The sequence below is a fragment of the Schistocerca cancellata genome, chromosome 3 (assembly GCF_023864275.1).
Source record: "Schistocerca cancellata isolate TAMUIC-IGC-003103 chromosome 3, iqSchCanc2.1, whole genome shotgun sequence".
Classification (NCBI taxonomy): Eukaryota; Metazoa; Arthropoda; class Insecta; order Orthoptera; family Acrididae; genus Schistocerca; species Schistocerca cancellata.
In genome coordinates, this window is record NC_064628.1 from 603,515,531 (window position 1) to 603,659,709 (window position 144,179).

The 144,179-nt window shown below is 40.9% G+C and overlaps 1 long non-coding RNA gene across 1 annotated transcript; it reads left to right on the forward strand.

Annotated features, from left to right (window-relative positions):
- Window positions 1-45,478: 45,478 nt before the first annotated feature.
- On the forward strand, window positions 45,479-95,747 carry LOC126175511 (uncharacterized). The gene is made up of 2 exons (XR_007535581.1): window positions 45,479-45,710; window positions 94,909-95,747. It is a non-coding gene; the product is annotated as an uncharacterized LOC126175511 (long non-coding RNA).
- Window positions 95,748-144,179: the final 48,432 nt, after the last annotated feature.

A 144,179-nucleotide genomic window follows, 5' to 3' on the forward strand; every position in this document is an offset into this window, starting at 1 on the left:
GACTAAAAATTAAAAAATCGCCTGTTTTAATGTTTTTCCGGTAAAGAAAATAAAGAGCAAAAAGTATCGAAGGCTTTCAGACTCCGTCCCCCGTTAACCGTATGTTTCTTCTGTCACTTATCACTTCTTAAAAATCTGGCGGTGTTTTTTAATGTGATTCGCAGTCGACGTAAATCTTAGTTCCCACTATAACTGCCTGGGTAAGTGACTCGAAAGGTGACTGGCAAAGTACTCTGATGTTCAAAACAATCTTCGAATTCACGGCAGTTTTAATTTTTCTTAGGAAACTTCGATTACTGAACGCTTCTTTTCGTAGAAAATGTGACTAGCCAGTTCCGTGACCATCAATTAAGATCCACTCTCTCTTGCAGAAAAATGCAAAAGGGAGAAAAAAGCCGCTTATGAGGAAAATTATTTTGTTCTAAGAGCGATTCGTTTCCATCCTGTTCCAGATGGGGGGTTCTTGAGTGCTTAACCACGTATTTACTGTTTTTACAGCTGCTAACAGCCATTGAAATCATCAATAACTCGCTCCTCCAAGAATGGATGTAAAGCTCGTCTAATAGTGTGCACTACAGACGATTTTTTGTTATTATTTGCAATAACACAACAGGTAACCTACAAGACTACTTCACTAGCCCCTATACTTACTCGTATCAACACAAGGCACATAACCTGCTGTTTATGTCCGGACTTCTACACAGATAAGCTAACGAGGGTTTTGATGGAAGCACAGGCAATCATCTAACAGGTAAGACTCACTCCTGATGCTACTTCAAAACAGGGCCACTTATTTCCTTCTTCAAGCAGCGCACACGACAGACCCAGTTGTTACACCACGAGCGTTCAACAAGAAAATGGTCAAGTTCTCAGTTTAACTTGCTTCGGGCTGGAGGAAATGTGAAAATAATCTACTGATTTTCTATATAGCACATGGTGCAACGGTTTTTAGTGTCATAAGCTATCCCAGACTATATTTGTGTACTAATCGAAGACCAGGTATCGAGAGAAAGCTGGTTTTCAAGCATAATTCCATAATCGAAAGACGAGCACCATGCTCCAGAAATATGTACATACCATAAATTTCGAATTCGTAGTCACATACTTCGTTACTATTAACTTAAATCCGCTAGATGTGACATAAATATTTGCTCTTGCTATGAATTCAATTGTAAAAGAAATGGCATTAGTGACACGACTCATATTTACCAGGAGAACTATAGACCTATGTAGGAAACTTACAGTAACATAAACACACAAGTTTATGAGGTTACGTTTGCTGTAGTAGTGAAGAATTCCGCCAGGTGGAATGATAACTCAACGTGCCACAACACAAAACATAGTTACTAACAGTAAATGAAACATTCATTGGAACCACTATTTGTGTACCCCTTTGGTCAGAAAAATACATTTATAAGATGCATGTTATACCTGAATTTGCTATAAGCGAGACTCAGTCATCAGTACCTGCCGAATTTGCAGCATAATGATGGACAAGAAGCGGAAACAAGCTGTGGTGGTTATTTGACGAAGTAGCAGTTACTAGAGGATTCCAAATACACTCCTGGAAATGGAAAAAAGAACACATTGACACCGGTGTGTCAGACCCACCATACTTGCTCCGGACACTGCGAGAGGGCTGTACAAGCAATGATCACACGCACGGCACAGCGGACACACCAGGAACCGCGGTGTTGGCCGTCGAATGGCGCTAGCTGCGCAGCATTTGTGCACCGCAGCCGTCAGTGTCAGCCAGTTTGCCGTGGCATACGGAGCTCCATCGCAGTCTTTAACACTGGTAGCATGCCGCGACAGCGTGGACGTGAACCGTATGTGCAGTTGACGGACTTTGAGCGAGGGCGTATAGTGGGCATGCGGGAGGCCGGGTGGACGTACCGCCGAATTGCTCAACTCGTGGGGCGTGAGGTCTCCACAGTACATCGATGTTGTCGCCAGTGGTCGGCGGAAGGTGCACGTGCCCGTCGACCTGGGACCGGACCGCAGCGACGCACGGATGCACGCCAAGACCGTAGGATCCTACGCAGTGCCGTAGGGGACCGCACCGCCACTTCCCAGCAAATTAGGGACACTGTTGCTCCAGGGGTATCGGCGAGGACCATTCGCAACCGTCTCCATGAAGCTGGGCTACGGTCCCGCACACCATTAGGCCGTCTTCCGCTCACGCCCCAACATCGTGCAGCCCGCCTCCAGTGGTGTCGCGACAGGCGTGAATGGAGGGACGAATGGAGACGTGTCGTCTTCAGCGATGAGAGTCGCTTCTGCCTTGGTGCCAATGATGGTCGTATGCGTGTTTGGCACCGTGCAGGTGAGCGCCACAATCAGGACTGCATACGACTGAGGCACACAGGGCCAACACCCGGCATCATGGTGTGGGGAGCGATCTCCTACACTGGCCGTACACCACATCCAGCATCTCTACGATCGTCTCCATGGGAGAATAGCAGCCTGCATTGCTGCGAAAGGTGGATATACACTGCACTAGTGCCGACATTGTGCATGCTCTGTTGCCTGTGTCTATGTGCCTGTGGTTCTGTCAGTGTGATCATGTGATGTATCTGACCCCAGGAATGTGTCAATAAAGTTTCCCCTTCCTGGGACAATGAATTCACGGTGTTCTTATTTCAATTTCCAGTAGTGTATATTGTGAAAAGCAATGGTCCCATAACACTCCCCTGTGGCACGCCAGAGGTTACTTTAACGTCTATAGACGACTCTCCATTGATAACAACATGCTGTGTTCTGTTGGCTAAAAACTCTTCAATCCAGCCACACAGCTGGTCTGATATTCCGTAGGTTCTTACTTTGTTTATCAGGCGACAGTGCGGAACTGTATCGAACGCCTTCCGGAAGTCAAGGAAAATAGCGTCTACCTGGGAGCCTGTATCTAATATTTTCTGGGTTTCATGAACAGATAAAGCGAGTTGGGTCTCACACGATCGCTGTTTCCGGAATCCATGTTAATTCCTACAGAGTAGATTCAGGGTTTCCAAAAACGACATGATACTGGAGCAAAAAACATGTTCTAGAATTCTACAACAGATCGACGTCAGAGATATAGGTCTATGGTTTTGCGCATCTGCTCGACGACCCTTCTTGAAGACTGGGACTAGCTGTGCTCTTTTCCAATCATTTGGAAACTTCCGTTCCTCTAGAGACTTGCGGTACACGGCTGTTAGAAGGGGGGCAAGTTCTTTCGCGTACTCTGTGTAGCATTGAATTGGTATACCGTCAGGTCCAGTGGACTTTCCTCTGTTGAGTGATTCCAGTTGCTTTTCTATTCCTTGGACGCTTATTTCGATGTCAGCCATTATTTCGTTTGTGCGAGGATTTAGAGGAGGAACTGCAGTGCGGTCTTCCTCTGTGAAACAACTTTGGAAAAAGGTGTTTAGTATTTCAGCTTTACGCGTGTCATCCTCTGTTTCAATGCCATCATCATCCCGGAGTGTCTGGATATGCTGTTTCGAGCCACTTACTGATTTAACGTAAGACCAGAACTTCCTAGGATTTTCTGTCAAGTTGGTACATAGAATTTTACTTTCGAATTCACTGAACGCTTCACGCATAGCCCTCCTTACGCTAACTTTGACATCGTTTAGCTTCTGTTTGTCTGTGAGATTGTAACCTCCACGCAAAAATAAAAGAAAATATTTAAATGTGAATAGGACATCGTGCTCAGTGTAACCTTCGCACGAAAATATGAAAATGAAAAGAATTGAATAGAATTGCGAATAGTGCCAAATGTTATCTTCCCACAGTAATAAAACTTAATGATAATAAAATGTGCAAAAATGTTAAGTCCCCACAAAATTAACGTTAAGATCAACCTGATAAATTTTATAAGTGCAGCATCGCTGACCTTAGGCCCTGAGCAATAATTAATCTGATAAATTGAAGGGCAGCATCGCTGATCTTAGGCCCTGTGCAATAATTAATCTGATAAATTTATTCTGGGAGGAAAAGCATAGGAAATATTGTTTCAATTCGAGTAATTCTTTTCTTAAAAACGATTGCTTTGAAAACGAAATTATTATTGGGGCAATTCTTGAACAAATTAATTACAATTAGCATACATTACATTATCAGACGTGCGCAATGCTGCTTCATTACCTTTTTAACAATATACCTCGTCCCGAATCGTGACCAGAGATGGGTGCAGAGCACGTCGCCGACCCATGTCGACGTCCGCTCAGTACAACCGTCCACTCGCAACAACTACTACCGACAGAGTGCAACTAGCAACTCGCAACAGAACTACATGCTCTCGCGACTCGCTACGTACAACTACTGCACTCACGCGCGGTTAAGCGCAGACTAGCAACGATAAATAACTCTCTGGTCAGAGATTCTGTCATGCCTCGCCATCGCTGCTACTGAACACATGTGTGTTTCATAACCCTCCACTAAGGGGGGGGGGGGGGGGGGGGGGCAAAAATTTGGAAGCGATGGTGAGTCATTTGGACTTGCCATGAGCAACAAATTTTTTCTTAACTAATTAACTTTACAATCACAGAATATTCAGATGTAGATCATGAAGTAAATGTGGTGCACATGCATCGAGTACAAAATATCTATACAATGAGTACAAAACAAATGACATAAGTGCTCACGCACTGAAAAAACATAATGGCATAAAATCATGTTGACAAGTGACATAAGTGCACATGCACTGTAGTTCAGAATATATGAGCAAATCAAACTGTACATACAATGAGTAGTAATCATGTTAGAAAATGACAAAAGTGCACTCGCACTGTAGTTCGAAAAAATGTATAGGCCATGAATACAAATGATGTTAGCAAAAAATGATTTTCACTATGTTACAAGAATTAGGATAGGAAAGGGAAGGATTGCATCATGGTTGTAGCACTTTAGGTTGCACGCAGCTGCACTGAAAGACCATATCTTTCCACAAAAGTACAACACCAAGTGAGACAATCTGAAGTTCTTTTCCCAGAAGTGTTTATCAGCGTAGCCAAGACACTGAAATGTCGTAGTAATATTCCATGTTATCATTTTGGCAGTACATCAGGTACACCAAACAGTGCGACCATAATAACGTCTCCATCGCTCACGGTGGTGGACAGCATGTCGTGTCAACACCACGCTCTTACAAGGCACACCAACGTAGAATTAGTGCAAAAACCAAATATAGTGCTCCATGATCAAGAGGATATACTGGACAAATGGATATTGCAGTAATTCAGGGTAGTTAGGTCAGAAAGTGAAGGACATTAAGTCACATACTAGTCTTCATTGGGAATTACATTAGTAGTTTGCGGCATTCATAGCCCAGTTATTGAACATTTCTGTACCATGTATGTAGTATTACAGAAAAATGTTCATTAATTGATTTACAGACAACATTGTCATTGGTCATTTCAATACCGTAATCAGTAGCGTTCATTTCCCAGTTACAAAGCATAATCAGTAGCATTCATTTCCCTGTTACAAAGCATAATTATTAGTTTCTAGTTACAAAGCATTATTAATCATTGGTCATTTAAATACCGTAATCAGTAGCATTCATTATTCAAGTGACATATTATTCATAGCTGATCAGCATTACTCAGAACTCTCTTAAACTGGTATCATTATTTGGGACTGGTAATACATTTTTTGTTAGCAATGCATTGCTTTGGGTAATTATTGGGGAAAGCAAGGGAAAAAAATTGGCTTCTGGGTTGCTGCTGTAAATGAAAATGTGTAACGTCATTCGTCATGAGTCCGCTGTTGCAAGATTATGAAACAAGTAGAGTATATGTAATCACATTCATAAATGACATAGATTTAATGAACAACTGCTTATAGCACATTAATTTCATAAATAATTTCTCCTGCAAACATATACAAAAATGGATTATTAAGCTGAAAGAAGAAATGCATTTTATGATGAAAAGTAGTGAACTTCGAATTAACAGGTAGTGAAATGTGTATAAAGACGTATTCCATAGCTGTCCCTTCCAAAACCTTCCGTCATTATACTATGCAATATAACACCTGCTGTCAAAGCAAACTGCAACAAATACTTAAATAGCTACATAGCATAAATACATAACTTCAACAATATCCTCATCTGTAAAGAAAAAAGCTTCATTATCCATCACTTCATTATCATAACTCCATTATTATCATCACCTGTAAAGGAAAACTTCATTATCCATAGTAGCATATTCTTCATCATTATTCATCAGCATTCATTATCATCTGCAAAAAAGATCACTTCATTACTCATTACATAACTATTCCTTATCTCCAGCATATTTCATCACTAAAACTAAGTTGTGCAGTTCTGTCTGACAGCCTGCATCAATCGCCTTGTATTCTGAAAGAAATAATTAGTTAAGACTGCTATTCTACGATGTGTACAGTATATTCTTGTTAATGCTTGTCAATCCTGATCCATTTACTCTTCATCACGAGGTTTGCATCTTCTTTCGTTCATTCCTAAGATGAAATTCCCATTTCTGTTTAATTTATTTCTTTTACGCATCATTTCTTTCTGAAATTGATGAACAAAGATTAATGCCTTGCATTTACGTCATTTACTCACTAAATAATGACTGGTTTGTGATAACATAATTAAGCATACAGCATACCGTGACAGAAAACGTAATATGAAAAAAGAGAAAGAAAAATAGACAGTGTTCAAATGCAAAAATGTACACAGAATATCACAATGCAGCAGCAAAAAATGTAAAACAGTCACGATCTTGAGATGTCATAGGGCAAAAATGTCTAAGTCAACTGGTGTGCGTTATATCTTAATTATTTCACAGTGCATATGAAAACAATCGTACATACATAAAAAAAATGATGACAAGAATTGTAACCTTCTTTAAGTTCACCTTGTATGTTGTGTAGTTAGTAGAGGCGAGAATTAAAGACTTTAATGGAGAGAGAATTTAATAAAATTAATATGTCACTAGATAAAATTGCATAATTATTCATAAGATACGTAAGTTTCTCTGAAAAAAAAGTGCACAGTCTGATATGTAACGACAAGAAGAGCGACCTGCTAAGCTTACCTTGCCGGGCACTTGCCAAGAAAAAAAATGATAATCATCAATAAGTAGTCACATAAATATAATCGCAGAAGTAGTCATAAATGGGTAAATTCATCTAGAAAAATATGCACGGTCTGATTTGTAACGACAAGAAAAGCGACCTGCTAACCTTACCTTGCCGGGCACTTGCCAAGAAAAAATATGATAATCATCAGTAATTAGTCATGTGAATATAATTGCATAAGTGATCATAAAAATTAGTAAATGGCATCATAGCATGTTAAATCATAAAGTATCTTCATTCAATAAAGGGTTTAATATTGGAGACATGGTGGTTGCCTTTACTTTTTCTGGTTCTCAGAGTTTCGACGTGTACTACATTGGGGTGAGGAATGCTGCGAATCCGATATGGACCTGCGTATAGAAGTTCAAATTTACTGCACTTACCTTTTATTCTGCTGGATAAATAGTGTGTACGTACTAATATCTTCTGTCCAATGTGAAAGTCACGGCGTATACAAACCTGTTTTTGCTGTCTTCTCCGGCGCTCTGCGGCACGTTTGATGTTGTTCAGCGCAATGGTAATTATTTCATGGTGTCATAGTCGACGAGATGTAGGAAAGTTTACTAATTCTGTAATTTTGTTAGGTGGTTCAACATTTTTCAGGATAACAGACGGAGATAGCATAGTAGATTCATTTGGAATGGAATTAATTACATCTTAGAATGTATAATCAATATGTCTTTTGTGGCAGTATATTCTACACAGTTTACCAATTTCTTTCATTAATCGTTCACAAGGGTTCGAAGAAGCATGGTACCAGGATATATAGATCGGAGAAATGTTTCTAGTTCATAACATATGTGTCCATATAGCAGAACGAAATTGTGACCCATTGTCAGAAATTACTTTCAACATATGCCCTACATGAAATAATAAATGCTTTACAAATGCTTTCGAAACGGTTTTAGCAGTAGCTTTGCGTAACGAAGTGAAAGTAACAAATTTTGAAGTGAGTTCAACAGCGACAAAGATGTAACAGAAACCTCTATTAGTTCTCGGAATTGCACCAAAAATGTCTACAGCGGCCATATGTCTTAATTTAACAAGTACAATGGGATATAATGGAGGAATATGTGAAGTTGTGTCTGGCTTAGCTTTCTGGCAGATTTTACATGACGCTAAAACTCGTCGAATACGTTTCTCCATGTTGGCAAAATAACAGTTCTGTCTCAGTATAAGAAAACATTTTCTAGCTCCGTAATGTGCGTAACTTAAATGAGTATACCAGATTAATTTGTTAACCAGTTCGTCAGGAATGCATAATAACCAATTGTTGCTGTCAGGATGAGAGCGGCGAAACAGAATGTCATTGCGTACAGTGTAATGGTCTCTAATTGAAACATTATTCTTATCTTGCCAAAGGTGTTTAATTTCTTTCCATACGTTGTCTTTATTCTGCTCTTGTGCTATGTCCTGTAATGACGATGAAATGAAATTTTCAAATGCAACTTGTTGAATATACATAACGCTGAAATTTGCTTTGCAGAAGTTGGTTGCGACGTCTTGCTGATTGTTACTGAGAGAACGAAATAGTGCGTCTGCTACAACATTTTGTGTGCCGGGAATGTGAACAATTGTAAAATTAAATTCCTGTAAATAAAGCATCCATCTGCTTAATCTATCGTGTGTAAATTTAGCGGAAAGTAAAAATTGTATAGCACTGTGGTCTGTGTATACGGTGGTGTGTCTTCCATAAAGAAAATGTCGGAATCTCGTAAAAGCCCAAACAACACATAATGTTTCAAGTTCAGTAACAGAATAATTTTGTTCAGCAGGTGACAGAATGCGACTTGCAATTGCGATGATTTTAATTACTGTACAACCATCTTCTTCAATCTCCTGAAAAATGTGTACGCCTAAAGCGGTGTTAGAACTGACGGTGGCAATGGAAAAATTTCTGGTAAGCTCTGGGTGCGATAAAAGTGGAGCATTCAACAAGGCTTCTTTCAGGTTCACAAATTCAGAATGTACTTGCTTGTCCCAAGACCAAATAGTGTTTTTACCTGTCAATTGGCATAATCTAGGTGTGTCTAAAGCAGAGTGATGAATAAATTTACGAAAAAAGTTAATTAATCCCAAAAAGCTGCGTAGTTGTTTTTTTGTTGTAGGAACAGTAATGTCACGTAGAGCTTGAAGTTTTTCCGGATCAGGCGCGATGCCTTCTGCTGAAATTACGTGTCCAAGAAATTTTATAGAAGTTTTGCCAAAGTGCGATTTACTGAGATTAACTGTGAGTCCTTGTGCATGAAAGGTTTGCAACAGTTGTTCTAAAATCATATTGTGTTCAGACCAGTTAGCTTCTGCAATAATAATGTCGTCTACGTATGTCGTGATTCTGTCTTTAAGTTCTGTCGGAAGTATTGTATTCAAACCGCGAATAAAAGCTGCAGAAGAAATAGTTAAGCCGAATGGTAATTTGCAAAATTGATAACAGTCGTCAAAACAGAGAAAAGCTGTATGCTCTCTGCAATTCGGATGAAGCTGAATTTGCCAAAATCCCGATTTCAAATCTAATGTAGAATAAATAGCTGTACCGTGAAATTTTTGTAGTAGTTCTTCTAGTGTCTGTGGTCGCTCTGTCTCATTAATAACAATGTCATTAATGTGACGTGAATCAAGTACGGGGCGAAGTGAGCCATCTTTTTTCTTAACAATATGTAGCGGGTTTATGTACGGACTAACTGCCGGTTCTATAATTCCTTGATCAAGCATATCTTGTAATTCTCTTTTAACTTGTTCTCTGTGGATATATGGAATGGGATAATGCTTTGCTTTAAATGTGTCGTGCTGTTTGACTTGAAATTCATACATAAATCCGGACATTGTCGAAAACTGGAGCTTGCTGTAAAAGAATTTTGTGTAGTTGCGTGCGTTCGTCGTCTGTATTTGCACTGCTTTGTTTAACTTTATCAGAAATCATCTGCATTACGTCGTAGTCAGCTTCGTCTGGAGTGTTATAGTTATGTACTTACGTATCCGTGAACAATGTGGAATTACAGTCTATGCTACGTGATAAGGGAATGACCTCTGTGCGATTAATTGTCTTTTCTTCTGCAGATAAAAGTGCTGGAATTCTAAAGCCAATTGTACATTCTCGTCCTTCAACATTAAATAAGAATTTTGAAAATCAATAACTGCGTCGTGTTGTACCAGAAAATTAGTACCTAAAATAACGTCTATTGTCAATAAAGGAACAATCCAAAAATTTGAGTGAAATGTGTGACCTGCAATACAAAATGATAAATGCGTCTGTAATTTAACATCTACTCCCTCCTTTACTCGATACTGCTCCTTTCACTTTCGTTTTGTCTAATGGTAATGTAAGTTAGGTATTCTCTTTGTTACACTCGTTGAAAGTTTCTTCATTAATTACTGACATAGGTGATCCGGAATCGATTACTGCTTAAAATTTCGATGAACCAATTTTTATTTCGATGACAGGGTGTGAAATAGTTTTCTGGACAACTGGTCTTTCCTGTAAAAGAGTGTCTCGGATGTCGTCAAAAGTAATAACATTTTCGTGAACAACTTTCTGCGTGTCAAAAGTAGTGCTTGTGTTACTGGAAGATGCGACCTGTACAGTATCTAGTCAAATTCTATCTGACATATTATTATTGTCAGGACGATTCTGTGGCATTTCTACTATATGAACTGTTCTATTATTTCTTCCAGACGTATTACGTTCTGGATGATACCTATATTCGGGTTCATTCATGAGAATATGTTGTTCCTGATCATTTTGCTGCTCGTAAGACCTACTGTTATTACACGTACGCTGATAATTGTGCTCATTGTTTTTACGTCTGTCGTGATAGTCATTTCTATACGGCGCATTGCGATAGGGATTGAAATATTGTGTTTTCTGCACGTAGTTACTTCATTGCTGCCGTGCGTTACTATTTGCTGGAGCTGAGACTATACGTGCACGCGGCGAAACATTAAAGCTTGGTTGACCTTGTAGACTACATTGTTGGTTAGGTATGCTAACCGAGTGACTTTCATGCTGTTGCGGAGAAAAACCTCTGTTGTTACCAAAATGTGTTTGCGACTGCTGATAATTTTGATTGCTGAAAATGCTATACAATACTGATGATTACAATTTTATCTGTTATTATAATTACGCTGGTAGTTCTTGTCATTTCGGGAGTGTCTACTAAAAAAATCGTCACTTTCAGTATATACTTGTCTTATCCGGTTTTCTTAAGTCATTTTTCTTAATTCTAGGTAGAGCAATAGTTAAAGAGCTATTTTGATAGATATAAAGGATAGTAAAAGAGAAGGCAGCAGTGCAGAAAACTAGAGACGAAACAGCACTACTACAGGTAATGCTATCGAAAATACAAAAACAAATTGTCGTACCCAGTTCAAAGCGTGTACCTGTGCTCTGTCATTATTAAATTCCTTACATTTTCTTACGGATAAAAATTGCTCGTAGTCTACGTTCTCGTCACTGAATTTGAGAACACGTTCAGGTTTGTGTGAGAATCTGTTTGTCTGTGTCATTTCGGATTTTAAGTTGCGTAGCTTTTCAGATTTTAAATCGCGTAGTTTTTCGGATTTTAAGTCGCGTAGTCTCTGTAAATTACTTAAGTTACACTGGCTGTGAGAGTGCGACAAACGTTCAGAATGTGCCGCACGCTGTGACGCGTTAGCAACTGAAATATTTTTCATTTCTGTTACTTTAATACGTTCGTCAATTTGGTTGATCTGGTGTTCAAATTTCTTATGGTTTTCCGTATCCAGCGTGTGTGACAGTTCTGGTAACTTTAAATTAAACTCGTCGTGTACCTGTGCTCCGTCATTTTCGAATACTTTAGATTGTCTTACGGATATTAATTGCTCGTGATCAACGTTATCGTTTCTGAACGTGTGAACAGGTTTAGGATTGCATAAGAATTTATTTGTCTCTGTCACTTCGTATTCTAAGTCACGTACTTTCTGTAAATTGCCTAAATGACACTGGCTATGTGAGTGTGACAAATGCTCGCAACGTGGCGTATTCTGTGACGTATTATTAACTGAAATATTTTTTATCTCTGTTACCTCTTGCTGTAAACTTGACAGTTTTCTACGCAAGGTGTTATTAGATGAATCGATCTCATTTATTGTCTGTAGTAGATTTTGAAATTCCGGTGTTTGATTAAATGAAACCGGTGAAGTATCGTCTGATTTGCTGTCATTATTACTTTCAATAACGTCAATACGACTGGCCAATTCATCACATTTGGCAGTCAGTATTTTTACCTGATCATCGTTCTTACTGTCAGAAGCATTAATCTGTTTTTGTAGTTTACGTGTGGTTTCGTTCAATTTTTTAACGTCAGCTTTCACGACATCGGAATCCTGTGTTAGTTCTAATTGTTCGAATCTGTCTGTCACTGCCTGAATATCTGCTGTGTGTGTATCTGTTTTTGATTTAAGATCAGAAATTCCATCACGTAATTCGGCGTTCAACTGTTCGATGGTATTAATTTTGTCCGATACTGTAGCAATATTGTTGTCTGCGTATGTTTTTGCCTTCGCAAACATTTTACGTTTATCTTCTTGTCACTGTGCAGTGATTGTTTCCATGACTTGACGTTTTACTTTATTTTGATCCTGTATAAATTTGCGGAAACGCGTATCACTGTTTTGTAGGTGAAGATTAAAACGTTCGTCAATTTGAGTGTTCTGTTGGTCAAATTTTGCGTCTATCTTTGCATCCATTGTGCGCGAAAGTTCTGTTGTCATTAATTTAAACACGTCGCGTAATTGTGTAGCTTTTTCACAGCATTGTTTACCGACTGCACTTATTTCGTCTCTAAGTGTTTCTGTTGTGGCTGTTTGTATATCCCTTAATTCCTGAGCAACAGATCTAATTTCTTCGCAACTTTTTCTTGAACAAGCCTCAATTTCCTCGCGTAACTGTTCCTTAATATCATGACACTGCGCGGCAACGGCTTTAATCTGCTCGCTAAGCTGTCTCGAATTGTTGTCTAATTTTTCATTTAACTGTCTGGAATTGTTGTCTAATTTTGCATTAAGCTGTTGTTTGAGATTTTCGTTATTTTCATTAAGCTGTTTGAAATTTTCTTTAAATTGTTTGTTATCTTCACTCTGTTGTCTGACCTGTTCACAAAGTTGTTTGAGATCTTCATTATTGTTATCTAGTTTTTCATTAAGTTGTTTGAAATTTTCACTAAATTGTTGTTGTAGCAATTTTGCCATAATTTGTTCCAAGTCAAAATTAGCATTTCTATTCTCTGTGCTGTTTAGTGGTGTACCTGCAATTGTCACGTTTTGTGTGACCTTTTGGTCATTCTGTGATTCACAAAAAGGTTTGCCAGTCAAATGTACACTGTCAGTCACTATTTCGGAATTAAATGAATCCATGGTACTTTCAGTACACTGTTCATTTTCATTAGAAAAATTTGTCTGTACGTTACTTGAATTTTCCAAACCGGGTGTGTTAAGCTGGGCAGCGCTCATTACAATAGAGCGCCCCGCGCCATCAATTGTCGTCAAATTAACAGAGGAGACAATTGAGTTCGCTTGCTCATCATTAAGATAATAATCATTATTAGTGGTTGGAACGCGCTGATTCTCAGTGAACGCAGGATTGTCATCATTACACTGCGTGTCACAAGTACCATCGGTGAAGATGTTTAAGTCGGTAATTTCATTCATTACATCTCGCGGTGTACTATTAATAGTTTTTCGCGGCATTTTAACACAAATCACAATTATTTACAAATGAAACAAAGACAATGCAAAATTCAACAAATACAAATACAACAAAGAGCAACGAATTGCCGATGACCTGAGGAAAGAAAGTCATAAAATTAGTAAAAGCGTTGCGCCAAATGCTAATTATATTTTAGTAAATAAGAGCAGATATCTGGCTACTTTTCAGAAGATTCTCAAAGAAATACGATCCTTGACCGGATGTCGCCAAGTGTAACCTCCCCGTAAAAATAAAAGAAAATATTTAAATGTGAATAGGACATCGTGCTAAGTGTAACCTTCGCACAAAAATATGAAAATGAAAAGAATTGAATAGAATTGCGAATAGTGCCAAATGTTAGCTTCCCACAGTAATAAAACTTAATGATAATAAAAATGTGCAAAAATGTTAAGTCCCCACAAAATTAACGTTAAGATCAACCTGATAAATTTTATAAGGGCAGCATCGCTGACCTTAGGCCCTGAGCAGTAATTAATCTGATAAATTGAAGGGCAGCATCGCTGACCTTAGGCCCTGTGCAATAATTAATCTGATAAATTTATTCTGGGAGGAAAAGCATAGGAAATATTGTTTCAATTCGAATAATTCTTTTCTTAAAAACGATTGCTTTGAAAACGAAATTATTATTGGGGCAATTCTTGAACAAATTAATTCCAATTAACATACATTACATTATCAGATGTGCGCAATGCTGCTTCATTACCTTATTTAACAATATACCTCGTCCCGAATCGTGACCAGAGATGGGTGCAGAGCACATCGCCGACCCATGTCGACGTCCGCTCAGTACAACCGTCCACTCGCAACAACTACTACCGACAGAGTGCAACTAGCAACTCGCAACTGAACTACATGCTCTCGCGACTCGCTACGTACAACTACTGCACTCACGCGCGGTCAAGCGCAGACTAGCAACGATAAATAACACTCTGGTCAGAGATTCTGTCATGCATCGCCATCGCTGCTACTGAATACATACGTGTTTCAAGGTTTTGGCTGCGTTTAAGCTTGGAGTGAAGCTCTCTTTGCTTTCGCAGTAGTTTTCTAACTTTGTTGTTGAACCACGGTGGGTTTTTCCCGTCCCTCACAGTTTTACTCGGCACGTACCTGTCTAAAACGCATTTTACAATTGCCTTGAACTTTTTCCATAAACACTCAACATTGTCATTGTCGGAACAGGAATTTTCGTTTTGATCTGTTAGGTAGTCTGAAATCTGCCTTCTATTACTCTTGCTAAACAGATAAACCTCCTCCCTTTTTTTATATTCCTATTAACTTCCACATTCAGGGATGCTGCAACGGCCTTATGATCACTGATTCCCTGTTCTGCACTTACAGAATCGAGAAGTTCGGGTCTGTTTGTTATCAGTAGGTCCAAGATGTTATCTCCACGAGTCGGTACTCTGTTTAATTGCTCGAGGTAACTTTCGGATAGTGCGCTCAGTGTAATGTCACTCGATGCTCTGTCCCTACCACCCGTCCTAAACATCTGAGTGTCCCAGTCTATATCTGGTAAATTGAAATCTCCACCTAAGACCATAACATGCTGAGAAAATTTATGTGAAATGTATTCCAAATTTTCTCTCAGTTGTTCTGCCACTAATGCTGCTGAGTCGGGGGGTCGGTAAAAGGAGCCAATTATTAACCTAGCTCGGTTGTTGAGTGTAACCTCCACCCATAATAATTCACAGGAACTATCCACTTCTACTTCACTACAGGATAAACTACTACTAACAGCGACGAACACTCCACCACCGGTTGCATGCAATCTATCCTTTCTAAACACCGTCTGTGCCTTTGTAAAAATTTCGGCAGAATTTATCTCTGGCTTCAGCCAGCTTTCTGTACCTATAACAATTTCGGCTTCGGTGCTTTCTATCAGCGCTTGAAGTTCCGGTACTTTACCAATGCAGCTTCGACAGTTTACAATTACAATACCGATTGCTGCTTGGTCTCCGCATGTCCTGACTTTGCCTCGCACCCTTTGAGGCTGTTGCCCTTTCTGTACTTGCCCGAGGCCATCTAACCTAAAAAACGGCCAAGTCCACGCCACACAACCCTTGCTACCCGTGTAGCCGCTTGCTGCGTGTAGTGGACTCCTCACCTATCCAGCGGAACCCGAAACCCCACCACCCTATGGTGCAAGTCGAGGAATCTGCAGCTCACACGATCGCAGAACCGTCTCGGCCTCTGTTTCAGACCCTCCACTCGGCTCTGTATCAAAGGTCCGCAGTCAGTCCTGTCGACGATGCTGCAGATGGTGAGCTCTGTTTTCATCCCACTAGCGAGACTGGCAGTCTTCACCAAATCAGATAGCCGCCGGAAGCCAGAGAGGATTTCCTCTGATCCATAGCGACACACATCATTGGTGCCAACATGAGTGACCACCTGCAGATGGGTGCACCCTGTACCCTTCATGGCATCCGGAAGGACCCTTTACACATCTGGAATGCTTCCCCCCCGGTATGCACACGGAGTGCACATTGGTTTTCTTCCCCTCTCTTGCTGCCATATCCCTAAGGGGCCCCATTACACGCCTGACGTTGGAGCTCCCAACTACCAGTAAGCCCACCCTCTGCGACCGCCCGGATCTTGCAGACTGAGGGGCAACCTCTGGAACAGGACAAGCAGCCATGTTTGGCCGAAGATCAGTATCAGCCTGAGACAGCCTGAAACCGGTTCGTCAGACAAACTAGAGAGGCCTTCCGTTCAGCCCTCCAGAATGTATTTCGCCACCTGCCACACCTCAAGACGATCTCCCACTCTACCACAGGTGAGGAATCAGCCCCAATGTGGGCAGTATCCCGGGCAGCCACAGTCGTAGTCCGATCGGGGGATGCGTGGGACGAGCTGGCCGTCCCCGACAAACCCCCATCCGGACCCCCACAGTGATGCCCATTGGCAACAGCCTCAAGCTGTGTGACTAAGTCAACACTGCCTGCAGCTGGGAGCGAAGGGATGCCAACTCAGCCTGCATCCGAACACAGGAGTTGCAGTCCCTATCTATGCTAAAACTGTTGTGCAAAGAACGTCTGAACTAATCTACAGAGAGCACAAACAAATCGACACAAAATTTAAACGGTTACTAAAATACAAGATTGCCTAGTAAATGCAGTAATGCTGCTACTTGCGCACTGCTGGCGCACTGCTCGGCGGCGGAAGGAGACTACGCGATTTTACACTATTCAGGTACTAAAACGCGATGCTACAACTCTCAAATACTATAATACGCCAGAAATTTATGAATAAAACAATCCAAGTACCAAAAATACGCAAAGAAATTAAGAATTAAACTATGTAACAAATAAGTGAGCTAGGAGTATACGACTTTCTGCTGGCAGCTGCTTATCCAACGGCGGCAGAAAGTATGTCGTGATTACAGGCAATGATTGCGAAAATGTTACTGATTTTAAAAAAAAGGTCCCACAAAAGCATGAAAGAACACAAATATTGTTGCCTAGGCGCTTGGTGGTCGCAACTAGGTGGCCATGAAAATCAGATTTGCGAAATGAAAGCCTGATGTCAGTTAAATAACTTCGCGTTGCCCTCGTCTCGGTGGGGGCATCAAATAACAAAAGGGATTCGCACAGGCATTGCGTAACGCTGATCTGTTAAAAAAGCATTTACGATGGGGAAAAATACATCAGAAATTGGTCGGAGGTAGGCGACCAAACAGTCTCCTATGCGTCACCTGAGCGCGACTGTCAAATTGTCCCCAATAACCAAGCAACATGTGATGCCATATCCACGAGCGGTGGCGAAATCACATTTATATTTAATAGTTACTTAGAAACAAGAATAAGAAATGGACTAAATCAATATTATTTCCTGTGGATATACATTAAGTGCCTTTAATGCAGTGGTTTCCATTAACTGCTACATATTCATTCGTTTGAGAATTGTTAGTTAGCCATCCGAAGCCCAAGAGTGGGTCTTGAATCTGTGTCAATTTCTTCGCCCTTTTTCCACTGTTTCGAAGAAACAATGCAACTCTTCGAGTTCCTTTCTGTCGGCTATTGGTTTGTTATTTAAAATCCAAACAGCGGTTCGTGTCGAACGCAGGACCTCTACACCTGCTCCTCCGAGTATAAGATGTAGATGCTTCACGGTTTTGTGTGTCACTTTGTGAGTGTAACCAGCAGTGAATCGTTTTATGTGAAGGTAGAGAAGTATCTCCAGATTGTGCCGTTTCTAATTGAGGGATACTAATTATGAGTTCTGGTCTCAGTCTTGAGCTGTAAAACGAGGTTAAATTCGTCTCAATTGACCAAACTGATCGATTAAGAACCTGATGACGTAGACAGCCGTTTTTATAAGAACTGGAAGAGTTAAATAGACGCAAGGTCTACGAATGTAAAAATACTGGGACACAAAATACTATTCTTTCGGAATGATTAGCTTGGCTTCGTATTTTCGAGGCGGTGGAAGTGTGAAACATTCCAAATACGATAGTTTAATTCACACAGTCAAACGGAATTTTTAATTAAATGAAGAGAAAATTCTGAAGAATTACTAGACTACAATATGTAGTTACCTCGGTGAGACGGCTGCAAAGGTGGGTATGCAAAACATAGCCCCAGCCAGTTATTCTCTTCTCTTCTATTCTCTTCATGTCCAACCTATTTATCGTCTACGTTTCACTTCCATGCATGGCTACACTCCATACAAATACTTTCAGAAGCGACTTCCTGACACTTGAATCTATACTCGATGTTAACAAATTTCTCTTCTTCAGAAACGCTTTCCTTGCCTCTGCCAGTCTACATTTTATATCCTCTCTACTTCGACCATCATCAGTTATTTTGTTCCACAAAGAGCAAGACTCATCCACTACTTTAAGTGCCTCATTTCCTAATCTAATTCCCTCAGCGTCACCTGACTTAGTTCGACTACATTCCATTATCCTCGTTTTGCTTTTATTGATGTTCATCTTATATACTCCTTTCAAGACACTGTCCATTCCGTTCAACTGCTCTTCCAAGTCCTTTGCTGTCTCTGATAGAATTACAATGTCATCGGCGAACCTCAAAGATTTTATTTCTCAATCGGGATTTTAATTCCTAATCCGAAATTTTCTTTTGTTACCTCTTCTGCTTTCTCAATATACAGATTAAATAACATCGGGGATAGGCTACAACCCTGTCTCACTCCCTTCCCAATCGCTGCTTCCCTTTCATGCCCCTCGACTCTTTTAACAGACATCTGGTTTCTGTAAAAATTGTAAATAGCCTTTTGCTTCCTGTATTTTACCCCTGCCACCTTCAGAATTTGAAAGAGAGTATCCCAGTCAACACCGTCAAAAGCTTTCTCTAAGTCTACAAATGCTAGAAACGGGGGTTTGCCTTTCCTTAATCTATATTCTAAGACAAATCGTATGGTCTTCGTTACCTCACGTGTTCTAACATCTCTACGGGATCCAAATGATCTTCCTCGAGGTCGGCTGCTACCAGTTGTCTGTAAAGAATTCGCGTTAGTATTTTGCAGCCATGTGTTATTAAACTGATAGTTCGGCAATTTTCACATCTGTCAACACCTGCTTTCTTTGGGATTGGAATTATTATATTCTTCTTGAAGTCTGTGGGTATTTCGCCTGTCTCAAACATCTTGCTCACCAGATGGTACAGTTTTTTCAGGGCTGGCTCTCCCAAGGCTGTCAGTAGTTCTAATGGAATGTTGTCCACTCCCGGGGCCTTGTTTCGACTTAGTTCATTACTGGTAAAAATTGAACCATTATTCATACCATTACAATTGTAAGAATACATACATCTTAACACGTCAACCCCAGAAGGAGGAAAGGTAACGAAGGTACTGATAAAAGAACAAAGACAGACAAATGATAAACTTCCTCCAGATTTAGAAACATTATGGAGTTAATTGTCCAGTGCAAACATACACTCCTGGAAATGGAAAAAAGAACACATTGACACCGGTGTGTCAGACCCACCATACTTGCTCCGGACACTGCGAGAGGGCTGTACAAGCAATGATCACACGCACGGCACAGCGGACACACCAGGAACCACGGTGTTGGCCGTCGAATGGCGCTAGCTGCGCAGCATTTGTGCACCGCCGCCGTCAGTGTCAGCCAGTTTGCCGTGGCATACGGAGCTCCATCGCAGTCTTTAACACTGGTAACATGCCGCGACAGCGTGGACGTGAACCGTATGTGCAGCTGACCGACTTTGAGCGAGGGCGTATAGTGGGCATGCGGGAGGCCGGGTGGACGTACCGCCGAATTGCTCAACACGTGGGGCGTGAGGTCTCCACAGTACATCTATGTTGTCGCCAGTGGTCGGCGGAAGGTGCACGTGCCCGTCGACCTGGGACCGGACTGCAGCGACGCACGGATCCTACGCAGTGCCGTAGGGGACCGCACCGCCACTTCCCAGCAAATTAGGGACACTGTTGCTCCTGGGGTATCGGCGAGGACCATTCGCAACCGTCTCCATGAAGCTGGGCTACGGTCCCGCACACCGTTAGGCCGTCTTCCGCTCACGCCCCAACATCGTGCAGCCCGCCTCCAGTGGTGTCGCGACAGGCGCGAATGGAGGGACGAATGGAGACGTGTCGTCTTCAGCGATGAGAGTCGCTTCTGCCTTGGTGCCAATGATGGTCGTATGCGTGTTTGGCGCCGTGCAGGTGAGCGCCACAATCAGGACTGCATACGACCGAGGCACACAGGGCCAACACCCGGCATCATGGTGTGGGGAGCGATCTCCTACACTGGCCGTACACCACTGGTGATCGTCGAGGGGACACTGAATAGTGCACGGTACATCCAAACCGTCATCGAACCCATCGTTCTACCATTCCTAGACCGGCAAGGGAACTTGCTGTTCCAACAGGACAATGCACGTCCGCATGTATCCCGTGCCATCCAACGTGCTCTAGAAGGTGTAAGTCAACTACCCTGGCCAGCAAGATCTCCGGATCTGTCCCCCATTGAGCATGTTTGGGACTGGATGAAGCGTCGTCTCACGCGGTCTGCACGTCCAGCACGAACGCTGGTCCAACTGAGGCGCCAGGTGGAAATGGCATGGCAAGCCGTTCCACAGGACTACATCCAGCATCTCTACGATCGTCTCCATGGGAGAATAGCAGCCTGCATTGCTGCGAAAGGTGGATATACACTGTACTAGTGCCGACATTGTGCATGCTCTGTTGCCTATGTCTATGTGCCTGTGGTTCTGTCAGTTTGATCATGTGATGTATCTGACCCCAGGAATGTGTCAATAAAGTTTCCCCTTCCTGGGACAATGAATTCACGGTGTTCTTATTTCAATTTCCAGGAGTGTATATTTGATAAAAGTAAGTTTATTAGCACAAGAAAAACAAGAGAAAGTATTGATATATAGTTGTAGGCTACAATGTACAACCAATAAGTTTATCTTTAAAATATTCATATAGTGAAACAAAGAACGTTCACATTCGTGAGAACAGCCTTCACAACAATACAGCCAAGAATTCATTACAGCCAACACTAAGCAAAACACTGAGATTTACAAGGAAATTAGTACTGTTAATAAACCGTCAAACAATTAGTATGTACAGAGTGACGGAAATAGCTCCGTTACTCTAGAACATGAATTTAGCCTCTGTTCTGCATATACTGTTGTGGGAAAAACTATCAGTATAAACCAGATTGAACACTGCACTCAAGAGAATTTTGTAGAGGCAACAGGGGAGTGTGGCTACTACTTTTTCTTACAGTAATATCAATCAATATCTAAGGTGGTTCACAGTATCGAGGAAGCTGCTGCGATCGCCCTGGAAACAATTCCTCGCGCTATGTAAGAAAACGGTCATGCTTTGTCGCAGGCGTCATTATGCGACTTTGCGAAAAAGAGCCTTTACGATCCGAATGCCTGGAGGCGTACTGTTCGTTATAAACGTGCAACCGCTAATGTCCGGAGAATGGACTGAGACGGCCGCGTTCTGCAGTTTTATGACTTCAGAGTGACAAGTGTTAAATATGCTGCAGATCTAAAAAAATAGGCCACCTGTCAACTGCTGAGAAAGACAGTGGCAAAATTTTACCTGCTGGGGCATAGAAAGCAGATAACGCCTTCGTGCCTCTGAGGTTTCCCATCCTGCTTAGGAGTCAACCTACGCGAAGCATGACGTTTTCTGTACCTAGCTGCCTCATTTAAGAGAAGGAGCAGTTCAAATTTTCAGCTGAATCCAACGACTATCACCATTTTGAATAAATTATTGAGTTACCTTTTGATAATTACATCGTAGATCAGTTCTCAGGATATTAGTCTGCACTATGCAACGACAGTGTCTAGTCAATGTCTTTAAGCTCCGATATATTTGAAGGGCAACTGTACATGTAAGGTTACCTACATATCCAAGGAAAATTAATGCCAAGTGATATAATTCAACAGAAAACTTATTGAAACGAGGAGGATAATGCATTTAATTTATTGGGACTACTATTTACTATGAGACGTCGCACTAACGCTCAGAGATGTCTCTCGGGACGTAATGAGGCCTGCTCGAGTTGTGGTGTTGCAATTTTTAAACACTTAAATTGGCATATTTCTTATGTGTGCTCCCACGGTGACAAAGGATGGCGGAATGACATTTCTCGGCTATATGGTTATTTTTACCGATTTTAGCAGGCATGAATAACACGCCAGTTAACGTGAAGATGGAGATTTTCTTTAAACGAAACACTTTGTGGGAAGCAGCTCGCGTTTTTAAACATTTGAAATTAGAAAAACATATTAAAGAATTAACAGAGCTTTCAGATAGTTGTCTGTTTTTGTTTCGAAGAATTTTTTTATAACCTGATCGCGATGGCCCCCCCCCCCCCAAAATTTCTTTTTTAAGTTAAGTTTTTCTAATTTTATGGGTTTCAGTAATAGCCACGAGTCTGTACAACTCTTCGCGAAAAAAAAAGACTGTAAGGTGCATACCTTGACAAGGGTCACAGCAGCCATTTTTAATTTGATATGAGTTAAATTTTACTCCATACACGGATGTATATACAATAAAATGGTAAAATCACTATTTTAATGAAAACATTCCCTGCAGTAAAAGAAAAGTTATGAACTTCTTCGTGGCTGTCGACCAGAACTTTCCCTTAAAGTGCATTTGTTGACGAGAATTATCAAAATAGATAATGTTATCCTCACGTCAAAAACTCACCCATAAAACCTATATCAAAGTCAACCAGTATTTCAGGGACTATAGCCAATATCTTTATCAGCGATCTAGAGGAGGAAGTATTAGAGTATGACCAAGTTTTTGTGGGTAAATTTATTTATTATGAACTTTACTTAGACGCTACACTGCTGCTTGCTGACAGTTCTGTGTAGGACATTGGAGTATTAGTAAAAATGTTGAATGATGTCCACAAAGGAACTACGTTTGTCATGGAGCACTACACTGACCGATATTTACAATTCGTTGATTTCAACTTTAAATGGTAGGGCAGTAAGCAACTATGTGCTGTTTATAGGAAACAGGCAACTGATGCCGGAATTTCCAATGTTTCATACCATCCGCAGTTTTATGTAGGGGCTACTTATTGTCAGCTAAATGCACAGGGCACCCAATGTGCCGATGAGCAGGAAGGATAAATAGGCAGAACATCTTTCAGAAGATAGCGGTCAGCACAATGCCGTACTATAGAATAATGTAGCAAAAGATTGCACATATTTTTAAATTTCGTAGTGTCAAAATAGCATTCCAGAAGTAACAAAGTAATGAGGTATAGCGTAAGCATGATTTCGGTAAGAAGATAAATCACCAAAGGAGATGCACGATTATAAATTTGCACATCACTTCAACTAAACAGCCAGAGACTGACAAACGTAGACAACTGGCTTTGGAAATTAAGAATAGTGGACGACCAATACAACAGTATTAAAGCTGAGGAAACAACTGGACTTACATGGAGATACATCGGACATGTCAGCTGACAAGATCCGGACCTCTAGCGACTCATCAACTGGGCACTCTCGGAGTCATGGCCTGGTGTGGTGTGCGAGGTTAGATGGCACAACTACGGACAGAGTTCGACGGTTTGGATGTAAGTCGAGGAGCCGCGGTGCAATGCGTTTTTATTTGATTTAATTTCACAAGCGCCGCAATTGTGTGGTAGACTTGCAGTGTTTTAATCTCATCAGCAAAGTTTTACAATCTGATGGTGAGAGCACTGTCGCTCGAAACTGGTGGTTCAGCTGCATGTAAGACAGAAAATGAATGGAAGTGGCCAATGTTCACTGGTAAAACGTAACAACTTCTACTAAATTGGATAATTTAGAAAAGGTTGCTTTGTACTGACAGAACACTTGCTGCAACAATTTCTAACCGATCTACTAAAGACTGCCTCGACTTCGCTCCCCCTTTGACCCACTGCTGCGTGTTATGAGAGCCTTACTAGATATCAGCTTCTAGGGATGTCAACTGATGCATCTTAGAACTGTATTTTAAGGATTACAATTATAAAGAATTAGAAGTTTAATGATAATGTAGAATATCTTGTGGAGGGAAGACGGAACAAAGGCCACATCATATTTACAGATCATTACTGTTCAACAGATGTAATAAAGAGATAGGTGGGAAAACGACCCCGTTTCGGACTATTGCTGCACAGTTTGGGATCCCTACCAGGAAGGACTGACGGACAACATGAATAATGTTCACAGAAGGGCAGCTCAAATTGTTTCTTAATGTACAGAATATGATACGTTTCGTGTGGCAATAAATAAAACATCAGTAGGTGACATCCAGCCCTGGAGTTGACACTCAGAGAAGCTGACACCCCAGCAGCTGACACACACCAGTGGGTGACATCCCCGAGTAGATTACAGCCCCTGAAACGCAGCAGCTGACACCCCCAAACTCCTAATAGCTGACTTCCTCCCTAGTTGCTGAATCCCCAGTGGCTGACATCTCTGTTGCAGCTGACATCATCTCTCTGGTGATATACCACAGTAAATTTCCAAACAACCACGTTACAACACATTACATAGGAAAATAACTGTGTAACAATAGAAGAAGACAACTTTTTGAACTGCAAGAACAAGTTAATCTTCTAGCGTGGGCTAACTATAATATTTGGCTAACTCTGATATCAGACGAGTGACTGACGCGGGAGTAATACTGTTTTCTTTGCTAATTCCCATCGACAAATGCACTTTTGGCAGTAAGCTAGATCAGCGGTAATACCCATGTATGTTATGCAACCAATTTTTCTGTACGCAGACGAATTTGACGTGTGATACAGAGATAGAATTAAGCACGTCTACTAACATTTAATTTATATCGGTATTGTCAATAATCAAGTCATCTACATTTTGAAAAGTTAAACACGCTGAAATTTTAATTTGAAATTTCATTGTGTTTGCAATGTGTTTCATTTTCTAGATCCCTACTTATACTTGCATGAAACTGCATGTATTTTGATAAATAATTCTATCTAAGATTATAAATTAAGATATTGACTGCATCTATCTGCATCATCGTGTGTGCCATAATCTTCAGTCGTATTGTGTGTAAAAGAAGCAGACATTCTCCTAGTGCGTCGCGAAGATATACAACCTATTACCCGTTTGCTTACTTACAATGGAAAATTATACCGAGTAATTGACATCCCTCACTGCCCAGTAGCCAACTCCCGACCAGTAACTGACAGCCCATAGGAAGAGCTAGTAAACTGTACAGAGCTCCCATACAGCTCTGACACAATTTCCGAAAATATCCAGTTCAAAGACAGTGGTTACCAGCCTATGGCTACAAGATTAAGCATTATATGCAGAAAATGGCAAACGTTTTATGCTCTAAGATAAAGTTAATAACCTATCATGGAGTGACTCTAAGGTATAGCTGACTTTGTAAGCATAGCAAACCTCATTTCTTGCCTATACAAATGTGTATTACTACTGTTCAGTATGCTAGTCCATTAAAGTGTTATGTGGTTTCCATGTTGGACAGCAGATGATGACAAACGTTTTGTACTGCAAGATAAGGCTGAGACTGCGGTCACTGTAATAACTGCCTGACTCTGAAAGCATAGCAACTCTCTTTTCGTAGCTATTCGAATTTGTCTTACTTCTGTTCTCTACCATAGCCATCCAGATGAGTGGGACCACTATGGTATAGAGAAGTTGGAGCGACTCGTTGTGGAGGTGATGGTGCTGGCCAGGGGTGGCTATGAACTCGGATGCGAGACCTGACATCTTTTATTTAGTCTTGGACCACAATATTGAGGTCCTACTACGCCCCCAGATAAGCTCTCTGTTGCCGTGTGTCTGCTGGACGACTTCGGGAGGTTGAGACGGTTGGATGCTCATTTGACTCCTGCTTGCTGTTTTGCTGTTTAACCATTGGCAGCACGTGCCTGTGTTTGCGACGCGAACATCAGCTGAATTCTCTTTTCATCCACAGCTATTGGATTAGAAGCTCACACTAATGCGAATAGATGGTAGCGGTTCTGCTCTGGCTGCGAACCACTGACGAGAATCCAGTTGCTATCGTGGAACTTGGAAACGCGTCATCTGTCTTGTCTTTTTAATGGCTCAGGTGCAGACTTAGCACTAGTCTGGTGGAAATGTCTGCCTAAACCGGCGTCGATTGCTGACTGGTCCATAACGTGAGGGAAACTTACGTAGACCCAATGTCACTGAGGGTGATGCCATGCAGAATACACAAAAGTATGTGTACCGATTAACAGCACGCTTGCTGTGCAGGTACATTTCTTCCAGGTATGGGCAGGTCAGCAGCTTCGTATCTCTACAGTGTGAATGTGCTAAAAAAATGTTCAAATGTGTGTGAAATCTTATGGGACTTAACTGCTAAGGTCATCAGTCCCTAAGCTTACACACTACTTAACCTAAATTATCCTAAGGACAAACACACACAACAATGCCCGAGGGAGGACTCGAACCTTCGCCTGGGCCAACCGCACAGTCCATGACTGCAGCGCCTGAGACCGCTCGGCTAATCCCGCGCGGCTGTGAATGTCCTCCACAGGCCGGTTGGTAGCAGCATGTCTACTGCAAAGTCACCAGGACTGCACCGCTTTCGATTGTGAAACTGCATATCAGTGCCTCCAAGCCTGGATAATTGCCTCACACACGGTTGCAATGTAGCTACCTCTCACCCATTAACGCCCGAAAATAATGACCTGCAAGATGAAGCTAATATATTTCCATAGGGGCTCTACAGAGCTAGTCACTAACTATTGCCACGAAAGTATGATAAGAGCCAAAACGTTTGTGGGGCAGAAGTTGCATGGGACAACCGGGGCCATAATATAATGTTAATTTTTTGTTGCTAGGTGGGGTCGCTTGAGAGATATCAAGGTAAACTTCGCTTTTTTTGTGGGATGCGGTAGTTTGGTATATTGAGACGAATCAAATGGTTCAAATGGCTCTGAGCACTATCGGACTTAACATCTGAGGTCATCAGTCCCCTAGAACTTAGAACTACTTAAACCTAACCAACCTAAGGACATCACACACATCCACGCCCGAGGCAGGATTCGAACCAGAGACCGCAGCGGTCGCGCGGTTCCAGACTGAAGCGCCTAGAACCGCTCAGCTACATCGGCCGGCACGAATCCAATGATGTGTAACAGTAAGGTGTTTGAAGTTCAATGAAGGTCAAAAAGGTGGCATGAACGTCCATTTACAGAAGATGTTCGAAGTGATGACCATTGGTATCAACGCAGTGCTGCAATCTTCTTATCATGGATTGAGTGGTATTCCTTATTACATCGGCACTTATCAAAGCACATGCTCTGACAGTTCTCTCTGGCATATCTTCAGGTGTAGTTGGAACGTCTTTAGGAACAATGTCTTTTACGAATCCCCACCAGAAAAAATCCAGAGGCGTCAAGTCTGGCGAACGAGCCGGCCACGACACATCTCCTCCGCGTCAGATCCAATGATTTGGGAACTGTCTCTGCAACTCATTTCTAGCTATCAGCGAAAAATGTGCCGGACACCCATCGTGTTCATACCACATTCAGTTTCTTGTTCCTAAAGATGTTTCTTCCAATAACAGACCTAATATTTCTTGCAGGTATGTGGTGTGCTCCGCACCGTTAAGATTCCCTTCGATGAAATAGGGGCCTATAATTCTGTCCTCCAGAATCCCACACCATACATTCGCCGACCACGGTTTTTGGTGTGTAGCTTGCCGCAGCCCAACATGGATTTTCAGTTGCCCAGTAATGCGTGTTATGCAAATTAACATTCCCATGGTTCGTGAATGTAGCCTCGTCAGTAAATAAAACCAAATTAATAAATGTGTCATCCTTCTGAATCCCTCTGAGCCCATCGGCAGAGTTCAATGCGACGCATACAATCGCTACCAGTTAATTCTTGGTGGAGACTGATATGGTAAGGATAATATTTATGGTGATAAAGAACATGAACAACACTACTATGGCTCATGCCAGATTTCCTTGCGATTTGACGCGAACTAACACAAGGATCTCGAACCACATTGGCAAGAATACCAATTTCTATTTCCTCGTTAGTAACGTTCCTTTGACAGATATGTTTCGGATGCGTTCAAGATCCAGTTGTTCTCAATTTATCACACACATTTTTAAATGTACGTCGTGGAGGGTCGGTACGTTTAAAATATCTTTCAGAGTATAAGTCTCTGGCATTCTCCGTAAATGAGGAGCATATCAACTTGTTCTTCGAACGAATACATCATTCACATTCGCTTGATTCAACGATACTAGTCTTACCATTCCTATTAGTGTTGTATTGCGAACCCGTCGAATGGTGTTACGTCAGTGACACGTTAAATGGATACGCGGTAATCGGGGAATATTTACTGTGTGCACGATATATGAGAGAGAAATGTCAGAGTATGTGCTTCGATAAGTGCCAAAGTGATAAGGAATACCACTCAATCCATGATAAGAAGATTTCAGCATTGCATTGATACCAATGGTCATCACTTCGAACACCATCTGTAAATGGACGTTCATGCCAGCTTTTTGACCTTCGTTTACCTTCAAAGACCTTACTCTTACTATTGTACTCTTACTATTGTACTCTTACTATTGTATTCGTCTCAATATACCAAACTAACGCATCCCATTAAAAAAGCGATCTTGATATCTCTGAAGCGACCGCACCTAGCAACAAAAAACCAACATCATACTATGGCCCCTTTGTCCCATGATAATTCTCTTAGACAAGTGCACTTTAAGCTGTGCGTTAAATCACCAGCAGGGCTCATGTGCGTATCGTAGTATGGCTTGCGTGTCATATTACATCAAGCCGATTGTCAAATTCATTGGATGTCATCAATACGAGACTTGTCGCAGCAAATAAAATGCGCAGTCAGTGAGTTCAGTATTATCGATGTTAGCCTGTCTGCTTTGTGACACCTGAAATGCGAAATAGAACAATTCAAAGGGGCATATAATTTATATGGGACTTCTTTGTGCCCTACATCATCTATGAGAATGGTACAGAAATAGAACTTTGCACATACGCAAGATCTGTTTCATACAACTATTGCAATAATGCATTTGAATTTGACGCAATAAATTCAGTTCCTTCGAATACTTTTGGACACGCTCAACTATGATTGGCTGTTTCATTTTGATGGTTTATAATTTACTAGGCTCTGATTGGCGGAAAGGAGGATGGAAGGGGAAGTGTTACAAAGTACAGTTGTATTACAGTTGTATTACGAATTCCCGCCAATTTTATTTTTTAAATTTACGACAATTTGTTATTTAAAATTTCAGCTTTCCGTTATCCACCATCCTCAACTTTTAAATCTCCTACCATACATGATCTTCTTGACATCTTGCATTAAGGGATAATGGATGTCGTCATTTCCCCTGACGTATAGGCAATTCGCATTAACATTTGATCCTAGGTGAAGTGGTGTACTGTGTCAAAAGGTTTTGTCGTACGAAAGTTGTTTACTTGACGCCTCCACCTTTTGAAAAATGAGGTAAAAGAACGTAAGTAACCAAATGGAATTACATAGAATATTGTTTGAATGGTTGTCTGAGCTTAAGTATAAATTTGTTGAAGATAATCAGTACGAGGATGGCTGCGCGTTAACAGCTATGCAGCAAAGCATAGAGTGTGCAGCCGTTACAGCTCATTCCAAAGGTCGCCCATAAGCACCGCGATCGGGCTGGGACTAGCATGATGTGCGTGAGCACGCTGGCTCGGATTTTTTTCGGATTCCAGGAAAGTAGGTTCCGGGTATTTGTAATGAATTCGTGAGTGCTTTCCTAGATAACAAGTTCTAGGTATTTGTAACTAGTTCTTGAGTGCTTTAGCATTCACTAGGGAGATCTATTTAAGCCACGATACTACCAATTAAACTGAAGGAATGGGTTCACCTGTGCGGTACCTATTGAATTTCATTTGCTGGAATACAGGAATCTACATCCAACTTTGTCGGACACAGGATCCTATTGTTTCCTGTAAGTAAGGGTTGTAGAAGTATAGGCCCACTCTAAGATACGTATGTGTGAGTTGGAATTTTGTTCGGGGATGGATGGGTATTTGATATACCCGAGTGAGCTGATGTTTCGAAGTGACTAGACTCTTCTGATAGACCTAGAAGAGAAGTAATCGTGAATGATTTTAGTTAGAACTACATAAAGTGCTTAGTATAAATAACTTGAGATATAGCCTAGCGTATATAAAGATGTTGGTCCTTAATTTTGGTACAATGCCGAGAAACGACGTGCGCCTATTTTGTAATTTGGGAATAAATTGTGTGACGTGTGACCACTATTAAATTAGGTTTTGTTAGTGGATTCATTGTCTGTCAGCTATTGACTTTAAGGGCACGTTATACAACTGTAACTGAGAAGTGGCGATGATACTCTTCGTTTTCTTTTGTTTTATTTTTTTATTTAATTAATTAATTTATTTTTTTTTTGTTCTGTAATTCTATTCCAACAGTGGCTATTACTTATTTTCGCGATGAGAAGTGTACGAATCAAACACGAATAGTCAATATTGCAAAAATAAAGAACACTCCTTGACTGAAACAAGAAAAAACCGAAATAAGAGGTTTCGTGATTTGGTAATCAGATTGCCTGTGCGTTTCGTGAATGTTGGAAGCTGACAGGATTTGGAACAGGTGGAATTTTCTCGAATCACACAGTTCTTAATGAACGATATTCACGATAATTAAATTGTTACTGTCGATACGACCAACTTGCACTGGAAGTTACATCCATATTTTTTTAAAAAAGAGCGAAAGTCGAAGAAAGAAAAAAAAGTTATGACTCCATTCCACATAAAGTGCTACATATAAAAGACAGTGGCAAGTCTTCCTCCTTTACGACTAACAGACATACTGTAAATAAAAGTAAAGTTTATAGGAAATATTGAATAAAGTCCTATGACCGAAATAAACTCGAAATGGGGAAAAAACTTTGCTGTACGTGATTTATTTTAGAATCGCTTTCAGCAGTTACAAATATTACTGATATAATATCAGAAGCAGTGAGCTTCGCTAATAACATCGCTGGTATAAACACAGTCAAAGAAATAATTTTCATTGAAATGAATACAGGCATATTTACTGCTTACTCAAGAAGCATATTTTGAAATTAAGTATGTTCTTCATCTTATCAGTGAGAGATAAGTTTTCTCATGGTATAAAACTGAAAAAAAGGAAAAATAATTATTAGTTTGTGTGTTATGGGGAATTAGCGATAATTAACGGCATGACAATACCAAACTGTACAGGGACGCTAATTCTGTTTGCGTCCAGTAGATTTTTATGAGGGTGTCACATGTAGTATTTGAAGTGTGATAATCTGTTGTAGGTGAAGTACTGAGGCAGCAATAACGTTAGATATTGCCGTCATATTTGCTTTTTAGAAATTACTTGTAAGTTTCTCTCGTTTTTGCTTGTTTGTAATACTTTGACACTGAGTAACACGTGTCATTCAAGACTGTCACTTCCAGTACGAATTAAATAGAATACCGAAAGTACAAACTCATTTAAAAAGGGAAGATATTTTATATTCCTCATCTAGTCCCACGTTAGAGTTATTGAAACGTTTCACTATGTGCTGGTTCTGTGACCTAGGTCACATGTTTGTGCCCAAACTGTATATTAAATTTTTTTGTATATGTGTCATGTCAGATTACACTGAGTGCTTGAGAGATTGCAGGGCACTCTCACTTCTGACTGGATGTCATGCTGCTTAATGTTCTTAGGGAAGATGATATTTATTATGATCTGACTTCATACATCATGATGAAATGGTGGGCAGTAGTTAACGCTCATGACTGTGTGCTCTAGTGAAGGAATAGCGGTAAGCTTTACCAGCATTCAAAGGAATAGGATGCCGATTTAAATGACTGCAGCAAAAGCGTACAGCGACTGAGGGTCGAACGGAGCGCGTTTTTTCTGCAGAACGTGGGTGAAAACATTTCCGGGCAGCTGAGTTCCGCGGTCTCATTGTGCAGACGCGTTTGGATTGCGCCAGTCGGTTGCTAGATGCGTCCAGGTAGGCTGACTAGCGCCGAGGAGACGCCGTTGCAATGGCCAAAGCTTTGTAGACTGGCAATAAAGCAGAGGATGGGCCTTGTTAGGCAGGAAGTCGATGAGACGACTGTGAGCGTTCTGAGAATTTCCGTCAGAGAGGTCACTGGCACCCAGACGTCCAGGCTGTTACAAAAACATATTTGTGAAGGTACGAGGCTTTTAGCAAGTTTACAGCCATTCTTTCGAAACTTCGAAATGGACGCAACAGGGGAGATGACAGTCTTTTTATGGGGGGCTGTGCTTCCATCCTGATCATGTTCTTAGCAAAAGACTCAGTATAAACGCTTGGGATGACGCTACGAAGCTGAATCTTTTTTTTGTTTCCTCCCAATTAACTTTAAAGTATCTGATTGGTGAAATCGGTGTATGCAGAGCAAGGAGCCGTCTCCCATCTTCAAATGTGGCGCTCCAGCTCGTGATTGGCCTGTGCTAAAGTGGGAGTAGTCTAAGATGTAAATGGGCTTCGATACTGAGCTGGTGAGGAAAGCAGAGAGAAAGAGAAGAGGTCACTCTTGTACTGGCGCTTCGCTAGTAAAGAACTGCAGGTGTCTACCTAAACGGTGAGACTTGTGTCCTTTGCTAGTGTGCCACGTAGAGCCTGTGCCAGTCACCTTCTGAACTGTCAGAGGTACTGCTTCTAGCAACACGCACACAACGAGTGATGTGTGGGTGTACTTATTTTTCTTGAGATAGCAATCTAAACATTTGACATATTCCGTCACGTACAGTCGTGAGACAGAGTCAAATTGGTTTTGCAGACCATCAAATGTGTCCTCGTGCACACTGGAATCCACCGGGATTTCAGAGGCGCATAGGGAAGTACCTGCGTTCCGAACGCCAGACTGCGTACTAGCATTTTTCGCGGGCGTGCCATTAATAACAGGTTGCTGCCATCTATGACTACAGTCGCCCAATGCAGCGTGGTGTGCCGCCCTGACCAACAGAAGGGTAAAGTATTTGCTGCTATGGCGTAGGGCTCCAATATATGTTTCTCAGCACCCTGTTGTTTCGAACCATAGTTTTCTTTTTGGACTAGTAGAGTACAGATTGTGGGGTAGTTTTTATGCCATATCTCGGATTCCCGTGTACGAAGTCAGATAGAGCGATTAGTGTTCTGGTTAGTGTCGTGTGTCGATACCCAGCTGATACCTTTGTCTACCATAGGCGCCATATTAGTGAAAGTGTTTCTCAAATGAAAATGTTTGTGTGACGTTTCGTTAGTCTTTTCCGTCTTGTGATGTTAAGAATGAATAAATCTGATGTCATTTAGATCACAACTTTTCACTGTGTTCTGATTAACATTACCTTTGCCATTTTATTAAAATCCTGATTATAAAAGAAAGTAGCAAGCTTGCAGGCTTATCACAGTCATTCTTCGATAACATCGACATTAACATCGGAGTAAAAACCAAAGTGAAGAGGTCCCACCCAATAGACAGGGCAGGTAGGCAACGTTACAAAAAAAATGGCTCTGAGCACTATGGGACTCAACTGCTGTGGTCATAAGTCCCCTAGAACTTAGAACTACTTAAACCTAACTAACCTAAGGACAGCACACAACACCCAGCCATCACGAGGCAGAGAAAATCCCTGACCCCGCCGGGAATCGAACCCGGGAACCCGGGCGTAGAAAGCGAGAACGCTACCGCACGACCACGATATGCGGGCGGCAACGTTACATTTGGTGGCGTGTCTGGCATGATTGTTCAGTTACTAGACTATCCTCACTGTCGAAATTGAAGTGAACAATGAAACTTCTGGGTGCATCACCTGAATCGTTGTGGCTATAGTTAATTAGCGCCAATTAGTCCAAGTTAGAGTAACTGTCGCAATGTAATTAAGAGGAAACTGTTGTAATATATTCTACTAAGTTTCGTGCAGTGTCTACTATTGTTGGGTAGGTGTTGTGGGAGCTTTTTACCGACTGAAGGAGTTTTTGTGGCGTTACTGACCTTCAGCCACATCTTTAATTGCAGTAGATCCCACACCACTACAGAGGCATCGCTGTGAGCGCGACCTCAACTTCGGACGAGTCAACGCTTTGGTCAACACATCGCTGTGAGCGCTATCTCGCGAGTGCCGAGACGCACTTGAGCCATGTCATTACGGCTGGAGGAGCTGCTGAGTAGAAAAAAAATTAAGTATGAAGTTCATTTACTGTGTTATAAAAGTGCACCGTGTCGTATGTCTATGGTAGTATTCTGTAGATGCTGTAACTCTTTGGCCCGGTAAGGACGTGTCTTAAATAGAAGTTAGGGAAATTAGTTTATAGTAACTGGTAAGATGTTTGCAACATGGAAAAGTCAGGGAACGTTATTTTACAAAATTAATAAAGGAAGCAAAAGGCTTGATAAAGCAATGGTAGGAGGAAGCCAAAGACTTGATCTATATCTACATCTACGTGGTTACTCTGCAATTCACACTTAAGTGCCTGTCAAGGAACCATTTTAATACTACTTCTCTATCATTCCACTCTCAAATGGCGCGTAGGAAAAAGGAACACCTAAATGTTTCCGTTCGAGCTCAGATTTCTCATATTTTATTATAATGATCATTTGTCCCTATGTAGGTGGGTGACAACAAAATATTTACGCATTTGGAAGAGAAAGTTGGTGATCGAAATTTCGTAAATTGATCTTGCCGCAAAGAAAACCGCCTTTGTTTCAGTGACTGCCACCCCAACTCGCGTATCATGTCAGTGACACTCCCACCGCTATTGTGCGATAACGTGAAAGGAGCTGGCCTTCTTTGTAATTCTTCGATGTCCTCCGTCAATCCTACCTGGTAAGGATTAGAGATGGGGGATCCGCTCCTGAACTGATTCATAGAGTTGAATCTTTCAAAGGAGTGAACAATCAATGATTCAGAAAAAAAGAACGGTAGCTCCAGACGTTTCCCACAGCAGAGAGAGAGAGAGAGAGAGAGAGAGAGAGAGAGAGCCGGAGCATATCAGCGGGGCCTCTGCGGGTCAGAGCACACTGCACACCACACAGCACATCCAGCGCCGGCCTCTGCCCTGCTTCTTCCTTGGCTGCCTGCATTGTGCAGTGCCCCATTGGATTTTGTGTTTCACATATGCCGTGCCGTCTCTGTGGTTCCTCTGCCACGTGCAGTGTCTGGCGCAGCTTAACTTAGCAACGCACACTGTCGGCGATCGTTTCAGTCGCACGTCCTGCCCTCTGGGCAGTTGATGCGAGCAACAGGACAGAGAGCCTCCTAGCGGAGAACATAAGAACTACTTGCAACAACCTGCTCGCAAGAGAACGGACGATTTGTCTCAGAGCGGGTGACTGGTGGCCATTCACCACTCCCCCCACCCTCGGAACTCGCCCACTCAACGCTCACCCCACCGTTCTCGACTCTAGCCAGAGCGTTGAGCAAAGCAACTCTGGTCTCTGCGGTCTTAGCTCATGCAGTAATACAGCTCGCGGCTCGACCTGCTTGACTCAGCGCCTCTGCATTGGAGTTTGTCTCTACTGGATATTGTTCTTCGTAGTAAAACCGCTATGTATATTACATTATTATGTTATGTATATATCATTTGTTTTTATTTTATTTTTATTTGTTTAAACTGATCAGATTAGGTCCCTGACGACTCCTCTTACTATAGAATTTTTATTATGGACACTCGAATTTACGCTTTAATTATGAGGGAACTGATAAACGTATCACAAAATGTGATACACCAATATTTCCCTTGTTTTATTCTGCGTAAGGCTATATGCAGCACTTTAGTATTACAGTCCAATTTATATATATATATTTTTCTTATTCTGGTTCGGATTTTGGGATTTTAGGCGTCTTTGGAAGGATACGTTCACTTTAAAAATATATGGCTTGCGATGTATTTTTACGAGGTTAATGAAATTTTAATACATTATAGCCAAATATATTGTTAATGTAAATCTCAAGTTACAACGTTTTCCGATCACCCAAAAAACCACGATAGTGCAAAATAAATCAATAATCAAAAACTTTGTCATATCGTGGAAATTTCAATAAACAATACAAAATTCTTACTCATTATCTGTGTTACTTCAAAAAAATAGGATCAAATAATATCAAAATACACGTATAGTACTGGGAATAAACCAAGTTTAAAGGGCAATGTGCCTTCCATTTATTTTCTATTGTGAATGAGTGGTGAGTCATGAAAAAGAGCTAGTTCATTTCAGTTCTGATCCGATCTCTGAAAAGAACAGTTTTGCCCATCTCTAGTAAGGATCCCATAGCGTGCAGCAATATTCCAGCAGAGAACGGACAAGTGTAATGTAGGCTCTCTCTTTAGTGGGTTTGTCGCATCTTCTAAGTGTTGTGCCAACAAAGCGCAGTCTTTGTTTCGACTTCCCCACAATATTATCTATGTGGTCTTTCCAATTTAAGTTGCCCGTAGTTGTAATTCCTAGGTACTTAGTCGAATTGACAGCCCTTATATTTGTGAAATTTATTGTGTAGGCCTACCCAAAATTTATGGGATGTCTTTTAGTACCCATGTGGATGACTTGGCATGTTTCTTTGTTTAGTGCTAATTGCCACTTCCGTATCATACAGAAATTCGCTCTACATAATTTTGTAATTGGAATTGATCGTCTGATGATTTTACTAGACGGTAAATTACAGCGTCATCTGCAAACTATCTAAAGGGGCTGCTCAGATTAGCACCTTGATCATTTATGTAAATCAGGAACAGCAGAGGGCCTATGACACTATCTTGCGGAATGCCAGCTATCACTTCTGTTCTACTCGATGATTTACGGTTTATCACTACGAACTGTGACGTCTCTGAGAAGAAATCACGAATCCAGTCACACAACTGAGACGATACTCCATATGCACGCTATTTGATTAATAGTCGCTTGTGAGGGACGGTATCAAAAGCCTTCCGGAGATCTAGGAATATGGAATCGATCTGAGATCCCTTGCCGACAACACTTATTACTTCACGAGAATAAAGAGCTAGCTGTGTTACAAAAGACCGATATTTTCTGAATCCGTATTGGTTATGTATCAATAAGTCATTTTCTTCAAGGTGATTCATAATGTTCCGCTACAGTATATGCTCCAAAATCCTACTGCAAATTGAGGTCAGTGATACGGGTCTGTAATTCAGTAGGTTACTCCTATTTCCTTTCTTGAGTATCGGTGTGATCTGTGCTATTTTCCAGTCTTTAGAAACAGCGTGGAGAAGCGAAAAAAGGTAGATAGGCAGCCAAAAGCTTGATAATGGAAAATCAGGAGGGAGCGCTAAGAGATAGAGAAACGTTTAGTGACCTGATGAAAGAAGTTATTGAGGTTGATAATCATGAATTGTTAAAGAATGAGTTGTCTGAAAACAAAAATACCATGACCTACCGCTCCTCCTGATGAACTGGAGAAGATGAAAGATGAAGAGTATAAGTGATGGGGTTATTTTTGAAGGATTTATCTGAACAGTTGCCAGAAGGTCACAAACGAATAAAGGGAAAGTTAAATGGATATTAACGTCTTTGAGTGACTCAGTCTATTTCAGGCGACAGAGAAGTCAGACTTGGGTGACAGGCAAATTTAAATCTTTAAGGTATCCATTGTCTAATTAAGTGTTACAGTGAAAACACCCCATTCTACTTGTGAGTGAAGGAAGAGGCTGCCCTATGAACCAGCCTCAGCTCCTAATAGTCAAACTATAAATTCACTCAGTAGTAGTAATAATAATGAAACAGTTCAAGTGTCAGTGAGATCGCATGTCAATTATGACCATGTGTGTAAGTCGGATGTTAACTGTTGGGATCAAGAATTGATGTAGTCATTTCCAGAAGTTAAACATAGAGGTTCGGTACGTCCAGTTATTTTTCTTAAGTCTTCCCAGGAAGCTCTGCCCTTTTCATGGGACAGACAGAAAGACAGCGGATTTATTCTGAGTCATTTAGTGGAGGTTGCATCCCAGTGGGCTACTACATTTAGTAGAGATTTTAACTTTGAGGCTATCAGAAAAAGTGAGGGAATGTTTGCTAGGTGAAAAGTGGAGTCAGGTACAGTCTATATTAGAGCTCTTAGATCAACTGGATTATTTGCAAGAGTACAAAGAGAAATTTGAGGCAAGAGTAGTGAACTGAGTAGACACAAAAGGATAACCTAATGGAAAGAATCAGCAAAACATGACGTTCTTTGGTCGTAATAATCATAACAGTCAGATTAATTGACTGAATAATCACAGTAATAATCATAATGATAGTTATTGTAATGATTATTCAAAGTTGGACTCATGGAGTAGAATCACTGATGGGAGATATTGGTGCAGATGTGAGGAAGAGAAGAGAAATATACCACCTAATGGTCAGGGTAATGTTGGCAGAAATGAAAGAAGGAATACTGGTAGATATATAATAATAATAATAATAATAATAATGGGAATAGCCAGGACGATAACGGAGCAGTTATTCAAGAGATAACAGAACCAAGTCAACTCAGCCCTATGCCAAGTTGTTCCCATCCCAATGTTCATAAATACAATAGTACTTTATTGAGGTTTAGAGATCAAGAAAATCTGAGTGATGAGTTGTTGTTAGAGAAGGAACACCTATCGAAGGATATGTCAACACTAATAGTGTCATGGACAGTAGTTAACCAGGAATTGGATCTTTTGATTGGCAATGACTGTGTGGTTGGTTCACTGTCGAAGGTGATATGGAAAAGCAACAACACCAAGTGGAAGTGTCCTTTGTTTCCTTATAAATGTATAAGTGATAGGTGTATAATGGACGAAAAGTAAAAAAAAAGTCGAAGATGTAGAGTTGCCGACATTTACAATTTCAGATGTTAGGTCACAGTATTCAGTGTTAATAGTTCTGGATATTAACTTGCCTATTTTATTAGGTATGGGTTGGTTAGCGTCATATGAGGTGCTGTTACGTGTCCCAAATGAAAGGATGCGGATAATGGCTGAGAATTGTCAATGGAGGATGAAGCTAAATAAAAGTAGGAAGATTCAGGAATCTGACGATGGTGTTAAGCGCCGGAATGCCCAGCTAAATAGGAAGAAGAAAGGTAAAAAAGCTGAAGAAGGCTTCCGTGAGGGACAGAACAACACCTTCCAGCTCCTTTGGGAAGAGATGGTCACAGAGAAATGCTGGGAATGCAGTGGGTTAACTACGAGCGTTATTTGGAAAGTAATGAACGATCGGTCGCGAAATGGAAAATACTGTGAAAATTTGATGAAGCGTTGCACAGATGTGTTGGGCACACTGTCTACTACGCCCGTCGATCGCATCATGTTGCTGTTTTCAGTTCTGAGCTCACAGTGAAAAGACAAAGATTGCTAGAAAGTAGCGTCTCCCGCCAAGTATGAGGGCCTGGCGAAATATTTCGTCTGAAACTATGCAATCCACATAACATAACTGTCACGCAGTTCGTTCTACATGACAGTTCTCGGCCACACACTGCAGGGACCATGAAGATGCTGCTGCGGCGTTTTCGATGGGAAGTGTTTGATCACCCACAATACAGCCTGTAATTGGCTACCACTGAGGGAATTAAAAAGTTGGTACAACGCTGCAATAGATGTCTAAGTCTGAGCGGCGACTGTGTAGAGAAGTAGCTGGAAGGTGTAGTAACCGTTGCAAATAAAACAGTTTTGATTTTCACTGTGGTTTCCATTTCGCGACCTCTCGTTCCTTACCTTCCGAATAGCCCTCGTATGTCATGGAGAAAGCAATTAAAAGTGGTATTATTGCGAAGGAGGACAGCTTTTGATGAGAGCCTGGGAATATGGACGTAGATTGATAATTAAAGAACATGTGCCTCTTTTGATGTCGCCATAACCTATTGCACTGAATATTCATGATAAAGTAAAGAAATAAATTAATAGTAGAATGTTAAGTTGGGATATAATTAAAACATATTAATTGATAAACAATACCAATGAGGTGATTAGAAAACTTAATGTGACGCTAGGGTGGTACTGGATGCAGGAACAGTTAATAAGATTACTGAAATGGAATGGTACCGGCCTCTTCTGAAGAAGAGAGGTTGCTCTGATACACTAACGCCAATTATTTAAGCTCTATCGATTTGATGGCTAGCTACTGGCTAGTTTCTCTTGCTGAAGAGACAGTGAAGTATACAGGTTTCTTAATTTCATGGACGGCAATACCAATTCAAGGTGCTCCCTACGGGGTTAAATGCATTTGTAGTGGAATTTATTCGAATTCTCGATTTGATTTCAGGGAATGATTTTCTAGGCTGTATGTTTGTGTGTATAGGCAATCTGCTATCAGTGTCTAAAATGTTGGAAGAACTCACTGAATTAATCGAAAAGGAGTTACATTAAATGACGCAGAAGGGAGTTACAGAAAAATTTTAGACATCTAATTTTGGCTGTAGATAAATAAAATACCCTGTGCATTTGGTAAGTTGGAAGGATATTACACAACACCTAAATAAAATATAGACAGATCTGAATGTTCCATGCCTCGACATGCGAAGCAGTTGAAGTTTTATTTGGGTCTCGTGAGATTATATCGTTACTATGTCTCAAGTCAGGTTATGAATTTTAATCATTTGAAAGCACTGCAGGAACTGAAGTCCCCTTATGTATGGCTTATGTATGGAATGAAAATGCCAAATTGAGTGGGAGAGTATTAAAAGAGAATTATGCAAGGCACCTATTCTAGGACACGATAGCTTAAGTGAGGAATTTTGTGTAGTGGTAGATGTGTCCAGATACAGGCACCAGTAGAATGCTAACCCCTTGTGGAAGAAATTACTGTACTACAGAGAAAGCAACTTTGGCTGTAGTATGGGTAGTGATGAAATTTAAGTATATGTTCTATGGACACAAACTGGTGGTGTGTTTTGATCACTGACCACTCAAGTTTTTGATGACTAGTAAACAGTTGCACAGTCCATTGGTGTGATGAACCTTGTTCTTGAGTATGATATAGAGCTCTGATATAAAAGGGGCGACGCGAACAAGGTACCAGACGCTTTACAGAGGTTTGAATGGATGTGGAATTTGCTGTATAAAGTAGTATGCGCCTAAATTAGTGTGGTATATTCATCAGGTGTGTGGTCGTTTTGGGTCAAGAAATGTTTAGCCCATGTAGAACATATGATTACTGCAAAGGCATAAGCTGGTGTGTTAGAAAACTTACCCAAATGTTGGATCTGTCAACAAAAAATTGTATGTAAAAGAGTAAGGTCCAAGGTTACCCCACTGTCCATTTGTGGTTTTTGGATGTAAGTGCCATCGACACTTCTGGCCTGATACCTCATGGAACTAGAGGTGTAACCTACTAGTCGTCATACTGGAGGTATGGTCCAAATTCGTAAAATTGTGCCCCATTAAGGTGGCAATGGACAAGGCCAAGATAAGTTTCTTCCTCAAGAAATATTTTTCCACAGTAGGAAAACTGAAGAAGCTGATATCGGCTAATGGACCACAATATGTAGAACAAGAATTTAAGGACTTTCTGAGTAAACAAGGAGTACAACATTTGTTAATAGCGTTGTACCACCGACAAGAAAATTCATCAGCAAGGATGATGAGAGAATTAGGGAGTTTAGGTAGGGCCTTATATGCCAAGAGGAGTACTAAGTGGACCGCTTTCTAGTAGATGGATATTCATTGACATTCCACACGATAGTACAGGGTCGCTCTGAAGGAAATAGTGTGGGTCAAATAAAGGGGGACCGGCTGATGGATAAAATAGACTATCCTTCCAAAGCAGCTAATTGGTATAAAAAGACTAGAAGAATTCATACCTCAGGGTTAGAGAGAGTTGCCAAATGGAGATGTGATAGAATCAATCGAGGAGCAAATAACTTGTGTGTACAAATAGATCGAGTTCTCTTTTGGAGCCACTGGAAGAGCAAGAAAAGTCACAAGCAAATGAAGAAGCTTCTATATTTGTATGATGATCAGATTTAGATCAAATCACTGACTGACTCCACAACTGTATTTTTGAAAGAAGTAGGATCCTACCGAGGTATATGTAAATTTCACAAGGGCGATATTCGCCAGTACGTGGTATCCTGTGCTTTCGTTAATGACCAGGGACTAGGAAATAACCTAACTATGAGAAAGAGGTAGGCGATTTAAGACTGAGTAATGTGTGAGAGATTTGAAGAGATAATTTATACCAGAAGGAGGCATTGTTGGCAAACAATGAGGAACAGACAAGTGTGTCATGTAATAGTGTATGGTCTATCACAGAAAGAGAGTTAGAATGTGGTAGGACACAGGAGGTAAGAAATCGGCATAAAAAGGAACCGAAAAATACGACAGTGCTAGTTAGAAGATATGGAGACAGAAAGATACTGAGTGCCTGCCAAGAGGAAGTAAATTTTTAAATACCAAACAAGAGGGATCAAAGCGAAAAAAGTTTGACATTGAAACTAGACGGCCAACAGACTACCAAAAAGGTGACAATGTAGGTGTGGGCCGGAAAGAACTATCTGCACTTACTGATGCCACTGGACGCATAAGGAGTGAACCTGTGCCCCAAGCTAGTTTACAAGTATTTTGTGGTTTTAAGTCATGGAATTATTCCTTTATCGGTTAGCTTGTAAATGTTTTAGTTTTCTAATTCAAAAATGTATATAACCAGTAATGGTTAAGCTTTGTAGTTCTTGGACGTGGGAAAGACAGTTGTTGTAGGTGATTACTGAGTTATCAGGCCAGTTGTTGTAACAAATTTGCTTGCCTAGAATAACCGAATAAGGTTTCTTAGAAAGAAAGACGAGCAGGAACCGGGTGCAAATTTGCTATTAAGTATTAACAGAAGCCACACAAGAGCGTGAAAACGAGGTTAAAGTAGTAGAGCTGTCAATTTCTTGGACTTTATCAAATGAACCTATATGGTTCAAGAGACCTTTTCAAGTCTTGAACATCTATGCTGCATAGATGCAGACTGAAATTAAGCTTTAAAATTTGTATCAACGCCTTGAAGCGACTTCGTATCTTGGCTTTGGCAAAAGTTTCATTTGTCCCTTCAGATTGCACATACACTCTTGAATTTAGGAAGATATGAGAAAAGAGTGAAAAGTACATAGTTATGACCCGCTGGAAGATGGTAGCTCTTGTCTTGGCTATGGCAGTTGACAGTTGACCAGGAGGTGGAAAATCCCGTTTAAAAGGTGGTAGAGGCTTAGGTTACCATCAGCAGCCAGAGAAAGAAGTTGAGCGCACGAAATTATTTGGATGTTGTAATCATCCAGGCTCCACCCTAATGTCTTATTTATAAGAGAAGGAAATATGGTTTATGGTAAAAGTAAGGGTAAGGAGGACATTGTATCCAATGAATTGACAGATTTGTTCAAGGAAGAAGTACGTCCTGGCTTTGCAAATATGCGAAGGCGAGAATGGGGCTCTGTACTGTGTGGTTTATTTGTCGCATCCACCCTTTCAACGTCACATAAACGAACGTAAATAACTATAGTGATTCGTGTAAAATATTATTTAATTGGATATCTCAGCATTCGTATGTTACTTTGTTGTAGAAAACCAGTACGACGATGGCTGCGCGTTGCTAACTATGCAGCATAGCAGAGAGAGTGCGGCGGCTGCAACTGATTCCAAAGACCGTCCACCATCATCCCAACCTGGGAGATAAATGAAGCTGCGACAGCCATCCCTTACAGTGATTTTATTACTGTGAAATTGCAAAATAATAGAGAGATAGTCAGTCCGCTCTTGGCCACGATACAAGTCAGATCGTCTTATTTGGAGAACCTTTGTGGGGAACTACTCGTCTCGATGAAAAAAATCAAACCGCGCGTGGAGACTGCGTTTAGCACGCTGTACATTAGCACACTGGCTCGGAATTTTCAAGAATTACAAGGAAATAGCTTCCGGGTCTTTGTAATCAGGTAACTTATTTCGTCAGGGCTTTAGCATTCACTAGAGAGATCTGTTTAAGCGACAGTGTTAATAATTAAATTATGAGTGACAGGTTTCCTCATGGTAAAGAACTGAAAGAAAAGAACAAGAATTGTGTTTGAATTATCGATAATTAACTGCATGGCAATCTCGAAGAGCACAGGTACGTTAATCTTATATGACTAAGAGGATTATCATGAAGGTTCCACTCGTAGTATCTGAAGTGTGATAATTTGTTGTACGCCACATACAAAGGCAGTAATAACAGATATTTCAGCGAATTTTGCTTCTTTGAAATTGCTAGTAAACTTCTTTCGCGTTGGATTATTTAGAACTAGTGGGCATTGAGAAATACGTATGATTCAAGAGCGTCCTCTATCGTACAAATTACATAGCCTGATTAATACCAAAACCAAAACTCACGTAAAAACGTAAGACATTTTATAATCCTTAGCTAGTCCCATCTTAGGACTGTTAAACTGTCTCTGTATGTACTGGTGCTGTGGCTTAGGTCGAGTGCTTATCGGTCATTGTTTGGTGGTATCGACAATAACATTCGAGTACGGTACATCTTGTGGCAGTACTAAAGCGAAACAGAGTGTAGAGCTGTCCCTCAATACACAGGGCATGCGATCACGTTACAGGTCTACAATCTTGGTTTGTAAATTCAGTGGTATCGCAAACTCCAACGATTATATAAGTGTAAAGTGCACCAGGTCCTACATGGATATCCTACTGGGCACTGTAGACTGGAAAGATCCTAATTAACATGTAAATGTGTCCCCTGTTTTATAGTCTGTTCAATACCTGACTTGCTCCCTGAAACTGTTTTCTTCTAAAATGATCAGTTAGTCACACATCCCCGTGTCCTCAAGTTAGTCCACTTCTTTTACTAACCACATTTTAAGTCATCTGAGAACATCTAGCCTGACTTACAGAATTTTGGATTGACAGCGTGAATTGCGCATGGACATCCCAAATGACCGCGCAAATTCCTTTACACCCATGATAAAATGTTCCCTGTTATGAACTTCATAAATTGCGTCATTGATTGTGAAATAGTAATTATTCGTCTCCAGCAGACAGCATTCCGCATTGCAGGTTAAGAGCTAGCGAAAGACATTGGGACATGCAGATACAGTGAACATGGCAAAAAATGTTAGATGTACAGAAGGAAAGGAGCTTGCGTAAAACTCGTGACATCATTATTTGGGAGCCGGTTCTCAAGAAACTGTTTAGCAGCGATTGCGTAACTGTTGATTCACCTTGGATTACAGTTTGGAGGACGTGAAAGTCAGCAGAATTACATAGACGTGTCACTTTAGCTGCAGACGCCGCCGAAGAATGATGTGGATATATGTATTGTGTATCACTTTAACTGTACAGGCGGTTTTCGCTGGTCCACAGTCAACAGAAACTACAACCTTGATGTCTCTTGGACATGGTATCGACGTACCAACGAAATGTCATTCCGGGTACGTCAACGTCAACGGGAATTGCGTGAAGACTTTCAAGCTACCAACGGTATGATTGAAGCGATTTCACGCATTTACATGTATCATATTTAAAACTAACCCGTCGTGTAGATTTCTTTATGTAACTAATGTACTAATAATTCTCGTAGGTAAGGAACTTTTTCTATGCTCTGTCCTTCTATTCCATTTTTTTGTGCATTACACAGTGTCTTTTAAACCGACATCATATGACATACGCAAGTACTGCAAGGTTCTTTATTATGTGCTCAAGTCATGTGCTTTGAGAAAAAGCGTCGCCAATGTAATCTCTGCTCTACTTCTTTACCCTTATGTTTAGCTACTAATACATGCTATCGCATTAAATATGGCCTCTTGTAGATGAGATCCCGGAGTCGATTACGTGGTTAAAACTTAATATGTGGTGCAGCTAAGGTATTTTTCTTGAAACAATCACGTTCTCGCTCTTAAATGATTACTCCTTTTCAGTGTATTATCTATAGTAGAGAAGTATTTCGAAGAAAAAACAAATTTAGTGAGTAACTGTATACCGGTCTGCAACTCTGCCTAAAATGTAACACGTCTGTATAGGTATCTGAATGCTTCATGCCTGTATACCTATACCTTTTGAGCAGGAGCAGATCCAAAAGTTAGCTACATGATCTACTGACTTCGAAGGTATAGCTCCCAGAGTTTCATTCTGGTATTGTGTTCACGAATGTGATTACAATAGGAGTTGGCAAAAATTAAATTTCGACAAGAGAATGAATATACTACGAAGCTGTTGCAAATATTTCCAGCTCTATCAATAGTGATGCAGACCTACATTTGGCTCTAAATAACGGACACAAAAACGTTGTAATTGTTGGGTACTGAGTGTAACTGCTCCGTCAGCTAAATTTTAAGGAAAAGTATTGAGGGCAAGTATTGAATCTCAGCTGAAAATAATGAAATGACATAATTGTCTTAGGGCTAGAATACCATGCGTAGACATGTTCTTTATTCTTAAGCAACTAAGCACTGGATATACAAAAGTTACATTTGTAATTCATTCCCCTACAATAAGAACAAGATTATACGGCATCATCTAAATTGTAGAGAGTAATGGAGACACATGGTACATATATCCATAATGCACTAATTCTGTGATGAGCACTGAGCACATATAAATACGAGTAAATTTAAGGCACATACAGAGTATTCAATTCTTGTAATGGATTAATGTCATGATAAGCTTACATAAATAAAATATTAACAAAATTAAGCCACATACAGGGTTTCAAAGTCACATTCCTGCATATAGGAGGTTCAGACAATTTTGTTGTCCTTTATCACCATTGCTCAGAATACACACTTGTGAAACTTTGAAAACTTTTCTGGATTATACAGTCCAACAGTAGTCCAACGTGGACCGGTCGTTCTAGCCTAAGAGTGTGAAAACGCTGAATATATAGTCAGTAAACTTACTGAGGTTGGTCTCAGCAGAGACACATCGAACACAAAACTTTTGGTAGTTGGGGTAGTTGTAGAAGTATCGGTAATAAAGATAGGAAACGCGAAAAATGATAGGAAATTAAAACATAGTGACATGAAAACTATGCCTAATAACAATGCTGATATCAAGGATCTCTTGCGTCCTACCCCCACGCCTGGCTGTCACGTTTTACAACCTGCTTCTGGAAGGGTGAAACTCTAGCACAGGTGTCAGTAACTGTTCGAGGTCGTGGTCAGAGACAACACTTGCTCAAGAACCAGTTACGTACTCAGCATAAACATAGACAACCCGCACCTCAAGAGCGAATCCAGTGTCATCAGCTAGTATAAATGACGTCAGCATTCCCCTTCCCCCACTACATATTAGGCAACATGGCTCACTACCCCTGCACTTAAGGCCACGGTAGCATTCACCTTCCACAAGGTGGGGATAGCAGTGAATGGATGTTGAGCCGTTCCCTCTGAGGCACCTTAGAAGCCCATTGAGCACAGCGACGAAGGGTGTCGTACTTTTAGCCGCCAGTGAGGGTGTCGTGCTTTTAGCTGCCAGTGATTCTGGCAGACACTCCTAAAGTTAATGACGTCTAGATGGAATTGCTGGCCGGGTTTCTGGCACCTCTCTCTTTTAGGTGTACCACTAGGCACTTTCACCTTGTGCTCCTATTAAAGGGGCGGGTGAGGGATTTGCTACCCGCACCTGTCAATAATGGCGTAACAACGAAGAATGAAGAAACAACGTTGCTGGCAGCCATGGGACTGGTCATGGTGGGCATCGACAGGGTGCGTCCACACCTTATATACTGGAGAGAGCCTATGTTTTCTGAAGCAACAAGGTAAGGCGGCTGCCACTTCTGTCAATTATATGAACGACATTACCGTGTCAGTGTTGTGCAGAAGTGTGAAGCAATGTTCCTTCAGACAAACATGCATGTCCAAAGGAACAGGCTTGTGCTGACAACATCCATTATGAAATACATCGAATATATTCTCAGTTACGAATATGAGCAACCATCAGCTGTGTAATGGAATGAAGAGGATGAAAATCTGTGCCAGACTGGGATTCGAACCTGAATTTTCCGCTTATCGCCTTGCCATTAGCCTATATGAATATCGTTCGTGGCCAGACCCAATCTCCTGTATGTCGTCAACCATGTATCTACAACCAGCACTCATACATCCATTATGTATATTCCTGTGGAATGCATCCATTTTATTTCAAAGTCATTGGCTGGCGTCGGTGGATAAATAGGATGTTGCAAATCCTGTGTTGTTATGAAGTACAATGCAATATTCCTTCAGCCATGCATGCATGTTTGAAGAAACAGGCATTGTGGTAATTACAGCCTTTATGAAATACATGAGCTGTATATACAGCTGCGAGCATGGACATGCATACATGTCTGAAGGAACATTCCCTTCTGAGCACCGCAAGCACAGCATTATCGTAATTATCCACCGATATGGGCAAGCGACTTTCAGTTACAATGTCTCCCCCATACAGGAATATACGAGTAAATAATGGATGTGAGAGTGCTCGTTGTAGACATATGTTTTACAACATATGGAAGACTGGGTCTGACGTGAAGGGCGCTCAAATTACCTAATGGTAAGGCAACTGCTCGTGATAAGGAGGAAAACGTGATATGACTCCCATTACAGTACAAATATTCATTATACAGCATTATACAGCTGATGGTTGTCCACATTGGCAGTTGAGAATACATTTCATGTATTTCATAAAGTCTCAACAGTGCCTGTTCATTCGGATCTGCATGCATATCTAAAGGAACGTTTCATCGTACTTTTGAACAAGACAGGCATTGCAATGTCATACTTATGCACTGACACCAGGCAGCAGACATGTCTCCTCTGTACTGGAATATACATAATGGATGTTCGAGTGCTGGTTGTAAACAGATTGTTGATGACATAGGGAAGTTTAGGTCTGTCCGTGAGTCATGCATGGGTAGCCTAACGGTCAGGTGACCGCTCACAATAAACGGGAAATCAGGGCTGGTGTCCCAGTCCGGCACAAAATTTTGATTGCCGTCATTCCGAAATGCAACTAATAGTTTTCCATATTCCAAGTAAACGTTTGCGTATTTAGAGGTATTCTATTTTTCAGATTACTCTCTTGGTACATTACTTGTCCCATTGACCTTTTTGCTTGGGTGTTATTTCGGTTAGGTTAGCTCTTCGGACGTTAGAGCTCTCGCTGATGACAAACTGGAACGGCCCAGACAAAATACTCATAACCAACAGGACGTTTAAACCTGCTCATCCTTATTTTCCTCAAAGTTGCCCATTGAATGTGAGGGTCTTACAAAGGCTGAAGTCGGATACAGTGGCAAAGACTATAGTGGTAAACTGTGGAAACGTTCGTCATAAAAGCGCACTGATCTCCTTGAATGTGCCCAACACTTCCGGTTGAAACATGAAAACTATTTTGTGACGTGACTTCTTCGCATGCATTTACCCGAAACACGTGCAAATATTTTCAGCTGTCTCCACTGCCAGCATTCATCTATTGAATCCATAGAGAACAAAATATCAAAAATTGTAGATTCCTTTTTTCCATTCCACACTCCATGCTCACCTTTAAACATATAAAACATTCAATAACTCTCTGCAACAGTAATTCTAGGACAAATACAGACTGACATTTAGTAAATTTGGCTGTTGCAACATATATGACAATACGTTACAATAACCTCCATTAACTTCAGCACACACAAACCTCTTTACAAGGTAAATTTTGCATTCATTAGTACATAAAATATTTTAATGTTCTCCTCCTCATAATCTGCATAACTTATGGTCATCATGCTGTTGCGTACACAATTGTAGGACACAACATGTGGTTTTAAAAAATAGAGAGGGATGTATGAACTTCACGTTAACACGTTTACCACTGGATCACCAATGCGTGCAGTACTGTTTCAGCTCAAATTTAAAGCAACTCTTCCTGTAGAAATCTCCACGTCTTACAGTTTTGCCAGATCTTACAGGTGGCCGTTACGTGATTTTATTTCAGCAATTACATAATCAAATCAAAAGATAGTAGCTGAGGCAGCTGGTAGCAGAGTACTTGTGGAGTGTATATGGAGGTTTTTTAGACTAGGTGGTATTTTGACGTCTCTGATGAACACTCGCCAGTCGATGCGCAGAGCGAATTTGGACCACATACAAAGTAAAGACGCTTTGACTGTCAAAACTGTAACAGTAAAATGTTTGTAACAAAATTCCTGAATTTACTACCCTCCAGCAAAGATATATCGGAACCGAGAACTGGCTGGAAAACGAACCAGAAAAAACTGAAATATTTAGTGAGGCATGAAACGTTTATTTAAAGGACAGACTGGACGCCATAGGATGGGTGTGTTCATTGCTGTCGACATAAATATTGTGTCAGTTGAGTTCGAAATTATGTCTCACTGTGAATTTACCAGGATGCGAGTAGCAGGCCTACCAGAACTAAAATTAAGCATCCGATGTTTTTCGCGGCCACGCGATTGCAGCGTAACTATCGTAGAATCATTCAAAGGAAGTGTGCGGTCAGTGGCACAGAAGTACCCAGATCATCCAGTGTTAGCTGGCGGCGACATTAATAGAGATTTGGACATCTATTTACTCACTACATGTTTTACAGAAACGGTTCTCGGAGTACGGAAGCAGACAAACCAAGCGTACCTACAAGCATGTAAAGTTGCGCAACGGATTTAACTAACAAGATATGAAGAGTGACTCTGTCACTTATAAATACCATCTTGATGTAGTGTTTAGAAACAGTACCTAACCGACAACAACAAACAGTTACATCACGGTGAATATCACAAAACCAGAGCATATCCCAAGGTTTGTTCAGTGATTTTCTAGGATATTCACACTATATTTTTGCCCCTAAGCTCTTCCAAACTAACTATTGCATCTGAACATTATTAATGTAAAACAGCACAAAGCAATAAAAATTGATGGTGAAAGAAAAATTCTCTCTTCCGAAAGAATGTAATTCTGCACTATACAAATTTATTTTAAGTCTTTACCCATTTAAATCAAGATGAAACAGTGGCGCAATCGTCCAACGGACGTATAAAAAGAAAGTCACTCTAAACTAATACTAGCAATGATCTGCCTAGTTCAGATCTGTTTCTCGAAGTGCGATCTGTGAGATAAATGCGAAATGAATGACATCACCTCTGTATGAAACTCTAGAAGAAACCGCTCCTAAACAATTGATTTGATTGTGGAGATGAAGAACACAATTTACTTTGCATCACTACAATGACAGGGTGAATCGGAATATCATCATGAAGACAACGTGGGGGCGAAACGAAGTGACGATTCTCGAAGAAATCTGCGCCGTCGGAAAAGCTGCAGCCCTTCAGAATATTCTAAATGCTAAAATAGAAGACCATGGGCAGCAGACGGCGGTCCACAATTTACTAAATCTGAATGCTGTTTTGTAGGTTCTCTCGACGCAACAGTTGCGAGACGTGATCTCAGAACGTCGAAATTCAGGAAAGTCTCGACTTGAGTGTATACCAGCAGAAGTGCTCTAAAGATCGACATATGTTGCGTAATAAACGAGATCTCTCAGTGAAGTTCGAAATCGTTGTAGTTTACAAGTACAATGGACTAATTACTCGCAAAACTACAAGGTCGCTTAAGAGCAAAAGAGAGCAAGTCCATCCGTGATCAAGAAGGGCTGAAGTGCAAGACATCGGTTCCTCATGGGCGTCCGGATGGAAGACCCTCTCCGAACTAGGACTGTTAGCAGCATATCGATACATCGACAATAATTTTTTCAGCAAATATCGATATGGGCCTTTGTCGCACCATGGTTGCTGAGGATTGGGTTGGGTTGTTGGGGAGGAAGAGCCAAACAGCGAGGTCATCGGTCTCATCGGAATAGGGAAGGACAGGGAAAGAAGTGCCCTTTTAAAGGAACCATAACGGAATTTGCCTCGAGCGATTTAGGGAAATCACGGAAAACGTGAATCAGGATGGGCGGACGCGCGATTGAATCGCCGTCCTCCCGAATGCGAGTCCAGTGTGCTAAACACTGCACCACCTCGCTCGGTCATACTCGTATATGGGCGATACCGTTTGCACCGATATATCGATATAGAAATGGCGATACCGAGTGCCAATATTTTTATTTTATATTTTGTTCGCAATTTTCAGTAAACAGCCGCGTGGGGTAGCTGCGAGGTCTCAGAGGCCAGGTCACAGTCCGCGCGGCTTCCCCGCCGAGGGTTCGAGTCCTCCCTCGGGGAATGAGTGTGGTGTGTTGACCTTAGCGTAAGTAAGTTTAAGTTAGCTCAAGTAGTGTGTAAGCTTAGGGACCTATGAGCTCAGCAGTTTGGTCTCATAAGACCTTACCACAAGTTTCCAATGTTTTTTTTCAGTAATTATTTGACATTGGCTTTTGAAATTGTGGCGGAACACAATTTTGCTTTCACTGTGTGAAGGGCTTTTACTATTTTTTGAGCTTCCATCTCGTCTAGTCTTTTTCATTGAGGGGTGAAGCAAGTATAGCTGACAGAAAGAAGTCCGATTCCACTGGTAGGTTGCGGTGTGAATGGAATAACAAGATTTCCGATGTAAAGAAACAGTACACCAGTTACGTTAAGAGGCAATTTTTATCGCAAGTAGTGTACTGTTTCTTCAAACCAGAGTTTTTAAAAAACAGCTACTGAAAACGATGGATATAAATCTAAATGAGAAGATTGACCTTTGCGGTTGGCGGAGGCATGTCAGAGGAAATGCTGACGTAATCGGTCCTCGGCGCTACCAAAAGAAACTGCAATGTTTAACTTCACCACGCAATTTTGACGCTACAAGGGAACATTCATCGTTTTCCTTTGAATTCTTGCTCTAAGGGGGATAAGCAAGCTGCTTGCTTGTTAATGTACGGGGGACCCATTGCATACCATTTATGGTGCCACTTACACGCAGTAACCCCTGTTAGCAAAGTGGTCATCGCCAAGCGGGAAAATTCATCGTTTTCCTTTCAATTCTTGCTCTAAGGGGGATAAGTAGGCTGCTTGCTTGTTAATGTACGGGATATCTAATAATAAATGAATACCTAAATGTACTCCAGTCCGGAACCGAGCTGCTGCTACGGTCTCAGGTTCGAATCCTGCCTCGGGCATGGATGTGTGTGATGTCCTTAGGTTACTTAAGTTTAAGTAGTTCTAAGTCTAGAAGACTGATGACCTCAGATGTTAAGTCCCATAGTGCTTAGAGCCATATGAACCATTTGAATCTAATGCTCAAAAAACCGGCAGTGCATGTACAATGTACAGCCGATATTTTTATAGGCCGGTACGCCGATATTTTTTGCGTCGATATAACGATACTTTTTCCGGTATATCGAAGGCCTGAAACTGTTCTTAAATATCGATATATCGGATTCCTGATATTTTAAAAAATATTAACTGTCCTACCATGAACACTGCTGGTTCTCCGGAAAACCTCTGGTGTCATCTGCCATAATTGCGGGTAGCGAATCATAATCACTGAATTCCCTATACATTCACCCTCTCTGCTCATTTTTCTGACAGCCGAGCAACAACCGACTTTAGTTTGGCTTTTTGCGTCCAAAATTCCAGAATTTATCCCTACTGTGCCATTTGCACAAAATTTCACCAACCGAAGACCACTCAGTGGAAAATTCTGGGTAAGCAGCCCGGCATACGTGACCGCCAAGCCAATGGCTGTAGACGCAACTGTGTCGATGAGGACATTCCGGACTCCCTCTGTATTATTCAACAAGATTTCCAGACGTGACTGAGCTCAGGTGCACATGATGTGTACCACCTCGTGATCCAGCCTGTGAGGTCACCGACCGCTCTAACATGAAAGGTCGCCGGCCGGTGTGGCCGAGCGGTTCTAGGCGCTTCAGTCTGGAACCGCGAGACCGCTACGGTCGCAGGTTCGAATCCTGCCTCGGGCATGGATGTGTGTGATGTCCTCAGGTTAGTTAGGATTTAGTAGTTCTAAGTTCTAGGAGACTGATGAACTCAGATGTTAAGAACCATAGTGCTCAGAGCCATTTGAACCATGAAAGTTCCCCGAGTCTACCTGCGTGTGGCTGTGAGACCTTCGGCAGTAAGCTGGACTGGCAAACCACCTTTGGAAGCTGTGTCGGCACATCCCCACACTACTCGCCACTTCCGCGCTGGTGAAGGCTGCTTGCACGCATACTGTCACACCTACGTCCCATTTCTGTCTCTTATTCCACTGAGCTCACAGTCTTTGCTAGTGAAACCAATCACCCATCATGCAATGCATATTGAGAATTAATGGAAAACAGTAGCTTACGATGTTAGTTCCATTCAAATGGTCTCAGAACGGTAGAGAACCTGTCAAATATTTCCTATTTTCAGATTAATCACGTAGCAATGGGTGGAAATTAAATCATTGTGATGTGACACCTTACAATGTTGCAGCTGGAAAGAGGCTTGACCTAATATACAGATTCACTATACAGACATGGATCAATGATCAAGATATCATCATAAAGATGATAGTTACTGAAGTTAATATATCCATCAAAAAGCGCAGAAGAATGTTTATTAGAGAAAGATCAGATATGCAGTTAGTAGCATCGCACTTAGGCAACGAATGGACATCATTTAGTTGCAGCATGATGGACGTAGAGGAATTTTTGGCAAAGTTTAACCGGACTGTAAATGAACTATGGAGAAATATGTGCCGAGGAAGTGGATTAACAACGAAAAGACACACAACGGTTTAATAATAACATTCGGAAAATGCTGGCGCAGTAGAGATCGTTGCATTATCGGTTCAAAATAGAACGCAAAATTTTCGACAGGCATACAGCGGTAGAAATTCTTGCGCCTTTAAGAAGATCGGGGGGCAACGCAAACAACTAGTTCCACCATCAAACCGTAGCTAAAGACACTGCCGCGATCCCGAGAAAATTCTCTTCCTACGCAAAATCGGTGAGACGGTAGCAGACTTCTATCCAGTCGATCAATCTGGTCTGGCTATAGAAGATAGCAAAAGGAGAGTTGATGTTAAAAATTTCGAATTTAAGAAATTATTCACGCAGGAGGAGCGTACAAATATACCATTGTTTGACCGTCGCACTGTCTCCCGTGTGGAGGACATAGGCTTCTGCGGTGTAGACAAATAACTGAATGAGTTGCTAAAAAAAAAAAAAAAAGCCACAAAGTTCGGTTGGAATTTCAGTTCAGTTTTACAGAGAGTGCGCAGCGGCCCTGGTCCCTTACTTGGCTTTATCGCAAATTTCTCGCCTTTCCGTGTGTAAGTATGGTAAAAGAACAGACTCGCATCGTTAAAGACCAGTATCATAAACATTGATGTCCTGCAGAATTCATGAACGTATTCTGAGTTTGAATATATATTAATGTCTCTGTGACAGAAAAGATTTTGTCGACAAATCTACTTGGATTTAGAAAGCATAGCTGATGGGAAATCAGCTTGGGTTTTCTCACGTGATATGCTGCGAACTACGGACGAGGATGCCAAGATTATCTTGAGGAGTGCCAAAGGCAAGTGTGATGAGACGGCTTTAATTCTGTACATCCATAAACTAGCTTAGCACCCACTGCTTCGCTCTCGTAGACTATACGGCGCGTTTTGTTTTTATTTAATCGAAATTCCACTCCTTTAGGAGTTGAATTTGCAGGAACAATGAAACACGTGAAACTTCCTGGCAGATTAAAACTGTGTGCCCGACCGAGACTCGAACTCGGGACCTTTGCCTTTCGCGGGCAAGTGCTCTACCATCTGAGCTACCGAAGCACGACTCACGGCCGGTACTCACAGCTTTACTTCTGGCAGTACCTCGTCTCCTACCTTCCAAACTTTACAGAAACTCTCCTGCGAACCTGCGGACCTGCGAATATCCTTTCTTTCAGGAGCGCTAGTTCTGCAACGTTCGCAGGAGAGCTTCTGTAAAGTTTGGAAGGTAGGAGACGAGGTACAGGCAGAAGTAAAGCTGTGAGTACCGGCCGTGAGTCGTGCTTCGGTAGCTCAGATGGTAGAGCACTTGCCCGCGAAAGGCAAAGGTCCCGAGTTCGAGTCTCGGTCGGGCACACAGTTTTCATCTGCCAGGAAGTTTCATATCAGCGCACACTCCGCTGCAGAGTGAAAATCTCATTCTGAATGAAACACGTATTTTTATTTTTTATTTCTAATAGAGAATTAAAATACCGAGAATTTAAATACAAGTTATAACATATGTAACTTTAAAACTCATTTAGTGGTTATTCAAAAAACTTTCATCCACTATTTGACGCACTTAGTGGGTCAATTTCCAAAAATGCAGAAAGACGTATTTTTTTTACTCTGACTGAGAAACCAAATAGCGTTGTAGTTCTAGCTTCGGAAATCCCTTAATAGTGACAAACATTCAAAAAGCGTTTCATCCCGTATTTCACCCCCTTAGGAGGGACATTTCGGAGAATCCCTTCTTAAACGATACCTGCAGTATAAGGTCCAAGCACTCTTCAAACTTAGAGTTTCTGTCATTAGCATTTTGGGCTAGGTGATGAGTCATTGAGTCACTCTGACCCTGTTTCACCCCGTTACGGCTTGAATTCCCAGAGTGAAACACGTATTTTTTCGTTTCCAACCGAGACGCCAAACACCAATTTTCAAAGTTTTACTTTTAAAAATGCTTTCGTTGTGAAATACTTTCATAAAACGTTTCACCAGCTGTTTCACACTCTTAAGAATTGAATTCCACACTTAGCGACGTGTGTGGGTTTCATTTCTAACTGAGAAGCAAAATTAAATGTTCATAGATTTAGCTTTAAAAGCAATTAGATAAAATAAAATAAAAATAAAGTAGTTAGATGGTAAAATATTTTCCTAAACAATCTCATCCCGTATTTCCCACGATTTGAAGTTCATTTTTCAAAACCAATGAAACAAGTATTTTTTTAATTTGTAACTGAGAAGTCAAACATCAATGTTCATAGCTTGAAAACTACTTCAGTAGTTCTTCAATAATGATATATTTTCAAAACAAGATTTCACCGATTATTTCGCCCCATACGATTAACTTTCCAAAAATGCTAACACAGATATTTATTTATTTCTGGCCAAGAAACCAAAAACCAATTTTCGAAGGTCTACCTTCAAAATTGTCTTAACAGTGACATTTTTCAAAACTACATTTCCTCCCCTTTTTCACACACTTAGGGTTGGAATTTAGAAAAATCCTTTTTTAAACGACGGCTACAGTATAAGTTTCTTAGTTTATCCAAATTTCAAGTTTCCATCCTTAGCGTTTTGGGGTGGGCCATGATGAGTAAGTTAGTCAGTGAGTCAGGACATAACCTTTTATATATAGGGATGATTTGGTGCACAGGGTTGGCAGCAATCTGCAGCTTTTTTCTGATAAAGCTGTGGTGTACGGGGAGATAACGTCGTTCAGCGGCAGTAGGATGATACAGGATGGCTTAGACAAAATTTCTAGTTGGTCCGATGAATGGCAGCTAGCTCTAGATATAGAAGTATATAACTTAATGCAGAAGAACTGGAAAACAATCATTCAGTATTCGATTACAGCAATTGGACTGTGCTGCTTGTCAATGTCACGTCGATTAAATGTCTAGCCGTATCGTTGCCAAACGATATGAAATGGAACGGCTGCGTATTGACTGCAGTAGGGTAGGAGAATGGTCGACTTCGGTTTGTGGGTAGAAATTTAGGAGAGTGTAGATCTATAAAGAGAGTATTGTGTAGAACACTAGTGCGACCCGTTCTTGGGTGCTGCTGGAGTATGTGGGATCCTTACTAGATCGGATTAAGACACTGTAGAATTCAAAGGCGTGCTGCTATATTTGTTACCAGTATGTTCGATGAACTCAAATGCGAATGCATCGAGGGACGGCGACCTTCCCTCAGTGAGGCACCGTTGAGAAAATTTGGATAACTGGCATTCGAGGCTGACCGCGGAACGATATCTCTGCCACTAACGCACAATTAGCTTGCGAATAAGAGAAGTCAGACATCGTACGAAGGCAAACAGGACGCTATTTTTCCTTCTCTTCATTCGCGAGTGGAACAGGAAAAGAAATGGCTAGTAGTGGAACAAGATACCCTCCACCACGCACCACAAGGTGGTCTGCGGAATGTGTATACAAATGTAAGTGTACATAGATGAATGGCAATGTGGTCGAACAATGAAACAAATATGTTGAGCAGGCTGTGAACCACGTACAGGAAGTCAAAATTCTCATCTCGAAAATCATGAGCCACCTCATGATGAGGTTTTTTTGTTTAATGACCACCATTCTTAACAGACACAGGCAGATACCTCTCTCCCCTGGTAACGCGAATTAAACAACATAGGTTAGCACCATGGTTCATACACAACAAACTCGATGTCGCTTCACTAAAAAAAAAAAAATTGGTTCAAATGGCTCTGTGCACTATGGGACTTAACTTCTGAGGTCATCAGTCTCTTAGAACTTAGAACCACTTAAACCTAACCAACCTAAGGACATCTCATACATCCATGCCCGAGGGAGGATTCGAACCTGCGACCGTAGCGGTTGCGCGGTTCCAGACTGCAGCGCCTAGAACCTCTCGGCCACCAGGCCGGCTTCGCTTCACTAACGACTGGAGGAAATTTGGTTCAAGTTGGGTTGTTACAGAGACGGAAGTCGCAGCAATTGGACTCAGTCAGCAGCAATATTCTTCGTATTATAAATTTTAATTTAATTTAATGAACCATTGGTCATGTGAGATCAATGGGCGTTAATAACATTGCATTTTTATTGGAATCTTGATAATATTGGCTCTGAACTGGGGTTCGAAATCAGATGGCCCCTTTCACGGAATGGTCCCCTTCGGGGCCATGTAATTCCGTCATTTCGATGTTTCCCCAATATTTCAAACCCCTTAATATCTGAAGGAAAGGCATGAATCTGGGTTGAATCCTTGTCCCTAACAAAAATTTACATATCATTTCAACCTGTAGCTTACTTACACCGAACTACTGATGAAAAATAATTATAATTTAAAACATCTCTTCATACATTCTCATCAATAACGGTAAAAGCCCACTCTGATCCCCGTCAGACACAGAAATCCTCATCACTTCATTTCAGGTTCAAACATTCCACTCGTAAATACTGCTGAAAAAGAATTCGATAGTTAAGATTTCCACGTGTGTAGCCATATAGACGGTATGTGCAGTGTTCGACTCCCTGTCTACACAGAACTATCCGTCGCCGGCCGCTGTGGTCGAGCGGTTATAGGCGCTTCAGTCAGGAACCATACGGCTGCTGCGGTCGCAGATCCCAATCCTGCCTCAGGCATGGATGTGTGTGATTTCCGTAGGATAGTTAGGTTTAATTAGTTCCAAGTCTAGGGGACTGATGACCTCAGATGTTACGTCCCATAGTGCTTACTGACCTTTGAACCATTTGAACTATCCGTCAAGTTTTTTCTTATTCAAACACGCGCACATGTCGCTACTGGTGACATTAACTCATTTTTTCGTGGCTAGAAAACAACTACGATGGGGCCGGCCGTTGTGGACGAGCGGTTCTGGACGCGTCAGTCCCGAATCGCGCTGCTGCTACGGTCGCAGGTTCGAATCCTGCCTCGGGAATGGATGTATGTGATGTCCTTAGGTTAGTTAGGCTTAAGTAGTTCTAAGTCTAGGGGACAGTTCTTAGAGCCATTTGAATCATTTTTTAACTACGATGGGTTCCGTGTTTGAAACGTGATATGGCAAATTTTTCAACCTCGTTACTGCAGTAAAATTCATCTGGCTATTGGTGAAAAACTTGATATCTAAGATTTGATTGTGTTTTGTTAACCAATGGATTAGTTACTGGGTTCGAATTCCCATTTGACATTAAACTTTATGCCATGATATTTCAACTTTAAGCTAAGTTAACTTGCTCACTGTTTACAGTATGTATGTGTGTGTGTGTGTGTATGTGTGTGTGTGTGTGTATGTGTATGTGTGTGTGAGTGTTATATTTCCGGAACTGCTTTGCAAACGGAGGTTTAAAATTCCCTCGCACAACGTCTACTTGCTGCACTTTTGCCCTGAAAATGATAGGATGTGCACCCGCCGAAATATCGGCGGTTGTCGGCTACGTCAGTCGGTTGCAATCCTGTAAACTATTTGAAAATGGTGTACTCCGGGAGAACGACGAGTTCTTCGATGGATATACGGAATCCACCCCCACTTCTAAAAAAAAGGATTTTTCAGTACCGTTGCCTTGACCTCACTGATTCCTCTAACAAACCGGTCTTCTTGATTTTTCCCCTGGCCTCGTTGCAGAAGTGATGAGAATTAATACCAACAGAGTTGTGCTGACAGGTTCACTGTTTTAGCCCACCTTGTTCTCTGCGGAAGCGGCCGACAGATATCTGCTCAAATGTTCAAATGTATGTGAATTACTAAGGAACCAAACTGCTTAGGTCATCGGTCTCTACACTTACACACAACTTAAACTAACTTAAACTAACCTATGCTAAGAACAACACACACACACCCATGCCCGAGGGAGGACACGAACCTCCGGTGGGAGGGGTCACGAAGTCCGTGACAGGACGCCTCAAACCACGGGGCCATTCCGCTCCGTACAGATACGGATATCTGCAAAGACGCTACAAAAAATTATCTGAACGCAGCTCTCCGCAGCAGGGCATAGTTTCAGCACCCTGCGCGACTCCTCATCACTTCGGTGCCAGACTTCCGTCACCTAGAGACATTCGCTGGTCGGACAGAGCTCTCGGAACTGTCACTTATGTAGCTACATTCCACGGGCTGACCACTCCCCCTCAGAATCCCACCATGCTCTGATTTTTCCAACACACTCCAGAGACTTACGAAAATAAGCTAGACAGCCTTGAGAATTTTACTATTTATCGAGTAATCGAATTCCAACGGATTTCTTTTGGAACTCATGTGGATCACCTCACACTTTTCGTTATTTAGCGTCAACTGCCACCTGCCACACCATACAGAAATCTTTTCTAAATCGCTTTGCAACTGATACTGGACTTCGGATAACTTTACTAGACGGTAAATTACAGCATCATCTGCGAACAACCTAAGAGAACTGCTCAGATTGTCAACCAGGTCATTTATATAGATCAGGAACAGTAGAGGTCCCAGGACGCTTCCCTGGGGAACACCTGATATCACTTCAGTCTTACTCGATGATTTGCCGTCTATTACTACGAACTGCGACCTTCCTGACAGGAAATCATGAATCCAGTCGCACAACTGAGACGATACCCCATAGGCCTGCAGCTTGATTAGAAGTCGCTTGTGAGGAACGGTGTCAAAAGCTTTCCGGAAATCTAGAAATACGGAATCAACTTGAGATCCCCTGTCGATAGCGGCCATTACTTCGTGCGAATAAAGAGCTAGCTGCGTTGCACAAGAACGATGTTTTCTGAAACCATGCTGATTACGTATCAATAGATCGTTCCCTTCGAGGTGATTCATAATGTTTGAGCCGGCTGATGTGGCCGAGCGGTTCTAGGCGCTACAGTCTGGAACCGCGCGATCGCTACGGTCGCAGGTTCGAATCCTGCCTCGGGCATGGATGTGTGTGATGTCTTTCGGTTAGTTAGGTTTAAGTAGTTCTAAGTTCTAGGGGACTGATGACCTCAGCAGTTAAGTCCCATAGTGCTCAGAGCCATAATGTTTGAATACAGTATATGCTCCAAAACTCTACTGCAAACCGACGTCAATGATATAGGTCTGTAGTTCGATGGACTGCTCCTACTACCCTTCTTAAACACTGGTGCGACCTGCGCAATGTTCCAATCTGTAGGTACAGATCTATCGGTGAGCGAGCGGTTGTATATGATTGCTAAGTAGGGAGCTATTGTATCAGCGTAATCTGAAAGGAACCTAATCGGTATACAATCTGGACCTGAAGACTTGCCCGTATCAAGCGATCTACTTCTAAGAAACTCATGTTAGCAGCTGTTCGTGTTTCAAATTCTAGAATATTCCATTCGTCTTCCCTGGCGAAGGAATTTCGGAAAACTGCGTTCAATAACTCCGCTTTATCGGCACAGTCGTCGGTAACAGTACCATCGGCACCGCGCAGCGAGGGTATTGACTGCGTCTTGCCGCTTATGTACTTTACATACGACCTGAAATTCTTCGGATTTTCTACCGAATTTCGATACAATGTTTCGTTGTGGAACCTATTAAAGGCATCTCGCATTGAAGTTCGTGCCAAATTTCACGCGTCTGTAAATTTCAGCCAATCTTGGGCATTTCGCGTTCTTCTGAACTTCGCATGCTTAAGTACAGTATGCCCTTCTTTCGATAGGTATACAAATGGTCGCTAGACCAAGGGCAATCCCAAACACACGACTCTTTCTCGCTGTACTCTGTAGAACGTGACAAACAGCCCCCTAAAAAAATCGCATTTTCACGCACGGCATTTTGGAACGGTCCGCCCCCGGTAGCTGAGAGGTCAGCGCGACAGAATGTCAATTCCAAGAGCCCGGGTTTGATTACCGCCTGGGTCGGAGATTTTCTACGCTCACGGACTGATTAGGACAAACATCATCATTTCATCCCCATCGACACGCAAGTCGCCGCAGTGGCGTCAAATCGAAAGACTTGCACCCGGCGAACGGTCTACCCGACATTTACATTATTGTTTTGGAACGTATTGGCACCGCCGATTGTCATGTACGCAACGATACATAATTGAGATGATGACTCACTTAGCATGAAGAACTGTGAGGTCCATCCACACAGACGAGATGACGTGCTATGAACAAGGTACAGTCTTATGAAGTATGACATAACATGGCTGAAGGTAATTTACGCGTTTTCCCGTGTTTTAGATTCTGTGAAACATTAGACTTGCTCTCTAGAAGCGCTTTTCTTTTAATTGATCAGTAGAAAACACTCACCTCTGTGCCGTGATGCTAGCCCCCTTCTTTTACTAATCATGTTTTAGAAAGTTTCTTCTTGTAGAAATAGTAAACGACCAATCAGTTACAAATTGATAAACTCTCTTAATGTGGTTTCAATAAACTTTCCAGTTTACAACTCAATGGCTGTTTACTAATACTAAAAGAAAATTTCAATCCACAGTTCCCGCTCCAACCCTGTACGAGGTTTTTAGAAAGGTGTAAGAACTCCTAGCCAATGCATCACCAACTTCTCCTTATGAAATTAAGAAAATTATAATTCTGTCATAAATAAAAGCTCATCTGGCTTTGATGTGTTTCCAACAGAGCATTAAGAATTTTCCTTATCTAAAACATTTAATGCATCACTAACTCTAATTATTTTTTTCAGAGAGACTGGAATATGTCGTTGTTAAACCCCACTTGAAGAAGGTTGATAAGACAGATGCCAGTGACCACTGACTTGTTTCACTGCTGTCGTCATTTTCCAAAATTTTTGAGGTGAAGTGTTCTGAAATATCATCTCAGCAACAAAAATATAATCAGCAAAATCACAGTTTCGGCATCAGAAGAGTTCGTCTACTCAGAATTCCGTTTACATGTTCACTCACCAAACTTCACAAACATTAAATAATAAAGTAGCTTATGTTGGTATTCTCTTCATGGCATCTGGACACGGAATTCACAATGGGTTTCTACCTTCCTTGGCAGCAATGTATCTAAGGGGCCTTATAACGTGCCTGACGTTGGAGCACCCATATACCAGTAATCCGATCCACTGTGAATGCCTGGATCTGGGAGGCTGAGAGGCTTCCTCTGAATCAGAACAAGCGACTGCATCTTACTGAGGGACAATGTCAGCCACACACACACCTGGAACCTGTTTGTCAGACTAAATGGGAGGCTTTACGCTCGGCCCCCAGGAAGTTTTCCGCAGCCTGCCACTTCCTAAGGTAACTCAACACTCGACGACGTGTGAGGGGTCAACATCAAAGCGAGCAGTAACTGGGCTGGCCACCAGTGAGGACCTATCGGCGGACTCGTGGGTCGTGCTGGATGTCCATTGGATCTTCACAGCTGGCCCATAACAGTAATGTCCATCCCCTGCAGCCTCAAGCTATGTAAATGAGCCCAACACAGTCTGGAGCTGAAAGAGAGCTGTCACCAACCCGGCTAACATCAACACACAGCAGTCACAGTCTCTATCCATACTAATGTCTGTGGAAAGTACACTACACAGACAACCGATATCGACATGCACTACGAAACTGTACTGTAGACACTGATGAAAACGCAAGAAGTTTGTGTAATAAATTAGATTAACACGCAGACATTCAAAAACTAAGCTGCCGAAACAACAGTTGAGACTAAATAATTCGCTCCTGATTGGGAACTTGCAATATGTAACAAAGTCGGGTTACATTCCGACATAACGAAAAAGCGAGAACTTTGTCTTTTAAATATAGAATTAATACGCACAAATTCGAAAGCTATTCTACCAGAGTACATAAATGAAACTACACCGTGAATTCATTGTCCCAGGAAGGGGAAACTTTATTCACACATTCCTGGGGTCAGATACATCACATGATCACACAGACAGAACCACAGGCACATAGACACAGGCAACAGAGCATGCACAATGTCGGCACTAGTGCAGTGTATATCCACCTTTCGCAGCAATGCAGGCTGCTATTCTCCCATGGAGACGATCGTAGAGATGCTGGATGTAGTCCTGTGGAACAGCTTCCCATGCCATTTCCACCTGGCGCCTCAGTTGGACCAGCGTTCGTGCTGGACGTGCAGACCGCGTGAGACGACGCTTCATCCAGTCCCAAACATGCTCAATGCGGGACAGATCCGGAGATCTTGCTGGCCAGGGTAGTTGACTTACACCTTCTAGAGCACGTTGGGTGGCACGGGATACATGCGGACGTGCATTGTCCTGTTGGAACAGCAAGTTCCCTTGCCGGTCTAGGAATGGTAGAACGATGGGTTCGATGACGGTTTGGATGTACCGTGCACTATTCAGTGTCCCCTCGACGATCACCAGTGGTGTACAGCCAGTGTAGGAGATCGCTCCCCACACCATGATGCCGGGTGTTGGCCCTGTGTGCCTCGGTCGTATGCAGTCCTGATTGTGGCGCTCACCTGCACGGCGCCAAACACGCATACGACCATCATTGGCACCAAGGCAGAAGCGACTCTCATCGCTGAAGACGACACGTCTCCATTCGTCCCTCCATTCACGCCTGTCGCGACACCACTGGAGGCGGGCTGCACGATGTTGGGGCGTGAGCGGAAGACGGCCAGCGGTGTGCGGGACCGTAGCCCAGCTTCATGGAGACGGTTGCGAATGGTCCTCGCCGATACCCCAGGAGCAACAGTGTCCCTAATTTGCTGGGAAGTGGCGGTGCGGTCCCCTACGGCACTGCGTAGGATCCTACGGTCTTGGCGTGCATCCGTGCGTCGCTGCGGTCCGGTCCCAGGTCGACGGGCACGTGCACCTTCCGCCGACCACTGGCGACAACATCGATGTACTGTGGAGACCTCACGCCCCACGTGTTGAGCAATTCGGCGGTACGTCCACCCGGCCTCCCGCATGCCCACTATACGCCCTCGCTCAAAGTCCGTCAACTGCACATACGGTTCATGTCCACGCTGTCGCGGCATGCTACCAGTGTTAAAGACTGCGATGGAGCTCCGTATGCCACGGCAAACTGGCTGACACTGACGGCGGCGGTGCACAAATGCTGCGCAGCTAGCGCCATTCGTCGGCCAACACCGCGGTTCCTGGTGTGTCCGCTGTGCCGTGCGTGTGATTATTGCTTGTACAGCCCTCTCGCAGTGTCCGGAGCAAGTATGGTGGGTCTGACACACCGGTGTCAATGTGTTCTTTTTTCCATTTCCAGGAGTGTATTTACTTCGATTCTAGCTAGGAACTTCTAAAATGTCACAAAATCGGTTACTTCTCTTTTGAGCTGTTTGTCAGCCGGCGGCTCCTGTCTGGGTAAGTGGTAAAAAAAATTTAGTTGTAGCATTGTGCTTTCTCTTTTGTGCCAAAGACATGCTTGGTGTAGGGTAATGAGTGTCGTTTTCCCTTCTGGTTTTGTAATTATGTACATCATTGTTCCTTTTGAACTGCAGTGAATTACTTGCAGCAAACTTTACGAGGGAGAATTATGCTATGAAACAGTAGTCGGAATGCCCAACTTCTTAAACAGATTTCTTTAAGAAGGTCATGTGTGAGCATGATATGTTATTCTGACAACACATTTTTGAGCAATAGAAACTTTCTTTCTTAAAGTTGAGCTACCCCAGAACATTACCCTATATGAAATTATTCAGTGAAAATATGTAAAATATGTCACCTTACTGACTTGCCTCTCCCAACCATTTCCAGAAATTCGAACTGCAAGTTTGGCTAGACTGAGTTGTTTTAGTTGTTCCAAAGTTACACTTGTCATTGGTGTAATACACCTAGATGTGCAGAACTGAGTATGTTGCGGTTTTTTAAATTTGAGGGTGAGGTAATCGCAGAAACCCAATCAGTGCTACTTTTAAGAACATCGTTTATCATTCTTGTTCTGTTTGCGTATGTGTGCTTGGACTCATTACAATACTAGTGTCATCTGCAAAGTAAATTAATTCTGCTTGTTGTGTATTACATGGAAGATCGTTTACATACATGGGGAAGAAAAGAATTAGTAAGTGTCCAGCAATAGACTTAATAAATACACAGCAATGTAATTAGTAAGTACAACTTCCTGAACGTTTTTGGTTAGATATGAAATTATCCATTGCCTGAGTGCACCAGCTGTCCCTTATAACTCCAATTTATGTAGGAGAATACTGGATTCACACTGTCAGATGCCTTAGATATGCCAACTGCAGTTGGTGGTCCAGGTTGGTACCAGTGATGTGTATCACTTTGGATCGGAAGAGGTACTCTCTGCTTTTGAGTGGCTATCATAAGTTGTAGAGGCTGCCAGTCTTGCTTGCGAGATTAAAGGAGAGCTCACTATTTGCAGCATTGTCGGCAGGACCGATTGCAGACCTCTGGTACAGAGCCGTGAAAAGGAGGCTCAGACGTTTCTGCGATCGTGTAGGCTGCAGATTCCTCGATTTGCGCCATAGTGTTGTGGGGTTTCTGGCTCTGCTAAGCAGGACAGGAGCCCATTACATGCAGTATACTGCCACGTGGGTAGCGGGGCCTGTGTGGCGTACACTGGGCAGGTCTCGAGCAAACGCAAAAATGGCTTCAGGCTCAAAGAGTCCGGTCGAACACACGAAAAATGTACATCTAGGAACCGTTGGTACAACAGGTGTAGATAGTCGTAGCTGTGTTTGAAAAGTGGCTGAGCTCCAAGTGGTAACAGAAAGCACTGATGCACAAATCGTTACGGGCACTGAAAGCTGGCTAAAGCCAGAGATAAGTTCAGCTAAAATTTGTTGAATTGCCGGCAGTAGCCTGCTTTGTAGGATGAAGCCCATCTAACTAGGCCTGTGTCTTTTACACTCTTCTACTCTTTGAAGAATTCAACCCACTGAATTCCCCCTGATGTTGCACCAGGAAATTGTTAACTCCTTACAGTTCATCGTAGACACACCTAATTAACCTTAGACCTACTACCTCTATAAGAGATCATTTGTAATATATATACAGCTATAATAGATACACTTAAAATGTGTCAAGGAAACTAGCACTAGTCTAGCATGTACCAGAAATCGGTTATGACACTGGCACTACACACTCGTGAGACCCTTTTCGTGGTTTACTTGCTGCTAGCTGCAGCACTCAAGAAACATGAACCTTCCTCGGTGAGGAGATGACAACTCTCTTTCAGCCCCTATCTTAGGCTTTTCCACTTTGAAAGCAGTGCTTAACAATCGCCTAAAAAGAAGAGTGTGTTAATCGATGTTGCATCCTACAACACTAATGCAACTAACAATACGAAACTATGTAAACACCCTTATCCACCTGTTATTCTCCTCAACTCTATAATTTGCTTTAACAACATATCACTCACCTTCTTTGATGTAGCTGTCAGCAGTGTGGTGGTATGCGGCAAGCCTGGGAGAGACGTGGATGGTATGAGGCTTTTATCAGCTGTGTGCATTTTACCAAAGGCGCTTTTAACCAGATATGCATATGTGTGGAGTGGCTTTTATGCTTTGTCTTCATGTAATGTAACATGTGCAACTTTAAAACAAGTTCCACAAGATCACGGGAGGGCAGTGTAAGACTGTTAAACTGGTCTCTTGGAGGAATAAAAGTGTCTACACTGTGGTCGCAGTGTACGAAATGTGTTCTTCATTTGAAGTTATTCTATTCGCTGCTATGGCTATGTGGCGTCTCAGTTCACCAAAAGTTGGGGGGAGGTCATGCACATAGACGCAGTCATTAATAAAAAAATATCAAGCGTCCTTGGAGGCCAAGGATGCAACAAATTCCTCCTGTAGCAATCCATCGCTGACGAGCTCATTATTAAGAAATGGTCAAACATACACTGACGAAAATAAAACTTCTGTTGTTGGTGTGTTATTACCAGTGCCGACGCCACGCACATTGGAAAGCGAACGAGCCAGCGACCGAGACTGGTGCACTTTTGAGACACCCAAATGGCAACCACAAGAACTGACAGTTGATACTTAACCCTTAACTACTCTAGTGAAATGCCCATACACTAATACCCCAGTGGGGTCTCGGGGTACCCCAATAAGAAAAACGAAACTGTAATTTAAGGAAATTTTATTTTGAATTGCACTTTTATCACTGAATATTATAAACATTTTTACATATTTGAGATATGATTACAAACAATTTTGGCGCACTGAAAATCTTTGGTTGGGACAAACATGTTTTGAGCATTTTTCACACACTATTTTGGTTTTCTTGCCACATTTCTTGCGCACATGTAACATCTTGCTTTCCTCATAGGTTCTGGTTCTGCAGATGCTGAGGTAAGAGGAGTACCACCAAGTTTAACAACAACGTCTCCCATTTCACGAGAAAGGGGTCGGACATCTAGACGTTGTATATGGGGCTTTACTAAATCCATTCCAAACCTATATAGCAATTATCTTCTCTTTAAATCATGAATTTGATCAGGTTATTTGGAGCACTGAAGCAAGACAGCAACATTGACTCCTACTATGTTTAGAATGGCATAAAATACAGACATTGGCCATCTGCGTGTTCGCCTTGATAACGAGTAGTTGGTGCACATTTCGTCCAGTGCGTCCATTCTTCCTTTTGTGGCATTGTAACCAATGATCATTTCATGTTTTTTCTGTTGAGTACTGATTTTCTGATCGTGATGCATAGATGAAAGCAACACAACAGCTCGACCTTTCCGAGGAACATAAGAACAAATTGTCTTTCCTTCGTTATGCCCAAATAATGCAGATTCTACGGGTAGCTTTCTGTATGGTTTGAATTCTTCTGGGATCTGCGGTTTACTTTGCTTTAGAGTGCCTAAGACAGTCAACTTTTTGGCTTCAAGTTGATCACAGAGTTCAAGTGACACGAACCAATTGTTTACTGTCACATGTCTATTGCTTCCCTCAATTGGTGTTATTAATTTCAAAACATCCTGTGCTGGGATTGATAATGTTTTATTTGTCCCTTTTCCTGTGTAAACAAATGCATTGCATAAATAGAATGTTCATGAGTCACAAAGGCACATAACTTTGAGTCCGTATTTGGCTGGCTTCTTAGGCATATACATGCGAAATTTGCACCTACCACGAAAGGGTAATAATATTTCATCGATTGTCACGTACACTCCCGGAGTATAATACTTTTGACATTTGTCTATAAAGAGTTCCCACACATCTCTAATAGCTGCAAGTCTGTCATCAGCCTTCCTAGCGTCTCTTGTAGCAGCACAATCGAATCGCAAACAAGACAAAATAAATAAAAATCTCTGAACGCTCATAGTGGCTCAAACACATCACGACCAGTTCCATCATTAGCAAAAATCGAACATTTTCGTGATTGGATTTCATTACTCCAGATAAATAAAGCAGACCCAGAAATGCTCTCAGTTCTGTTATATCTAGCGGCTTTATGCACGCTGGCTTAGGAGCTCTGTATTTGTTTGACATGTCATGTATCTTGATATTTGGATTGGTGAGTATTAGTTGCAATAAATCTTCACTAATGAACAGTTCCCAAGCAGATAATATGTCAGTTGAATCAATCGTTTTTGCTTCACGTTTACCACCTGCAAGATGACTAACTATATTGTGAGTACGGGTACGAGTTGTAGGAGGAGCTTCTTTTGACCACTAGTAGCACTGCTTTTTTCCAATAAAATATTTATCAGCGGAAGGTCTAATACACGCCTGTTCATCTGATTCTTCACAACACTTTCTGATGTAGCTTCTAGGTGGAATCATGATCACTTAGTATACATTCATCCTCATCTGCTGTGGTTACCGCATCAGATTGCAAAACCGCAGGATCACTCACTATTCTTTCCAACCCGTCATCTGTTAATGACTTCGATGATGCCACTCTGAGAAATAATGCATTCATACTCACATAACCTTAACAATTAACGTTATCATGGAAAGTGTGCTGTTTTCGAAGTGCTCTAAGATTTCATTCGCGTAAAACACTAATTGAGATAGCCAAAAACAACTTACGTTAATACTCTGGTGGGGTACTCTGAGACCTCTTTTTCTTTATCTCACACAATAAAACTGGAAACACCGCATTCAACACTCCGCATTAAAAGGCAGCACTGCACTGAGGTTTACTAAGAACACAGGTGCCATCTGTTGTTCCGTTCACGTACTATGCACTGTATTCTATCGACTGGGGTTCTCCAGAACCCCACTAGAGCAGTTAAGGGTTAACATTAAAACGTACCGCGCATGTGGGGCGCACTTATAGCATCGCTGTGTTCCTGCAGTCTCCATCGAGAAAATAGACTATCTATTTCACTTTTCAACCTATCCCACGGTATGGGACAATTTCACAACGAAAATTTGGCTATGTTTGTTTGCCTGGGTGCGTAATCATCAACAGAGAAAACACCAATCGCCATCGTTTCTATCTGTTTTCTTTTCTCTATAACAATTCCTTGTTACTTTGTAAAGAAAGCATCAGATTAAACCGAAATTCATTATACCGAAGAAAAGGACAGAGGCCAGTTGAGAGTAACAGTTACAGCTACATCCTTGGTATTTGTTTTTTAACTTCCACTTTGTACATATATGTTGTTGTTGTTGTTGTTGTGGTCTTCAGTCCTGAGACTGGTTTGATGCAGCTCTCCATGCTACTCTATCCTGTGCAAGCTTCTTCATCTCCCAGTATCTACTGCAACCTACATCCTTCTGAATCTGCTTAGTGTATTCATCTCTTGGTCTCCCTCTACGATTTTTACCCTCCACACTGCCCTCCAATGCTAAATTTGTGATCCCTTGATGCCTCAAAACATGTCCTACCAACCGATCCCTTCTTCTAGTCAAGTTGTGCCACAAACTTCTCTTCTCCCCAATCCTATTCAATACCTCCTCATTAGTTACGTGATCTACCCACCTTATCTTCAGCATTCTTCTGTAGCACCACATTTCGAAAGCTTCTATTCTCTTCTTGTCCAAACTATTTACCGTCCATGTTTCACTTCCATACATGGCTACACTCCATACAAATACTTTCAGAAATGACTTCCTGACACTTAAATCTATACTCGATGTTAACAAATTCCTCTTCTTGAGAAACGCTTTCCTTGCCATTACCAGTCTACATTTTATATCCTCTCTACTTCGTCCATCATCAGTTATTTTGCTCCCCAAATAGCAAAACTCCTTTACTACTTTAAGTGTCTCATTTCCTAATCTAATACCCTCAGCATCACCCGACTTAATTCGACTTCATTCCATTATCCTGGTTTTGCTTTTGTTGATGTTCATCTTATATCCTCCTTTCAAGACACCATCCATTCCGTTCAACTGCTCTTCCAAGTCCTTTGCTGTGTCTGACAGAATTACAATGTCATCGGCGAACCTCAAAGTTTTCATTTCTTCTCCATGGATTTTAATACCTACTCCAAATTTTTCTTTTGTTTCCTTTACTGCTTGCTCAATATACAGATTGAATAACATCGGAGAGAGGCTACAACCCTGTCTTACTCCCTTCCCAACCACTGCTTCCATTTCATACCCCTCGACTCTTATAACTGCCATCTGGTTTCTGTACAAATTGTAAATAGCCTTTCGCTCCCTGTATTTTACCCCTGCCACCTTCAGAATTTGAAAGAGAGTATTCCAGTTAACATTGTCAAAAGCTTTCTCTAAGTCTACAAATGCTAGAAACGTAGGTTTGCCTTTTCTTAATCTTTCTTCTAAGATAAGTCGTAAGGTCAGTATTGCCTCACGTGTTCCAACATTTCTACGGAATCCAAACTGATCTTCCCCGAGGTCGGCTTCTACCAGTTTTTCCATTCGTCTGTAAAGAATTCGCGTTAGTATTTTGCAGCTGTGACTTATTAAACTGATAGTTCGGTAATTTTCACATCTGTCAACACCTGCTTTCTTTGGGATTGGAATTATTATATTCTTCTTGAAGTCTGAGGGTATTTCACCTGTCTCATACATCGTGCTCACCAGATGGTAGAGTCTTGTCATGACTGGCTCTCCCGAGGCCATCAGTAGTTCAAATGGAATGTTGTCTACTCCCGGGGCCTTGTTTCGACTCAGGTCTTTCAGTGCTCTGTCAAACTCTTCACGCAGTATCTTATCTCCCATTTCGTCTTCATCTACATCCTCTTCCATTTCCATAATATTGTCCTCAAGTACATCGCCCTTGTATAAACCCTCTATATACTCCTTCCACCTTTCTGCCTTCCCTTCATTGCTTAGAACTGGGTTGCCATCTGAGCTCTTGATATTCATACAAGTGGTTCTCTTCTCTCCAAAGGTCTCTTTAATTTTCCTGTAGGCAGTATCTATCTTACCCCTAGTGAGACAAGCCTCTACATCCTTACATTTGTCCTCTAGCCATCCCTGCTTAGCCATTTTGCACTTCCTGTCGATATCATTTTTGAGACGTTTGTATTCCTTTTTGCCTGCTTCATTTAGTGCATTTTTATATTTCCTCCTTTCATCAATTAAAGTCAATATTTCTTCTGTTACCCAAGGATTTCTATTATCCCTCGTCTTTTTACCTACTTGATCCTCTGCTGCCTTCACTACTTCATCCCTCAGAGCTACCCATTCTTCTTCTACAGTATTTCTTTCCCCCACTCCTGTCAATTGTTCCCTTATGCTCTCCCTGAAACTCTCTACAACCTCTGGTTCTTTCAGTTTATCCAGGTCCCATCTCCTTAAATTCCCACCTTTTTGCAGTTTCTTCAGTTTCAATCTGCAGTTCATAACCAATAGATTGCGGTCAGAATCCACATCTGCCCCAGGAAATGTCTTACAATTTAAAACCTGGTTCCTAAATCTCTGTCTTACCATTATATAATCTATCTGATACCTTTTAGTATCTCCAGGATTCTTCCAGGTATACAACCTTCTTTTATGATTCTTGAACCAAGTGTTGGCTATGATTAAGTTATGCTCTGTGCAAAATTCTACAAGGCGGCTTCCTCTTTCATTCCTTCCCCCCAATCCATATTCACCTACTATGTTTCCTTCTCTCCCTTTTCCTACTGACGAATTCCAGTCACCCATGACTATTAAATTTTCGTCTCCCTTCACTACCTGAATAATTTCTTTTATCTCGTCATACATTTCATCTATTTCTTCATCATCTGCAGAGGTAGTTGGCATATAAACTTGTACTACTGCAGTAGGCATGGGCTTTGTGTCTATCTTGGCCACAATAATGCGTTCACTATGTTGTTTGTAGTAGCTAACCCGCACTCCTATTTTTTTATTCATTATTAAACCTACTCCTGCATTACCCCTATTTGATTTTGTATTTATAACCCTGTAATCACCTGACCAAAGTCTTGTTCCTCCTGCCACCGATTTCACTAATTCCCACTATATATAACTTTAACCTATCCATTTCCCTTTTTAAATTTTCTAACCTACCTGCCCGATTAAGGGATCTGACATTCCACGCTCCGATCCGTAGAACGCCAGTTTTCTTTCTCCTGATAACGACGTCCTCCTGAGTAGTCCCCGCCCGGAGATCCAAATGGGGGACTATTTTACCTCCGGAATATTTTACCCAAGAGGACGCCATCATCATTTAATCATACAGTAGATCTGCATGTAATCGGTAAAAATTATGGCTGTAGTTTCCCCTTGCTTTCAGCCGTTCGCAGTACTAGCACAGCAAGGCCGTTTTGGTTAATGTTACAAGGCCAGATCAGTCAATCATCCAGACTGTTGCCCCTGCAACTACTGAAAAGGCTGCTGCCCCTCTTCAGGAACCACATGTTTGTCTGGCCTCTCAACAGATACCCCTCCATTGTGGTTGCACCTACGGTACGGCCATCTGTATCGCTGAGGCACGCAAGCCTCCCCACCAACGGCAAGGTCCATGGTTCATGGGGGGGTGTACATATATCTGATCACATAATGAATAACTTTTCTTTGTAGCACAACTTCTTCGTTCGTACACAGTGAGGGTTAACATTGGAAACCCCGAGTACCTTTCTGTATTAACTCAAATGGAACATAGTATGGGTACCTCGTGTTTTTTTTTTTTTTTTTTTTACGGGCTTATCTTCATCAATCAGTCATATGTGATATTTTTTTCTCACATACACAAATAGCACGTTCAAGAGCAATAGAAGTATTTAAACAACAACCTTCGTAATTACATTTCATCTGTTTAGGGAAAAGTAAATTTAATATGAAATCATAGGAAGATAATTTTGTGTGTCTGTAGGAATATTCCAAACACATCCTAAGGAGCAGCCACGCCAAAACTTTGCGATCTCATAGAATCTCTGTCCAGCCAATGAGATTTTGTTGTGTCATTCTCTTCAGGAGAACGTACTAGCCGTTAAGATGATAATTTACTGTGTTACGTAACCACAAGGTGGCAGGGTAAGCGTGTGACAGTGGAATGTAGCCACAGCTATGAGCTCATGTCATGGAGATGTTTATCAAACAAGTACTTATAAAAACGGAGGGCCGCTTGTAGCTCACGCTTCTCGGAAAAGCTGTTGTCCTTGAGCTCATGGGCTGTCAGACAACAAGCTGCTGCGTCATTACAGTTCCGCGGACCGCGGTATGAGGATGTGGCTGGCTCTGCTCTATGCTACTGCTCTTTTTATGGATCCATCTTCTGGTGGGGAGAGCATGGAATATACCATAACCCAGCATGCTTATCCTGCACATAGCGTCGACACACCCAATAGATGTCCCGACGGGTATACCGATGTGAACGGAAAATGCGTGAAGAAAATCGAGTTAATGAAGGTAAGGTCCTACTATCGTCGATAGTTACTTTTACCGAATTTCTTCTTTTTTAAACTGTTAAGCATCTGTTTTGTGGTCTTCTGGCCGAAGACTGATTTCATTCAGCTCTCCACTTTAGTCCATTCTGTGCACATATCTTCATCGCTGCATTACTACGACAGCCGAGCTGCTTATTGTATTCAGTTGTTGGTCTCTCTCAACATTGTTTAAACGCTTCAGTTCTGAGCACTGCAAAACTGAAGTGTCCTTCTAGCTTCAGCATATGTAATAATATAATTAAAGTGCAGCTACTCACGGAGGTCCAATGTGTGCTGCAATTCATGTATGGTTGCTAAACTTGGTAGTTACGCTAATGAGTTAATGCGGAACCAATTTACGCATTAGAATATCTAAAAAGTTTCGATGCCATTCGATAATTACATCCCACACTGGAACTTTAGAGTAGCTGCACTTTAATTACTACCACCTCATACAACCAACCGATCCAGTAGCTCAGTCATAGTGTACCATCAAATTTTTCACTCCAGTTTGATTCAGTACTTCCCTATTAGTTTCTTGATCTACCCATCAAATCTTCAGTGTTCTTTTGTAGTTCCACATTTCAAAAGCTTATGCTCACATTTTATCGTAAATATTTGTCTTTTATGTCTCAATCCCACATACAATACAGAAAAATATCTTCAGCAAAAGACTTCATACCACATTTATATCCGAAGTTGACAAATTTTCCTTTTTCGGATATGCTTTTCTAGTTATTTCCAGTATACTCTTTATACATTCTCTACTTTTTCGATTATTAGATATTCTGCTGCCATTTCCTAATACTGTTCTCTCAGAATCGCCTGTTTTAACTCGACTGTAGCCCATTGCCTCTAATTTTTTTTTATGTTCGTCTTATACCATATTATCAAGGCAATGTCCATGTTATTTACCAAATCTTCAATGTCCTTTGCTTCCACTAAATGGATTACAGTGTCGTCAATCAAATTCAGAGTTGTAACCGCTGCTCCTTCATCTTTAAGTCCCGTTTCAAAAATCTCCATAGGTGCCTTTACAGATTGCTGAAATAACGGATTTAATGACATCGAGGATGGGCTGTGATTCGTTCTCACTCCTTTCTCTGCTTCTTGCTTGATTCAGTTTACTGCTGGCTCAGTATTCAGTTTGAATAACGTTGGATGTAGGTTACAATCCTATTAGCTCCATTCTTAATTACTGCTTCCATCTGATGCATTCGACTCTTATAACGGCTGTCTAGTTCCTGTAAATGCCTTAGATAAGATTTAACTGTCTGTATTTTATCACTGTCACCTTCAGAATTTCGAAGAACGTAATTTGGTCAACATTATCAAAAACTTTCTCTATATCTAGAAATTCTATTAACGCAGGTTTCTCTGTCGTCAACCTATCTTCTACAATAAGTGGAGTCAGTATTGCCTTCTTTGGAATAGGAATTATTAAACTCCTTTAGAAGCCTGATGGCAATTTTCCAGTCTCATGTACCACACACTCAAAGTGGGTTAATTTTGCCGTGGTTATTCCCCCAGAAGCTGAATAATTTTGAGGAAATGTCGTGTATTCTTGGGGCCTTGCTTCGACTTAAGTGTCTCATTGCTCTGTGAGAATCTTCGCGCACAGTCATACCACAGATATCGTATTTATCTGCCTACTGCTTCATTTCTAAATTATAATTTCCAAGTTTAAGCTATCGATAAATAAATTGTTAGGGAGATGAAGAGAGCTAGCGATCGAAAAAGAGATACAGAGAAATGAAGAGGGAAAGAGAGGATGAGAAAATGAGAGAGAGCCCACAGTTTTGCCATGTGGTCTTTCTTTGCATGTTGTTGTTGTTGTGGTCTTCAGTCCTGAGACTGGTTTGATGCAGCTCTCCATGCTACTCTATCCTGTGCAAGCTTCTTCATCTCCCAGTACCTACTGCAACCTACATTCTTCTGAATCTGCTTAGTGTATTCATCTCTTGGTCTCCCTCTACGATTTTTACCCTCCACGCTGCCCTCCAATACTAAATTGGTGATCCCTTGATGCCTCAGAACATGTCCTACCAACCGATCCCTTCTTCTGGTCAAGTTGTGCCTCAAAATTCTCTTCTCCCCAATCCTATTCAATACTTCCTCATTAGTTATGTGATCTACCCATCTAATCTTCAGCATTCTTCTGTAGCACCACATTTCGAAAGCTTCTATTCTCTTCTTGTCCAAACTATTTATCGTCCATGTTTCACTTCCATACATGGCTACACTCCATACAAATACTTTCAGAGATGACTTCCTGACACTTAAATCTATACTCGATGTTAACAAATTTCTCTTCTTCAGAAACGCTTTCCTTGCCATTGCCAGTCTACATTTTATATCCTCTCTACTTCGTCCATCATCAGTTATTTTGCTCCCCAAATAGCAAAACTCCTTTACTACTTTAAGTGTCTCATTTCCTAATCTAATACCCTCAGCATCACCCGACTTAATTCGACTTCATACCATTATCCTCGTTTTGCTTTTGTTGATGTTCATCTTATATCCTCCTTTCAAGACACCATCCATTCCGTTCAACTGCTCTTCCAAGTCCTTTGCTGTGTCTGACAGAATTACAATGTCATCGGCGAACCTCAAAGTTTTCATTTCTTCTCCATGGATTTTAATACCTACTCCAAATTTTTCTTTTGTTTCCTTTACTGCTTGCTCAATATAGAGATTGAATAACATCGGGAAGAGGCTACAACCCTGTCTTACTCCCTTCCCAACCACTGCTTCCCTTTCATGTCCCTCAACTCTTATAACTGCCATCTGGTTTCTGTACAAATTGTAAATAGCCTTTCGCTCCCTGTATTTTACCCCTGCCACCTTAAGAAATTGAAAGAGAGTATTCCAGTCAACATTGGCAAAAGCTTTCTCTAAGTCTACAAATGCTAGAAACGTAGGTTTGCCTTTCCTTAATGTTTCTTCTAAGATAAGTCGTAAGGTCAGTATTGCCTCACGTGTTCCAGTATTTCTACGGAATCCAAACTGATCTTCCCCGAGGTCGGCTTCTACTAGTTTTTCCATTCGTCTGTAAAGAATTCGTGTTAGTACTTTGCAGCTGTGGCTTATTAAACTGATTGTTCGGTAATTTTCACATCTATCCACACCTGCTTTCTTTGGGATTGGAATTATTATATTCTTCTTGAAGTCTGAGGGTATTTCGCCTGTTTCATACATCTTGCTCACCAGATGGTAGAGTTTTGTCAGGACTGGCTCTCCCAAGGCCGTCAGTAGTTCCAATGGAATGTTGTCTACTCCGGGGACCTTGTTTCGACTCAGGTCTTTCAGTGCTCTGTCAAACTCTTCACGCAGTATCGTATCTCCCATTTCATCTTCATCTACATCCTCTTCCATTTCCATAACATTGTCCTCAAGTGCATCGCCCTTGTATAGACCCTCTATGTACTCCTTCCACCTTTCTGCTTTCCCATCTTTGCTTAGAACTGGGTTTCCATCTGAGCTCTTGATGTTCATACAAGTGGTTCTCTTATCTCCAAAGGTCTCTTTAATTTTCCTGTAGGCAGTATCTATCGTACGCCTAGTGAGATAAGCCTCTACATCCTTACATTTGTCCTCTAGCCATCCCTGCTTAGCTATTTTGCACTTCCTGTCGATCTCATTTTTGAGACGTTTGTATTCCTTTTTGCCTGCTTCATTTAGTGCATTTTTATATTTTCTCCTTTCATCAATTAAATTCAATATTTCTTCTGTTACCCAAGGATTTCTACTAACCCTCTTCTTTTTACCTACTTGATCCTCTGCTGCCTTCACTACTTCATCCCTCAAAGCTACCCATTCTTCTTCTACTGTATTTCTTTCCCCCATTCCTGTCAATTGTTCCCTTATGCTCTCCCTGAAACTCTCTACAACCTCTGGTTCTTTCAGTTTATCCAGGTCCCATCTCCTTAAATTCCCACCTTTTTGCAGTTTCTTCAGTTTTAATCTACAGGTCATAACCAATAAATTGTGGTCAGAGTCCACATCTGCCCCTGGAAATGTCTTACAATTTAAAACTTGGTTCCTAAATCTCTGTCTTACCATTATATAATCTATCTGATACCTTTTAGTATCTCCAGGGCTCTTCCATGTATACAACCTTCTATCATGATTCTTAAACCAAGTGTTAGCTATGATTAAGTTGTGCTCTGTGCAAAATTCTACCAGGCGGCTTCCTCTTTCATTCCTTAGCCCCAATCCATATTCACCTACTACGTTTCCTTCTCTCCCTTTTCCTACACTCGAATTCCAGTCACCCGTGACTATTAAATTTTCGTCTCCCTTCACTATCTGAATAATTTCTTTTATTTCCTCATACATTTCTTCAATTTCAGCAGAGCTAGTTGGCATATAAACTTGTACTACTGTAGTAGGTGTGGGCTTCGTATCTATCTTGGCCACAATAATGCGTTCACTATGCTGTTTGTGGTAGCTTACCTGCATTCCTATTTTCTTATTCACTATTAAACCTACTCCTGAATTACCCCTATTTGACTTTGTGTTTATAACCCTGTAGTCACCTGACCAGAAGTCTTGTTCTTCCTGCCACCGAACTTCACTAATTCCCACTATATCTAACTTTAACCTATCCATTTCCCTTTTTAAATTTTCTAACCTACCTGCCAGATTAAGGGATCTGACATTCCACGCTCCGATTCGTAGAACGCCAGTTTTCTTTCTCCTGATAACGACATCCTCTTGAGTAGTCCCCGCCCGGAGATCCAAATGGGGGACTATTTTACCTCCGGAGTATTTTACCCAAGAGGACGCCATCATCATTTAATCATACAGTAAAGCTGCATGCCCTGGGGAAAAATTACGGCCGTAGTTTCCCCTTGCTTTCAGCCGTTCGCAGTACCAGCACAGCAAGGCCGGTTTGGTTATTGTTACAAGGCCAGATCAGTCAATCATCCAGACTGTTGCCCTTGCAACTACTGAAAAGGCTCCTGAAAAGGCTGCTGCCCCTCTTCAGGAACCACACGTTTGTCTGGCCTCTCAACAGATACCCCTCCGTTGTGGTTGTACCTACGGTACGGTTATCTGTATCGCTGAGGCACGCAAGCCTCCCCACCAACGGCAAGGTCCATGGTTCATGGGGGGGGGGGGGCTTTCTTTGCATATACGAACAAAAATATGTAAGTAAATATGAAAGCAATGCACGTGTTAAAAAACAAATTAGTGGAAATCTCGTGTCATAATGGTGTAATGCGCAATATTAAGAAAAGGACACCCTGAAGTGTATAGTTCAACCTAACACTGTTTAATTTTTACCACATAAGCGAAAAGAACTACACTGAGACTCTCACTAAAATGCTTCGAAAGTAATAAAACCGAAACCCGCCTCGTCACCATTCAGACGGCCAATCAATCGTAGAGTCGGGATTTATACCATTAGACGGCATCAGTTTTAAATTCCACGACACAGGAAGACAGAAGACAAATAAATTGTGATACATGTTAGAGGAGTCGAATTTCTACTGGAAATTTATCGAAAGAGAAAATTTTTCCACTGGGCAGTTACGCCAGTGACAATCTCTAGTAAATCTTTCAAGGGTAGAGAACAAGAGATCAAAGTACTCCTTGAATAAAATATAATGTTGAACTGTCATCCCCTCCAACATTTCCCTCGCAGTCCGCATTCCTATCTCCTACCCTTTCCCGCCTTCCCCGTAACTCCTAAGTCATGTCCCATTCTCTCCCCTCTACTCCCCCCACCTTTCTCGAAAATAAGCTACTCAGAGAGTATCTAAGCCCAATCACATATTTAGCTCTGCCAGTGACTACTCAGTATTTTGCTGCCCAATCTAATTTGTCAACTTTTCATTAAACCACACCACTTTCTTGGATGAAGCCAAAACAAAGAGCTTCTATGCCTAGGAGCTGTACCCTTTCAAAAACAGTTCAGAACTTTGCAGTCCAGTGACGTTTGCCAACTGCTTCTCAAGCCAAGCACCCTTTGGAACTGAGCCGATAAGAGAGCGTCTAAGCACACACATTTAGCTCTTTCAATAATGGCCCAGTACTCTACTGTCCAATCACATTTCTCAGCTCCATCTTCCACCACCTTCTTTTCTTGAACCTAGTCCAATTAGACAGCTTCTAAATGAAATGTGTTACACATAATTAGATCCCCAGATCACAGCTCACTGTTTTCCTGTAAAGTTATATTATTTAACTCCTTCCTAACCCACAATGCCTTTTGGAAAGAGAACAAACAGATTTTCCTGTGGCAAGTACTGTCGATGAGGCATGACATCATTCTCGTCCGGTGGTGATGACATTTGCTTAATTGTCCTCCTTGCTGGTTGTACCTGTCTGACACTTTGGTTGTCTGTCTTCCATGCAGAGTCTAACCGGCATGATAGGCATGGATCCAAAGCAAACACTGAGGTATGTCGCTCATAATATACACTACTGGAAAGTAAATTAGTACGCTTAGAGAGCCACTGTCGATTTTGATGCGATGACGGCATATGCCATCTAGGGGATAGTGGATGTACTGATAATGCTTTCAACGTCATCCGCCAACACACAGCGTTGTGGTATAGCTAAAAGAGCGTCATCTGTGTCTAAACATTAATAGGAATGCTCACAGCCAGAAGGTTCAGTGTGGTGCGAGCGTGTGGAGAAAGCAGGAAACCACGCCATGGCGCGCACTGTCCTTCCTACAGCCAACTGGGATAGTTTGGACGGTCGTCAAACGGTGGCCTTTCTAGTGGTGAGATGATCCTTTCGGAGAATTGCCACACAAGTTGGACATGCTGCGAAATTTGTCAATGATGCTGGGTTCGGTTGTCACGGAAACATTCTCACACCTGTAGACGAGGTTCTGGACATCCACATAGCACAGAATCCCACCAGGATCGTCGTATTGGAATGGTATCTGTGGCAGATCGTACAGCTACCACAACACATATAAGAGGACTTATTAGCCCAGTTGTCTCGACGCGAACTGTCGGGCAAAAGAAAAGACGAAGAAAATTATTGTTCTCAGCAACTTGAACTTCAATCATTAATCTCTGGCTTCCCGTCAATAGTTTTTATTTCACTGTCTGGTACATCGTTGCCCTTCATTTTCGATGCTAAAAGGCACAATAATCCGCGTACAAATTCATTTGGCTTATTACAGTGGGCATAGCCGACTTGTGCTGATAATTCTATGGAGGCTGTCTTTGTTGGTATTCTCTCCTTCCTTGTTCGTTCTCGTACAGATATGAATTTCATCATCTCTCATTGACGATGAAACACTTTTCCTATTGCAGGACCGAGCGAGGTGGCGCAGTGGTTAGCACACTGGAATCGCATTCGGGAGGACGACGGTTCAATCCCGTCTCCGGCCATCCTGATTTAGGTTTTCCGTGATTTCCCTAAATCGTTTCAGGCCAATGCCGGGATGGTTCCTTTGAAAGGGCACGGCTGATTTCCTTCCCCATCCTTCCCTAACCCGAGCTTGCGCTCCGTCTCTAATGACCTCGTTGTCGACGGGACGTTAAACACCACTAACATAACCTAACCTATTGCAGGCTTAATGATGTTGGTATTCTTGAAGCCTCCGATGAAATTTTCTGATTTGCCAGGAAGATAGTTCTCTCTATTAGGTCGCGTGGGGTAGTCAAACGGCCTAGGGCAACTTGCCACGGTTCACATAGCTCTATCCGTCGGAGGTTCGAGTCCTCCCTCGGGCATGGGTGTGTGTGTTGTCCTTAGCGTAAGTTAGTTTAAGTTTGATAAAGTAGTGTGCAACCCTAGGGACCGATGACTTCAGCAGTTTGGTACCATAGGAACTTCCCACCATTTCTCTGTTAGTTTTGGTATCCCTGAACATTTTAGAATAAATCTGAAGTTCTCGAGCTGTGTCGCTTTTCATATTAGGTATAATTTTAAACAATATATTGTATAATCTTCTCGTTCCTGTGTATCTTACGATGTGACTCATTTAAGCATCTCCATCGACAGCTGGCAGTATATCTCCAATCATCCACACTTTTGTTATGAATCAATGTTTACATTAGTGGAGAAACAGGTTTAAAAGCTTATTTCAGTACAGATTTTGTTCCTGCCATCTTTTTGTTGCAGCAACAGTAGTTTCTTGCGGATATTTCAGAAGCCAGTATGTGTCTAAAGATATATGTGTTGAGCTTGTAGGCATCTCGCACCGATACCAGCATAATGCTCCAGTTGGTTTCACTTCCTATTTTAAAGTATTATGGGAAAAATTTGAAGTTACAACCATTTTCACAGGTAGCTATGATATCTTTTAATTTTGCTGCCTTTGAAAGTATTTGTGAGCAAGGTGTTAAGCGTTTCGTTGTTGTTAATGTTGTGGTCTTCACCCCAAAGCTTGGTTTGTTGCAGCTCTCCGTGCTACTCTATCCTGTGTTAGCCTGATCTCCAGATAACTACTGCGACCAACATATTTCTGAATTTGCTTACTGTACTCATCCCTTGGTCTCCCTCTGCGATTTTTATCACCTACATTTTCTCCAATACTAAATTGGGGATCCCTTGATGTCACAGAATGTGTCCTATTTACCAATCTCTTCGTTCCGTCAAGTTGTGGCACGAATTCCTTTCTCCTCTATTCTGTTCATCATCTCTTCATTAGATACTAATTCTCAACATTCTTCCGCAGCATCACATTTCGAAAACTTCCATTCTCTTCTTGTCTAAACTGTTTATCGTCCATGTTTCACTTCCATACATCCCTACACTCCAGACAAATACTTTCTGAAGGAGAAATACGTATTCGATAGTAATAAATTTTTCTACTTCAGAAATGGTTTTCTTGCCATTGCCAGTCATCATTTTATATCCTCTCTACTTCGACCGTCATCAATTATTTTGCTGCCCAAACATCAAAACTCTTCTACTGCTTAAAGTGCCGCGTTTCCTAATCTAGCTCCCTTAGCATCGCCTGATTTTATTCAACTACATTCTATTATTCTTGTTCTTCTTTGGTTGATGTTCATCTTATATCCTCCTTACAAGACAATATCCACTTCGTTCAACTGCTCTTAAAAGTCCTTTGCTGTCTCTGAAAGAATTACAATGTCATCGGCAAACCACAAAGTTTTTATTTCGTTTCCCTGAATATTAATTCCTACTCCAAATTTTTCTTTCGTTTCCTTTATTTTTTGTTTAATGTACAGGTTGAATAACATGGGGAGAGGCTACAACCCTGTCTCAGTCCCTTCTCAACCATTTCTTTCCTTCCACGCCCCTCAACTCTTTTAACTGCTATCTGGTTTCTGTACAAGTAGTAAATAGCCTTTTGCACCCTGTATTTTACGCCTGCTACCTTCAGAATTCTGAAGAGAGATTCCACTCAAAACTGTCAAAAGCTTTCTCTTAGTCTGCAAATGCTGTAAACGTGGGTTTGCATTTCCTTAACCTACCTTCTAAGATAAGTCGTAGTCAGTATTGCCTCTCGTGTACCCACATTTCTCCGGAATTCAAACTGATCTTCCCGGAGGTCGGCTTCTACCAGTTTTTCCGTTGTTTCGTAAAGTATTTTGCAACTGTGACTTGTTAAATTGATAGCTCGGTAATTTTCATACCTGTCAGCAGCTGCTATCCTTTGAACTGCTGTTACGGCATTCTTCTTGACGACTGAGGGCATTTCTCATGTTTCATTTATCTTGCACACCAGATGTGATGGTTTTTTAATGGCTGTCTCTCCGAACGCTATCAGTTATTCTGACGGAATATCGTCTCCTTCCGGTGCCTTTGATTCTCAGAGCCCCATCTCGTTAATTTCCTACCGTTTTCCAATTTCTTCAGTTTTAATCTATGGTTCACAATCAATAAATTGTTGTCAGAGTCCACGTCTCTCCCTGTAAGAGTCTGGTTCCGGAATCTCTGTCTTACCATTATATAATCAATCCGAAACCTTCTGGTATCTACAGGTCTCATCCGAGTATACAGCCTTCTTCTATGATTCTTAAATGATATGTTAGCCACGATTAAATTATGCGCAGTGCAAAATACTACCAGGCGGTTTCCTCTTTCATTGCTTATCCAAAGTCCACGTTCACTTACTATTTCTCCTTTTCTTCCTCTTCCTACCATCGATTTCTAGACCCCTGTCACTATTAAATTTTCCTCTCCCTGAACTATTTGAACAATTTCCTTTATCTCATCATAGAGATCTCCAGTCTCTTCATCATCTGCCGAGCTAATTGGATATGAATTTCTGATACTGTGTTGGGTGCGGGCTTCGTGTCTCTCTTGGCTACAATAATGTGTTTACTAAGTGTTCATAGCATGTCACTCGCATTCCTATGTCCTTATTCATTACTAAACCTACAGCATTACCCATATTAGAATATATCTAACTTCAACCAATCGATTTCCCTTTTTAAATTTTGTAACCTACGTGCCCAATTAAGGGGTCTAACCTTCCTCCCTCTGATCCGTTGAATGCCGGCTTTATTCCTCCTGGTGACGACATTCTCCTGAGTAGTCCCTGCCTGGAGAGCCAAAAGGGGACTATTTTACCTCCAGAATATTTCACTCAAGAAGCTGCCATCATCATTTAACCATACAGTAGAGCTACATGCCCTCGGGAAAAGTTACGGCTAAACTTTCCCTGTGCTTTCAATCGTTCACAGTACAAGCTCAGTAAGGCCGTTTTGGTTGATGTTGCAAGGCCTGATCAGTCAAACATCCAGTCTGTTGTTCTGAAATTACTGAAACGGCAGCTGCCCGTCTTCAGGATCCAGAGGATTGTGGGCCTTTTATCAGAACCCTCCTCTTGTGGTTGCACCTGTGGTACAGCCACCCTGTCGATGGCAAGGTCCGTGGTTCAATGTCGGGAGCGTTTTGTTAACTTACTATATACTACTGTTTTTCTGTATTCGAAGTAAAATGTTCTGAATTTTTATGATTATGCAATTGAGTTGGGGGAGGGGGGGCAGGGGAGCATCTCTTACTGTAAATAATAATCCAGAAACAGTAGGTACAAATATGGAATACTATTCACTTGAACATATTCAGAAATTCTTCACTAATGTTTTACTTCACCAACCAGCATTTGAAGATAGCACAAACTTCTGATTAATGTAGGTTTCTGTTCTTCCTTCACAAACACATAATGTGTATTATGCTGTACTAAAATCTGATGGGTTCATAACAAGTACGCAAATAATGTCAGTAATGCTTTCATTCAAACATAGAAGTATGTTAATAATCAATCCAATATTTAATTTTAATGTAACACGATACAATGAACGTAGTTTATTCATTTCAACAACAGATACTACTTTATGCCACTTATCACGTGTAATATTATATACATTATTTACAAATATTCATACCAGTGTTCAATGCTCTGTTGGAAAATCAAACATCTGAATCTTCTTCTTTAGATCTGTTACTGCAAGAGAAAAGAAAAAAATCACGAAATAAGGTATTTACCTTCGACATAAGAGATGTACTAGAGCCTACACTTGACTCACAAGTTACTGGTGGTGATATTAAATCCTTACATCCACTACCTCTAGTGAGATATATTGCTGTTACAGAAAACAACCCTACTGCGAGAACTTTAATTTAACAATGTGACCGTAATGCTAATGGCAAGAAAACTGTGAACGTGCATAACCTTTCTCTTTCCCCATGTTGCTTAGGGTGGAGGAACTCAGGAGCTTTCCCCAAGTAGACAGATGGACATTAAGAATTAGATATAGCTGATGTATGCTTATATGGTGCTATTTATTTGTCAGCTTCCATTGGTCCTGCTCACTAAGAAAACTGAATTGAAGTTTCAGAAACTGCAGCATAAATTTCTTCAGTAAACAGAATAAAAACTGATGACGAAGACACTCAAAACGCTACCAAATGTTGATGTTATTATATCCTGAGGAGCTTAGTTGACTAAGGTATCTTGTACTGGAGACAGTTCATGGGATGTAACCAATAAAAATATTCACCTAGACACGTCTTGAAATTTAATGCATGTAAGCATGTGAGCTGTAACGCCTATTCTTTCTGTGAAATATATTAACACCTCCTATAGTTGAAGACTTGAGAGTATATGCTAGGGTGTTAGAAATACATGTTACGCCAAAGTGTATGTTATCCCTTCATCTCCCTACACAGTGAAAGGCGTAACTTGCTATGTCTGGATGATGTCTGAGATGATTCAATGAAACGTTCCTGAGCATATCTTCGCGCCTCAGTTGAATCGTCTTAAATGTGGTGGCCTTGCTAGCTCAGCTTCTGATAGCACTCACATCTGTGAAGGCCATAGTAGCTCAGTCTAATATAGCGCCCTAAACCAAGGTAGCCCTCAGGGAATGACGCTAATATTAATGTTACGTCACAAGCATCTAAGAAAACTTCCGTACGTTCATATTCAAACTCCACGAAGCTTTTCTGAGACAGCTCTCACTGATATTTTTCTAATAGCAGTAGTTATTGCTATAAATACAGTTGATATTTGTATAAGGTCACTTGTTATCGTTATAGAACATTTTGGAAAGCATCGAAAATTATCAAAAGGTACTGAAAAATATCAGAAAGTACACAAAAAATATCCAAAAGCTACCGAAACACCTAAATCTTCGGATTTCGAATGTCCGAAACATTGGCTCACAGATAATGAGAGAACTTTTCCTGCATGCGCAACTGAGTCGACAGTGTGAAATATGACATGCAATGTGCATGTGCAGATGTCAACCAGTTTAGACCTGTCTGACTCCTTGCTGGGTAAGCAGGGAATCGTAGTAAGCTATTGATGCTGTTGGTGACACAGTTATCAGTAATATTTATGTGTGCCATCTTTGTGCTAGAGTAGTGCACATACTTTACCGGAATCTTCTTCGTATTGCAGCTTCAGACATAGCCACAAATATCTAGAATTCTGTGACATCTCCGTTTTCAAGCTATTAGTGAAGTAGAAGAGCTACTACAGAGAGTTTAGGGGTATACAGTTATAAATAATAGGTGGAACATCATCAAAGTGCATTTAAGACTCTGGCGATACTCCTGAATGAATTATTACGGATTTTTCTTTTAAAAGTAGGATATGCAATAGCATAATAGCCAATCGTTTTGTGGTTAAGGATCCAAAGCATGTCTCCGAGATTTCGCCAACAGAGTGTAGGAGTTGCATCAGCCAGTTATATTGTCTCGCTTGTCTGTAAATTCTTGTCTCCCAAGTCAGGTGAGGTTATGAAAATGCATATGGGCAGCAAGAATTCCTCTCTTTCGCTATCGAATGACATTAGCGAATTCGTTAAATGCCAACCAGATAGGAAACTTCCAAATTCGCTACTTCCACAGGGCATGAATAGAAATTTTGAAACTTTACGTTAATATGAATGTAAACAAGGGTTTTTCCCGGAAAGCACACAAATTACTAAAAAGATGTGCCAAAAAGGATGCTGTGATAAATATTATATCAAAGGGCAACATTTGTAGCACAAAATGCTCAGATATAGCTGATATGTGTTCAGAAAATGACAATGTGAGCTACATCTCTAATTATCGATGTTATTCAGTTGATTTAAACTATGAAAATATTTAATTTCCCAGAAATATGAAGAATTAGGAAATATTAGAGAAAAGTAACAACAGTGTTTCTCTTAATGTGTGTGGTATTCAGTACTCTGAGCCAGAGTGGATGACTGTAGAAAGGAAAAAAGAATATGACACAAAACAGTTTAACATATGTGAGTGCAGGCTTTCTGGGCGAATTTCATATACGAAGTCTTCACAGGTTGTCAGCCGAGTAGCGTCGAAGTCTCTTAGCAACTTTTCGATGGACTTAACCTGAAGATGATGGAGACGCATTCCATCGAAACGTTGCTACAAGTCGACGACGCTACTCGGCTGACAACCCGTGAAGACTTCATTCACAGTTTAACATAGTTCCACAGTGTGATTCAAAAGATCATAATCGTGAGAACACATTAGTAGAGAATGATACCAGTCGAGAACGTGTAAATTTAGCATTCTTGGAAAATAATAAACTTTTTGAATCTATGAAATAGTGGCATTATTTTTCTCATCACTATATTGTGGTATGTCAGCGTAGTTTGTGGCATTATCAATTTAAAGTGAAACTGGCTGTACAATGAAACTTCCTGGCAGATTAAAACTGTGTGCCAGACCGAGACTCGAACTCGGGAACTTTGCCTTTCGCGGGCAAGTGCTCTACCGACTGAGCTACCCAAGCACGACACACGCTTTAATTCCGCCAGTACCTCGTCTCCTACCTTCCAAACATTACAGAAGCTCTCCTGCGAACGTTGCAGAACTAGCACTCCTGAAAGAAAGCATATTGCGGAAGAGCACTTGCCCGCGAAAGGGAAAGGTCCCGAGTTCGAATCTCGGTCCGGCACACAGTTTTAATCTGCCAGGAAGTTTCATATCAGCGCACACTCCGCTGTAAAGTGTAAATTTCATTCTAGAAACAACCCCAGGTTGTGGCTAAGCCATGTCTCCGCAATATCCTTTCTTTCAGGAGTGCTAGTTCTGCAAATTCATGGGATTATCAGTCAATCGCAGACCCTGGATGAAACTGTATATCGATGAAATGCTGAGAAATGTATGGATGCAAAAACGATTCTGAAAAGGTTTTTTGGACAAATGAATAAGAGATTTTTGCGTGGCAATGTGTAATATACGATGAATGAGTAATGGGAAGATGGTAACATCTTGGGAAGCTGCTCTAATTGCAAGAGATAATTTCAACTATATTGCGCAATTAAGAAAAAGTTAGTGGTTATTGAACCATACTAGCTAGCACTGTTTTTGACAAATCCATGCTGTAAGAATTACTATTTTAGATATCTCTAAGATGCTTCATGTACATTTCATTCTGAGTACATGTTGAAGAAATTTGAGATGAAAGATATTGAAATGTGTTACACAGAAACAAATGACTTAATATAACATGCATTAACCTCAAAAAGTTATGACACTAAATGTGATGTGTGTATGTGATTTGACAATTCATGTTAGCTTGCTAATGGCATTCATATAATTCCACGAGTCAGTTAAAACAAACCGGATCTAATTAAGGGTGAGATATGGAGGTGGTTATTACGGAATTCGTAGGATTGAGATAAAAAATCCATAGGCAGTAAACAGAATCACAAGGTGCAGTGCATAGAGTGAAAGAGTTAAAGCACTCTTCAGCAAAGGCGATGATGACTGTTGAGACTGTGTTTTAAATGATGTTGATGAGTCGACTGCTCTCTTATTGCTCCATTTCCATGGAAGGAGCATGGCTTGGAAAGGCGACTGGAGGGCAAGGGGTGTGTGTGATAATAGGACAATGAGAGGGGAGAGGTAGGAGAAGTTGACACACGTGATTGGCGGTTTTGGTTTCATGGCAGAAAAATACTAAGCTTTATTGGAAGAGCTCAATATGTTTAAGACTGCTGGATTAGAAGCTCCCCAATTTGCCTGTTTCCAAGAAAATCTATGGGGCCCAAAGAATGATTTGAGAAAAATGATTGTGCAGTAAAATACTGAGCTAATACTGGGAAGCATTCTGACTGGCCTATTTATGGAAAAGAGGTATTGCTAAGAATAGGGGAGGGGACGGGAAGGTGAGTAACTTAATAAGGAGGGAGCAGCAAGGAAAGGGAAAGGGTGTAGTTTAGGATAGAGGTGTATTTAAGAGAAAGGTGAAGCAGGTTGATGTCATGTATTTGCCTCTATGCCTGTTTACAGTCAACTTAATTTTCAAAGGTCAAATTTTGTCCAGAGAGTGTTTTGCTCACCTATCGAAGACGTTTTCGGTCATTGTACATGAAATAACTTATCTGCTAAGAGTGCAGAAAACTGAGTGCCCAGACTACAATTGTAACTTTGCTGTTCCAAATTCTTATAGCTTAAAGAAGCGATTAGACCACTCTCAATAAATACTAATAATGCAAAACCTTCACAAATCATAACCTATTTACATTCTGTGATTATGTTCTTTTCAAATACCTTCAGCACTACACATACCACCAACAGCTATTAATTAAAATACATTTATGTAAAATTTGCAACTGGAGTGAGGACTTACCGATGATCAGAAAACAGTCCCTAGCAGCAAAACATCATTTCTGATGTCCTGCAACATACTGACCACTCTTCAAATACGAAACAATGTAATACTTTTTCTCATAAGGTCCACTGCTATAACTTGGTACGTTTGCTTATGTGGGAGTGAGAAGCGAGATGTTTAGGTAAATTTTCAGAGTTTACCAGACATGAGGAACATGTCAATACCAGAAGGAACCATATACACTAGCATTAACAGTGGTGACAGACATGGACGAAGTTTACTAATGAACATCTTGTTGTAGGTACTCATATATAAATTATTATGGCATGAAGCTATTTCCGGAAATGTTCGTAAATAAAAAGCTGTTCTTATATGATTAAGAATAATTTCATAATATTGTTTCAGAACCCACACAAATTAAAGACAAAATGCAGTTTGCCTTCACCTACTGACGTTTATTATCTAAATAAACTTCAAAGTAAATCACTCCTGATTACTCCCCAGCAATTATATTGTCCTTAGTGTCACCAAATAGAGAAAGCTTTGTTTGAAGTGTTATCCAGTATGAGCAAATTTCTCGGACAAATGACGGGTTCCACTATGGGCAAGTGTCAAGCATGTCTCTTTATTAGATTAGATTAGATTAGATTAGATTAATACTAGGTCCATGGATCATGAATACGATATTTCGTAATGATGTGGAACGAGTCAAATTTTCCAATACATGACATAATTAAGTTAATTTAACAACATACTTAAGTTAATATAACAACTTTTTCATTTTTTGTGTTTTTTATTTTTATTTTTTTATTTTTAATTTTTTAAATATTTTTTGTTTTTTTTGTTTTTTTAATTTATATCTAAAAATTCCTCTATGGAGTAGAATGAGTTGTCATTCAGAAATTCTTTTAATTTCTTCTTAAATACTTGTTGGTTATCTGTCAGACTCTTGATACTATTTGGTAAGTGACCAAAGACTTTAGTGCCAGTATAATTCACCCCTTTCTGTGCCAAAGTTAGATTTAATCTTGAATAGTGAAGATCATCCTTTCTCCTAGTATTGTAGTTATGCACACTGCTATTACTTTTGAATTGGGTTTGGTAGTTAATAACAAATTTCATAAGAGAGTATATATACTGAGAAGCTACTGTGAATATCCCTAGATCCTTAAAAAATGTCTGCAGGATGATCTTGGGTGGACTCCAGCTATTATTCTGATTACACGCTTTTGTGCAATAAATACTTTATTCCTCAGTGATGAATTACCCCAAAATATGATGCCATATGAAAGCAACGAGTGAAAATAGGCGTAGTAAGCTAATTTACTAAGATGTTTATCACCAAAATTTGCAATGACCCTTATTGCATAAGTAGCTGAACTCAGACGTTTCAGCAGATCATAAATGTGTTTCTTCCAATTTAATCTCTCATCAATGGACACACCTAAAAATTTGGAATATTCTACCTTAGCTATATGCTTCTGATTAAGGTCTATATTTTTTAATGGCGTCATACCGTTCACTGTACAGAACTGTATGTACTGTGTCTTATCAAAATTCAGTGAGAGTCCGTTTTCAAGGAACCACTTAGTAATTTTCTGAAAAACAGTATTGACAATTTCATCAGTTAATTCTTGTTCGTCAGGTGTGATTACTATACTTGTATTATCAGCAAAGAGAACTAACTTTGCCTTTTCTTGAATATAGAATGGCAAGTCATTAATATATATTAAGAACACCAAAGGACCCAAGACTGACCCTTGTGGAACCCCATTCTTGATAGTTCCCCAGTTTGAGGAATGTGCTGATCTTTGCATATTATGAGAACTATTTATTTCAACTTTCTGCACTGTTCCAGTTAGGTATGAATTAAACCATTTGTGCACTGTCTCACTCATGCCACAATACTTGAGCTTGTCTAGCAGAATTTCATGATTTACACAATCAAAAGCCTTTGAGAGATCACAAAAAATCCCAATGGGTGGTGTTCGGTTATTCAGATCATTCAAAATTTGATTGGTGAAAGCATATATGGCATTTTCTGTTGAAAAACCTTTCTGGAAACCAAACTGACATTTTGTTAGTACTTCATTGTTACAGATATGTGAAGCTACTCTTGAATACATTACTTTCTCAAAAATTTTGGATAAAGCTGTTAGAAGGGAGATTGGACGGTAATTGTTGACATCAGATCTATCCCCCTTTTTATGCAAAGGTATAACAATAGCATATTTCAGTCTATCAGGGAAAATGCCCTGTTCCAGAGAGCTATTACACAGGTGGCTGAGAATCTTACTTATCTGTTGAGAACAAGCTTTTAGTATTTTGCTGGAAATGCCATCAATTCCATGTGAGTTTTTGCTTTTAAGCAAGTTTATTATTTTCCTTATTTCAGAGGGAGAAGCGGGTGAGATTTCAATTGTATCAAATTGCATAGGTATGGCCTCTTCCATTAACAGCCTAGCATCTTCTAATGAATCCTATTATATCCACAACATTTAGAAAATGATTATTAAAAATATTTTCAACTTCTGACTTTTTGTTTGTAAAGTTTTCATTCAATTTGATGGTAATACTGTCTTCCTGTGCTCTTGGTTGACCTGTTTCTCTTTTAATAATATTCCAAATTGTTCTAATTTTATTATCAGAGTTGCTGATTTCAGACATGATACACATACTTCTGTATTTTTTAATAACTTTTCTTAATATGACACAGTAGTTTTTATAATGTTTGATAGTTTCTGGGTCACTACTCTTTCTTGCTGTCAGATACATTTCCCTTTTCTGGTTACAAGATATTTGTATACCCTAAGTAAGCCATGGTTTGTTACAAGGTTTCTTACGAGTATATTTAACTATTTTCTTGGGGAAGCAGTTTTCAAATGCATTTAGAAAAATGTCTTCATGCATTCCATTATATGGTGAATTTTATGTCTATATACCTGATGTAAAACCAACAACTTACAGCAGAAAAAAGCTAGGAGAAACACAGATGTTATGAAATCCTTATCTTCTAATCAAAGCACAAATGAAAATGAAAATTAAGCACATTGAAATAGAGTGCTGAAAGTTAGTTCACCTGTAACCTAACATATTCCATGGTATATTGATACTGAACATTTTGAAATAGCAGTTGTCTGAATATACCAAAAGCAGTCACTGAATGTAAACAGATAACACAAAAAGAAAATTATGTTTCCCTCTGAAATAGCTGTATTTATTATGTTGCTATAGTGTAACATTGTGGAATGTGTTCAATAAATACTCCTCAGTTGAAAACTTAAGACTGTGACTAATACGCAAAGCTTTAATATTTGTTGATAATCTAATGGTGTCTCACTTTAAGTTACACTGCTCAGCTTAGAGTATAATTAGTTCAATATGCTTTTTTCTGTTTCTAGGATGGAAGGAGATAAGCTGATGAGTACCATGAAAACAACAAAGAATGGTACAACAAATGCAAAATTTCATCTAAAAAGACATACTTTGTAACTTTTGTAAATTCAGTATCAAAACTTTTTAAGTTTTGACAACAGAATATGACATCAACATGGATAGTTAGACGGTCTGTATTCCATTCTTAAATTATAGACACTTTTAAGTCTTCTGATAAATAGTTTGAATAAAGTGTAATTCCTCACACGTATTCTAAAAGATTAAATTTGGAACATTTGTGATACACAGCAATACTGAAGTAGGTAATGAGAGGATTGGATACAAATAAATAATTGCAAGTATACAAAAAGGGTCATCAACTGGGAAAGAACTTCCTTGCATAGCCTGGAAGAAGTATTTTCCCTCTTTGTTACATATGATTCTGAATTCAAGAAAACCCTCAATGATTAAGATGCCAAATATAATTTTATTGATTTCTAGTTTTAACTAATCTTCAAGCTGTCTTCAGACCTGTAACACATAAATTTGTATCTAAGAGTCACAGAAGTGTAGATTACTAATACAAAAGTTCCATAAAACGATACACATCATAGCAAAGTTGCAATAATTAGTACACAATTGCCACATCATGGGGCACATCATTACAATTTGTGTGAGCAGGATCGTTTGTTATACAATGGGACAATGATTTAAATTACTGTATTATCATATTTACATTGTCACAATAATATTATAGAGCATTAATACATAATTAGGAAATGTAAACTGAAACTACAGCCCTTAACAACATAAAAATATCATGTACACTGTAAGACTGAGATAGTAAATATATGTGTGACACTGAGATGAAGCTTGTCCCGTAATGTCATTTGAAAGTAACTCTGGATACAGTGTGCATTATGGACTCTGTAGAAGACTAACTGATGCCACGCATCAAGGCCTATAGGAAGGTATGTTCTGCCATACGGAACTAAAAACTGATTTTTCCCCTATCATAACTAATGAATAATTGATGATGATAAGATAAATAACTATTTATATAAAATGAAAGAGTTAAATATATTTCATATTTGCTAAGTGAGTCCATACCAAAGTAGCATGAAAGTGTTAGAAACACCAATAAAGACACATACTATATTTGTAAGTTGAAGTAAGTATAATTACTCTTCAGTGGAACTAATATAAGAAAGCATAGGAGAATGCAGGCAGAATTCCATAGTACTATTTCTTATAATAACTACATATATAATCGTTAACAGCAAGATGTTTGATAATTCACAACGATTTTGTAATCATTATGAAACTTGTAAATGTAAAAAGGAGGATGGGAATAACTGAAATTTCATCTCCGACAATAACAGTGTTGTAATTTAGAACAAAGGATCAGACATTAATTACTCTTCCTACAAATCATAAGAAATCAATTCTCTACTATGTGAGAGTTTCAAGATATTTTCTAATGTCTCCTGACAGATATACTGCAATGGTCCCTTATACAACAGACAACTTACCTCATACTGCTACTGCAACTGCATGACCAGCAACATGCTAAAATAATTCAAAAGAAATGTTGCAATCTACTATTCCCACAACTATAGCCAACTATTTTTATATAGAATTTGATCAGAAGGAGTTCGTTACAAGCTTTAAGTGGTGTAAAAGTTAGTGAAACTGTTAAAGACTTTAATTTGCTATATTAACAAAACTGATGATTTAAACACTGGCAAACTTTACACAGACATTCTCTTTGTGTGACTGTATGAGAAACCACTTCATATATTCCACAATATCTATAAATGATAATCACATATCTGACCATAAAAAAGACACAAATATAGCTCTCAACCTATGCGTACACAAATCTGACAAATCCCTCCAGTCCACAACCAAGCCATAACTACATTCAGCAAAAAGGCAAATTACCAAAAATCCTCAATTAATACCAAAGTGTCCTCCAACTTTACTAGCATCATCATGACTGGCTGCAAACCTCTCAGGTTATTAGGTGTCTCTCCACAGATGGCTGTGTCTGACGACTTCCAACTCCTGTCAATAACTGTTTGCTCGCTACTACTTGTGATAATAGTATATCATACTCAGAGTTTGTGAGTGCACACCCCAACGGAATCAGTGGGCAACTTACTGTAGAAATAATAAACACCCAACTTTCATAACCCCAACCCTCACTTTTAAGAATTTTGTGGGGCAATTCTTGCTTAACATATAGGCAAGGAGCATACACAAGATTCTTATGTCACAAAGTTGAGAAGAAGAGCATTAGATATCTTACAAAAGTAATAAAATAGATAAACATAAACATAATATTACTTAAGTTATGTACATAACAGGAAATGAATAAGTTGTACAATTTATAAAGAAAATTAATATACAAGCTTCAGTTTTTGCATGTAATCACTCATATTCACATGATATTGATAGTACTTCACTTGAGAGGACAACAAATCATTATTTATAGATCTCCAAGAGTGTAAAGCAAGAGTCTTCAGTTGTGTAGATGCAAATGCTAGACAGAATTTAAAATAGTGCAATTTGTGAGGAAATGAAAATACAAGTATCGTTGTGCAGGTAAGAAAACATATTCACATGACATTGACAGTAGTTCAAACGAAATGCTATCAAAATCCTATTTACTAGTCTCCAATAGAGTAAAAAATTATCTGGCAATAGAAAATCAGATAAAGAAACCCATATTTTATATGCAGCACAACCAGGGACAACTGACAATGAGACCAAAATGTTAATATATTCATTTGAAGACAAACAAGTTTGCGATGAAAGCAGATTCAGGGACTCATTACATACATTATGTCCACTGATAACCACACAAAATGTTTATATATTCATTTGGTGATGCACATGTTTGAGATGTAAGCAGACTCAGTGCCTAACTACATACATTATGTCCACTGATGACCACACCATAATGTTTAAGTGTGACGCTCCTTTTCATACTCAGATGAAGACGAATGGCTGAATGTCTCTGAGCACTATGGGACTTAACTTCTGAGGTCATCAGTCCCCTAGAACTTAGAACTACTTAAACCTAACTAACCTAAGGACATCACACACATCCATGCCCGAGGCACGATTCGAACCTGCGACCGTAGCGGTCGTGCAGCTCCAGAATGTAGCTCCTAGAAGCGCTCGGCCACTCTGGCCGGCAGATGAAGACATAGTAGAGGGTCAGTACTGATAGTGTAAGGCACAGGTATACCTTGTTGAGGGCCATAGAATTCATGAAGACCACAAGAACATTGGAGTTCTATGCCTTTGAGAAAACAGGTTCTTGTAATTTACATAGAAGATCAAAAGTGCCATATGTGACAACAAAAGAAATTAATTATAATGAATAAATGAATAATAGTACACACTTGAAAATAAAATGTACATTATGTAAACAGGCACATAAGCTCAGTGCTCAGCAAATGACTCAAAGTATACATCGCCACAGACAATTACATAACTGTGGCAAGTTTCTTGCTAACCAAACATTTTCTAGACAAATTCAATTTCTGATGGTACAGAACACAGTGTACCATAAAGTACTTGTTTTCATCCAGAATATACAAAATGTGTGACATGTAACATCACTCAATGTCATACAGGTTTATCCAAAGACATTAATGGTGGCATATTTAAAAAATGTTACAGTTAATTGGAGATCGAAGAATTGATGTACACATTACAGCTACGTGTGGTGTAAATTATCATACAATCGAAAATTAGCATTGCTGGAAGATGCATTCACATACACAGTAAAATTACAGGTAAGCAATCATAATATGAAGTTCATATAACCGCAATTCCTGTGGTTGATATTTAGGAAAAATATATGAGTATACATGCAATTCTTTCTTCTATAGTATAAGTGAATCGAGTTCCAGCGAACATAAATTTGTAAGGAATGTCATTCCTTATTACTGCATAGTCAGTTTGGTTCTGACAATTTATAACACATTCAGTCATTCGGTATTGGGTCAGTGATTATCTCAAGTACTTCCTTATTATTAGAACATAATTATTTCAAATTTTTGGAGTCATAGCAATGTCTACATGATGATCATCGAATGGAAAATGGAAATAGAATCATAGGGTCAATATTGTGCGATCTCAAATGTCAACCTGTCTGTTCGTGTAGTCAGGGTTGTATGGCCATGCCTAGTTAATCAGAGGAGAAAAATAAATACAACATTCAAAAGATTTCTCTTATAAATCATCTGATAATGACATCACCTACTCTGAGATGAAACACAAAAGAGATTTATCCTCGAACTGTTCAGTAGTAGCTGAAAGAAATGGTTTAGTAACCCAAAATGAAGCCCATAACTTCTCTTGCGCTCCAGTACTTCTTAAGGACATGAAAAAAGAATCATCATTTAACAATCATTAACTTAAGAGATAGAATCGGCACTGCATCGCAGATGTAGCAGAACCATAAGTGACATTTTGAAATAAAATTGTTTAAATATAGCGGCAGTAAAGTACTGAAGTAACTTATTTTGAGCATTTATTTACAACATGCATAAAAATGTAGCAGATCAACTTCCATCAAGGCGCAAAAGCACTACATGCTGAAAAGAAAAAGCTATCAAAATGTATAACCTACTTATGTACAAGTCATGGATTAATGTCTTTAACATGACTGGGTACTTCTGGAATGTCTAGTTCTCCAAGAGACTACTGCAACATTCGCATTGCTAGAAAGTAACTCACTTGATACCTATGATACACTCCAATCTGGAAGTATTGTTTAGTTCATAAAAATACACACAATTCTGTGTGCCTTTTATTACTTCTGCAATAGACCAAAATTCAGTTATGGTAATGTCACACGCAAAAAAGTAAAGTACAGTAAGTATAAACAGCAACAAACAGAAAAAAACAAAATTTACATTGGAAGAGTTTCATTTCACAACATCATAAAGCTAGAAAATTCATTTCACATGTGTATCACATAACTCAGTAGTAGAGAAAAACTCTTGGTAAACCCATTCATGCTCGTTACTCGACAGATATATCAACATATTCACTTTCGCCTCCAAATAGGTGAAAAAAAATGTGTCATCAGCAAGCGCTGGTGCTTCATACAGGTAAAAGTTTCGTGTTTTCTTTAGTTTTCAGTGTATACGGCAGGTATGATTGGTATCTCAAACTGTAATTACTATTCTTTCCATCATCGATAGCTCTTATATGTCATAATACATCTCATCAGTAGCAACAAAACTACAACCACACTATCCTCTGAGAAATCCTTTCATGACAAAATAAACCTCTTCAGAAAATATCGCTGTGACTCTACCTTTGATCATTGTGTGCACAAACAGAACCTTCATGTATTTAGTACAGTGGTGGGTTGCTTTGTTTAAAGAGCGTATATTCCATAGCTTGTCCAGTTCAATAAGTAGCTGCAAAAAAGTTTATACCTCCTTCTTCAGTTGTATAAAATGCCCCATGTGTCCTCAGAATAATATATTTCATTAACCTTCAGAATTATATCCTATGGATCATGATCCACTTCACATAATATACTGTAACTGCACCATAATATTTACTCCATAATACAATCATGAGCTCCACATGGCAAGCTTAAAGCAAAATTCATCATCATATTCCATTTATATACAGTACAGTGTCACATAGATTCATCATGTGTACGCATACAACTCTGAAATTATCACTCATCAGGAAATAGCCGAACAAGCATCAGTCAGAAATGTTCCTAGCTAAACTACTGTCCATTAGAAATATCTTTCTGAATTCAGAACCATTCATACACAGTGTCTTATTCAAAATAAAGTTAGCAGTTGTTTATCCCTCCAGAATTAATGACCTACTTTCTGTAGGTACCCAATAGGTACCTACAGAGAAAGTCATGACATGCACTTCCTCAAAAATAACATAGTATTTGGCTGGTAAGGGTCAAAGCAAAATGCGCAACACAAGTTATTATAAAACACAAGAAAATACGTAATATAGTCATAGCGGACACAAGCTCGCTAAGCTGATGAAATTGGCGTTTGTTTGCAAGTATAGGCATTTCTTCAATTGCTTTCCGTTTTTCCGGATCGGATGAGATACCTTTCATAGAGACGAAGTGGCCAAGAAACTTAATTTGTGTTTTACCAAATTCTGATTTTTCTAAATTGACTGTAAAGCCATGTTGAAGAAATGTCTGTAATAGTTCGCTCAGTACTTGGTTGTGTTCTGTCCATGAATTTTCAGCGACCAAATTGTCGTCTGCCTCGGTGGTAATCCTGTCTTTCAAATACTTTGTTAAGATAGTATTAAGTCTTCGGACAAATGCAGCTGACGAAACATTGAGACCAAATGGTAATTATCGAAATTGGTAGCAGTTTCCAAACCAAAGAAAGGCTGTATATGTCCTATCTTCAGGATGTAATTCAATTTTCCAAAGGGTAGATTATAAATCAAGAGAACACATTATCTTTACTCCACGAAATTTCTGTAATAATTCATCTAATGTGTGTGGTCGTTCTGTTTGTGATCGCATAATGGTTTTGATCTGTCTGGAATCGAGAACAAATCTAATAGAATCAGCCTTTTTAACAACGTGAAACGGGCTGTTGTATTAACTCACAGTATGCTCAGTTATTTCCTGATCTAGCATCGATTGTATCTCTTGTGTAACTTTATCCCTGCATGCCAACGGAACAACATAAGGTAATACAAAAAATTTGTTATGTTTCTTAACACTGAATTCATGAGAAAAATTTTGTATAGTTCCTGTCTTGTGAGCAAAAAGAACGTGATTTTAAAATTTCGAATATTCATGTATGTCTGCATCAGAATCTACTTCCTGTCTAAGTGCTTTCTTTTTAATTAACTGTCCTGTGCTATTAGATTGTTCAGCTTCATTATGAAATGTAACGTCGTTCATGCAATCGTCAGCCTCAACAGGAAAGGGAAAACGCAAACAGTTCACATCTTCATCTTTGTTTGCCAACGAACATTGAAAATTAAGCGTCACTGGCACACGATTTAGTTGCAACACTACTTCATCATCGCAAAAATTTAATATCACTTTATATTCGCGTAGAAACCCCACGCCCAAAATTGCTTCTGTTGACAAAAGGAGAACTATCAGAAAATTCGCAGAAAACTTGAATCACTCCTTTCAATTTAGTACCAAAAGCAGCAAAGTTGGACAAACAGACGATTGAGCACATTTACTAAACACTGCCTCACTAATCGCATTAACTGGGACACCAGAACCAAGTGCAGCAGAAAGTGAAATGTTTCGTGTGGAAAAGTTTTACAATGGGATGTATAAGTGTATTTTACAGTCGTAATTTTCTTGCAACAATGGGTCTCTAATGTCATCAAAACCTACAAAGTTAATATGGTTCGTACGCTCACTGTCGGCAACTGAAAACAGTTCGTTTGCTTCCGTGGCTGCTAATAATTGCTGCAGGTTCATTTTGCCTGGAGCTGTTGCATGAGTTGGGCGGTCTGATTTCTACAGGTGTACCATGCTCAGTATTTGAATTTCTATGATGACACAAATTTTGGTTTGCTCTGTCATCACAATTATTTCGTCTTGCGTAACTGTAAGAGTAACGTGGGCTGGATGCCCTGATTTCTGCTTCCTGAGAGCACGTTCAAAATCAAAATTTGTGCAGTCACACCAGTTTAAATTTACTTTGTCAATACCACTACGTCTGAAATTGTCTACATTGACATAACGTGTATGTTCACGCGATCCTCGGTCTCTATTCCTGTACTGATAATTCCGACGGACGCGGGAATCATTTCTCGAAGGTCTGTAATTTGTACTGTACGGCTGATGTTTTTATCATACCTATTTTCGTCGCATCTATCATCATACCGTTCACATGAATTTCATCTACGTTTTCGGTTACGCTGCTGACGAAAATTTTCTCAATACTGACTATTATTGTAACTTTGTGTGTGGCCATGCAAGTCAACCCTACGACGTCCTGCCTGTGTCGTAATCTGAGAGATAATTTAGTAGAACAAAAGCGGAATAATTCCGACGGACTGTACAGAATAGTTAAATGTCTCTTAATTCACACCATGTTTTCAAAGTACTGCACAGGACTTGATAAACCCGATTGTTCATAATTTTGCATAATATAATATTACGTATCACTCGATCTTGAGTTGTTTCAGACCAGTAAGTGGACGATAATGCTTGCTAAAATTCACCATACATGTAACATTCACGTGCTATCGATGTCATTGTTCTCGCAGATTCTCCTTCGAGGTAACTGCAAATGAATTTAAGTTTGTGGCCAATTGGCCATGTTGGTGGTAAAAATTCGAATTGTTGCAAACAGTCCCTTGGGTAAATTTCATTGCTAGCATTGTTAAAAATCTTAAAATTTCCTTACTGAGAGAAAATGTTGGTAATCGAAGCTATCGTTTTTCTGAACGAATGAGTTTTCTCTCATACCGTAACTCGCATTCCAGGTATTGTGTCCCGCGAACTTGTCACATTCACAAGAGATCATTATTTCCTAAATTAGTGCGTTTATTGCGATTTCCAACGTGATTGAACCTATAGTATTATCGTTATTGTGACCAATCTTTTTTTCATATTCGCAACCTGTTCCTTTATCACATTTATTTTGCTGATTAATTGTCATCTGTCCTTCTTTAAAAAGTTGCACAGACTGAAATGCTTCTGTATCAGCAAATGGTGCCGGCTGAGTATAGTCTGGCCATTTTTCGTTTGCATGACTATTTCGAATAATTCTTCGACACGTTTTGCAACAATCATCAACTGACTTTGCGTCTTCGAAGATTCATTGTTAGTCTGTAGCTGTAATGAACTTTGTAGCTAATTCTTCTGTTTGCAGATTTTGTTGTGACGTCTGTTGTCTCCAAGATATCAACAGATTGTACATTGTCATATCAGGACTCAATGTTATTAACATCAGACTTGAGTTCCTCGCATACCTGACTTTTCATCCATTTGAGATTTCCTGTAATTTACGATTTAAATTGTTATTTGTCTCGTCACGAAACAATTTGAAGTTCTCTTACTATAGGTTTCAATTCTGTTCCTGTTTGCTACTAGATTTTTTGATCTCGATACGAAGTTCGTCATTAGATTTTTTTAATCTCACCAAGCTGAAGTAGTATTAACTATGTAACATCGTTACTGAAACACGGGAAGACATACTTACTCTGTAGAAGTAGAAACCATACCTGAATCTCTAATAACAAAATCGGATTGTCTCACAGTACTTGGCCCTCCTAAAGTACTTGTAGTTCCCTGAAATTCATCAAGCATTATTGGCTAATAACAGCATACACTCTGATTATTCACTGTATTATTCAAAAGTTCCCTGACTTTATTATTCTGAGTAGAATTTTCTACACTGTATCTGAAATTTTCCGGGACTTCGTTTGGAGCTACATCTGCAGTCTTGTCAATTTCTGCCTGTGCAGAAACTGTCATTGTAGCAATACAGCAGATGATACCAAATGCAAAACAAGTATCTTAACACACAACTTTTAACTTCACTGATACAAAATAAACGAACAAATTATGAACCAGAAAGATACTGAAATAAAAATTTTGAATTAATGCAAAGCAGTGCGCAAACAACAATGATGGTATTACAGGACTCCTGACCGGCTACTATTGCATAAAATTTGTAAATGCAGTAGCAAGCCGAAGCATGTCTAACAGTGAAATCCAACGAAACGAGATCCTGGCAGACAGTTCGACAAGTGAAAGTTGTTTAGTTTTTATTAACCTTAATATATGTGAAATTATTATTATTTGGGTTCTGGTGACAGACGTATGGAAATATGTGAGATCCATCTCTGGCAACAGTAGTATTCTGATTGATAAAAGAAAATTCATTAATCTCTGTATGACCATCTTTTCGGAGATGGTTAGGACTCGGCTGTTTAGTACAGAATGTCAAATGAAACAACTTTCTACAGGCTAATTTCCAAACTGTTATTTTATTGGGATATCGCTTTCTGCGATTTACTATCTTCAGGCCCCCTGACCGACGTGTAGGGAAATTCCTACCTCGGTTCCATCCAAATAGGGACTAGCATTGAAAGACTAGTATCTGTAAATTTCTGTTTGATTCAGGGATCAATTCAACCTTCATCTACCTACTCTTCCTACAAACCATAGGAAATCATTTCTCTAGTAACTGACTGCGAATTATAAGAGATTCTCTAACGTCTTCTGACAGCTCTGCAAGGTAGCATATTAGGACCAATACTATTCCTGATATACATCAATGACTTTCCCAGTAGCATTACTCATGGTGACAAAATTCCCTTCGTTGATGACAGCAATATTATAGTCACTGAGAAAACAAGATAACTAGTTGCCAAGCCAGCGAAAGAAACTCTCAAGGAAGTTTATGATTGGTCAATAAACAATAAAGTGACATTGAACATAACAAAAACTAATGCCATGAATTTCAGTGTGAAGAGGAAAAATGAAATGTTAAATTAAATGTACATGGCATCACTATAGACAGTGTAACAAATGCAAAATTTCTAGGAATGAATATTGATTCTCAGTTGAAGTGGTGTGAACATACAAAGGCACATGCAAACTGAGTGTCATCAGCATGTTATGCCCTAAGAATCCTATCATCATGGTCACAACTACTGGTACAACTGGTGCCATATTGTTTTTATAAAGAAACTGAATGATCGCCTTAAGTGGTGTAAAAATGAAAGATATCGTAAAGGACTTTAACCTGCTATATTCACAAAATTGATGGTTTAAACACTGAAAAAAATTAGACAGACCTTTCTTTTTGTTTGACTGTATGGTTAGCAACAAATTTAATTATTCCAGAACGTCGATAAACAACAATCACATCTCTAGCCACAACAAAGATATAAATAATACTCTCAGTCTATTGACACACAAATCTAACAAAATCCCTTCAGTGTGCAAGCAAGCAACAACTACATGCAGCAAAAAGTCAAATTACCAAATACCTCGATTAATACTAAAGTCTCCTCCTGCGCTATTAGGGTGCGACCTCTCATGTCACGCGGCTACTATCCTCCGGAAGCCGCGTCCGACCACTTCCAATTCTTGTCAACAACTATTCGCCCAGTACTACTCGCAATAATAATACTCAGATTCGTGGTTTATGTATGCATACCACAGAAGAATTAGTGATTAACTTTTCAAAGAAATAATAAAGTTCAACATTATATTATTCTAAGGATAGGTGTTCAACGCTTATAGCTGTGAAGAAAAGTAAAGGATGAATATTTACAAGCCAATAATTTACTTTTAAAAACGAGCCGAATGTGGGTTTTGTACATTTTAATTTTAAGGTATGGCATGATAAAAGCATATGCATTATATCGGTACCAACATATGAAAGTTTCTACACGTAGTAAAAGGTTAACAAACTAAGACATTACATTACGTGAAGAAGTCAACAGTCATGTAGCTTGTCACCTGAGGGCTACATATAAGAAGCAGTATAAGCTGTTAGAGGAAAGACGAAATTGGAAAAACACATCTCAATCCAATTATTGATATATAAAAAAAGAATTAAAATTCAGAAATCCACCACAAAACCTTATAAAGGAACTCAATTGGTCATGTGGAATATATTAATCACGCCAGTACGAAATGTAGACGGTGCTCTAGGTGCTACTATCGCACAGGAAGTAGAAAAGGAATATCACACACTATTACGACTTAGATATAGTACCATATTAGCATTTACTATCAAAAATAAATGTAAGCAGTAAGAAAAACTTCCGTTCATTACATATCATGTATTCATGAACTCATTCTGCAATGTAGTCTGAGATCTAGATGCTACATAACAATGAAAATGGTTGTTGTTGTTGTGGTCTTCAGTCCAGAGACTGGTTTCATGCAGCTTTCCATGCTACTCTATCCTGTGCAAGCTTCTTCATCTCCAAGTATCTACTGCAACCTACATCCTTCTGAATCTACTTAATGTATTCATCTCTCACTCTAGGTTTTCTACCCTCCACGCTGCCCTCTTCTGTAGCATCACATTTCGATTGTTTCTTTTCTCTTTTTGTGTAAACTAGTTATCGTCCATGTTTCACTTCCATACATGGCTACACTCCATACAAATACTTTCAGAAAAGACGTCCTGACGCTTAAATCTATACTTGATGTTAACAAACTTCTCTTTTTAAGAAACGGTTTCCTTGCCATAGCCAGTCTACATTAAACCCCCAGTACTTCGACCATCATCAGTTATTTTGATCCCCAAATAGCGAAACTCATCTACTACTTTGTCTCAGGCCTTCGTAAGCAACAACAACAAATAAATGGGCAGTAATTGTAAATGTATGTCTATCTTTCAGTGTGGAGTGAATTTTTATAAATCGTGTATAACATGTACAAAACGTCAATGTAGTGTATAAATCGGGATCTAGTTAATAATGAAACGTCCCCTTAGAACAAATTATACATGACTGTGCTTAAACTGACACACAATATTTTTTAGCGCAACGCAATCTGACTTTCAGAAATCCCTACAAAGGAATGGCCCTGACTAACATTAACCTATACGTTTCAGAAATCACTTACCTCACCAAAAATCTTCGTTACTCGAACTACTGCAATACAGCGAGCGCCACTACTGCCAGCTAAATAAAAGATTCAAACTACGGAAGGCACTAACTACTGATAGGGATAGTTAGCAAATGAAAGATTTTAATAGAGAACAAACAATGTATTTACCTTAATATCATCACAAGTCATAATATATGTAATTTCAAAACTCCGCCATCTCTCTCCTCACATCCACCACTGCTGGCGGCTCACCTCTAACTGCGCAACGCTACGCGCTGTTCACATCCAGCTGCCGCTGCCCAACACTACAATGGCAGACAACAATGCAAACTAGCCACAGACTGCACACAGCACAGCCAGTGATTTTCATATAGAGCGCTACGTAACGTTGCCAATAAGAAAACATAAACAGCCTACTTACATAAAGAAAACATAAACAGCCTACTTACATAGCCCCCATGCTCCCCACAAAAAATTTTACAAATTGTTTTGCGCAGTGGCCAATAATGATTTGAAAAAATTTTTCATAATTACAATAACAAAGATATCAAATGCACACACTTATTTATACAATGTTGGTCAAAAGCTAAAATTTTCTCACAGTCCATAAAGACAGTCCAGATTGTTCATCACAGTAAAATTTCAGTGTTTTTTTTTTCAAAGTCTGAGCAGTAAAAGACAATGCACACGGAAGTAGTGGATTTCCATGCAGTCTTGAAGAAGTAGTGTTGTCCTTCCAACGGAAAGACAGTGCTGACTCTTGACATGCAGACAGGTAATGGGCCACAACAGAGCAAACCCACAGCAGAGTCAGTCGAAGTTTTGAAGAAGATTGGTAGGTAGGTCATCACAGAGCAGACCCACTGGAGTCCTGGTAGAGAGTATGGTATTGGTGGGCCACCAGAGATGCAGACCCACTGCAGTCCTTGCAGAAATTGTGGACAGGCCCACTGTAGTCGTTGTAGAGATGGCCAGCAGCGATCTGTTGTGACTGTGCAGGTGCACAATCACCACTGAAGAGTCTTGCAGTTAATATAACAAGTCCATAACCACCACTTGTGCACGCACAAAGTTTTTGGAATTGTCCTGAGGAGTCTTGCAGACAATATAGCAAGTCCATAAACCACCACTCGTCCACTCAAGAAATTTTTTGGAATTGTCCTTAGAACCAGCAATGCTGTTATCCAGTCCCTTGCTGAATTATCAACACACGTGCAAACACTAACAGTCCCAACATCTCACATATTGTGCATTACTATGACCAACAGAAATGTGTGCAGTGAAATGAATGCTTACAAGTTACTGAATTTGATGAACTGGTTTCAATTACAATATTATAACATGAGAATACAATTACAAAGGTACAAAATACATCATTAAAGAACATAACAATACAGATAACATTTGTAGTACAAGCTTTACAAAAGAATCGAAATAACATACACACCAGTGTTACAGGATTTATAACATAAGTTCATACATAAAAGATCAGAATAACTTTTGAAACATCAACTTCACACATGAGCATTAAAACAAAACAGAATAAATAGTGTGTAAGCATATTTACAAGGTAAATAACATATTATTAATGCCAATTATATTTGAGGATAACAGTATTCCTCATCATAATGAATGTAGCTTAATATTAGAAGAAAAAATTCTATGAAACTACACAGAGACAGGAAGAAAACAAATACACAAGGGTACACAAACACATAGTGGGATAACACAAAAGGAAAGGACAGGGTTCGTTTTCAGTGTAACATTTGGTACTGCAGTCTAACCCAAAACTTCATTCCATAGATCGTTCGTCTTATTTCAACCTTTGCTTCCACCAAAAAATCCTATCCAAGCATGCTTTTTGTTTTTATATGTTCACATATTTTTCACCTCATTATTCATTTTTCATTATCTTACCTCATCATTTATTTCCAACAAAGTCCTACCTAAACCTGTTGTCCCTAAACCCTACTTTTTTGCTCACATCCTCTTTCAAAATACCTTTTTTTGGCCAAACGATTTTCTTATAGCTTCTCAATGCATTTTTTCCAATTCATCACAACTCGTTCTCATATAGCCTACCCCATCTTAAGCTAACTTAAATCTACTGAGCTCAGATGCTAAACTAAGGGACGAGGCAATGCAACAGTACAAAACAATTAACACAAACATCAATGACAAAAAATTTTAAATAGGCAAAGCAATTGCAGTACTACAACTAATATAAGGCACTGTGCAGCAAACAAGAAAAATAAAACAGTAGTAAAACTAGCTTAGAAGAGTAACACAAAGTCAAATTCAGTAACACTATGCCTGGCAAACAGCAGTAACTTATACCTAAACATGACAGCTCAAGCAGAAAAAATATTACAGTAAAAACAACAATGCAGATAAGGGAAATGTATATTCACATCTTAATGTCTATGTACTTAAAGTGGTGCACCACAAAAACTAATTCTACAAAAAATTACCAAGTACTTGAAAGGAAAATTATATATGCAGTTACTGTTATTAGTCCCTTCTTATTGTTCTTTCCATTCCAAGAGCTCCTTGTTTGAAGAATGTGGATCATAAAATAATTATTTAATAGATCTGTTGAGAGAAAGTGTTCACATTAGCAAATGCATCTAAGTTTATCTTATAAAACTAATGCTGCAACACAGCTGGAAACCAGATATTAAAAAAATGAGCAATCTCTCAACTACAAAGATAATAGATGTAAAATGTTTCTCATCATTTCATTAGGCATTTTAGTAAATATCATAAATTACGAGCTCCACAGTATGCTTTCAACAAGGAAATGTCAATAGCGAGGACAACGCCCACCCCTTTCTTTTTTTCTACCTGTGCTTCTGATGAGGCACTCACTAATGACTTGTTCTCCCGGCGTCTGACACAGCTGGGTGCCCACGACGCATTACACACAGGTGAACTTTCTTACGGAAATACACTCCTGGAAATTGAAATAAGAACACCGTGAATTCATTGTCCCAGGAAGGGGAAAATTTATTGACACATTACTGGGGTCAGATACATCACATGATCACACTGACAGAACCACAGGCACATAGACACAGGCAACAGAGCATGCACAATGTCGGCACTAGTACAGTGTATATCCACCTTTCGCAGCAATGCACGCTGCTATTCTCCCATGGAGACGATTGTAGAGATGCTGGATGTAGTCCTGTGGAACGGCTTGCCATGCCATTTCCACCTGGCGCCTCAGTTGGATCAGCGTTCGTGCTGGACGTGCAAACCGCGTGAGACGGCGCTTCATCCAGTCCCAAACATGCTCAATGGGGGACAGATCCGGAGATCTTGCTGGTCAGGGTAGTTGACTTACACCTTCTAGAGCACGTTGGGTGGCACGGGATACATGCGGACGTGCATTGTCCTGTTGGAACAGCAAGTTCTCTTGCCGGTCTAGGAATGGTAGAACGATGGGCTCGATGACGGTTTGGATGTACCGTGCACTATTCAGTGTCCCCTCGACGATCACCAGTGGTGTACGGCCAGTGTAGGAGATCGCTCCCCACACCATGATGCCGGGTGTTGACCCTGTGTGCCTCGGTCGTATGCAGTCCTGATTGTGGCGCTCACCTGCACGGCGCCAAACACGCATACGACCATCATTGGCACCAAGGCAGAAGCGACACTCATCGCTGAAGACGACACGTCTCCATTCGTCCCTCCATTCATGCCTGTCGCGACAACACTGGAGGCGGGCTGCACGATGTTGGGGCGTGAGCGGAAGACGGCCTAACGGTGTGCGGGACCGTAGCCCAGCATCATGGAGATGGTTGCGAATGGTCCTCGCCGATACCCCAGGAGCAACAGTGTCCCTAATTTGCTGGGAAGTGGCGGTGCGGTCCCCTACGGCACTGCGTAGGATCCTACGGTCTTGGCGTGCATCCGTGCGTCGCTGCGGTCCGGTCCCAGGTCGACGGGCACGTGCACTTCCGCCGACCACTGGCGACAACATCGATGTACTGTGGAGACCTCACGCCCCACGTGTTGAGCAATTCGGCGGTACGTCCACCCGGCCTCCCGCATGCCCACTATACGCCCTCGCTCAAAGTCCGTCAACTGCACATACGGTTCACGTCCACGCTGTCGCGGCATGCTACCAGTGTTAAAGACTGCGATGGAGCTTCGTATGCCACGGCAAACTGGCTGACACTGACGGCGGCGGTGCACAAATGCTGCACAGCTAGCGCCATTCGACGGCCAACACCGCGGTTCCTGGTGTGTCCGCTGTGCCGTGCGTGTGATCATTGCTTGTACAGCCCTCTCGCAGTGTCCGGAGCAAGTATGGTGGGTCTGACACACCGGTGTCAATGTGTTCTTTTTTCCATTTCCAGGAGTGTATTTACGACAGCAGTTTCCGCTACAGTCTCATATACAAAATTTCACGGGTCGAGAATTTGCGTTGCAAATGTGTAGAAACAAAATCTTATGAATATAACAGTGTCCAAAAAATTTTTGCCGGCATTGTGATACATTTACGCATTTACACAGATTTCATAACTCTTACAAGTTCGATTCTTGGTTTCCAACAACCTTTTTCACAAATCAGAGTGCCTAACCACTACTCCTTATTCCTTACCTTGTTACACATATACATATTCGTCAACATTCTTCAATATTTCATCATCATAAAGATGTAGCATAATCAAATTCCTCATATAACATCGGCTTATTGATCATAAACATACCTCAACAGCATAATACACATCGTCGTCGTAAAAATAACATCATAACACCTCAGTCAAATCTCAAAAACGTCGTAGCTTTCTGCAATAATTTGAAAACCTAAAGAAAATTCTCTGCTCATTTCAGTAGTGTCATCTACCTCAAACGTACTTTAAAATCATTCTCCCTTACCAAATACATCATTCAAAGCTCTCATAGTATCACAATGGTACCAAAAAAATATGAACAGTTCACAAAGTACAGACAAAATACAATGTCGTAAGTGTGAAGTTATACAACGGTGTAATTACGTAAACATCTGTCACTGATGTAGTAAAAAAATGTTTAAATCTCAGTTAAATGATCAGATAGCTGTGTAATTTATGTATTAGAGAAATATGGTACCGATGTGTAAAGTTGTATAAGCAAATACCATATTAGCTAGGGCTTGCCACACACATGGTACACAAAGTAAGCGTGTACCCCCCTGAGGATTAATGTAATTATACCCTCAGGTGTTACAGATTACAACAATAGAATGAAATGTATTACGGAAAACTTTTGTATCATTGTACTTCAAATATCTTTAAAAATAAATGACTTAAGTACAAAATTAATCACCCAAATGCGTGTCCTGTAGCGCTAAATGTGCGTCTTGCTGTAAGATAATCTCTGTGGAAGTGTCGTAGTTATTTTCCTCCGAAAGCTAAGTTCTGCAGAAGTCAATGTACTTACCTCATGATAAACAAAAGTGAAATGCTTTGCTTATAGATATCTTAGGTATTACGCTTATTGTCCTGATGAAGAAATTACTGTGCTGTAACGTATTGTTGTGCTACGGAAAAGGCTGTCTCATTGTAGCTATACCACAAAAGTTACTACTAAAACATGTTTTACTTTCCAGAATAATACATAAAACTGTGCAGACATAAAACAGAGACACCGCAAAAGCAACATTGTAAATTGCCACTCATTAGTAGCGTCATGATAAAATCGTGTAGCTGTTACATAAACTAATCACTGTGTCATCTGGTATCTCACATAAAGTACTTTAAATCCAGAATGTATTTTCAAGTAAATCAAAACGTTGCATTAAAATCTCATTGGCAGTATATGTTCTAAGTATGTAAGCCTGTTAGTCGTTACGTAATCGTGCAACTAACAAGCAGGAATGTACACGCACAATAACACTGTGACGTCTGTTCACTATAACAATGCATTCGTAATTTCTGTTTAAGTAAGTTCTCTTGGTTCTTGATTTGATATTTAACTTCCAACATTGTTGCATGTTAACAGATTCTAAGTCTGACAAAGCATACTAGCAATATAAAGTGAAAAGTTATATGGCAAAGACAAAGTTGAAAGGCAGATTATCTTTCAATAAACGGTTTCACATGTGAAATGTGGTGTAAACCTTTACTCTTCCTAGTACGCAGAGTTTCAACTTCAACGCAATTATCATGTGGTACACGTCGGATTCTGTAAGGTCCATTGTAAACTAGAAAGAATTTCCAGAATGAGATTTTCACTCTGCAGCGGAGTGTGCGCTGATATGAAACTTCCTGGCAGATTAAAACTGTGTGCCCGACCGAGACTCGAACTCGGGACCTTTGCCTTTCGCGGGCAAATGCTCTACCAACTGAGCACAACATCTAAAACAGCAAGCAGCAACCCATGTATGTGGGTGCATTACATTCGAATGGCTTTTGCCTGAAGATATTTGCAGTACGATATACCACAAAGAGAATGTTGAAGATTATCATCTCTGGGAAGTTTGTAAAAGAGTATTTTACATACGGCTTGCTGCATCGTTCTCACACTACGTCATTTATCACTGACAGCTTTCCCCTAAGATATTTGTAGGGTGTGAATTTCCTTGTCTGTCAGTCTGATAACACCTCCCAGTCGCTTTCCATTTTCTATTGCCTTGCCTTCCATTCCTTTCTCAATCCGAGAAGTCCACCTCCCATTTGCTTTTGAACATGCTCCACATATTCCAGGTTTTAAATTTTAGTTTGTGAGCCATAAGGATTGCTCTCTGAAACAGGCTTAAAAGTACTGGAATCTCCATCACCTAGATACTTCACATACCTGAGATCACATTGTTCAACTGGCCTTTGGAATAATAGCTTCACCTGAGCTGCTACCATCTTACCACTTGATACTGCTGCACTCTTTCTTGTGGGTCTGCTGCCACGTTTCTTTCGCTGTTATTTCTTGTGTCACACTGACAGCAAAATTCGCTCGTTAGTTGGAAGTCTAAGATTTTTCCTGTAACCACACTAATGACAGATTATACACCATGAATTGATGTATGACCCCTCTTTATCCAGGTTCCATCACTAGAGACACACAGATCTGTGATCACTACAAAGTGTCCTTCATCTTCATTGTTAATATCTCCAGCTTCCTCAACTGCTGCTTTCAGTCCTCCTTGAACTCCGCTTCAGGAGATCTGAGGAGTGTTCTGTCGTAATCACTGAATCTAGTCGCCTATACCTAAGTATCTCATGGCATAGTGCAGTCTTGTATTCGCCTCTTATATCTTCCCAGGGAGAGTAGATGTCTTGAACTGAATATCACATTTACAAACTTTACACAAAATATGTATATTACTTACAATGACAATTCTGTCACTTTCATCATACAGTATAAGGCCCTTTGACACCCAGTTAACACATGCACATGAAACATTAATCATATGGGCAAGTATTTGTGAGTCAGTTCACCTAAATCCACTGGAAAACTCGTAACTGGCTCTGTATACAGCATCATCAGTTCCCTCATTAATTTTATTCATCGATTAACTCAGTGACTTTGTCGAAAATTGTTCTTCAGGCTTAGGGCCAGCAACTGTAGCACTGTTACCTAAATTTCCTGTACCTTTTACATGTGAAATTCGACATATCCTCACTTTTCTGAATATGTGTCATGTTACGACCCATGTTGACCAACACAGGTTGTTATATGCAAAACTAAAAACTTAAATATGTTTGTAGCACGTACTATTTAAAAAACGGCGTTGTAAACAAAGGGATAAGCGAAGATAATCTTTTCCAGAGCTGTCTAAACTCATCTGCAGTTCATATCTTCAACTTCTGTAGTCCTGTCCCCTCTGTTGCATGTAACGTTACGCTATTGTTTTAATTTTTACTTGTTGACCGTCTAACTATAACTGAATGAAACACAATTTTCGTGCCCAGGGCACCTCGCTTTTATTTTGTGCAAGGCTTTTTCAGTGGCCTGGAGTTTTACTTGTTGACAGGCAATGTTTGACATAGCTGTATTGACATTGTAGTTAGACGGCCAACAAGTAAAAATTAACAATATACCGTAAACATCTGCAATTCGTTTACATTGTGTGAACGAAAAATTAACGCACAAAAAGTTTCTAGCGTAGAGAAGATGTGGATCACAGCATAGAAAGAGGTGGGGGGGGGGGGGCAGGCGCAGAAGCCAAAGAAACTTTCTTAAAACGTACTTCAAGCCAGAATTCCAGCATGAAATTTTACGAATTTATTGTTAAAGAATCAATTTAATAAATTATGCAAACAAAAAATAATTGGAATTTCTTCACAGTTTTGCTCTACATCTGCCTTTAAATTCCCTTGCTACACATCAGAGTGTTTGGAGTTGAATACTTCTTTGCACAGTCTTTCATACAAGTTCGGTGACAATATTTAGTAATAAATGCTATCTCGAATTCTTCACATGTAGTACAAGATTCCACTTCATCTTCCGCCTATAAAGTGCTGTTTCCTTCTACATATCTATTAACATATCTCAGTTTTTTGGAACTCAGTCCATATACACGGTAACGCAACTTTGAACGCTTGTATCAACACAGTTGGTTGAATTGTCTTTTTATCCACAGTGAAGACTTGGAATTGGTAAAATGTGAATAGCTTCTCTTCCTGACGCAATGTTGCGTTGTCATAGAACTCCTGCCTCACTAATGATAAATGAGGTGACACATTCAGTTGTAAGTCTCTTTCAGAAACTGTGGATAATTAGACACACATGGTTGTCCAGGCACATTGCTTGCTTCTTTGATTGTTGTAAGTTAACAGTTTCCTGCCTCTACCTGATGGATGATTGCCGCTTTCCACTGGGCAAAGTCGTCACCCAGCTTGGTTTTTACTTCTTACAGATCATCAAATATTCTTTACTTACTCGTTCTTCAGCAAATTTAATTTCCTCAGCTGCCAATTGTACTTATTATTTATGTACTGTGTTTGTCAACTTCTCATCTTTTTCCACGAGGCATGACTGGAGATCACTAGCACAATGACCGGGAGGAACGTTCAGTTCCTCAGATATAGTTTCCTCTTGAGCAACAGAAAATCGATCCACTTTGGTCGATCATTGCTCGTCACTTTCTCTTAAGGTGCCTCAGCTCTGATGTCACGTACTTGGCTCTTAAGACTGCCAACTTCTTGAGGTAAATGATTAGGTACCTCAGAAAGTTTCAACAGCTTAGATACTAAATTCCTTTGAGATTTCGATATTTCCTGTATATTTATATTTAATGCTGTATGGACATTGGTATTTTGTGTACATTCGTAACTTGTGCCGTTTGCACTGGAGACATATCTAGTAGTAATGCAATTTGACTACAGACAAGATTTTTTTTACACTGGAATTGCTTTCATCTATAATAGAAATGTTTCTATCTTTTGTAACAGTTATGTTAGCGGATCAATCAGTTCCTTGTCGCTACCTGCTCTCTCTCTCACTCTCTCTCTCTCTCTCTCTCTCTCTCTCTCTCTCTCATCCTCTGCCTTCTGTCTGTTGAGTCCCTCTTGTTGGGCTATTTTAGATTGACATCTCGTCTTTACTGACGTACCCCTGAAACTGAAAAAATCCACCCTAAACCGCTAGTAATATTACATGGAACATCTACAATAACCTTTAACGTAGCATGTTTCAATTATACTCCTCTGAATTATATTCACAATAGAACAATGTATTCGTGTTGTCAATTGACATCGACAGCACACCAAAAATTAATGAAATAAATACTAACTACTTACCAAATACAAAATGGAAGAATTGTCTATCTACTACAACGTGTAGACCCAGAATTCCTATTGATACCAGAAAGTAGAAAAGGAAGCAGGTTTACACGGCTTACTTTCCGTCAAGTTAGAGAGCTGTCCTCAGAATCACACAAGTCTGAGCCTCCGTTTCTGGTTTAAAACTTCAGTTTCATCAATTATCTATGAATTAATGGCATGAAACGCTAAATTTATATGATGTAATTGCTACTCCATGCAAAAAAAAACAAAGAATATTTTTACAATAATATTTTGCAACATAAGTACGCTATTTCACCATGGTGTCTGCTCATTTGATGCCTCTTTTACACTATCCCCTTCCTTTTCTATAAAAGTTAATTGTGGACTAAGTCTATTTATCGTATTTAAATAATAATATGTTTCGCAAATTATATGAACGAGCGCTGGGGGACCCAACGAGCACAGACCTTGCGATAACCCAACGTTTCTGTTAAAGTTCTTGCAATTTGTGCCGTGGGAAGCTTCAGGAATGCGTTCAAAAAGTTCATGGACAGTGACCTTCCGATGTTTGAGCAGCTAACTGTTGATCTTCTAGACAATCGCATCCGAAACTAGCGGTCTTCCATTCCGTTCTTCATCGTGAACTTCCGTGCCACCCTCAGCCAAAGCCCTGCACCATTGGTGGACATGCTGAACGGACATGCAGTCTTCACGATAAATCTCATTCAGTTACCAATGAATCCTGCCCCCATGAACCATGGACCTTGCCGTTGGTGGGGAGGCTTGCGTGCCTCAGCGATACAGATGGCCATACCGTAGGTGCAACCACAACGGAGGGGTATCTGTTGAGAGGCCAGACAAACATGTGGTTCCTGAAGAGGGGCAGCAGCCTTTTCAGTAGTTGCAGGGGCAACCGTCTGGATGATTGACTGATCTGGCCTTGTAACATTAACCAAAACGGCCTTGCTGTGCTGGTACTGCGAACGGCTGAAAGCAAGGGGAAACTACAGCCGTAATTTTTCCCGAGGACATGCAGCTCTACTGTGTGATTAAATGATGATGGCGTCCTCTTGGGTAAAATATTCCGGAGGTAAAATAGTCCCCCATTCGGATCTCCGGGCGGGGACTACTCAGGAGGACGTCGTTATCAGGAGAAAGAAAACTGGCGTTCTACGGATCGGAGAGTGGAATGTCAGATCCCTTAATCAGGCAGGTAGGTTAGAAAATTTAAAAAGGGAAATGGATAGGTTAAAGTTAGATATAGTGGGAATTAGTGAAGTTCGGTGGCAGGAGGAACAAGACTTTTGGTCAGGTGATTACAGGGTTATAAATACAAAATCAAATAAGGGTAATGCAGGAGTAGGTTTAATAATGAATAAAAAAATAGGAGTGCGGGTTAGCTACTACAAACAGCATAGTGAACGCATTATTGTGGCCAAGATAGACACAAAGCCCATGCCTACTGCAGTAGTACAAGTTTATATGCCAACTACCTCTGCAGATGATGAAGAAATAGATGAAATGTATGACGAGATAAAATAAATTATTCAGGTAGTGAAGGGAGACGAAAATTTAATAGTCATGGGTGACTGGAATTCGTCAGTAGGAAAAGGGAGAGAAGGAAACATAGTAGGTGAATATGGATTGGGGGGAAGGAATGAAAGAGGAAGCCGCCTTGTAGAATTTTGCACAGAGCATAACTTAATCATAGCCAACACTTGGTTCAAGAATCATAAAAGAAGGTTGTATACCTGGAAGAATCCTGGAGATACTAAAAGGTATCAGATAGATTATATAATGGTAAGACAGAGATTTAGGAACCAGGTTTTAAAATATAAGACATTTCCAGGGGCAGATGTGGATTCTGACCACAATCTATTAGTTATGAACTGCAGATTGAAACTGAAGAAACTGCAAAAAGGTGGGAATTTAAGGAGATGGGACCTGGATAAACTGAAAGAACCAGAGGTTGTAGAGAGTTTCAGGGAGATCATAAGGGAACAATTGACAGGAATGGGGGAAAGAAATACAGTAGAAGAAGAATGGGTAGCTCTGAGGGATGAAGTAGTGAAGGCAGCAGAGGATCAAGTAGGTAAAAAGACGAGGGCTAATAGAAATCCTTGGGTAACAGAATAATTATTGAATTTAATTGATGAAAGGAGAAAATATAAAAACGCAGTAAATGCAGCAGGCAAAAAGGAATACAAGCGTCTCAAAAATGATATCGACAGGAAGTGCAAAATGGCTAAGCAGGGATGGCTAGAGGACAAATGCAAGGATGTAGAGGCTTGTCTCATTAGGGGTAAGATAGATACTGCCTACAGGAAAATTAAAGAGACCTTTGGAGAGAAGAGAACCACTTGTATGAATATCAAGAGCTCAGATGGCAACCCAGTTCTAAGCAAAGAAGGGAAGGCAGAAAGGTGGAAGGAGTATATAGAGGGTTTATACAAGGGCGATGTACTTGAGGACAATATTATGGAAATGGAAGAGGATGTAGATGAAGACGAAATGGGAGATAAGATACTGCGTGAAGAGTTTGACAGAGCACTGAAAGACCTGAGTCGAAACAAGGCCCCGGGAGTAGACAACATTCCATTTGAACTACTGATGGCCTCGGGAGAGCCAGTCATGACAAAACTCTACCATCTGGTGAGCACGATGTATGAGACAGGCGAAATACCCTCAGACTTCAAGAAGAATATAATAATTCCAATCCCAAAGAAAGCAGGTGTTGACAGATGTGAAAATTACCGAACTATCAGTTTAATAAGTCACAGCTGCAAAATACTAACGCGAATTCTTTATAGACGAATGGAAAAACTGGTAGAAGCCGGCCTCGGGGAAGATCAGTTTGGATTCCGTAGAAATGTTGGAACACGTGAGGCAATACTGACCTTACGACTTATCTTAGAAGAAAGATTAAGAAAAGGCAAACCTACGTTTCTTGCATTTGTAGACTTAGAGAAAGCTTTTGACAACGTTAACTGGAATACTCTCTTTCAAATTCTGAAGGTGGCAGGGGTAAAATACAGGGAGCGAAAGGCTATTTACAGTTTGTACAGAAACCAGATGGCAGTTATAAGAGTCGAGGGGCATGAAAGGGAAGCAGTGGTTAGGAAAGGAGTAAGACAGGGTTGTAGCCTCTCCCCGATGTTATTCAATCTGTATATTGAGCAAGCAGTAAAGGAAACAAAAGAAAAATTCGGAGTAGGTATTAATATTCATGGAGAAGAAGTAAAAACGTTGAGGTTCGCCGATGACATTGTAATTCTGTCAGAGACAGCAAAGGACTTGGAAGAGCAGTTGAATGGAATGGAGAGTGTCTTGAAAGGAGGATATAAGATGAACATCAACAAAAGCAAAACGAGGATAATGGAATGTAGTCGAATTAAGTCGGGTGATGCTGAGGGTATTAGATTAGGAAATGAGACACTTAAAGTAGTAAAGGAGTTTTGCTATTTAGGGAGTAAAATAACCGATGATGGTCGAAGTAGAGAGGATATAAAATGTAGACTGGCAATGGCAAGGAAAGCGTTTCTCAAGAAGAGGAATTTGTTAACATCGAGTATAGATTTAAGTGTCAGGAAGTCGTTTCTGAAAGTATTTGTATGGAGTGTAGCCATGTATGGAAGTGAAACATGGACGATAACTAGATGAGAATAGAAGCTTTCGAAATGTGGTGTTACAGAAGAATGCTGAAGATTAGATGGGTAGATCACGTAACTAATGAGGAGATATTGAATAGGATTGGGGAGAAGAGAAGTTTGTGGTACAACTTGACTAGAAGAAGGGATCGGTTGGTAGGACATGTTTTGAGGCATCAAGGGATCACAAATCTAGCATTGGAGGGCAGTGTGGAGGGTAAAAATCGTAGAGGGAGACCAAGAGATGAATACACTAAGCAGATTCAGAACGATGTAGGTTGCAGTAGATACTGGGAGATGAAGAAGCTTGCACAGGATGGAGTTGCATGGAGAGCTGCATCAAACCAGTCTCAGGACTGAAGACCACAACAACAACATACCAATGAATCTCCATGAGCGGTAACTTCCTTGTGTGGAGAAATCGGATTACTGCTCGAACCTCGCACTTCGCGGGAGCGGCGATCAACACTTCCATCTCTGACGGCTGTCAAGACAACACTGAGCGATATAGCGAATCGCGGATGGGCTGGCTCGAGAGTGGGGGAAACACTGCTCATAACAGTGTTGTCGGATTTAGCGTAGCACCTTCCCTCGATGCTGTAGCTCACTGGGAACTTTACTTTGGTACAACCCTCGTATACTTCACCAATCTAAACAACATAGTACTAATTTTATTCAGATCCAGCGAAAAATGGTTCTGACTGGGCAGGAGAGGGTGCACAGTCATTATATTGAGATGAAATTGACGTGTTGCGATTGATGATTTTGTCTGCTCACATGCTCGTCGCGATCGGCTCAGCCTTCTTCCACCCCCACGCCATGTATTATTGAAATTGCCATTGCTTTAGTTGAAATGAGAAGAGATAAGCGTAGAATTCACTCAGAATTTACAGATGGGACTTGAATTTATATCCGGCCTATTATTCAACTACATAACATTTCACAATAATAATAATAATAATCCTGTCGTTTTGTTCCATAAATTTCCACAGCCTATGCGCCCAAATGTAAATTAATAATATCATTATGCTACAAACAAAAGACTGGAGCAAGATGTGGTATGTGTACAGATTGCCTGATGCAGTTAGTGTCGAATCCTCTGAACCAGTAGTTCGATACATCACAAATCTGTAGGCATAAAGAGTTGAATTATAGTTTGTCAAACTCACAGAGAAGATCGTGTTAAACAAGCAACACCAAATGCACTATACAAGCACTGTTAATGCACTTTTGTGAACTTTACTATGATATGTTGACGTTTAGCTTCGAGTGTCTTTTAGTTAAGATCTTCCAATAATCTTGATACAGCGCTCTGAAAGGACTCCCATACACTTGAACGATAGTCAGATGCAGGTCGTAAAGGAGCTTCACATCCACTCCATTTTGTAGACAAATTGCAGTTTCTCGGTTCTTGTAACAGGGAGGCAGAGTTTACCATTTTCTATTCCTACCACTATTCCTATATCGACGTTGGACGTTGTAACTGACGGAAAAATCAACTTGCAGCACCAGGAAGGAGATGTGCCACATAAAATTTGTAGCCGTGTTTCTACATCCACCAGTCGCATCAGAGTAACGACAGAAGCGCCACAATGAAGATGTAAATCAGGTTTGCTTTATATACACGCTTTAACGGTCGTGATCGCTAGTTATCGTTGAGACTGAACATGGAAAGCTGTTATTAGTTAAGAATGTTTTTAAGGCGACTAAGACCCCATTATCAGCACCTCACTGAATTTGAACGAAGTCCTGTAATGGAACTACGAGAAGCTCGCTGTTTCTTGCCCAGTTCTGCAGAAAGACTTGGCAGGAATGTAGCCGCTGTACATGATTGCCGGCAGTGGTGGTCACGAAACCGTACCGTTGCAAGAAGACCAGGCTTTTACAGGCCCATGGCACTACCAAGAGGAGAGACCATCGCGTGCGCATATGGCTCTCGTGCATCGCACTGCATCTGTAAAAGCAGCTGTTATAAATCGCTTACTTCAAGGACAGAGCCAGACGCCCAATAGCATTGCTACCAAACTACCGCCATCTGCGACTCCAGTGGCGTCAGGTGAGAGCTCATAGAAGGGTAGGGTAGAGATCTGCTATATTTTCTGATAAAAGCTGGTTCTGCCTCGGTGCCAGTGATGAGCGCGTGTTGGTTAGAAGGAGGCCAGTTGAGGGCCTGAAACCAGCCTGTCCGCGTGCTAGACACACTGGATATATACCTGGTGTTGTGGTTTGAGGTGCGATTTCTTATGACAGCAGGAGCACTCTCGTGGTTACCCCACGGAACCTGAATGCGAAATTCTACTTCTTTCTGCTGATTCGACATGTTGTCCTAAACAGCATCCCAGTCAGTGTTTTCCAGACGGATGACACTCACACTCATACGGCTGCTGTAGCCCAACATGGTCTACAGAGGTTGCCTTGGTCTGTTCGATCACCAAATATGTCTCCAGTCGAGCACATTTGGGACATCATTGGATGAAAACTCCATTGTCATCTAAAAACACCAATAACTGTCCCTGTTGGTTGCTTGGTTGGTAGTTTATTTGGTGGAGGAGACCAAAGAGCGACGTCATCGGCCCCATCTGGGGAGGATGGAGAAGTATATCCGACGTGTTCTGTCAAGGGAAACATCCCGACCTGAACGATTTAGGGAAATCACTGAAAACCTAAATCAGCAGGGCTGGACACGGGTTTGAACCGTCGTCCTCCCGAATGCGAGTCCAGTGTGCTAACCATTGCGCCACCTCGCTCGGTAACTGTCCCTGTATTGACCGACCAAGTGTAACAAGCTTTTAACTCCGTCCCACACACACACATCTGTCACCCGTACATCACGATGTATGCACGCTTGCATTTAACAGTCTGGCGGTTACACCGATTTTTAGTGTACCAGCATTTCACATTTGCAATGGTTTGTATCGCAGTTACATTAACTGTGATGTTGCAGTGTTAATCACTTAAATATGTTATCTACAAAAATGTATTCCCAAAATGTCCTTAATCAACATTTATTATATTTTGCTGTTGCGACTTTTTTTCTGTCAGTGTAATATGAAATGACTGATTCTAGATGTGACACACTAATCCTATAGTCAAAGGAATAGGAGATCAGAACTTAACAAGACACGAACGACGGTTGACGATAAGATTATCGCAGGAGAAACACACGACATGATTGTGAGCAAAATGTCGGCCTTGACAAATTCAAAGGAACCATCTTGGATTTTACTTTACGAGATTAAGGGAATCCTTGCTAAGAGTACCTCTGGATTATCGAAGGGGATTTGAATTACTGACTTCGCGAGTTCTCCCACTCGACCACCTCAGTTGGTTTTAATCAAAATATACCACGGTTTTCCGTTTCGTGAAGTGCACAGTTTTGCTCTTCACTACATTAAGCGCTTTTTAGCAATCACTGCAACAGGCTGTTGTTCCGTCGAGACCTTACTGGGTGTCCATGTAATCACTGAATAAAATTTCCTCATTTAAAACTGCGTCATGTTCGGAAAGCTTGTGAATACAAGTAATACTATCAACTAACTAGTTAACGCACACTCCCTAACAAGAGAAGCGAAGCATCGGAGGACGTTAGATTTCACTGTAAATTTGTACACGCACACACCATCAGTGGGAATACAGATGACTAGAGCTTCAACTCTACATCTACATCTACATCTACATTTATACTCCGCAAGCCACCCAACGGTGTGTGGCGGAGGGCACTTTACGTGCCACTGTCATTACCTCCCTTTCCTGTTCCAGTCGCGTATGGTTCGCGGGAAGAACGACTGTCTGAAAGCCTCCGTGCGCGCTCTAATTTCTCTAATTTTACATTCGTGATTTCCTCGGGAGGTATAAGTAGGGGGAAGCAATATATTCGATATCTCTTCCAGAAACGCACCCTCTCGAAACCTGCCGAGCAAGCTACACCGCGATGCAGAGCGCCTCTCTTGCAGAGTCTGCCACTTGAGTTTATTAAACATCTCCGTAACGCTATCATGGTTACCAAATAACCCTGTGACGAAAGGCGCCGCTCTTCTTTGGATCTTATCTATCTCCTCCGTCAACCCGATCTGGTACGGATCCCACATTGATGAGCAATACTCTGTGACATGCAGAACAGCCACCTGAGCGCATTAGTGCTGCTTGTATTTAGTGTTGTTACCAAGCCTAGTGTGGTATATAAAGGATGACAGCAGCGTCAGATGTTAAATGATCCCTGTGAAGGGAGAGAAATGACATGTACTCATATGAGACAGCGTTATCAGCCCCTGACATAGTTTGAAAAGAATTTGGTTGAAGGTATCTGTTCGGCAGGCTGGTCGGATTGCGCAGTAGCCACATATGTGAGGTGTTCGGATGGAAAGCGGCCCGATGATGGACTTCATGAGAATGTGAGGGCCTGATACTCATAAGAGTTGCGGTTGATTACGTCTGACTACAACGAGGTATGATCGCCAAACTGTGCACCCTTCACTTCGGTACTTGCCATCCGAGAACAAGTAGTGGATTACATTCAAGATTCCTTATTACCTTGCACCATTGTTCGCAGATTAGCAAAAGCAATACTTGGGTATTACCAGCCAATGCGCACGCTGCAGTATACACCACAATACGGCTGCTTTGGAGTGGTACCGTGTAGAAGAAGCGTGGAGTGCTACTGAATGTAACATTTTGTTCATCCATTAACCGCAGTTTCACACTACCCGAGATTACCAGCGTTTGCGAATATGTAGCGACCCAGGGAGGGGCCCAATTTTTCCAATGCGTTGAAGACGCACATCACTGTTACTCCTGGCGTCATGACGTGTGGAGCCATTGGGTATGGCTCCAAGTCAGATCTGGTAGTCACTGAGGGAATTCTGACTATACAACAGTACGTCAGGGTTACTCTGGGTTCCCATGTATTACCTGTCATGCAACGATATCGTACAGCCATTTTTCAACAGGCCAATGTTCTTTCACGCATGGTATGTTTCTTTTTTAACTGTCTGCTTGATGTTGATGTGACCAGCAAGGTCCCCAACAGAACATGTGTGGGACAAGCTTCGACACAAACTCCATCCAATTACAGTCTTCTCCTTATTTTTCTTCTTAGCGTAGCTGTCCGCTTCGTCCGAAGCGATCATCGTTGCTATTCTGCCTTTATCAGTTGCCATGCGAAACAGATCTTCAGAGCTAATATTAAACCAAGGTCTAAGGTTGTCAAGCCAGGAAATTCTTCTTCGTCCCGGAGGTCTCTCTCCGTCAATTTTTTAGTGTATGATACGTTGAAGCAGCTCATATCCTCCTTTTTTGATTCCTCATGAAGTGGCCAAGGTATTGTAGTTTGCAACACTTGATGATGTTGATCAGCTCTGGGCTTTTGTTAACTCGAGGTAGAACCTCGATGTTTGTCACTTTTTGAGTCCATGATATTCTCACCATTCTTCTGTACAGCCAGAGTTCAAAGGCTTGGAGTCTAGCAGTGGTTGCCTCTGTAAGTGTCCATGTTTTCACACCACACAAGAGAACTGAGAACACACAGCAGCTGAGGAGCCGCATTTTTGTTGAAACGTCCCCTAAGAAAAATTAATGAATTACTGTGCTGATAAACGTCTTATGTTATTTGATTTTCAAACAGCTGAGCAAAACTGAACGTACTCAGACATTCACTATAGTGACACACAATATTTTTAGCGCAACGCAATCTGACTTTCAGAAATCCCTACAAAAGAATGGCCCTGACTAACAATAACCTATACCTTTCATGAATTCTTACCTCACAAAAATCTTCGTTATTCGAACTACTGCAATACAGCGAGTGCCAATACTGCCAGCTAAATAAAAGATTCTAACTACTGAAGGCACTAACTACTGATAGGTATAGTTAGCAAATGAAAAATTTTGATAGAGAACAAACAATGTATTTACCTTAATAGTGTTCAAAAGTCATTATATATATATATATATATATATATATATATATATGTTCATGACATCCAGTCTTACAAATTTACTGGTTCTGTCCAGATCATCTGCTCTCAAAACTCCGCCATCTCTCTCCCCACATCCACCACTGCTGGCGGTTCACCTCCAACTGCGCACCGCTACGTGCTGTTAACAGCCAACTGCCCAACACTACAATAGCAGTATTGCAACAATGCAGACCAGCCACAGACTGCACACAGCACAGTCAGTGATTTTCATATAGAGCGCTACATGGCGTTACCAACATATAAACCTAAACAACCTACTTACATTGTGTCCATGGTAAGATCGTGACTCTTGAAGGCTGAGCTCATCGAGTTGAAATCACTCCTCGCTTTTCCGATGCGACACCATCTCCTGCGAGTTGCCTCAAACTTCGATTTGTCCCAAGATTCGTTAATGATGGTGCCCATATACGGGTACTGTGAAACCCGCTCTATGCTAGTGCCATTGATGTACAGATTCACACCTCTAATATTCTTCCTGCTGATGATCATTGATTTTGTTTTGTGTCTGTTGATGTACAGGTCGAATTTATTGTTTGTTTCAGAAAATTTGTTGTTCAGCTTCTGCAGCCCTTCCATTGTATCCGCAAACACCACGGTGACATCTGCATAACGAAAATTGCTGAGTGTGACCCCATTCACTGAGATTCCTTCTTCCACGTCAGGTATAGCTTCTTTGAATATGTGTTCTGAATACAGGTTAAAGAGTATCGGTGATATTATAAAGTCCTATGTGACGCCACGTCTTATTCCCACTTGTTCTGATCTTTTCTCAAGACTGCAGATTGGTTCCAGTATAAACTGGCTATTATTCTTAGATCTTTCCATCAATTCCTGTTTTCTTTAGTACTTCTATCATTTGTTCACGCTTCACACGATCACATGCCGTCTGATAATCAACGAAGCAAGCAAATACATCACAAATGATCTCCCTACATCTTTGGATCAATACTTCTAAACTAAATACTGCTTCTCCTGTGCCAACTGCATGTAGAAACCCGAACTGGTTGGGCGCTATTTGGACTTCACAAATCTTGTATATCCGCATGTGGATCACTTTAAGAAACAGTTTTAGCAGTTGGCTCATTAAACTGGTGTTACGGTAGTCCGCACATACTTCGGTATTCGGTTTCTTAGGTAGAGCAATGAACTCTGATGTAAACCATTTTGGAGGGATTTTGCCCCATGAGCAAATGAGGTTGAATAATTCTGCCATCATTTTTACTTTTTCTTTATTGAGTAGTTTGAGGAATTCTACATTTACGCCATCTGGCCCAGCTGCTTTCCCTTCCATCATTTGATGTATTGCCACTTCTAGTTGACTTACTAGAATATCTGGTCCCTCCGTGTTTAATATCTCTGGTTGTTGCCTCCTCTGGTCATCTCTGAATAACTGTTCTACATATATATCCAACTCTCTCTCTTTTTTTCTTCCTTATTGATTATGAGGTTGCCACTGTCATCTACTAGCTTGACACTGTTTGATTTGTGATAATTTCCTGATGCATGTTAAAATCATCATACCTACTCTGATAAGGCTCAATTCCTGCGCTTAATTCCTATTTTCCTTGGCTTCTGTAAAGAATATTAATGAGCAATTACAACAGTTGTAGACCTGCTAGCCTGAGGAGAGGGTAAATCGAATTTGTGACACAAAATCAAACCGAATCCTGCATAAATCCAGGCCAGATGGAGTGCAACATCATAATGAGAAGTGGATTCATACTGCCAGTTAATTATAAATGTATATATGTAATCACTGAAAGAATATGAAATACACCCTCAATCCACATTGCTTCAAATCGTTTCCTCTTCCCCTTCTGGGTGCTTCACGCTTTTGTCGGGCAGTACATAATATGAATGGCAACGATGCCATCACTGCTGAAGCCCACGAGAAAGACAGGCCACGGCGCATACTTCGGTAAGGTAGGCCTAAAATCACTCGCTCGCTCATCTTGTGAGGGGCATGTGGGTGTTATTCTGTCATTCTGCGCAACGGATTAATCAGAGATGTACCCTTTGCCCTGTGGCTCCTGCAAGATGTAATTTCCACCCCCACACTACTACAGAAGTCAGACAGACGCTCCTAACGTTCTAAAGAGAAATGCCTGGAAAACTTTCAGCAATAAATATCTTCTGGAGTCGTCCGCTGTAAGGAAATGACACAAAAATACACGGATTTTCTTACGTAACTAGTGGGATGCTTGGGTACTGGAGTAGTGGTAGTTAGTGTAAGAAAAACTGAAACTAACGGAAATTATAATTTTTTTTGCAAAAATTCTGACAAATCACAATGGCACTTTTAGTTATGAACTGAACAAATTATTTCCGGTTTATTTTTGGAATGTGAAGTTACCTCTTAAGGATAGGATTCATTAATGAAATTTCTATACAAAGTTTAAGATTGTTGTTGACTTGGCAGAATGGCTGAGAGCCGCGCCTACTCAACTTGAATAATTATGCGTTAGAATGTTGCTAGGTACAGTTGAGGCTGTCGTGTGTGAAATGCAGTGAAGTGTACTGTTGTGGAGGAAATACGGGGCTCGCAATAGCTGTAGCGCACAATAGCATAAGTTGGGATGACTGCCGTCTGCGCCGCTCACTGCTGACAAATAAGATAATTCTCGTTCTATCTGGATTGACCTTCGACAATCAAACTCTCCCTACACCTTGATGAAGTGGCACACCAGTCAGATAACGAGTCCACTGCGATGCCACTCCGTTCACACCGCACAATAAGTGTGGCGGCCAACACAGTGAACAAAGCTTAATCGCAAGGACTCAATATAGAGTCGCACTGTGATTCGCTCTCGTCAGAGGTGCTCTCCCATTGAGGTACTGAGGAGAGACTTGTTCCTCGCTCTTTGAGTTTGAGTACACATACGAGAGCACACGCTCTCGTTGCGTGTTCTCGCTCCAAGAGCGACAATGGAATGCCCCCTCTCCACGCCAGACGTGAAGGGGTATATCTTTTTGTCTCTTCCATTACTCCTTCAGCTCAAGGCGTCAGGAATATCGCCTGCCAATCAGCATTGCTCTTCTAAAACGGGAGAATGACGTTTAGTTTAAGGCGACGAATCCAGAAATCTGTAGCATTGGCGTTTGGCGTTTGCTGTCTCCTTGTGAAAACCTCCCACACAATGTAGCGGAATTTGCTTTTGAGCCGAACACGGGGTCGTTCTCCCTTTCACTTGGGCAAACGCTGTCTGCTCTAAGGGCGGTCACCGGCCAACGTAGATAGGTTGACTCGTCCTCTGAAGGGACTGGCCTCCTGGCGTGCGGTTTGCCTCTCCCGAACTACAAGCTTTTGTGACCGTCGTGTCTTGAATATGTGTGTGTATACACAATCTCGGTGCGCACTTGCGATTTACTTGTTATTTGCAAATCGCTTACATGAATTCATGCAACATTGACTTTATCTTATCGAGTTTGGGTTCGAATGAAGGGTCTTGATGTGCAGAATATGTTTGTGAGGGCGGAATATGTAAGCAATGAAGTCGGGAGACCACGAGGTCTTACAATCTCAGTAGACAAAATGCATTCTAAACTTGTTAATTGCATATTCTACTGGAATATGCTATTATGAACTCTTAATGATTAAGAGTGCTACAATAAAATTTAAGATCAATAATCGATATAAATGATAATACGGCTTGTTTATGGCATTTAGTCTCTCTTGCTTAACAATTCTCGTTTCATAAAAGAAATGGTGCCTTATGCTACTAATAATCATTCTGGCATGATTTTAATTTTATTGTACTCCAGCACAGCCATAACAAATTATAAGTAGGCCTATGGACTTCCGATCATTGTAGGACTAATAACAGTAAAACTTCATAATAGCAGATACCAGTAGATGATGCAATTGTCGTTTGTACATTCACTCCCAACAGGTGCAGAAACGTAGTTTGTCTGTTGAGCGAGCAAACGAGCTCAGGCCTTCCTTCGTGACGTACGCGCCACGGTCTGTCTTTCTCGTAGGCCTCGCATCATTGCATTGTGGCAGTTTATTTTAGTTCAGTTTCTGTACTTCACTCTTCATCGAGAATAACGTGGCGCATCTTGCCTGTACGGTTGCACCAATTAGGTGTCACAAGAGGAATGTATTTTCTTTATTATGTATCGGTGTGGTAATAAATCAAAGCTTTTAAAAAATACAGAAATACCAAATTAACTTGGATTCGTCTACCTATGGGACAGAGTCTATAATGAGTCATAGGGCGAGATGGGTGGTATATCGAGAGAGCATCTGTGGGAAAAACTCACTGAAAACATCCTCGAACAGTGTAATTGGTATTGCATAGACCACAGAATACAGATGAACAAGTTCAGCATATAATTTTAGCATCTACTATCAATGCAGTATATACCATACAGGCAATAACAGATTGCAATTTCCTTCACATATTCATAAGCTCTTTTTCAGAAACTTTACATCAACGTTCCTATACAAAAGATTACAATAGCAGCTTTAGAAACAGCACACACATCACAGCACCTGATTCTGGAACACGATTTGTTTATCGATTTTATGGAACTGTGGGTGTGATGTGTTATTCATATGCATGCGACTGCAAAAAGCACAGTAGCAAGGATCATCTACTCCTTAATCATTCAATGCCGAAAACGTGTTCCTTCTCCGAACCTGTTTGAAGTGCGTAGCCTTGAGGTGAGGACGAGTGTGTGGGAAGACCTCGACAGTCTGCGTCATTCGCCTGTGTGAGCAGTGCGAGTAAGCATGTGGTCGCGCCGGCTGTGCATTGTGCTGGCTGTACTAGCGGCGTTCGCCAGCGCGGAAGACAACGGGTCTTCGACAGAAGACTCCGTCACAAAGGGACCTCTTGCTGTCGATTTGCCGGACCGATGTCCAACTGGCACTGTTTCTGTTAACGATCAGTGCATCAAGACGGTGAGCTTACCACCGGTGAGTAAGTAGTTTACCTATTCGAGTCGTTCAGCAATTTTTATCGGAACTTCAAGTTGACTTCGCGTCTGCACGCGCTGTCTCATCCAGAGTTGGTTGGTTGGTTGGTTTGGGGAAGGAGACCAGACAGCGTGGTCATCGGTATTTGACAACTTTTTATCTTTTTCCGTGAGCCATGACTGGAGATCACTAGCACAATGACTGCGAGGAGCTTTCAGTTCCTCAGATAGAGTTTCCTCTTGGTCGATCACTGCTCGTCACTTTCGCTTAAGTTGTCTCGACTCTGATGTTACATACACGGCTCTTAAGACTTCCAACTTCTTGAGGTAAATGTTTAAGTGCCTGAGAAACGTTTAACAGCTCAGCAGCTAAATTCCTTTGAGCTCTGGATATTTCCTGTATATTTACATTTAACGCTGTATGGACTCTGGTAATTTGTATACATTGGCAATTTGTGCTGTTTGCACTGGAGACATTTCAAATAGTAATGCAATTTGACGATTGACAAGACTTTTTTTGGAATTTGTTTCATCTGTATTAAAAGGTTTCTATCCTTTGTAACATTAATGTCGGCAGATAAATCAGTTGCTTGTCGCGGCCTGCTCTCTCTCTCTCTCTTTCTCTCTCTCTATCTCTTCCACTGCCTTCTGTCTGTTAAGTCTCTCTTGTTGGGCTATTTTAGATTGATATCTCGTCTTCATACCTCGTCTTTACTGTAGATTTTAATGTACTCTGTAATTGAAAAAATCCACCCTAAACAGCTAGTAACATTACATGAAACACCAACAATGCCCTTTAAAGTATTCTGTTTCAATTATAATCCTCTTAATTAAATTCACAATAAAAGAATGTATTTGTGTTGCCAATCGACATCGACTGTGCACCAAAAAATGAAATAAATACTAGCTACTTAAGCTACTCACCAACTAAAAAAAGGAAGAATCGTCAATCTACTACAAGTTATACGCTCAGAATTCATACTGCTACCTGCAAGCAAAAAAGGAAATAGGTCTACATGGCTTACTTTCCGTCAAGTAAGGGAGCTGTCCTCAGAGTCACACAAGTCTGAGCCTCTGTTTCTGGATTAAAACTTAACAATTTCATCAATTCTCTATGAATAATGGCATAAAACGCTAAATTTATATGCAATAATTGCTGCTCAATGAAAAGAGACAAATAATATTTTTACAATAATATTTTGGAACATAAGTGCGCTATTTCACCATGGCATCTGTTGAAGTGACGCCTCTTTTATACTGTACCTTTTCTATGAAAGTTAATTGTAGACTGTATTTAAATACTAACATGTTTTGCAAATTATACATACGAGCACTACTCTCTCCTTCAGTTGTCATCTCCAGCGATTTGGATTCCTCGCCGGAGTTTGGTCAATGTTTCACAATATATGTTTGAGTTTATTGTCGTCCCAGGTTTCATGAAACTGATGAGGAGTACCCTCTTCCGATCCCAAACCACAGTCACCATAAACTTTCCTGCTGACTGTATTTGTTTGAATTTCTTTGGTGGTGGTGATCCGGAGTGACGCCACTGACGAGATTGTTGCTTTTTTTCGGGGGTGTAATGAAACACTCACTTTTCATCTCCCATGATGATAGAGTCTAACAACTTCTCCTTGTTGCCTCCCCCCTCACACAGTTGAAGAAACTTGCCAGCACAGTCAAGGCGTTGCTCCTTGTGTCCATCAGTCAGTATCCGGGGGACCCAGCGAGTACACATCTTGCGATAACCCAATGTCTCTATCAAAGTTCTTTCAGTTGTGCCATGGGAAGCTTCAGGAATGCGTTCAACAAGTTCATGGCCAGTGGCCTTCCCATCTTTGAGCAGCTCACTGTTGATCTCCTGGACAATCGCATCCAAAACCGGAATTCTTCCACTCTGTTCTTCATCGTGAACTTCCGTGCGACCCACAGCAAAAGCCCTGTGCCATTTGCGGATGTGCTGAATGGACATTCACTCTTCATCGTAAACCTCCGTCAGTTGCCAATGAATCTCCACTTAATGGATTGTTACTCACGGATACACTGACGGAAAAGAAACATCGCAGCACCAGGAAGGAGTTGTGAGACATAAAGTTGGTATGCGTGTTTCTACATCTGGAAGACGATATTTTTCCATATTCTGCACCAGTCGCATCAGAGTGGCTCCAGTAGCGCCACGGTGAGGACGTAAATCAGGTTTGCTTTAAGTACACGCTTTAATGATGACTATGTTCGGTGATGACATTGCTATCCTGAGTGAAAGTGAAGAAGAATTAAATGATCTGCTGAACGGAATGAACAGTCTAATGGGTACACAGTATGGTTTGAGAGTAAATCGGAGAAAGACGAAGGTAATGAGAAGTAGTAGAAATGAGAACAACGAGAAACTTAACATCAGGATTGATGGTCACGAAGTCAATGAAGTTAAGGAATTCTGCTACCTAGGCAGTAAAATAACCAATGACGGACGGAGCAAGGAGGACATCAAAAGCAGACTCGCTATGGCTAAAAAGGTATTTCTGGCCAAGAGAAGTCTACTAATATCAAATACCGGCATTAATTTGAGGAAGAAATTTCTGAGGATGTACGTCTGGAGTACAGCATTGTATGGTAGTGAAACATGGACTGTGGGAAAACCGAAACAGAAGAGAATCGAAGCATTTGAGATGTGGCGCTATGTTGATTGATAAGGTAAGGAATGAGGAGGTTCTACGCAGAATCGGAGAGGAAAGAAATATCTGGAAAACACTGATAAGGAAAAGGGACAGGATGATAGGACATCTGCTAAGACATGAGGAAATGACTTCCATGGTACTAGAGGGAGCTGTACAGGGCAAAAACTGTAGGGGAAGACAGAGATTGGAATACGTCAAGCAAATAATTGAGGACGTAGGTTGCAAGTGCTACTCTGAGATGAAGAGGTTAGCACAGGAAAGGAATTCGTGGCGGGCCGCATCAAACCAGTCTGTAGACTGATGACCAAAAAAAATGTTCGGTTTGTGGGGTGCTCAACTGACAACTGGACAAAGTCACAATCTTTACACAGTTCAAACTCGCCACGTTCACGAATGATAATGAAATGATGAGGACCACACAAACACCCAGTCTCTGCGTAGAGAAAATCCCCGTCGTAAGCGCTAGTTGAGACTAAACTTGTGGAGTTGATATTAGTCAAGAATGCCTTTCAGGCGACAAGACTCCATTAAAAGCACCTTATTGAAATTCAACGAAGTCGTGTAATGGAGCTATGTGAAGTTCTCTGTTCCCTGTGCAGGAAGACTAGGCAGGAATGTAGCCACTGTATATAATTGCTGGCAGCGGTGGTCACGAAACTTAACTGTTGCAAGAAGACCAGCCTCTTACAGTCACATGACACTACCAAGAGGAAAGACCATCGCGTGCGACATTTGGCTCTGGTGCATCGCACTGCAGCTGCAACAGCAACTATTATAAATCAGTTGCTTCGCCGGCCGGAGTAGCCGAGCGGTTCTAGGCGCTTCAGTCTGGAACCGCGCGACCGCTACGGTTGCAGGTTCGAATCCTGCCTCGTGCATGGATGTGTGTGGTTATTTAGGTTTAAGTAGTTCTACGTTCTAGGGGACTGATGACCTCATGTGTTAAGCCCTATAGTGCTCAGAGCCATTTGAACCAAATCGGTTGCTTCAAGGACAGCTCCGAGCCAGACTCCCAGTAGCGTGCATTCCATTGCTACCAAACCACCGCCACCTGCGACTCCAGTGGCGTCAAGTGAGAGCGAATAGAACGGTAGGGTAGAGATCTGTTATATTTTCTGATGAAAGCTGGCTCTGCCTTGGTGCCAGTGATGTGAGCGTGTTGGTAACAAGGAGGTCAGTTGAGGGCCTGCAACCAGCCTAGACGCACTGGCCCTACACCTGGAGTTGTGGTCTGTGGTGCGATTTCGTATGACAGCAGGCGCACTCTCGTCGGTATCCCACGGACCTTGAATGCGAAATTCAACTTCAGTCTGGTGTTTCGACATTTTGCCCTGAATAGCATTAAAGGGGGTGTTTTCCAGAAGGTTAACGCTCGCCTACATACCGCTGTTTTAGCCCACCATGCTCTACAGGGGTTACCTTGACCTGCTCGATCACCAAATATGTCTCCAGTCGAGCACATTTGGGACATCATTGACCGACAGCTTAATTGTTATCTACAAACACCATTAAGTGTCCCTGTTGGTTGGTTGGTTAGTGGATTTTGTGGAGGAGACCAAAAAGTGAGGTCATCGGTCCCATCTGATTAGGGAAGGATGGAGAAGGAAATCGGACGCGTCCTTTCAAAGGAACCATCCAGACATTTGCCTGAACGATTTAGGGAAATCACTGAAAACCTAATTCACGATGGCCGGACGCGGATTTGAACCATCGTTCTCCCGAATGCGAGACCAGTGTGCTAACCATTGCGCCACCTCGCTCGGTAACTGTCCCTGTATTTACCGACCAAGTGCAACAAGCTTTTAACTCCGTCCCACACACTGATATCTGGCACCCGTAAAAAACGATGTATGCACGCTTGCATTCAACAGTCTGGTGGTTACACCGATTTTTAGTGTACCAGTATTTCACATTTGCAATGGTTTGTACCGCACTTACATTAACTGTGATCTTGCTGTGTTAATCACATAAATATGTTATGTAGAATAATGTATTCCCAAAATGTCGTCAATCAACATTAATTATTTTTTGTTGTTGCAATTTTTTTCTGTCAGTATGATATGAAATGACTGATTCTAGATGTGACACACCAATGCTATAATCAAAGGAACAGAAGATCAGAACTTAACAAGACACAAACGACGGTTGACGATAAGATAATCGCAGGTGAACCACACGACAGGATTGCGAGTAAAGTGTCGGCCTTGACGTATTCAAAGGAACCATCCTGGATTGTACTTTACGAGATTAAGGAAATCCCTGCTAAGAATACATGTGGATTATCGAACAGGTTTTGAATTGCTGACTTCGCGAGTTCTCCCACTCGACCACCTCAGTTGGTTTTAGTCAAAATATACCACGGTTTTCCGTTTCGTGAAGTGCACAGTTTTGCTCTTCACTACATTAAGCGCGTTTTAGCAATCACTGTAACAGGCTGTTGTTCCGTCGAGACCTTACTGGGTGTCCATGTAATCACTGAATAAAATTTCCTCATTTAAAACTGCGTCATGTTCGGAAAGCTTGTGAATACAAGTAATACTATCAACTAACTAGTTAACGCACACTCCCTAACAAGAGAAGTGAAGCATCGGAGGACGTTAGATTTCACTGTAAATTTGTACACGCACACACCATCAGTGGGAATACAAATGACTAGAGCTTCAACTCTACATCTACATCTACATCTACATTTATACTCCGCAAGCCACCCAACGGTGTGTGGCGGAGGGCACTTTACGTGCCACTGTCATTACCTCCCTTTCCTGTTCCAGTCGCGTATGGTTCGCGGGAAGAACGACTGTCTGAAAGCCTCCGTGCGCGCTCTAATTTCTCTAATTTTACATTCGTGATCTCCTCGGGAGGTATAAGTAGGGGGAAGCAATATATTCGATACCTCATCCAGAAACGCACCCTCTCGAAACCTGGCGAGCAAGCTACACCGCGATGCAGAGCGCCTCTCTTGCAGAGTCTACCACTTGAGTTTATTAAACATCTCCGTAACGCTATCACGGTTACCAAATAACCCTGTGACGAAAGGCGCCGCTCTTCTTTGGATCTTATCTATCTCCTCCGTCAACCCGATCTGGTACGGATCCCACACTGATGAGCAATACTCTGTGACATGCAAAACAGCCACCTGAGCGCATTAGTGCTGCTGGTATTTAGTGTTGTTACCAAGCCTAGTGTGGTATATAAAGGATGACAGCAGCGTCAGATGTTAAATGATCCCTGTGAAGGGAGAGAAATGACATGTACTCATATGAGACAGCGTTATCAGCCCCTGACAGAGTTTGAAAAGAGTTTGGTTGAAGGTATCTGTTCGGCAGGCTGGTCGGATTGCGCAGTAGCCGCATATGTGAGGTGTTCGGATGGAAAGCGGCCCGATGATGGACTTCATGAGAATGTGAGGGCCTGATACTCATAAGAGTTGCGGTTGATTACGTCTGACTACAACGAGGTATGATCGCCAAACTGTGCACCCTTCACTTCGGTACTGGCCGTCCGAGAACAAGTAGTGGATTACATTCAAGATTCCTTATTACCTTGCACGATTGTTCGCAGATTAGCAAAAGCAATACTTGGGTATTACCAGCCAATGCGCACGCTGCAGTATACACCACAACACGGCTGCTTTGGAGTGGTACCGTGTAGAAGAAGCGTGGAGTGCTACTGAATGTAACATTTTGTTCATCCATTAACCGCAGTTTCACACTACCCCAGATTACCAGCGTTTGCGAATATGTAGCGACCCAGGGAGGGGCCCAATTTTTCCAATGCGTTGAAGACGCACATCACTGTTACTCCTGGCGTCATGACGTGTGGAGCCATTGGGTATGGCTCCAAGTCAGATCTGGTAGTCATTGAGGGAATTCTGACTATACAACAGTACGTCAGGGTTACTCTGGGTTTTCATGTATTACCTGTCATGCAACGATATCGTACAGCTATTTTTCAACAGGCCAATGTTCTTTCACGCATGGTATGTTTCTTTTTTAACTGTCTGCTTGATGTTGATGTGACCAGCAAGGTCCCCAACAGAACATGTGTGGGACAAGCTTCGACACAAACTCCATCCAATTACAGTCTTCTCCTTATTTTTCTTCTTAGCGTAGCTGTCCGCTTCGTCCGAAGCGATCATCGTTGCTATTCTGCCTTTATCAGTTGCCATGCGAAACAGATCTTCAGAGCTAATATTAAACCAAGGTCTAAGGTTGTCGAGCCAGGAAATTCTTCTTCGTCCCGGAGGTCTCTCTCCGTCGATTTTTTAGTGTATGATACGTTGAAGCAGCTCATATCCTCCTTTCTTGATTCCTCATGAAGTGGCCAAGGTATTGTAGTTTGCAACACTTGATGATGTTGATCAGCTCTGGGCTTTTGTTAACTCGAGGTAGAACCTCGACGTTTGTCACTTTTTGAGTCCATGATATTCTCACCATTCTTCTGTACAGCCAGAGTTCAAAGGCTTGGAGTCTAGCAGTGGTTGCCTCTGTAAGTGTCCATGTTTTCACACCACACAAAAGAACTGAGAACACACAGCAGCTGAGGAGCCGCATTTTTGTTGAAACGTCCCCTAAGAAAAATTAATGAATTACTGTGCTGATAAACATCTTATGTTATTTGATTTTCAAACAGCTGAGCAAAACTGAACGTACTCAGACATTCACTATAGTGACACACAATATATTTAGCGCAACACAATCTGACTTTCAGAAATCCCTACAAAAGAATGGCCCTGACTAACAATAACCTATACCTTTCATGAATTCTTACCTCACAAAAATCTTCGTTATTCGAACTACTGCAATACAGCGAGTGCCAATACTGCCAGCTAAATAAAAGATTCTAACTACTGAAGGCACTAACTACTGATAGGTATAGTTAGCAAATGAAAGATTTTGATAGAGAACAAACAATGTATTTACCTTAATAGTGTTCAAAAGTCATTATATATATATATATATATATATATATATATATATCAGTTCATGTCATCCAGTCTTACAAATTTACTGGTTCTGTCCAGATCATCTGCTCTCAAAACTCCGCCATCTCACTCCCCACATCCACCACTGCTGGCGGTTCACCTCCGCTACGTGCTGTTAACAGCCAACTGCCCAACACTACAATAGCAGTATTGCAACAATGCAGACCAGCCACAGACTGCACACAGCACAGTCAGTGATTTTCATATAGAGCGCTACATGGCGTTACCAACATATAAACCTAAACAGCCTACTTACATTGTGTCCATGGTAAGATCGTGACTCTTGAAGGCTGAGCTCATCGAGTTGAAATCACTCCTCGCTTTTCCGATGCGACACCATCTGCTGCGAGTTGCCTCAAACTTCGAGTTGTCCCAAGATTCGTTAATGATGGTGCCCATATACGGGTACTGTGAAACCCGCTCTATGCTAGTGCCATTGATGTACAGATTCACACCTCTAATATTCTTCCTGCTGATGATCATTGATTTTGTTTTGTGTCTGTTGATGTACAGGTCGAATTTATTGTTTGTTTCAGAAATTTTGTTGTTCAGCTTCTGCAGCCCTTCCATTGTATCCGCAAACACCACGGTGACATCTGCATAACGAAAATTGCTGATTGTGACCCCATTCACTGAGATTCCTTCTTCCACGTCAGGTATAGCTTCTTTGAATATGTGTTCTGAACACAGGTTAAAGAGTATCGGTAGTATTGGGACACGGCCGGTGCCATTCCAAAATACCGTCACCAACCCCCACCCCCCTCCCCCCACCTACGTATACGCGCTAGACATGAAATGTTTTCATAACATGTTTTTCCAAAACATCGTTAGTCGACAAGGTCGCACGCAATGTATCCGGCATGTGTTGCCTCTCTAGTCGTTATTACCGTAGCGGTTTGTGACATAGAGAGAGTCCATTCCAAAGCATCGTTAGTAGACAGCAACAAGGTCGCACGCAGTGTATCTGGCAAGTGTTGACTCTCTAGTCGTTATTACCGGCGCGGGGTTGTGACATAGAGAGAGAGAGTTAGCGCCATCTCTCTCTATGTCACAACCCCCGTTAGTAGACAGCAACAAGGTCGCACGCAGTGTATCCGGCAAGTGTTGACTCTCTAGTCGTTATTACCGGCGCGGGGTTGTGACGCGCTAGGCAGGACCTATATAAATCAATGCCCGACCTACCTCACTCTCACACTGCTCGTATACTTCATTCATCCAATACTTGTCACGTCTTCGTAATTAAACGTGTAAAAATGAAACGAACCGCCAGTGACAGCAGCAGCAGCAGCAGCAGCAAACGTGCTCATGTGGACGAAGTTCCATTCCCTGGTAAGTGCATTGTCAGAATTCTGATATCTACACCCTTTAACTCTGTGTATGAGTGCTACATATCTTTATAATGCTCTCTATAAAGATCGCTCCTCCACTTGGTCTGTGTGTGTGTTCCTGCTTACGTTTTTTACCCTTTTGAATCTCTCTCTATAAAAATTGCTTATCCACGCCTTTTTTACCTCTAACTTAGGTGTCTGAATCTTTTATTTTAACTGTTACATTTGTTTTGTACTGCTCTCTATAAATATTGTTCATCCATGTGTTGTATGTTACATGTTATACCAGTTTTCGATCTCTCTCTGTAAAGTTTACTAAGTCTTTTAACGGATTCTATGTTTGTGTATGTGTTAAGTCTTATAACCGTTTTGGACATCTCAATGTAAAGAATGAATTTCCACATGTTGTATGTGTTATAATTAATTTACCGTATCCGCTATAAAGATAGAGCTTCCACGTGTTGTGTATCTGTTATATTCGTTGTGCAATGCTCTTTGTAAATATTTCATTTCGTTCCTTTTTTTAAATTTGCTGGTCCGCTTATTTCTCTATCACTTAACTGAAAGCACACTTCCCTTTCCATATGCGATATTATATCCAGTCTTCTCCATCTTTCTAGATTTCTTCCAGCAAATCTTGGTTAATCTAGACAACCAGATCGAGATGGAAAGAGCTCAAGCGCAGCTCGAATGTAAGTACATTTATAATACAATCACACTTCTTAAACTTAAATAATTTCATCTAATATATACCCGTTTCCTGATTGTATACATTTAGTCCTCATAAGCCGGTCTTTTCTTTGTAGATGCGCCTAATTCAGAATTCGGTTCAACCACCCAAAACGTTCAAGGAAGCGACGGTAGCGTTCAAACGGCGCCCGCCACACAGGACACTCAGTCTTTAGAGGAGGAGGAGACCAACCTGCCTGACCCGTTTGAGGAGGAGATCAACCTACCTGAGTGGTTTGAGGATCTACTTGATTTTGGCAATGAGTTGCTCAAACCATGGAGTCAGAACGGAGAAGGTGAATAATTTTGAACATTAACATTCCTTCACATAACCACCATTATCTACTCTTATTGTTATTATGTATCGCTCTTTTAAATATAAATCACTAAATTAATTTTTTTCCTTATTTATCTTACAGGTATATCACACGGCGTAGGCCGTGTTCCTAGAGCGGTGGTTGCGGGGGCGGGACTCGGGCGCACCGAACCGCAAAGACACGCCACGCCTTGCGTAGCCCCTATAAGGGCTTCGCGGGAGGCGGATGCAGAACACGCATCAGCTCCTCCCCCAGCGCTGTCGCAACCGTTTGGCTGCGCAGCCCGTCCGCCGTCGCCACAGCCTGGCCCTTCAAACCGGCTGTCACCCCCTCCTCCTCTAGAAGCAGCAGCTCGCCGCCGCCGCCCACGCAAGGTACGCGTTCCGAGACGTATACCTCTCCCCGCAAATGATGATGATGATTACGATAACCCATCACCAACCCATTCATCTATCGGGTGGACTCCTAGTTGTAGCAACAGTAATAATAGTAATTTCCTTATGGCTAGCGGTAGTTCTCTCACCCGTCCTATCGATAACGAAGTCGATCAGAATAAAGGCGTAATGACTCCCTTAGAATACTCAGCAGTTGCTAGAGCGTTTGAGGGGCGAATCTCTTTCACCAGAATTGAGAATCCAGGCGGGAGGTATCGCGATCCTGTAAGGTTTTTGGAGGCGTGCCTCCCCGTCTTGGAGACCGAGCTCCTCAAACTCTTAGAAGATCCGGAATTTAACGCCTTTAAATGCAGTGCTGTGTTATGCTGTGAACTGAGTCACCCCCCTAAACATCAAGGTGGCGCGGAGACGGCTACTCTGCATTATATATGGGGTGACAATGGCGTTATTTCTCGGAGCACATCGATTGCTGAGTGGTATAGAGAATCCACCTTGAGCGCTATTATGGCCCGATTTTCCGAGATGGAAGTACGTGGATCCGCTAAAGCGCTCAGCAGTATACCACACCTCGACATCCATATACATGTCTATGATCCAATGAATGGAGGGTCCAGTTATATTAAACTCCCTATAGATATTGAGAAAAAGCAGGCGTGCATTAATGTTCAAAATAACTATGATAATGCGTGTTTTGCATGGTCAGTCCTGGCTTGCGAGAGAAATTACAATTACAAACATCATCCCGAGCGTCCCAGCAGTTACAAAGTCAAAGATATTAAGAGACTGTATAACTTTGACGGAATAGAGTTCCCTTTAAGAATCCAGGACATACCTAAGTTTGAGGCTCAGAATACCGCAATATCGGTCCACGTTTATGGCCTGGAGAAGAAAAGCAAGTCAGATGAGCAGAACAAGCATACAGTAGTAGGCCCCCTCCATTTCTCAAAATTTGCAGGTGAACGAGAGTTGCATGTCAACATGCTGCTCTTCTCCGAACGTGATAATTATCACTACGTCTGGATCAAAGACATGTCCCGACTCATTTCCTCCCAGTTAAGTAAAAATGATCATAAACGACATATTTGTATAAGGTGTTTGAATTATTTTTCATCTCAAGAGTTATTAGCGACACATCTATTAGATTGTGCATGCAAGGACCCGGTACGTGTTGTTATGCCCACTGAGGAAAATAAATTCATTAAATTTAAAAATGCTCACCACCAGCAGCGTTGTCCTTTTGTTGTGTACGCCGATTTTGAATGCTTGCTGGCTCCTATTACTCGTTGTGAAGGGAATCCCTTAGCCTCACACACAACCTTCACACAAAAACACGTACCTTATGCGGCTGCGTTCCAAGTTGTATGCGCATATGATTGTAAACTTAATAGCTATCAGTCTTATGTAGGGGACGATCCGGCGGTTTGGCTTCTCACTGAGCTTGAAAAACTTTCATGGCAAGTTCACAAGCTCTACAGCATCAATATTCCCATGACCAAATCAAAGGAAAATGATGACTTGTATGAAAAGGCTGTTAATTGTCATATTTGCGGGCTGGCCTTAGATAGAAAAGCGGAAACTCCTCGTAGAGACCATTGTCATCTTACGGGTAAGTTCCGCGGTGCAGCCCACAAAGCATGCAACTTGAAGTATCAGTTACCTACACACATACCCGTCTTTTTTCATAATCTGAGCGGGTATGACGCTCATTTTCTCGTTGAGCACTTGGCTAAGTTCGGTATGAAGAAGGATCAGGTCAATATCCTGCCTGAAAGTGTTGAAAAGTACATTTCTTTTTCAAAACGAATGACGCCGAAAATTACGCTCCGCTTCCTTGACTCTCTACGATTTATGCAAACTTCGCTCCAGAAACTTGTTGAGACTTTACCTCGGAATGATATGCATATCACTCGATCTGCATTTACCGATGAGGAAAAGTTTCAACTTGCGACGAGGAAAGGAGTTTTCCCGTACGAGTATCTTGATAGTATGGCAAAACTCAATGAAACCAGGCTTCCCGACATAACT